The 140228-nt window shown below is 53.6% G+C and overlaps 2 protein-coding genes across 10 annotated transcripts; both read left to right on the forward strand.

Moving 5' to 3' along the window:
• The first annotated feature begins 4385 nt into the window (after window positions 1-4385).
• Window positions 4386-70853, forward strand: Tpcn2 (two pore segment channel 2). Of its 9 annotated transcripts, XR_002397353.2 has the most exons (27): window positions 4392-4611; window positions 9880-9944; window positions 10171-10333; window positions 10552-10628; window positions 10924-11101; window positions 12539-12655; window positions 15326-15432; window positions 16207-16282; window positions 19236-19335; window positions 20097-20162; window positions 20496-20560; window positions 21116-21216; window positions 21723-21804; window positions 21996-22082; window positions 22993-23112; window positions 23277-23336; window positions 24394-24522; window positions 25138-25187; window positions 25694-25793; window positions 27226-27297; window positions 27927-28003; window positions 28370-28451; window positions 28538-28620; window positions 29162-29243; window positions 29597-29691; window positions 29904-30349; window positions 70602-70853. XR_002397353.2 is itself a non-coding variant. In XM_021264463.2 (26 exons), exons 1-26 carry the CDS (start codon window positions 4500-4502, stop codon window positions 29980-29982), a joined length of 2433 nt encoding a protein of 810 aa, XP_021120122.1. In that variant the 5' UTR covers window positions 4392-4499; the 3' UTR covers window positions 29983-30513. The 9 variants fall into 9 exon arrangements, 6 of the variants coding, with proteins under 6 accessions (XP_021120122.1, XP_021120121.1, XP_087061565.1 ...); XM_021264463.2 differs by lacking the exon at window positions 70602-70853 and having other exon boundaries at window positions 10163-10333; window positions 29904-30513; XM_021264462.2 differs by lacking the exon at window positions 70602-70853 and having other exon boundaries at window positions 29904-30513.
• Window positions 70854-85999: 15146 nt separating this feature from the next.
• Window positions 86000-86273, forward strand: Smim38 (small integral membrane protein 38). The gene has a single exon (XM_087205442.1). It carries the CDS (start codon window positions 86000-86002, stop codon window positions 86159-86161), a length of 162 nt encoding a protein of 53 aa, XP_087061568.1. The 3' UTR covers window positions 86162-86273.
• The last annotated feature ends 53955 nt before the right edge of the window (window positions 86274-140228 follow it).

Raw genomic sequence — 140228 nt, forward strand, 5'->3', positions numbered from 1 at the left:
ACTACATAGTGAGACTCTATTTTTTAAAAAAGACAATGGGATCTGGGTGCAGTGGTGCATGCCTGTAATCCCAGTATTTGGGAGGCTGAGGCAGGGGGATTGCCATGAATTTGAGTCCAGCCTGAGCTACAGAGTGAGTTCAAGGCTAGCCTGAACTATATGGTGAGACCCTGTGTCAAAAAATTGAACAACTCAGTGGTTCCACTGCCTGCTTCGCAAGCACAAGGTCCTGAGGTCAATCCCCGGTACAAAACAAAAGCAAAAACAAAAACAAAAACTGAACAAAACAAAATCAAACCCAAAAAGGGCAATACAGCAAAAAGGTAACCCACATAATGGAAGCAAGTATTTGCAAATCATATATCCATAAAAGATTTTTGCACAGAACGGAGAACTAAAACTCAACAAGAACAAAACAAAACCCCCTAACACCTAATTCATAAATGGGCAAGGAATTAAATAGGCATTTTTCCAAAGATGACATACATACAAAGAGGCAAAGGTAACTTCAGTAATCCTTAGGGAAATGCAATCAAAACCACAGTGAGCCCTGCCTTTCACCCATTAGGATGGCTGCTATAAAACCACCAGGAAATGACAAGTGTCAGTGAGGATGGAGAGAAATTCAAACTTGTGTGCACTGTTGGGAACCTGGAATGGTATAGCCACCGTGGGAAACAGTATCACGGTTCCCCCCGAAATTAAAATATAATTCCCGTATGATCCAGCAATTCCACTTGGCAATGTAAAATAACTCAGTTTTGTTTTTTTGGTACTGGGGATTGAACTTGGGACCTTGCATTTGTGAGGCAGGCGTGGTGCCCCTGAGCTATATCCCCAGCCCTAACAACTCAGTTTTAAAGGAAATAGAAAATAACTTATTCTGAGCCAAATATGAGTGACCAGTTACCCTGAAGGACATGTTCCACCATGGAAGAGGTTACATGAATGTAAGAGTCACAGAACCAAAGAAAGTCATAAATCATTAAGTTTCCCAGTCACTCAGGTTGGGGCATCAGGCAGGTGGGCTATGGGCTGCACAAGATGGGGAGATGCTTTCCATGGAGTTCAGATGTTATCGTAGAGCATTCTTAGCCTTAGGACTTGGGGGAGGCTAGAGGTCGGTTAAGCCTAGTGGTACATTCCAAGAAGTTTATTTATTAGTCACAAGAATGTTAGGTCACATACAAAAGTTAAAGTAATCAGCTATTAAAGTGCATAAGGGATAGTGTTGGTTCCCGACCTAGAACATACCATCTCTCCACAGTTATGATGTTCTCAACCAAGGTCAAGTAAGCTGCAGGAGTTTCAGAGGCAGTTTAGACTTTAGAGAACTTTGGTTCACACACTCCTGGGTCTGTATTCCTTAAAATTGAAAGCAAGGTCTCAAAAGGATGTTTGTACATTTATGTTCACAGCAGCATTATTCACAATAGGCAGAAGACAGAAGCTACTCAGTGGTGGATGAATGCAGAAGCAAAATGAAATATTCAATCTGCAAGAAAGGAAGGAAATGCTGCTACTGCAACAAGGATGAACCTTGAGGACATGTTGTGCAGGGAAAGAAGCAAGGCATAAAAGGACAAATACTGTATGCACTTAAAGGAGGTGCCCAGGATACATAGTCAAAATCAGAGAGACAGAAAGTGGAATGGGGGTTGCTAGAGGGTCAGAGGGGGGAATTTGGAAATTACAGTTTAATGGCATTAAATAAAAGTGACAGGAGGGTGTTGCTGGATGAAGGCCCTGTGCTGGGCCTCCATGGACCAGACTAAAAATCAAAATGGAGTCACTTGGGCTGGGAATTTATCTCAGTGGTGTTGACGCCTTCCTTGCAAGCAAAAGGTCCTGAGTTTGATCCCCGGTCATAAAAAAGAAAAAAAAATGGAGTCATTCCAAAGTTCATTTCGCCAAGTTGAAACTAAGCTGTTTGTTTGATCTTCCAGGGCAATCAGGATTAGGGAGATAACAGTCAAATTTCCTAAAGAGGCCAGTTGCAATTGGTAAATAATGGAGTTCTCTCTGCCTTATCTCTTCTCTCAAAAGGTAAGTAAAGTGTAACCTGATGTTATCTAACCAGTTATTTTTCTACTGTTCTCTCTCCCTGCCCTTTCCTTACAAAGAAAGTAACTTGGAGATGGCCAATCTCCTTTTTGTTTCTGCTTTCTGCAGCTTTTTTCTGTCTGTAAACCCAATCTCTTCTGCTCTGTACATTGGGACATGTATTGTGAATGTATTATGGAATGCAGTGTTGAACAGGCATTTTTCCAAAGATGACATACATACAAAGGGCAAGGCAACTTCACTCATCCCTAGGGGAATGCAAATCAAAACCAGTGAGCTATGTCTCTCACCCATTAGAATGGCTGCTATAAAACCAACAGTGTTGAAAATAAAGTCAATTAAGATCACTAAACTAAGCAGAGTGGTGGTGGCACATGCCTGTAATCCCAGCATGTGGGAGGCTGAGGCAGGAGGCTTGGGGTAGGAGGATCGCTGCTTTGAGGCCTGATTGGGCTACATAGCAAGACTCTGCCTCAAAAAACAAAACAAAGCAAAACAAAAAAATCATCAAGCGAAACTATAAATTTGAAAATGGTACAGTTTCAGTTTTTCAAGATGAAAGAGTTCTGGAGACCAACGGTAGTGACAGTTGCATAATACCCAGGAGCAGTACACTTAAAATCCCAGCACTGGCAGGCTGAAGCAGGAGGATTGCAAGTTTGAGCCCAACTTGGGCAACCTAGTGACTTAACATGATTCTGTCTCAAAATAAAAACTTTTAAAAAGGCTGAGGGTGTAGCTCAGCACAGAGGCCCTGAGTTCATCCTCAGTACCACACATACGAAAAAGGCGAAGATGATAAATATTATATGTTTTAAACCCTCCCCTGCCCCTAACCAAGAGGAAAAGATGCAGAGATGGGGCAGAAGGGGAAGCCAGAGCTTCAGAGCACTTGGCTGCACTTTAAAGTATCTCATTTGAAGACAAAGCCTTCAGTTTGTTCCTGCTGACTGTGATGAAAAAGGAGGCCACAGAGAACCACCCAGATCAGCATTCAGCAAGTAAATGTGCACTCAGGCTCAGCCCCACAGAAACCAATTCCGCAGGCATCTGGGTGAGCCTGGAAGTGGATTTTCTTGTCTCCAGATAAGAGCCCCAAGTGGCCACGCTTAAGAGTTCAACTGCTGGACTTCTGACATTCAGGGCTAACATATCAGGTGGGAGTTATGCAGTACTGTTTTATTTTATTTTTTATTAGTACACGTTTGCACTAATGATCACATTTACCGTGGGGAGTTGGTACATGTACATAACATCTTTTTTTTTTTTTTTTTTTTTGGGTACCGGAGATCGAACTCAGGACCTTGCGCTTGTGAGGCAGGCACCGGAACCACTGAGCTAAATCCCCAGCCCGCATGTACATAACATTTTAATTCTTGTTTCATTCCTTCACCTTCCCCCCCTCCCTCCAACTTTTGCTCTCCTTCCCATTTGAAAAAGATCTCCTACTTCCTATTATCTATCTTTTATTTTGCTCTTATTTATATTTTGGGTTTCTCATATAAGAGAAACTGTGGGATGATCAAGCTTGGGAGTCTGATTTATTTCACTTAACATAATGGTCTCAAGGTGCATAGACATGGAATGCTTCACAAGTTTGATCATTCTTGCCAGGGGCCATTGCTAGTCTCTGTATCGTCCCAATTTTAGCGTTTGTGCTGTTCTATGCTGTTTGTGGAAATTTGTTATCGCAGCAATAGAAAATTATCACAAGCTCTTTTTAGTAATGTTGAAAAAACATTTACGTGTTGTAAATATTTTTCAGCTTGTCGTTTGTGTTTTGAAACTTTACGCCCTTAATTATATTTAGTTCCTTAATTTCATTATCAGAAGATAAACTCAAGTTCCATTTTGGGGCCATGTACCCAAAACTCACATGCAACTGAATCACCCAGAATGCTTTTAAAGCAGATTCCTTACGCCTGTAATCCCAGCACTCGGGAGTCTGAGACAGGAGGATCACCGTGAGTTTGAGGCCAGCCTAGGCTACCTGGTGAATTCACAGCCAATCTGAACTACATAATGAGACCCTGTCTCCAAAAAACCCCCCAAAACAAAAAACAACCCCCCAAAATTCAACCAAAATCAAAACAGGTGACCTCAGAGTTTCAGATTCAGTAGGTCTGGGAGGACTCAAGCAACATTCCCGCTTCTAGCCTCGACCACTCTCTGATGAGGTTTTCGCCCTAGCCCTCTGGTCCAAATAGCCACTCCCTGGAGGGAAGGAAGCTGAGCCCCACCCAGAAGGGCGGGGAATTAGAAAACCCCGGCTTCACGCACGAGCCCTTTGTTTTCATTGGTCGGTAGTTAAGGGCATCCCCTGCGTTACAGTGCGGTCACTCCTCCTCCCGGTCCAGCCGCACGCCTGCGCAGTGAAGCTGGATGCTCGCGGGTCGGGTTCCTCTCCTGGGTCTCGTGTGGTGCCGAGCGACCCGATGTCGGAGCCCCAGGCCGAGTCGGAACCCCTGCTGGGCCGGGCCCGTGGAGGCAGCGACCACGACTGCTCTGAGGGGCTGCTGGCTTCCAGCAGCGTCCAAGTCGACTCCGGTGAGGTGCTTGGGCTGGGGTCCCGCTGTCCCCGCACGCGTGTCGCCGCCCCGCACGCCCCCACCGCGCCGGAGTCCCAGCGGGTCTGGGCGCAGGGGAGCTGCTCTCCTGACGCCGGGGTCGCCTCCTGCCCCCTTGGAGCCGGGCGAAGAGGGGCAGCCTGGGGGATGCCAGCCCCACAGCCCCCGTGCCTCTTCCGTGTGTGGGGCCGGCCAGACCGCGGGCTTTCCCTGGCCGCTTTAATGGCCCCTAGCGGGGACCGCTTTTAATTTTCCTCGTTTCTTAGGGGGGAAGCTGAGGCTCAGGGAGAGATGTTACTGTACTCAAGACGTTACTCTAGACTCTAAGTGGCCGGGAGGGATTCCACCTAGCTGCGTGCTAGTGACTTGGCAGTCCTGGATAGGTTTTGGGGAGGCAGTGGCTGGGACAGGGCTCTTGGGACCAGACCAGCTTCCTCCCCTTATCCCTTGCAGCTGCCTGCGGGGCCTTCTCTCCCCAGCTCCTTCCTGTCCTTCCTGTTTATGGTCAGGGAGGTTGCTGAGTCCAGGGAGGAGGGAGGGCGGGGTGGAGTCTGTCTTTGGCTGACTCCGGGGAATTAGGTGCTGAATGAGATGCGAAGGACTTGGCCTCATTTTACAGATGAGGAAACTGAGGTTTGGAGAAGCTGGGAGCTGTGCCCAAGGTCACAGCCCTGGCTTCTGGTGTGGGCTCTGCTAGTACTGCACTGAATTCATGCTGGCCACTTGTCTGTCTGGACCTTACTTTTTTTTCTCTACCCAGGAGACAGCTGGGTCAGAACAGTGCCCTGATGACCTGTGTGTGTCCATCTGTGGAATAGTAGGGAGTAGTGGGTGTCAGGGACAGGAGACAAACTAGAGGCTATCGTCCCCAGGGAGGCACTTCAGTTGCTTCCTGGGACCAGATATCCTTCCAGCCTGGGCCAGGTCTTGCAGGCCTCGAGTTCAAGACAAGGGATAGGAATAGAGTTCAGGGGATGTGTCTGAGTAGAGTTCAGGCTTTGTGTCTGAAGGCCTGGGTGCCTTCTGGGGCTTGTACTCCAGGCTCTGTGACCTTGGGCAGTTGCTGAACCTATCTGGGGTCTCAATAAAAGGGAGGTGTAGGAGACCAGAGGAGAACTGAGGCATAACGCCTCTGAGCACAAAAGAGAAAGGCTGCACTCGGGTGATTGCATGTTGCAGGTTCTAGGGAAAAGTTAAGACCTCTGAGATTAAGTTGTTTACCTAGGTGTGTACTAATGGATATTGGAAAGCAGATGAACCTTGTGTTATTTGATTGCTTGTACCTGTGTTTGGGTGAATAAAGGTAAGATGAGCCAGCTGCTCGGGGTTCCTCTGCCTATTAAGAGGCAAGAGCCCCCTGGCTGCCCACATGTTAAACTGACTCCGTGTTTCTGACATTCATCCTTGAAAGTAGTGGGCCTAGGTCCTGAACAAGGCCAGCTGGGTGGATCGGCTACAGGAGGTAGTAACAGGATGTGCGGAGGGGCGTTGTGAGAATTCAGAGGTAATCAGGTCAGAGTAGGAATGCCATGGCACTTGCAGGTCCTGGCAGAGTGGATATCTGGCAGGTACCACCTGCTCTGTTGAGACAGGAGCCAGGGCTGGGCAGTGTGGATGGTTCGAGGGACTCTCTGGGAGGATTCTTTGTCCTGGCACCATGGCCTTGGTGAGGCCTGCTGAGAGTGTGGGCAAGATGCCCTGTGTTCCATCTCCTTGATCGGGCTTGGGGGACGGGGATGGCTCTTTCACCTTCTGCTCCTGCACCTGTGGCTCTGAGATGGACCCTGTGCTCTGGGTTTGCATGTCCTGTGGTTGGACTCCTGCGCACAAGGAAGGAGGGTGCCACTGCTTCACGGGTCTAAGGACCCCAGGTGGCCCTCCTGACTGCCCCACCTGCCAGGCTCTGGTCCAAGGTTGAGGAGTGTTTTTTCTTACTGGTTCCAAGAATCACTGTTCTGTTTGTGAAAATGTCAGAGGGCAAGGGATTGCTGGGCTGTAGAAGCTTTCAGAGTATTGATAAAGGGCTTCTTTGCAAAGCATTGTGGCTCAATAACCCATTCAATGTTTAAGTCCCATTGGGAAGGGTCCGAGGAACGAAGACACAGAAATTGGGGGCTTCCCTAGGGTCACACAGGATGCTGGTGAGGGCCCTACACAAATTGTGCAGGGAGGAGTCTAGAGTAAGAGGGAGAACAAGTTTAGACCTGGATGTTGGGGAGCAGAAGCTGAGGGCAAGGAGATGAGTCTAGGGCTGAAGTGCACCCGCCCCCCCCAGCTTCATTCTGACCTGGTGAGTCCGGCTTAACCCCCAGCCTGGTGGGATGAGGGGAAATGGACCAGTGATTTCAGCCCGTGAGCTCAGTGCAGGGTGAGTCGCCCACAGGGAGTACTTGAACCCACAGGCTGGACAATAGTGCTTCTGGCCCTGGGCAAAGGCTTGGAGGATTTGGAGGGTGTGGCCTTGGCAGGGCCAAGTTTAGCATGAAAGATATGGGGAGGCAGGGTGGGGAAGCAACAGGAGGGCCGGCCGGTGGGTGGCTGGGATGGAGCCTGCAGTATCAGGCTGGGGCGGAGTGTGGGCCTGGGGTAGTGGGACCCCATGGAAAGCTGTGCTGTGCATCTAAGAGTTTGTGACAAGATCTCTTGGGTTGCCGCAGGGTGATGGTCTTCCAGAGGTTTGGCAAAGGGAGGGCGGGTGTGCTCAGCCAGCCAGACTCAGAGTTTTATTTTATTTTTATTTATTATTTTAAGCTTTAATAAGTTTTATCCTATTCCCCCCTCAAGCCCCCTCCCCTCCCTATGTACAAAAGCTTTGTTTCCATTTTTCCTTCCATTTTCACTTTTCTTCTTGTCCCTTCCTTCCTTTCTCCCTCCCTCCTCCCTTGTTCCCCTTCCCATTTGAACACTTTCTTCCCATTTCCCAACATCCATTATACATTTCCGTCCTTATTTCCACTTTTGGTTTCTCACACCAGGGAAACAATGCGGTATTTAAACTTGTGTGTCTGATTTATTTCACTTGAGAGTGTGGTCTCAAGGTCCATCCGTGTAGCTATAAATGTCTGAAGCTTATCCTTCTTTATGGCAGAATAGTACTCCAGTCTATAAAAAACTACATCTTTATCCACTCATCTGTTTATGGGCATTTGGGCTGTTTCCAAGATTTGGCTATTACACACTGTGCTGGTGTAAACACGGGTGTGCATGTATCGCTGGGGTATGATGCTTTTAATTCTTTTGGGAAGATACCAAGAAGAGGTATAGCTGGGTCAAATGGAGCCTCTAGTTTTAGTTTTTTGAGAAATCTCCACACTGATTTCCACAGTGGTCAAAGCCAGAGTTTTATAAACCAGCAGCCAGAAAGCCAAACAGAGCGGAATCCTAGGGGTGCTGCATGGTCCAGGGGCGCTGACCTGCCTGGTCCTGCAGTAAGGTCTGGGCAGACTGAGCCCCTTCTACAGTCCTGTCTCTTCTCTAAGAAGCTTGTATGGCTCTGTCTCTCCAGGCTCAGATTTTGTCTTTCCAGGGACTTGTGTAACATGGCACTTTCAGACCCCTGCCTTGCAGGCTGCCCTTGGGCTGTTCATTTCCTCATTGGCTAAATTGGCTTTGAGTTTTGCCTCATACTGGGAAAAGGCAGTATAGCTGCTGTTCATAGCATCCCAGAGCACTTAGGGATGCCAGGAGCTGGTGCCTTCAGAGCCCCTCTGAGAAACATTTAAGGGTCGTCAGGGTGAGTCTTGTGGTTGTTCATGTGGGGAAACTGAGGCCCAGGATGAGGAAGGCACTTGCTAGTTGACATAGTAAGACTAGGGCAGACGGGATGTGGCTCCCACATCTCTGCTTCTCCCTCGGCCCTACTCTCTGTCCCAGGACAGGAGCCCTAGGGACAAGAGAAGGTGCTTCCCCAGTGGTGGTGGCAGAGAGGGGGCAGTGGCTGGAGCTCTGCTTGCTCCCCCACATTGCAGCCTCCTGTCCCTTTGCTCTAGCAGCTCAGCTCTGCATCCTCTCAGTGCTGCCGTAGGCCCCAGGGGGCCAGATGCAGAAGTTAAATCGTGAATGAAAACATCGACAAGGCTGTCCACTTCATTTCCAAGCCAGATGTGAGCTGCATGGGCTATACATGGCCACAGGCCCCCGGGCCCTGGGATGCTCTGGCTGCACCTTCTCTCCTGGGATGTGTGAACTTCAGTCCCCCATTCTCCTGTTGTTCTGGGCCCCACTCGTGCTTTTCTTCTCATGTTGAGTTTCAGGCGCCAACTGCCTGCCCACTGTGCACCTGGCTGCCAAGCCCAGCTCCCTGGTGACCGCTGGCTGGGTGCGCTGACTGCTGCTCATTGGTGGGAAGGGCTCCAGAGCAGCTGGGGTGCTGGTGCGAGCTGCTCCTAAAGGCCCCTGGCAGTCAGGAACTGGCTGCCTCCTTGGCTCAGACCGCAGGAAGGCCTGATCTTGTGTGTTGTGAGAACCAAGTCATCGTTGAAGGCATCGGTTCGGTGGCCCTTGCCAGGGAGGATCTGGCAGAGGATAGGTGGGGAGGGGCTCAGGGGCTCCCTGGACTCTGTCCTCAGGGCCACTTGGCACAGGTCACCTGGTCCTGTGGGCCAGGATGGGGAAGGAATGGAACACTGACCATCCTCAGTATTTGATGAAGAGTCACGGTGGTGTTTTCCAGGTCTAGATGTTAATTTCACTCCTCAGTGTTTAATCTCTGGTCTCATTGGATGGAGGGCACGTAGGTAGTGTTACCCTACCTTTTAGTTGATAATGCTGGGGCCACGCAGGAGGCCAGTGGTGGGACTGGGCAGCAGAGTGGTGACTTGTGTGGCACACAGCATACTGCATCCCCACACTGCCCCTCACAGATCCTCTTGGGAGCCAAGCAAGGTGGCCATTAACACCCACCCTTGGCTGAGGAGAACCCCAAGTCTGATACCAGCACTGTAGAACACTGCCACTTCCATGGGCTTCGCTGGGTGCCATGTGTCCTCTGCATCCTGACCCTCGGGCAGCGGCAGTTGTGGTTGTCAGAGCTGCCTCTCCTCTGGGCCGTGTCCTGAGCATGCCCTGCTGTGCCCCTTGCCTGGGTGGGACCCCCTGGGCAGGTGTTGTGCCCCAGCTACAGGGTGGGGGATGTCTTGTTACTGAGCAGAGAGGACCGCAGCTGGCTTTTCCTCTTATCAGATTGGCCTGTAGGGGTGAGGCGCAGCGCACTCTGCCTGGTCATCTGACCTGTCTTCTCTGCCCGCAGGTGCCATGGCCAGGCAGGACCTCTGCATCGACCAGGCTGTGGTCTTCATCGAAGATGCTATTCAGGTGAGTGGGACTGGGTGGTGGCCATTCTGCTGTCCGAGCATTTCCCAGCCTTCATTCCTTGCTGTCCTGGGCTGGGGCCTCAGCCGCTGGCTTGTGGATTAGGATAACCGAGATGGTGGGGCTGGACCTTGCTGAAGGAGGCCGTCTTCTGAGTACTAGAATCATTGCATTGTTGATTCACCCTGCCCTATGGCCTATGCTGGGCCACCCCATCCTAGGTCTTCAGTGGGACAGGGGGCATCCTGGGGAATGACACTGTTGTGCTGGAGATGAGGGGCCACCCTTGCATGGAGGAGAAGAGAGCCTCACAGAGGCACAGCTGTGTGTTCTGCAAACACAGCTCCTTCTGGACCCCGTGCCTGACCTTTGGGAAGTGCTTGGTCTGCTGGGTAAACCTCGAAGCGTGTGATGGGTTGAGCCTGCAGGGTTGTGAGGTGGGGGATGCCTTGTCCACGTGCTGACGCTGATCTTGCCATTCACAGTTCATCTCCCCAGGGGGCCCTGGCTCAGTGGGAGATGGTGCCCGGTGTGGGAACAGTTCAGGGTTTGGGCATGTGTAGCACCAGGGAGACCCTGTTCATGCCTTTCTGTGACCCTTTGCTTCCAGTACCGCTCTATCTTCCATCGCATGGATGCCCGCTCGATGTGTCTTTACCGATGGTATTACTCGAACCTGTGCCAACGGTGAGAATGCACCTCGTGGAACTTGGGCTTCCCTGTGGCCTGCTTGGTGTTGGGGAGCCTGGCCTGAGAGGACCATAACTGTCTGGGTGGGCTCCATATCCTCCTCCTAGTGAGGAGCCCAGCCTGTGGTCTGGGGCTCCTTGGCCATGGGGGCCTCTCAGAACATTGGGTCAGCCCCGGGGCAGGGAGTCTGGGTAGATCAGTGTTACCCTGTGGGCCTTCACCTGCCAGTCAGTGTCCTAGCCCCAGAGGGCAGCTGCTTCTTGCCCTTTGACCGGGTTTGTTTTCTTTCCAGGACTCTGAGCTTTACCATCTTCTTGATCCTGTTTTTGGCTTTTATCGAGACCCCATCCTCGCTCACGAGGACTGCAGATGTGCGTTATCGCTCCCTGCCCTGGGAGCCACCCTGCGGCCTGATGGAGGGCGTGGAGCTGCTCTGCCTGCTGGTCTTTGTGGCCGATGTCTCTGTGAAGGTGAGGCAGGCAGGTGGTGGACAGTGCCTGAGCCTGTGCCCCCTCCATGTGGCTCCAGCTGCCTCAGCCCTCCCAGCCCCAGACCGCTTCTCTCCTAGTTTATTTCTGGTGCCCTAGACTGTCTGTCTCTCCTCTTACTTCTGCACCTTGACCCTCTGGGCAAAGATAGGGTTCTTGGGTGTATCTGGGTCTGGGAGTAAGGCTGTTGGCAATTCTCCTTCCCCAGGGTAGAGTCAGGGGCTGGCTGTGTCGCTGCGGCCGGATGGCCTGGAGAGCCTCTGGGAGCTGGTGAGGAGCTGGCTTTTGTGAGGGGAGACCCCCAACTGCACAAGAAGACCCATGGGCGCTCCTCATGGCTCACTCTGCCATCCCCAAAGAGGAGAGGAGTCAGGTGTGAGGCAGAAGGGGGTCTCTGCCCACACAGCAGCTAGGAGGCGTCTGACCCTGGCTTCTGTCTGTGACTGGATCTTGCAGGGAGCTGGGTTTGGGCCTTCTCAGCTCATGGAAGCTTGTGGGCCACATTACCATGGGGCCTTGGTGACTTTGCAGCAGGGTACAGAGGGGCTGGGTCTTGCTGGGGCTGCACGTCCTGTTTTTGTTAGTGATTCTAACACTGTGGCCCCCGGGGGCATCCATGTTCACAGTGTTAGGTGGCACCTGCAGTGGCAGCCCTGCCCTCTTCCGCCTGGGCTGTGGGCTTCTGTGGCTTCAGGATCCCTGCAGGCTGTGGTGTGGGGAGGGTGCTTGTGTGCTCCTGGAGGGGGGTGGCTGGGCACTGACATGTGCGTGTGCATGTGTATGTATGTGTGTGTGTGAATGAGAGAAAGAGATGTAGGCTGAGGCGGTTTCTCAGTTCTTCCTATTTTAGCTCATACTGGGCTAGTAGGTCTGTGGGGTTTAAAACTGGAACCGAAACTGATGAGAAGTTGTCATTAGTGTTTACTGAATGATCAGTGTGTTTGGGGAACTCATGGGAGAACACATAATTTTACATGCAGGCCGTGACCTCTGGAGGTCACCGGGACACTGAGGGTAGGAAGTGGTTAGAAGGAGGAGAAGCAGACAGAACCCACCTCCCGCTCCGCCTTCCAGGAGCGGCTGAAGCACATTTCCCTTTCACATGCTGTGTCTCCTGCCTGGAAGCCTTGCGCCTCCTTCTGACGCTGTACACACTAGAGGCTGGCATAGGTCGAGCAGGTGGTGGAAGCCTCGATGCTGATAGGAAACAGGCCAGAGAGGCTGAGTGCCTGCCCGAGATTTCAGTGAGCCACCCATGGCCTTCTGACTGCTGCTCAGCGTCCTGCTCCCTGAATATCACATGGAGACCCCACTGTTGGGCAGACCCTCTGCTGCCAGGCCTTCCTGTGCACACAGGTCCTCTGCCTGGCTCAGACCTGTCTGTGGCCTCACCATTCACCCTGTCCCCATCTCTTGCAGGGCTATCTGGTCGGTTGGTCCCAGTTCCAGAGGAACCTCTGGCTGCTGGCCTACCTCACAGTGCTGGTCGTGTCCCTGGTGGACTGGACTGTGTCCCTGAGTCTTCTTTGTCAGGAGGTAGGTGGCTTAGTGGCGATGTGGAGTGCAGGTGCAGCTATCTAGGCCAGCAGGTGACCTAGATAGGGGCCTGAGCTCTGGCAGCTGTGACAGCCAGCTGCCCAGTGCTGCCTGTGTCCCGAGCACTTTGGGCTCCTCTTGTCCGAGAACTCTGCTCCCATCTCACAGATAGAGCACATAGGCCTAGAGAAGGCACGAGGTTCCCCTGGGGTGCCCTGTTGGCGAGAGGAGGAGGGGGCGGCAAGTCCTGGGGCTGCTTGAGCTCCTGGCCTCAGTTCATTTGGCATCTGAACTCCGCCAGGCTGGATCCCTCATGACAGTGCCACCCCCGGGCCTGAGTGTGCCCACATTGCATGCCCAGAGCATTGAGGCCTGGCAGTGAGAAGACCCTTCCGCATCCACCTTCTGACCTCCCCAGGGTCTGGTAGGACAGGGTGGGGACAGGTGGTTTGGGATCAGCCTTATCTGACTCATGGAGGGAGAGTGGCCCAACAGCCACCACTTCCTGGTGATAGTTACAGTATCTGTTACACTGGCCAGCAAGTATTCCATAAGTCACAGGTTAACTCGCACCCCCCTAACCTCCATCAGGGTGCATATGTGAAAGGAGGAGGAACGGAGGTTCATTCGCACACACAGACACATGACTGCCTGACAGGCCAGGAGGGAGCCTTGGGCAGCTGCAGAAGTGACCCTAGGTTTCACTGCCTAAGTGACATTGAGGATTCCCTTCTGCTGGGGGATTCCCTTGGGAAGAATTCTCTTCCCAAAGACCAAGGGTTTTTTTTTTCCTTTTTTTGATGACTGGGGATTTTCTGATGATTTTTTCTATTGGACACAGGGATACTTAGAGATTCCCCAGAGGACCCTGTTGCAGAACTAGGTAGCAATACCCTAGTCTGTCCTTAGTAGTGGAATCATTCCCTGAGGATGTGCAGGACCAGTGTGTGTTCCGGGTGGATGCACCTTTCTCCCTTGGCTATGGACACTTCCAGACCGGCAGTGGCAGGAATGGTGGGTGGGGAGTGGAAATGTTACTCCCATTCCTGGGTCCCCTGAATCTCACTGTGAGAGAACTGGTCCCTCAGAGCCTGTGCTGTGCCTTGGAAGCTCGAGGTTAGTGTCCTGCATCTTCGAAGGCTCTGGACCTTTCTGGCAGGCTGGTTCTCCTGGATGACGCTTGACCTCAGGAATGGGTGCTGCACTAAGTGGTGGGTGCCCTCCACCGAGTCATCCCCCAGGTCCCCAGACACACGCCTGTCTGTCACGATGAGTCAGTGTCCAGGGTTGTTAGCAGGGCGCTGTGTGGGGCCCGGTGCTGGGGTCTGCTTTAGGCAGGGTGGGTGTGCTTCTGGCCCTGGCAGAGGCTTTGTACTTTCCCGGTGACACTATATGTGGCTCAGGAGGGAGGCTCAGCTAGCTGCCTGCAGGATATGCCATCTTGCCAAATGATCCCCCTAGTGTGCATTCCAGGGGGCAGGAGCTCTGGTTGCCCTGTGCTTTTGGAGGGACCCGTCCACTCGTGCCCTCTGGGGCCTCCTGTCCCCAGTCTTACAGCCCTGCTCTTGTGATATCTGTGTCCAGCCCTGGGGAGATGTTTCTGTTTAGAGGAGCTGCTGAAGCTGCCCTCATAGAGCTTTTCCTTTAGCACCGGCTCTGGAGAACCTAGAGTGAGGTTCTAATGTCACACCAGGTCCCTTTTTGGCTGGGCCAGCCATCAGCACATCTGCAGTTCCCCCAGCTGTTCCTCTCTGGCCAGCTCCTCAGTTGTGGAGTTCCTATTGACATTGGGTGGCTCTGACTTGCTCTTGTGCTGGGTTCTGCCTGATGGAGCATTGCTGCCTTGGGGCTGGTGGGCCACTGACAGGCCTTGGCCACTCACTTGGTTTTAGTGTAGCTGTCTGGGTATAGCATTTCTCCAAGCACTTGCTAGGGCTTACCTGGCCTAGCGACCTGTTCTTAGGGGAGGACTACCTGGATGTGCCTTAGTGTCCTCTTGGCCCTGTGTGTAGGGTGCTGATTGCACAGTGGGTGCAGGTCCCTAGGTGGGTAGGGAAGCTGGCCCCGCCCTCAGCCTCTGCTTGTCCTGTTGGGAGCCAAGGAGCTTTGGTCTGTTGAGTGTTGGGGGCAGAGCTTCCACCATGGGTGGTGTGTAAGGGCCCCAGGGAAGCTGAGGATGCTGCTCCCACTGATGGGGCCAGAGCCCTGAGCAGTTGTCTTGTCATCACTGCTCCCTTTGCTTGTCTCAGTCCCAGGCCAGGTGCTGGACCCTTCTGAGGATGGCGAGTGCAGCCCTCCAAGGGGCCACGTGCCCTCAGCAAGGGTCACTCCAAGGGCCTGCTGCATGAGTTGCTGGCAGGAACAAGACAGGTGGAGCTTTTGTCCCGGGGACCGAGGTTCTGGAGTGAGGGAGAGGCCCTGGCACACTAGAAGTGCCAGATATGAAGTGTAATTCCGCGTGTGCTGGGTGCCATGACAGAGAGGAGCCAGGGCAGTGTGAGAGGGAAGGAAAGGCCATGACCTGCCAGCTGAAATTGCCAGGCCAGCTTGTGGCCGGCAGGGCCTACTCCTATCCCTAGGGTCCCAGGCATGTTTGCCCCTGAGGTGTCAGGGGTGGGGCAATGCTGTGTGTAGGCAGTTTCGAGCCCGGCCACTCTGGGTCTGTTGTAGCCGCTGCGCATGCGCCGCCTCCTGCGCCCCTTCTTCCTGCTGCAGAACTCCTCCATGATGAAGAAGACCTTGAAGTGCATCCGGTCGTCACTGCCGGACATGGCCAGGTAGGTCTTAGTCCCAATGGGACTCCAGCTAGTGTTGAGCCCAAGGGCCCTGGCCTGTGGATGGCCTGGATGCTCCTTGCCCAGATGCAGCCTGTGAGGCCCATGAACTCTCCCAGCCCGATGCCCTGGAGAGGTCAGTGTGCAGGAGTCTCAGGCCCCCTTAAGAGGCCCCGCTGCAGACCTGCCTCTCCTCCCTTCCAATGCTGAGTCCTGCGGGTGCCCCTCTGATGGGTCCCTTGCCTGTCCCTGTGTTCCCTCATGGCTGTGTCCTTTCCTGACTTGGTGTCTCCTGGTTCCCTGCTGCCTCTTAGACCTTACAGAGCTAAGGTACTCTGGACATCTTCAAGGTTCCCTCACTACCAGAAATTTGGAGTCTTGGGCCCAGTCCCTCTGCCCCCCGGGCTCCCATTAGTAGAAGTGCCACCCATGCTTCTCTCTGTCTCAAGTCCCTGCCCACCTGGGGACAGGTCCACCTGGCTATCTTCCCATCAGCCCAGAAGGATGGAAGTGGCCTCTCACTTCCAGTGTCCCAGGCCCCAGTCCCTCCTCTGAGGTTGCCTTTGTCTCACCAAAAAAGAGGACTCTGCCAGGGTGGGAGCAGGCCTGTCCTGCAGGGCCCTGGGCTGAGCGCTCGGCAGTGTCTCTGGTGAGAGAGAGGTTTGGCCTTGAGTAGCTTTGCCCCAGCGGCCCGGTGGCACATCAGGAGTCCCTGGCTCGCCCTCCCTGGGTGTGGGGCCTGTACTTTGCCAGGCTGAGTGCCCATCCCCTCCCCAGCGTCGGGCTGTTGCTGGCCATTCACCTGTGCCTCTTTACAACGTTTGGGATGCTGCTGTTCACCGTCGGCGAGAAGGTGAGGTGAGACCGTGGCCACAGGCGGGCTGCCCTGCCCTCTGGGTGGAGTGTCATTAGGTTAGCAGACAGCAAGAACCAGGCTAGGCCACCTGCCCCAGACACGAAACCAGGAGGTCAGCAGTGCCCCCTGGAGGCCAGGGTCTGTCTGCAGGCCCATGCCACTCCCACTGCGCCCTCCCAGGGGCTTGGGGCCACTGCCCTCCCCCTGGCTGCCTGCCCCCTCCCTCTTTCTTGTTCCTTCCCCGCTGGGCCGATAACGGGGGGCTCCACAGGTTCAGCCCCAGCCCATTCGTGCTCTGTTGCAGTGCTGCCTGCCATGGCGTCCATACCTCATGCCTTTCCTCACCCAGGCCCCTCAGACCTGCATACCCTATGGGGTGGCCCCCCATGTCCTCGTCTCTCATCCTGACTCTGTGTCTCCTGCCCAGCCAAGGCTTCTCTCCCCACTGACTTGTTGCCATGTGAAGGTGCCCCTGCCTTGTGCTGTCTCAGCCTTTGCTCATTTGCATCCATCCTCAAGTCCTGGCCAGGTTGCCGTCCTCTTCAGGCCTGGGCCATCCGCTTGTCTGCTGCTTTGTCCTGGGATTTGGCCTTGGCCAGGTTTTCATGCTTGAGACAACTTTAGGGTCAGGTTGTGGCGCCCAGGAGGGGAAGACGTGCCTGAGCCTTCTAACCCCAGGGGAAGAGCCTGGGGGCCCTGTGTGTGCACCCATGTCTGTCCTTATGCCTGTGTGTCTGAGTGTGCATGTCTACCTAGGTAACTCGATATGTCTGTGAGAGTGACTGTGAGTGTCTGTGTGTGTGTGGCAGTTGCTGGGCTGCCGAGGTGCACCCTGCTGACACTCGGGGCCTCCTGTGACTGTCCTGTGATGGCTGCAGCCTCTACTGTTTTACAGGGCTGGGTCGGTGTGGGGGACCGGAGGTGGTCCCAGCTTCAGGACTGGGGCAGTGGGCTCCACCCTTGAGTACTGAGTGTCCCTGGGTGCCAGAAGGTTGGCACCTCCTCCGGGCTGGGGGTTTGCCCCATGAAGAGGAACTAGGTTGAGTGAGTGAGTGCTGTGTAACTGCGAGAAGGTGTCGCCTGCTGTGGTCTCAGCAAGAATGGTTCCCAGCCTTTGTTTGCAGTTGGAGGACGGCATGATGGTGGCTGACCTGTCTTGAGTTTCTTTCCTCAGCCATCGAGCCCCTTGCCAGCCTGGCCTGGGGTGTGGCTGGCCATGAGTTGGGTGACTTTGTTCAGTGTCTCTGGTTTGTGCCAGCTGAGAGCAGTGTCTACTGTCTGACGGTAGTGGCTCGCTATCTGTGGCCTTGTTTACCATGAAGCTCCTACTTGGATTTATTTCCAAGAACTTGGGGTATGCTTGGGGCGTCTGGCCTCTCACAGCAATGTCGTCATCCCACCTTACAGATGTGTCCTCAGTCAGACCCAGGGCAGTGGGGTGGGTGGGAATCCAGGGTCCCCACACGCAGGGCTCCCTCTGGCCCCAGATAGGACTGGGGCTCAAGCTGGGGACCCCAGGGTAGAAGGGCACACAGGAGCTGCTCAGCAGTTGATTTGCAGAGGCTCAGCAAGAGGCTTGCTGGGAGACAGGCCAGACACCGTGCCACCTGCCACGGGAGGCCTCAACCCCTGGGCCTCAGTCTTTGTAAACCAGTGCAGGTGCAGGAATATCCTTCAGTCAGCAGGAAGTTGGAGCTCCACTCAGCAGGCAGTGGGTTGTTTCAAGGCCAGGAGGCTGGGCGTGGCCTCTGACCCTGCCATCCCTGGGGGCTGATGTGTCCTCCACGTCCTTTGGTGGAGGCGTCTCTGGGGGACATTTGCTCTTCTCCATCCTGGCTCCAGCTGAGTCCTCTTGCCCTTCGTAGCATCCTGGCCCTCTATGGCTCTGTGTGGACCTTTTAACTTCCTATCACGACCCCTGTGTCCCCCACCCCAGTGGTTTGTTCAGTCTGTTATCACCAGTCAGCTCCTCTGCCTTTGGGCCCCACACAAGGCAGGTGGTAGCAGTGCTATTTTGTAGATGAAGACAGGGAGGTCTTGGTGTGAGTGATGAGCCCCTGGGGCCTGTGTAGGAAGAGCAGCTGTGCAGGGAGGAGCCCTTACTGTAGACATCTCCTTGCCAGGGCCGGCAGCTGGGAACTTGCTTTGGAGCTATCCTAGGTGATAGCTGTATCCTGCTACCCCACCCACCACACCGATCCCACAGCCAGGCATATAGGGCTCCCCGTCTTTCAGCTGAGAGTTGGGCTTGGTAGGCACAGGTGACCTCAGGAGAGCCCGGGGCCTGGAGTCTTGAGCAGTTACTTCCTGGGCAGATACCTTGCATGAGGTGGGAGCCCTCGAGGATGGAGGGTGGGCAGCCTGGGTTCGGATGCCCCCCTGGATGCTGTGAAGAGCCACAGCTGGGATGACAAGGCTTGGGACCCTTGGGAGTGCCTCAGAGGTGCTGGGCTCTGATGCTCAGCCTGGGAGCAGTGGGCCTCTCTGGGGGTTCGTGTCCCCAGTCCCTTCCACATGGCCTGCTTGAGGCCACACATCCCAGCTTGGGCCCTCTCCCCCTTTGCCCCTCTGGCTCCTTGCGCTTGGCCTCACTGTGCGTACAACATGGCCGAGGTAGGCAGCTGGCAGGCTGGCCAGGCCCATGTGTGGCCTCCTGGCCACCAGGCAGTAACACTCCTAGCTAGGCCAGCTGAGGGTTTCACTGTGGTTCTGGGCAGGCCTGTTCCATGGTTGGCAGCTGTGGGGATACTCAATTTCCTCAGATGCCCGCTCCCATGCCTGGAGGCCCTGAGTTGTATCCTGTCTGGCCTTGAACTCAGAGCCTGCTGGGAAATGATTGGGAGATGCAGGCTGTGGTGGCTGGTCCTGGAGCCTGGAGCGTCTGTGTCCTAAGGCCTCAGCTCTGGGCCGAGGTCCTGATGGCTCCCGGACCCTCACCTGCTCTCAACAGGATATGGAGCCGAACAGGGAGAGACTGGCCTACTTTCGGAGTCTGCCAGAGGCTCTGACCTCCCTCCTGGTGCTGCTGACCACCGCCAACAACCCTGATGGTGCGCAGAGTGAGGGTGGGACCTGGGGATCAGAGAGCTGGCGGGGAAGGGGCTGTCGACTGGGGATGCTGAGCTGTGGAGCCTGGTGGGGACGTCTCAGGCCTTTCCTTTATCACTGGGGAGGGTGACATTGGGTTCCCTGTTTCCTCCTCCTCTTCCTTTGCCTTCTCTTTTTCTTGTTTTTCATTTTCTTTTTTCCTTTTTCTTTCCATCTCCTCGCCTTCTTGCCTCCTTTCTCTTGGTTCCTTGCCTCTTGTCTCCTTACTCCTCGGAGAAGCTGAAAGTGAACGGTGTTCTTTATGTGGTCAAATGGCTGAGGTCGGTGGCCCCTCTGGTGGCCTCTTTGGGGCCTAGCCACTTTCCTTGTCGCCGGCCAGGCCCAGCTGAGAGGTGCGTGCTGCTCTGGGGCATCAAGTGTGAGAGATCCCAGGGCTTGGCTGGCTGTGATGGGTACCGACAGGTCCCCTAGCTGCTCAGATGTGGGCTGTGGCCAGCTGGGGAGGCCACAGTCCCGGGCTCAGCCATGGGCTGGTCACCATAACGACCTTCTCCGGGGGCAGCCTGGGTGTGTCCTCAGTGGGTAGTGAGCCCCCGCCACCAAGGAGAACAGCAGGTTTGAGGTTGCATTCTGGACAGGAAGGCTTCAGCTCTCCCTGCCCAGGGCCCTCCTGATTGAGAAGGCAGGTGGGAGAAGTCCTGTGGGAAGGTGACCAGGAACTGAGGCTGGGATCGTGGTTTCAGGGGTTTCTTCTTTGCCTCAGTGATGATTCCTGCGTATTCCAAGAACCGGGCCTACGCCATCTTCTTCGTAGTCTTCACCATGATAGGTGAGCACAGGCGGGTATGCGTGGGCCGCTGCGCCAGGAGTCATCCTGGTGTGCCAAGGTCCAGCCCTGAGTACCTTCCTTTTGGTGTGTTGGCGTGTCCCCGTGCCCTGTGGCTTGTGATCTGTGACCCGTGGTCGCTGGTGACCCCGTCTGTCCTCTCCCATGGCTGGGAGGCCCTGCCGTGTCCCATTGAGTGATGAGGACACGGAGGCCTGGGGGGGGGTGTTGTGTCCCTGGCCATCCAGGCCTCCTGGTGTCTTGCCCGGGCCTGCTCTGTCTTGCTGCTCCGACTCTACCCCGCCTGCCTCTGATCTCTGCACTCCCTTCCTGCAGGAAGTCTATTTCTCATGAACCTGCTCACCGCCATCATCTATAACCAGTTCCGCGGCTACCTGATGGTGAGTCACCTGCCCAACTGTGCCTGGGTGTGACCAGGGTGACAGGGTGGCCCTCAGCCTTGCTGGCCCTGCTCTGGTGGGGGTGGTGAGTGGGGCTTCTGTCTCCTTAGATACACTGAGTCATTTTGGGGTTGCAGGTGCCGGTGCCATGCCACCCCGGGCTCCCTCCCCTGTCCTCTCACACCCTTGGGGGGAGCCATCCAGAATTGCAGCTCTTCGAGGGGCACTGACCTGGACCCCCTTGTGGGCAGTAGGGACCCCACAAAAGCTGAGGAGAGATGCAGGCCTTCGTGGATTGCACAGGAGCTGCTGTTTGCCCCAGTTGGACTGAGCTTTTGTGGGGCTTCCCCACTGTGAGGGCTCCCAAGGAGCTTGTGCAGCTGTCCTCTGATGCCGGGTGGCGAGGGGCCACTCCCCTGCTGTGGGTGGGCTGGGTACCCTTGCAGGCAGCCCACAACCCCCGTGTATCTACTTCTGTCCCTGGAGGGCAGTTGGGTTCGGGTTGGACATGTGTCGGAGCAGGTGGAGCCTCCACTCAGAATGTCTTCCTTGCAGAAATCTCTGCAGACCTCACTGTTCCGGCGTCGGCTGGGCACCCGAGCTGCCTATGAAGTCCTCTCCTCCAGGCTGGGGCAGGCGGGAGCCACTCCTGAGGCGTGAGTGCCGGCCCGGGGGGAGCCCTTCCTCAGTGGCCAGAGGCTGATACCACGCTGGGACAGATTCCCAAGCACCCCTGCTGGCTGCTGCCAGACCTGTTGTTCCTCACGAATCCTGAAACCTGCCCTGTCCCAGTGCCCTGGCACCTGTCACCTGTCACTCTTGCCCAAGTCTAATCCCCTTGGGTCAGGAGTCTACCCTGCTTCACAGTCAGTGGTGACAGAGTTCAAAGGTGTGTCCTTGGGAGGGTTCTAATCCCAACTGCTGGGTGGTGATGGAGCCTGCCTGATCCTCTTAGGACAGGGAGGGTCCTTGGGGACCTTAGTTGGTGACTATAAAATACCTGTAGCACCTGCCACAGTAGATGCTCACTAGTTGAAGTCCTTGCCAGGTGGCAGTGTGAATTTGAGCCAAGCATAGACTGTGGCCTGGGGCTGTGTTGCCTGGCAGGGTCCTGGTGGCCTGGCTGGACGTGCTCACTGGGATGGGGTTTTCTTTCCCACAGAGTTGGGGTGAAACCTCAGAACTTCCTGCAGGTGCTTCAGAAAGTGCAGATGACCAATTCTCACAAACAGGCCATCATGGAGGTAGCTGCTTCCCTGTGTCTGCCTGCCCTCTGGGGTCCCTGGGAGTGAGGACAGGTGTGGGTCAGTGAGCTTGGCGTTCATAGCCCACGGTGTCGGAGTGTGGGTTGGTAAACCCGGCGCTCACAGCGGGTGAGGTCAGTGGCCCGACTCTTTGCTCCCTGCCAGCCACTGACCCAGGCTTCCCCCTGCAGAAGGTGCACTCCTACAATGATACCCTGCTGTCAGCCGACGAGTTCCAGAAGGTCTTCGACGAACTTGACAAAAGTGTGATCAAAGAGGTAAGGGGGCATTGACATATGCCACCTGCTGAGCCCAGGGCTGCCAGCGCTTGAGGGGACTCTCCATAGTCCCTGTCATCACCCGATCTCTGCAGTGGAAATGGAGCTCTGCTTGGCTCCTGGGAAATCTGGAGGCTTTGTTGACCTGGAGAAATTCACCAGCCCTGGGACCTGGCCTGGCCCCAGCCTGATGCAGAGGGGCTGTGCACGTGGCTTTCTTCATCTCCGAGACAAGCTCTCCTCTTTTGTGTGCCCCTCTCTGTGTGTCACCTCTGCTCCTCGGCAGTGACATGCAGTAGGCCTTGGCCTCCTGCTTAACACGGTTCAGGGCCCCCAGCTGCCCACATTTTCCTGTGTGGGTTTCTGGGTGCCGAGAAGCAGCCCAGGTGTGTCCCACGTAGGGAGTGGCGACAGCAGAGGAACTGTTCAGCCAACTCGGCCTTGAGAGGACCCAGGGGGGTCCTGAACGGGGACAGGGCAGGGAGGTGGACTCGGATGCATCTGATGGGTCCCACTTCTGCTGGTCCCTGTTACTGCTTTCCATGCCAGCCTGTTCACAGTGCGAGTGGGTGTGTGCATGCTGTGTTCTGTAGCTGTTGTGTGCTGGCCTGGTGTACTTTAGCATGACATCACTCAGAGCGTGGCAGACATGGCACACAAGTTTTGGATGACTATGTGGTGTTATTACCTGGTGTACTTCCAGAATCAGTGGATGTTGAGGGCACTGTTACCTCTCCTCTGGAATTTAAAGGCCACTGTGATGAACCTCCTGTTTATTTCTGCATTCAGGACTATTTCCCTAGGCTGGAGACTAGGATAGGTGGTGAGTTAGGAGAACACTGAATCCCAGAATGAGGACAGGGCCGCCTGCCAGCTGTAATGTGCTTCTGAGCAAGTGGGTTCTTTCCAGCACCCGCTGAAGCCCCAGTACCAGTCTCCGTTTCTCCAGACTGCCCAGTTCCTCTTCAGCCACTACTACTTCGACTACCTGGGGAACATCATCGCCCTGGGCAACCTTGTGTCCATTTGCGTGAGTGCAGCCTTGCCCTATGTGGACATGGGAAGCCTGTCTTTGCTGCCCCCTTCCTCCTCCTGCCTGGCCTAGTGGCAGTGTGTCCTGCAGTGAGTGTGGCCTTGCTGTGGCTCTGTGCTGTGCTCTGCTGGCTCAGGCAGTGCCCTCTTCTGGCTTTGTAGGTGTTCCTGGTGCAGGATGCTGATGTGCTGCCCAGGAACCGCGATGACTTTGTCCTGGGGGTGAGTTCCAGGGTCGCAGGGGGAGCAGGGAGGTGGCCATCCTCCCTCGTGGAGTGGCCTGGCCCAGTGGGGGCTGGGACAGGCTGGTGGGGTCAGCAGTGGGCACAGGTCCAGGTGTAGTGGGTGGAGTGGAGGGGCCTGAAGGGAGAAGAGGCCCAAGGGGACAGCAGCTGTGACTTCAGGGTCTTCCTGGCTTTGGCTCCAGGATTTGAGCTCTGTCTTGGTTGTTTACCAGCCTTTGAAAAAGAAATTGTGAATGTCTTATCCAGCATTAAACATCTTGGCAGATTCCTTAGGAATTTAAAGTTTTTCCACGTGGATATTAAGTTAATCCACAGCACCAGCCCCGTGTTATTTTCTGCCAGTGCCTTGACAAAGGGTGTCTTTCAAAGTTTGCTGAAATATATTACGAAAGATACTAAGTTAAAGCCGTGAGGTTTCCTTAGCTGTTTGAGGAATGGTTTGATCTGTCACATTTAAAAATGGCATGTCACGTGTATGAAATAAGAGCTGTGGTTACAAAATATGCCGGACGTTTGAATTAAACAGTTTGTTACAGTAAAAGACAGCTTGTTATTAATCCCCCTCAAGATGCTCCTCCTCACTTTGAACACTATCCCGTCATTCTTGCCACTCTCTGAAGCAGTTCTGGAAGTTCTTTCATGAGTGTGGTTAGTTGTGCTGTCTGGCTGCCTTCATGTCCCGAATCAGTTCAAAACATTTACCTTTCGTGGTCTTTTTGTTTTGGGGAAGAGTCAGAAGTTGCACAGTATCAGATCGGGTGAACAAGGTGAATGAGGACGCACTGTGATGTTTCTAGGAGCTTACCTTTCTGTTGGATAGCACTTCAGAGCTGCATCCACCATATTTTTGCCCACACCTCATAAAGAAGGTGTTGGGGTCTGGTAGACACCAAGGGGAGGGCACGGAGCAGGAAGTGGAGTTGTGGGGGTGCCCTGAGCATGAGGCATGGGGCTTGGGGAGGAGCAGCTGAGAAGGGGGAGGGACAGGGGACAAGTGTCCAGGGGTAGCCCCGTGGTGTCCCCCCCTTCGCCAGATCCTGGACTGCATCTTCATCCTGTACTACGTGCTGGAGCTGCTGCTCAAGGTCTTCGCTCTGGGCCCGTGGGGCTACCTGTCCTACCCCAGCAATGTGTGCGACGGCCTCCTGACCTCCATCCTGTTGGTAAAGTGGGAGGTGGCCTCGGCTGGGCCCTTTTTGTATCCCTGAGACCCAAGGCCTTGGCATCAAGAGAGAAGGGGCCAACTCTGCTCCCACCCAGCTTCATAGCAAGGGGCTGCAGGAGGCCACAGGAGGCCAGATGTCTGCTGTGTCCTGTGCAGATGGGATTGAGCTGCTCTTTCCAACCTCAGGGAGGGAACCGAGAAGGCACAGCCACCAATTCAATGTGACCTCGGTGTGGGTCACATACCCTTTTCCCTAAATGCTGAGAGTGAGGGGGACATATTTGGTGTGTGAATGTCACAGTAGTGACTCTGGAGTGACATTTGTCTATATCTGGACCATTAGAGCTAGTCGGCCCCTTGGAGTTTGAGAGGGCCACTTGGTCCGTCCTTCACTTAGCTTCGCTCTGCCCCAAATCCTGAGGCCAGGTGACTTCCAGCTAATTAATGGGAGTCCCAACATGGGAACTGACTGTGGGGACAAAGATTGGGCTCTGATTTTTTCCCGAAAGCCCCCCTGGGGAGAACACGTCAGACATGAGCTTTGACATTTTTGTCTGGAAGCCACCTGAATTAGTGTTGCTGTATGATGCCTCCTTTTCTTTTGCCATTAAAGGTTTTAGAGATCTCTACTCTGGCTGTGTACGGATTCCCACACCCACGGTGGTATGTGACTGAGGAACCCAGGGAGCTATACAAACAGCGTCCCCCAGGGGCTGCAGGGGAGGGCCTCTGACACCCTCAGGCGGGCCCAGGACTGGGCCACTGGCACCAGGCAAACTGAGTGGTGGTTGAACTGTGGGCAAGTCCTGCCCGGTGGATGATGGTGTAGGAGTTAAGGCCTCTCCTGGCTCTGCAGCACTGGTGTCCTCGGGGCGGGAAGGGATGTGTGGGGTCGGGGACCTGAGTGTGGTGTCGGGGCAAGTCTCCCTGTTCTGCTGAGACCACATCTTTTCGAGTCTGGGACTTACGCAGCCTTCTTTGTAAAAGGGGGCATCCTCTGGCCCTGCACCCCCATGAGGCTATGTTGGGGTATGGGGCAGTGACCAGGGCTGCCTGGTGTGTCAATGGACTGACCTCCTGTGGTGCTCTGTTTTTCCTTCTGTCTTTCAACCACATGCCTGCCGGCCTCTGGGCCTCTCCTCGCCTGTCTCCTGTGTGTATGTGTGCAGGAAGCCGGAGACGCTGGGCCTGCTGTCCCTGTGGGACATGACGAGGCTGGTGAACATGCTCATCGTGTTCCGGTTCCTGCGCATCATACCCAACATGAAGGTGTGTGGGGAGTCTGACCCGCCCTGCCTGTGCCCTGCTCTGGGCGGGTGAGCAGGGGTTGTCCCTGTCATCTTGGGCCCCTCAGGAACCCTTCAGCCTTCTGCATCCCCAAGGTGCTGGGTGGGTGATTAGAAGGTGAGAATCGAGCCCTTTGTCTAGGTGAGACCAGAGCAGGGGTGCGTGTGGTCCCTTGGCCACCCCAGGACACCATTTGTGCTGCTGGAGGCTGCTGCAAAGGCCCTGGTGAGGCACAGTACAGCTGGCCAGGTGCCAGTTCTCAGGACCCTAACAAAGGGCTAGGGCTTGTTCGTGACATCTCTGAGCCCATCAGGAGCAACGTGCAACAGGAGTGGAGGGGAGGGGAGGCAAGTGGATCAGCATATCCAGGCCCAGCCTGGCACAGAGAGGTCTGCTTGCATCTCCATTTCTAAAGAACTCAGGAGAAGCAAAATCCGAGGGTGTCGGGGCTGTGTCTGCTGGCCCGGGTCCTCCTGAGCGTGCCTGTCCTACCGCGGGCACCTTTAGCCCAGTGGTATAACTCACATGATGGAGGCTGGGTTTCTGGGCTGCTGTGCTGGGGCCTTTGTATGCATCCTGGCACACACATGCTCACATAAGATCATATACGTGTGCACATGGTCACACAACCATAGGGTGTACATACATACACAGTCTCCCTACACACTGACTCAGGCACATGTGATCACACGCACATAACCACACACATCCACGATACATCACACACATGCACATATATAGGTAACCATACACACAGTGACATGTGCACTCATGTAAGATGCACGCATGTGCATATTTGTGCATGTAATGACCCGTGTGTGTGCACACACATACCTTACCAGCCAGCATAGCCTTGTTTCTTACTTGCAGTGTTGCGTAGGTGAATGGGACAGGCTAGAGGCTCTCTTGGGGCTGGCTTGTGTGGTAAGAACAGCCTAGGGGGCAGGTTTCTGGCCAGCTCTCTGAGGCCCTTTCCTTGGACTTCGTCCCTGGGGCTCACCTGCCACCTCCAGGCCTGGTCAGTTTGGAGCCTCCAGACTGGAGGGGCTCACCTGGCCTCTGTGTCGGTGGGCAGAGGGGATCTGAGGTCCTGGACTCCGGTTCCGCCTTGGAACTCAGGGCCCCATGGGCCGGGTTGACAGGAGTGTGTGCATGTGGGGTATACGAGTGGTGTGAACCGGTGTGGCGAATGTGGCTTGGGGTGAGGATGTGTATGGGAGGATGCGGGGTATGTAGACAGGTGTGAGTGTGTGGGGGTGTGTGTCCAGAAGCACATGGGTGGCTGCACGGTCCAGGCATGTGGCTTGGTGGTCATTCACCTGTCCTTCGTGCTTCCCAGTTGAGGTTGGGGCAGTAGCACTGGTGTCCCCGGTGGGGCAGGATGTGAGGGACTGTGCTTTCCTCCTGCCTGCAGCCCATGGCCATGGTGGTCAGTACCGTCCTGGGCCTGGTCCAGAACCTTCGGGCCTTTGGTGGGATCCTGGTGGTGAGTCTTGCTGGTAGGGGACCCCAGGGGTGGGCTTGGTTGCTGCGAGGGAGGCCACACAGGCTGGCTCGCTGGCCGGGGAGGGTGGGGTGGGGGAGTGGAGAGCAGCAGGTGAGGCTCAAGAGGCTCTGGGTGCAAGAAGCCAGACTCCCCTTCCTTCCGGAGAGGGCCCCAAGCTGCTGTGGCTGGTGTTCCCCCAACCTCTTCCATGCCAGGGATCCTTCTGGTAACTTCCAATCCCTCATGCCCCTGGGTCCTGGGCCACACTGAGAAACAGGAAAAATGCCAAAGGCCCAAGATTTTGCCTCCCAGGGAAGGGGCTTGGTCCATGCTTCTTTCTTAGAGGATTTGAGGGACTCTCAGTCACGTTTGACAAGCGAAAGCCACAGTGTGTCCCGACCCCTCCCCAGGACCTATCTTCCATTTAGGGGCCTCACCTGGGCAGGAAGGGGGCCTGTGACCAGGGAAACCTGAAAGTAGCCCCTGTTTCCTGGGGAGCTTTGGGATCGCAGCTGCCCCTCCCCAAAGGTGTCCGTGGCCTCCCAGTCCTGTGTGTTCTGAAGCAGGGCTGCCTATGGCTGGAGCAGCCCTGGGGCTCTGGCTGTGCTGATGGCCTTGCTGCCTTGTAGGTGGTATACTACGTGTTCGCTATCGTGGGGATCAGCCTGTTCCGAGGCACCATTGTGGCTCCCTTTGGAAACAGCAGGTGCAGTGGGGTCTGCGGTGCCAAAGGGGATCTTGTGGGGGGCAACGAGTGAGGCTGAGCTGCTCAGGAGAGGAGGGGTCCCCTCAGCCCCACCTCTGGGCCTCTCCTAGATGCCCTGCCCCTACCCCACCATTGGGGTACATGCTGCAGAAGTTGGTGGGTTGGGTTACAGGGCAGCGTCAGAGCCTGGAGCCCCAGGATGCTCCTTGCTGTGCCCACAGACCCTCCCTGAATGGATAGACATTTCTGCCCCCTTTGCCCCAGGGGCCATAAAGAGGTCCATGTGGGGCTGGGGCTGGGGCGCTGCTTACCTGGGTATGCAGACCCTGCACCCTGACACTGACCCAGAGGCACTGTGTCCCCCAGCCTGGCCCCTGCCAATGGTTCTGCATCCTGTGGGAGCTTTGAGCAGCTGGAGTACTGGGCCAACAACTTCGATGACTTTGCGGTGAGGTTTGTGTCTGTCCCCAGACCTTCTCCCACTGTCCGCTGCCTCCTGGACCTGCCCAGACCCACAGTGTGCTGCCCCCACAGGCTGCCCTGGTCACTCTGTGGAATGTGATGGTGGTGAACAACTGGCAGGTGATCCTGGATGCGTATGAACGCTACGTGGGCCCGTGAGTCACCCTCTCCCGATGGCAGAGGTTCTGAGCAGATGGGGCTCCCTGCTTACTGGCCCAGAGCACCCGATGCCCAGGCCTGGGTGGAGCAGGGAATCCCTGACTGGGGACATGGCCAGGCAGCATCATGGCCGCCTGTCATCCCTGTCCACACCGCATCTTGGCGACAGTGAGGACTCTGGCTTCACACCTCCTGGGGGTGTTGGTGTTGGGGGAGCAAGTGGGTCTGACTGGAGCTTCTAGGGAATTCCACAGGGTCAGGTGCCCTGGGGAGACTGAGGTAGGGAACTGGAGAGCTCAGATCTGCTCTAGCAAAAGAGCCTTTCCCTCTTTCTCTCCAAGTCTTTCTCCCACTGGCTCTGCTTAAATGCTTTGCAGCCTGGCTGGGATCCTTGTAGATGGCGATAGTAACACTGGGCCCCAGGGAGTTGTGGGCAGTCTGATAAACGCCATCCAGGATACTACCCATGGGTGCTGGTGTTTCAGGAAGGGTCTCACTCTGCTCACAGTAGTGTGGGGTCCTCCTTGTCCTCCACAGGTGGTCCAAGATCTACTTTGTGCTGTGGTGGCTTGTGTCATCCGTCATATGGGTCAACCTCTTTCTGGCTCTGCTCCTGGAGGTATCAGTAGTCCCCGTCCAGGCCCACCTAGGACCTCTGTGAGACCCTGGCCAGACCTTCTGAGTGCATGGGTTGGGGGTGGCTGGGTGTGTTGAGCCCCCTCCCCTGGGGCTTAGTGTTGCTTCCCTGGTTGCTGGGGCCCCTTGGGTGCCCCAGATGTGTTGCCAAGCCTGAAGAGAAACTCATGTCTTGCTGGGGTAGAAGGGAGCTGACCTGGACCCTGCATCCGGGCCTTTAGGGCAAACTGCTTGGCTCCTGCAGTGATGCTGGGCTGTGCTGGAGACCCAGGAAGGGGTGAGGCTGGTTCCCCACGGGGCGCTCACTAACTGCCCTTCCTGCCTTCTGCTTGCCAGAACTTCCTCCACAGATGGGACCCCCAAAATCATGAGCAGCCCCCTGCTGGGAGCGTGGAGGCTGCATACCAGATGTCGGAGGAGCTCATGTTCAGGTACATGATGGGGAGGCAAAGGGGCAGGTGGCAGCCACAGGCCCTGTGACAACAACCTCAGTAGGCAAGCTGGGGAGAGAAGCCTGGAGCCAGGGTTGAGGTGAAGGGTAAGGATCCCTGGCACTTGGAAGCCTCCCTGTGGCTCTGGTCACTCGTTTGCAGCGGCCCATGTCTGACTCCTCCTGAGTGCCTGTGGGTCTCCTCCTCCACAGGGACATTCTGGAGGAGCCCAGGGAGGAGGAGCTGACAGAGAAGCTGTGTCGTCACCCCCACCTGTGGCTGTGCAGGTGACATCCTGATGGCCTTCGAGATCTGGGACCGATGCATTGTGGAAGAGGCAGCTGCTCACAGCCAGGCAGAGAGGACTGTGCCTTTGACAGACCTCATCTCGGGACAGGCGGAGATGGGATGGGGACAGTCACCGTCACCGCCAGGTTCTCCCTATAGCTTGGATGGGACAGTGCTCCAGGGGACCTTGTGGCGTGCTGCTCTCTTCTGTAAGCTGCTTCCGGGAGATGAGATGGTGACTTCACAGAGACCTTGAAGACAGCCTGGAAAGTGAAAAGCAGTGGCCTTCTCCTCGGGCCCTGCAGCTTCCATGCAACCTTCGCTGCTGGTGGCCTTTAGGGACCAGAGCCCTGCACCGGGCCTGCACAGGGTAACTCACAGATTCCAGGCACTGAAGTTGGGTGCTGGTGTTTTACACAAAGAGAATGTTGATTGTGTTCTGTTTTATGGATTGTGTATGTGTAATTGGATGTGTCAGAATGCCACTAATTTTCATCAATAAGTCTTGCAAAGAATGAGATTGTTATTACTTCAGCGTGACTCTGGTCCTACTTCTGTGGAGCAAGGGGCTGGGTAAGGTTGTTTAGGTTGTGCACTGTACAAGGGCACCTGGCCTTGTGGGTGTATCTTGGCACTTCGCTTTCTGTCTGTTGTGAGAAGCACCTTTAGTAATTTGCTCAAAGGCTTATAAGCCTGCAGTGGTCTACTTTGCATGTCTGTCTATGGTGTGTGGCAGAGGGGCTGGATTGGGAAAGTGGAGGAAGTGAGCAGCGTGTGGCAGGCCATGTCATGTGATTCACCCTGATCCCGGTTGACTAGTGGTTTTCAAATTTCATGTGCCAACTCCAGTGCTTGGCTGTGTGTTTCCAGAGGTCTCCGTGGAAGGGAATGTGGAGATCAATGTGTCATGCCTGCTGGGATTGATGAGTGATGTCTGCCGTGGGCTTGGGGGGAGGATCAAGGGTGCCACTCCACGGCCAGGAGTGAGCTCCCTAGCCTGCCCCAGTGAGTCTGGAAATGAGACTTGAGGACGGCGTGGCTGAAAAAGGGCTGAGCTGCCATGCACCTCGCTGCTTGGAGTGGTGCAGATGCCCGTGAGGGTGTTAGGTCTCGGCCCTAGCATGGCTTCTGTCTGGCCCTGGTGCTTGTCTGAAGTCCTGGGCATTGGCCTGACCCTTTGGTTTGGGGGCCTTTGAAGCTGGGAGGACACTCCCAACCCCCATCTCCACAGCTGTCTTCCTAGAAGCTGGTGGGTGGAGAGGAATTAGGGAAGCCATAGATTGGAGTCTACATCTGGCCCATTCTGCACCCCTGCATGGGATCAAGTGAGGCCTGGCTCTGTTCCTGCTGCCCCTTTCTGCTGAGGGTTGGGCGCCACCTAGTGGAGAGATAGGGTTCTGCCGACACTTAGGGCCCTGAGATCCTGTGACCCCTAAAACCCCTGTCTGCTCTTCCCAGACCTGTTCAAATCTGCTTCCTCTGTGGTTGTCTCTCTCCCGAGTCCCCTGGGAATGAGGCTGGAGCGCAGAGTGAGCCTCCTAGGCACTTTTGGGGTATGACGTCTCTATGCTGGCCCTGCTTCTATGCTGTCCTTGCTCCGACCGACCCTCTTGTCCACTGTGTTCTGTACTCGTGATTTGTGTATCCAGAGGCCCCTGTGGCTTTTTCTGCTGGGCAGCAGGTGATCCCCATGACTTATTCAGGGTACGGGGAGGCCGCACTGGTCAGAGGCTCCTGTACCTGCCGAGGGGGTACCCGAAGCCACTGTCCCTGGGTGTGGAGGTTGTGGGGAGGAGTGGAGGAGGCGTAGCCGATCCTGCTGGTCCCTTCCGACCATGAGCTGGGTCGGATGGATGTGCTGGGGGGCTCTTGCCAGCCCCTGTGCTCACACTCCTTCATCTGTTTCACACTGGCTGAGCTTGACAGAGCTGAGCTTGTGCTAGGTGGGAGATGGCCTCAGCCTGTGGCGCTATTCCACCCAGGCAGGGGCTTTGCAGGGTCAGGTGGCCAGTGGCTGGGGTCAGCAGAAGCACAGATGGAGGCCGGTGCCCTGGTGGACGAGGAGGGCAGGCCAGGAAGTGAGGCCAAGGGGCCTGGTGCACATGGAGGGGTGGGGATGCAGAGGGGCCCCTGGTGGCAGTGGGGGTGTCTGTGGCCTACACGCTGCATGTACTGAAGAGAGGAGAAACAGAGCTGTAGTCTGAGTGGCCCTCGGGCTGGGAGATAGTGTATGGTCAGCCTGGGTCTCTGGCACCAAGGTCTGCCTGCCTGGAGGCCACCTCCCACCCAGATGGCACTTGAGCCTGGACACAGGAAGGGCCTTGCTTCCCAGGTATCCAGAGCCTTTCTGGGAGCCTGGCCTGGGCTTTTTCCTGCTCTTACCTGTGAGCCGGGATGTGAGTGCTAGGGGCTGATTCCACCTGTGTGTGGTGGTGGCTTCACTTCCCAAGGAGGCTGGGCTGCTCATCAGCTCCTGCCGAGGGGGTGGAGCAGGTCCAATGTGGAGGTCACTGGGGTCTGTCCATATCTGATGATGATGCTAAGGGGACAGCCTGGAGAGCAGTTGTCAGTGGCATAAGAATGACTTCCGAGTCACGGGGTGGGGTGGGGTTCTGTGCCCACACCCTCTGTGCAGGAGGTTTCCAGCAAGCAAGGGCAGCTGCCTGCAGCGTACCATCAGGAGTGTGGGGTCCGGGCCCGTGTGGCTGTGTGGGCATTGCTGTGACCTCCTGACAGTGGATCAGTTGTCCTGGGCCTTCGTGACGGTGACTCTGTGAAGTGAGCCAGTGATTTTGGAGAATGATCACCAAACTAGCTTTCCTTGCAGTTAGATTCAGATCCCACCTCTGGGCAGGGCTTGTGCAGCCTCAGGCCCCCCAGGGTGGATGTTCAGCCCTTGCATGGTGAGGTGGCCACAGTGACTCCTCTGCCTCTCCCGTGATGACTGAGGTGGGGGTTGGAGAACTCAAACCCCTGTTTCTTCTCAGTCCTTGAACCTTTTTCCTCCCTCTTCCTTCTCTCTCCTCTTGCTCCCATTGGTGTGGAGCAGGACTTCTCTCAGGGAGACCTGGCCAGAAGGCGCCCTTTTGCCTGGTGTTGGGTCCACTTGTGCCCTCCCTGCCCCATTCCCTCCGTGCTCCAGAAGAAGCCACTTCTGAGGGACCCCGTTCCTTTCAGTGAATGCAGGTGTTGGGAACCACAGTGTGGCTGTGGGTCCTGCTCACGGCCGGCAGGGCCCTGCTGCACCTGGCCCACTGGGAGGACAGAGCTAGGGAATGTGCCCTGTCTATGCCAGTGCCCCTGGGTCCCACCACCGGCTGCCTTCCGGTTTCCTCCTCCTCCGTGGTTCTGAGGCTCTTTCCCTGACTGGATCTCCTCCTTAGTGTACAGCTGCTCAGTTTCCCTGAGTACAGGCAGCTCTGCGTCACTGTCCTCCCTGCAGAGATGCCCTTCACCTGGTTGGCTCGAGTCCCCAAGGGCTGAGGAGCGGGTGCCCAGCTGCCTGGACCTTTGGGAAGAAAGAGCTTTCTGGAAGGGAGATGTTCCTGCTGGTCCTTAAGTGGAATCAGGCAAGTGTGGTGGCAGATGGAACAGCATCAGAGGAAATGTGACCCCTTATTCACAAATAATATGACTGTCTACATAGAAAAGCCAGTTGCTAAAGTTAGTGAGAATTTGGCAAAACAGCTTACTGTGTTTTTAGATCTCACTAAATGCAGTATTTCTCTAAATATTAGCTGTAAACTGCTGGAAGCTATATTTTCTACTGTTTAAATAGTAAAAAGTAATATGAATCAAAGATGTTGAAGGTTATATGCAGGAAACTACAAGGCCTGGGGATGTGGCGTAGTGGTAGAGCACTTGCCTAGCACAAAGGAGACCCTGGCTTCAATGCTCAGCACTGAAGAACCGACCCCCCCCCCCCCGCCCCGGTCAAAGCCCCGAAACTATGAAACAGGACAAAACAACCATTGTGGACTGGGATGAATAGTCCACCTCTGCTATGTGTCAGTCACCTCTGCTGCTTAACAAGTCACCGCACACTTACCAGCCTGACATACCCCCATGTGGGAGCAGATGTCCTGAGGCCTCAGCAGCTTCTCTGCTCAGGATCTCAGCGCTGGACCAAGGTGTTGGGGCCTTGCCCCTCCAGGAGACTTGGCCTGAGTTAGCTTCAGGCTCATTTGAGTCATTGATTGAATTTAGCTGCTTGTGGTTGTGTCTGTTGCCCTTGTTCCCTCCTGGGTGTCAGTTGGGGCCACTCTTAGGCACGGGTAGCCCCCTGCATGCTTTGCCATGTGAGCCCCTAGTCTTCACAGCAGCAGACAGCATGCCTAGCCTCAAACCCCTCAAGGAACCCAGCTGGGGAGGGTGGCACACACCTGTAATCCCAGTACACAGGAGGCTGAGGCAGGAGGATCACAGTCCTTTCGAGGATAGCCTGGGCTATATAATGAGCTCAAGGCCAGCCTGAACTGCATAGTGAAACGCTGTCTCAAAACAAGAAGATTATTTTTAAAGTAAGGGAGCCCTGGGGCTTTTAAGGTATCACCTGAAAGGCCACACCCACCAGAATTGTCACTGCTTCCTAACATCAACTACGCCCCATGACATAACCCAAGCTTTGCGTGACATCACATCCACAAGACGTGCCCACACCCACCCGGAGGAGACTGTACAGGTGGAGGATCAGGGCGGTCTTGTTAGAATTCTGCCCACCAGGTTTTCTGTTTGGGGGAGCAGGAGTTGATTCTGTAAAAATGTCAGTCTTCCCCAAGTGAATCTATAAATTATAACTCTAAATGTCATTTTTTAAAGGGCTTTTGACAAGCTGATTGAGAAGCGTGTGTGCAAGTGTAAAAACAAGGGCGGTCGAGTCCTCCCTGCAGATTAACTGGACAGGGAGGGGAAGGGTGCCTGCCCCAGTGTCAGTAGTGGGTGGAAGACTCGGTCGGGCCGCAGTGAGACCCACTCCCCCGACCCTCTGGCCTTCGGGGACCTCCTGCCTCCTTGGAGGAGAGCTGGACGGACAGCCTCCAGGGGAGTCGTCGGCGTCACTGTTGAAGTCGAGTGTGACGCACCGAGCGGTGTCTGTCCTTGGCCTGCGTCTGTTCACTCTTGTTTTGTGGACTCGACCAAGTCGGGTCAAAGTATCCGAAGAAAAACTGGGCATATGTTCGGATTCTCGGTGTCATTGTTTCCTAAACAGCACAGGGCGGAAGCTGCTGTGGCTCAGAGGCCCCGGGGTGTGCGGGAGTAAGTGGGTCCTGTGCGGTTGCTGTGCCGTGTTGTGCAGAGTTGGCTGCCTGGGGTGGGGAGAGGACCGGAAACAGTCCCCATGATGCCCAGGGACGACTGGTCTGTTGTGCATCCCGAGTGCAGCAGGGGACTGTGCGGGGGGTCACCTCTGGGGAGGCGGGCAGCAAGGAGTGCAGGGACTGTGCATGTCCAGGGCTGGGTAGGGCACACAGTCCCGTGTTAGCTTTCTAGCGCACGCGTACGTCACATAACACGTGCCAGACAGCGGAGTACACGCAGGCGATGAGAGGAGGGAGGTGGTTGGCCCCCCTGGGAGGTTCCCTCGGAGGGGACAGTGCTGTCGGGGAGAGCGTGTCAGGAGGTTGTGTTGCTGTTTTGCACATGGCAGAAGTTGTGCAGATGGTCGGGGAAGGTGCAGGGCACGGTGGGAGCGGCACATGTGGCCGAGAGGGGTGATGTGCCAGCTGGTGGATGGGGCAGGGGCGGCTGGGAAGAAGCAGGGACTTTGGATGGTGGTGGCAGGAGGCGCAGTGTTAGGGGCTGCAGCGGGGTGGGGAGGGGTGTCCTGGGCATCCTCTGCAGTGGGGTCAAGTGCAGGGTTGGCCAGAGCAGGGGCTCCACCGGCCCAGTGGCCCCAGGTGGTCAGTGGCTGTGCCCATTGGGTCATCCTGGGGTCCCTCCCTCCTGCCAGCCGTCCCTGGTGCAGGAGGCTGGATGGGGCCCAGGACCTGTGCCAGGCTGTGGCTGGGTGCTCGGAGCAGGGTGTCAGCACGCGGGGCTGGGCCTTTCATGTGGTCTCTGCTGCTCTGCACAGCAGGAGGGCTGGTCCTTCTCTCCCAATCTGCCTGGATTGGATTTCCCGCCCTGGAGATAATTGGTGGTTCTTATTCAAAAGTTAGAACAATTCCTTGCTTTAAAAAGAAAAAAAAGTGGAGCTTGGGCACACCGCACTGCTCTTAAAAATTAAAGGAGGAGGCGTGGGGCTCAGGCTATGCCGCTCACATCAAAGTGGCCAGCAGACGGCGTGTGTGGGTGTCGCCCTGCCCTCTAACCACACTTTGGGGTACTGAGCTATTCTTCTGGGTCACTCAGAGCAGCATGAGGGGAGCAGGGCCCACACCTGCGCAGCACCCAGGCGGGCCCCACTGCCTCCCGGTTCCGACAGCAGTTGGTTAATCCACGGCCGGCCCAGCCCCAGCAACACCTGTCGCCAGGTGAGGCAGACCTGCCTCCTGCCCCCTGGGCCCTGCAGCTGTGGCCGTGCCTGTGAGGAGACAGCAGCCCCTAACAGTGGGGCACATGGCGAAGCCAGTTCTGAAGTCTGGTGCCTTCCAAGTGCCAGGCCAGGGTCTCAGCTGGCGCCTAGGCAGCAGAGCCCCCCAGAGGACTTCCTGGAGCTTGGGTCCCTGGCCCCACCCTAAGTCTCTGAGCAAGGTGCTCTGGGAGGGGCCTGGGACTATCTTTTTTAAATTTGTTTTTTGAGACAGGGTCTCACTTTGTAGTTCATGTTGGCTGGTCTCAAACTGGAAGCAATCCTCCTGCATCATCCTCCCAAGTGGTGGGATTATAGGCATGTGCCATCATGCCTGGCTAGCTTTCTAATAAGATCTGTGCTGCAGATCAGGTCACACTGAGTGCAGCTGACCAGGAGAAGTTACCATCCGTCCTCTCCCTCTTCCTTGTCTGGTTTTCTTTTAGCCATAGCTGCTGATGGAGCACTCTTATAAGGCAGCCCTCGGGGAGGGGCAGTTACAGGGAGGCCCAGATGACCCAGGTGTGTGCTGGCCACTTGGCAGGACATGTGACCCAGCTCCAAGCCTGGCTAGGATGTCATCCCATCCCCTGTTGCCTTGGCTCGGGGTCTGTGTTGCAAATGGCCCAGCTGGTTGCAGGGAACCTGGCAGGACCCTGCTGTGCATTCTGGGGTCAGCAAGAGCCCCTGGGCACGAAGGGGCGAGAGACAGGGACCCTCTTGGCCGAGATCCTGGAGTCTGCAGCTGGGGTCTGGGCTCTGCCTGCCTCCTCCTGTGGTTGGGACGTGTGGCGCATCCCCTCCTCTCTAGGGGAAGGAGGAAGTGGGCTGGTAGGCAGAGTGAGGTGCAGAGCAGATGTGCCAACCCTGTGTGGAATGCATGCTTGTTGCTCCCCTGGCTGACCAGTGACTTCAGCTCCTGGGTCCAGGCTTGGCTGAGCCTGGTCTTGGTGACGATGGTCTTGATGGACCACCAGTCTCTGCATTCGGTCTTCTGCCATCCGGGGGTCCTGGGAAGGCCGAGGCAGGAAGGACAGCACCTCCATTGGGGCCTCTTGAACCTCCCTGCCCAGGGCCTGTTGCCAGCGCACCCGGAGGCCTCTTGTGGTCTCAAGGTCAGCCCTGGCAGAAGGGGCTCTGCAGAGGTGGGGAGGCTGGAGACCAGAGAAGTCCACACGTGGAGGTACTGTAGAGATTACCCAGCCAGCCCCTTCTACAGGCAGGGAAACTGAGGCTGGAAGGCTGCAATGTGGGCAGGGCAGACCCGGCTCCTCATGTCATTTGGGCTGCTCTGCCCTGGCCCCTGGAGTGGGAGTGGACTCCCCCTCACACACTGCTGTACTAGTGTGGTTGGCTCTGTTTAGGGAGCGATTCTTAAGTTTATTTTGTGGTATCCCACCTCCAAGAAGCCCCTTATTTATTTTGTAAACACTAGGGGCCCTGAGGACAGGTCACTCATACCCAAGTACGTGGTCACACCAGTTCTCCAGTCTTCCATGGAGACCAGGAAAAAGCGGAGGTGAAATTTCTCAGTATGAGTCAGTCCTGGAAGCCACTGTAAGGTGCGCACTGTTTACGTAAGAGGAGGAAAATATGGGTGTGAAAGGAAACGCAAGACGTTTCTGTTCATCTCCCCTCTGTTCTTCTGGCCTGAGGAAATGAGCCTGACCCTAAGACCTGTAGGTGAAGACCAGGTGAAGTGACACATGCCTGTGACCCCAGCACTCTGGGAGGCTCAGGGAGGAGGATTGCAAGTTGGAGCCCAGTCTGGGCAACTTAGCAAGGCCCTGTCTCAAAATAAAAAAGGGGCTGGGGATGTAGCTTGGTGTAAAGGCTCTGGGTTCAATCCCCAGAACCTCAAAACACCCCTAAAACCTTAGGTGCAATGCTTCATGAAACTGAAGAAGGAGGAAGAGAGAAAGAACAGGGCATTGGTCCCAGCAGGTCGGATTTTGGTGATGTGCGGTGGGGCCTGGGCTTGGTGTCCTGCCTGCTGGACTTGTCACCAGGACGTGCCCGGGAGGCCTCAGAGCAGCCAGGTGGGTTGGGGAGGAGGGGACCAGGCAGGACTTGCTGCCTCTCTCACACCTCCTGCTCCACCTCTTCCGTCCAGATCTGCCTGGGAGGGCAGGAGGGCAGAGCAGGAGCCCTTCATCCTGGGGGAGGGACGTGGCTACCCCTGACAGCTGCTTCTGGGGCTCCACAGCCGGCTCTTTCCTCCTGACTGCCACTCCCCTGACACGGAGGGGTACTGGCCTCAGGGCTGCCATTCCCTGCCAAAGACCCATGTCCCAGCCGGGTTCCTTTGACAGGTGCACCCCAGTGCCCTCTCTCCCCACCTCATGTCACACCACCTGGTCCAGGAAGCTACAGGTGTTCCCTGGGCCATCTGCTGGAGGCCAGAGGTGCTGCCAGTCCCCCTCTCCCGGTCCACCCCTAGCCTGCACTGTGGCTGGCTTTGACATAGACGACCATCCCCATTGACACTGGGCTTGGTGTCAGACACGGGGGCACAAATCCATCCTCTGTCCTATGGGAGGGTTCTCTGGCTCCATATGAATGAGGGTCCTTAAGAATCCGGTCTGGTTGTTACCCATGTCCTCTATAAACTCTTTCTCAGCTGGGCATGGTGATACACACCTATAATCCCAGCACTCTGGGAGGCTGAGGCAGGAAGATCGAAAGTTTGAGCCCAGCCTGGGCAGCATAGCAACTTAGTAAGACCTTGTCACGACATAGAAAATGAAGGCTAGGATGTAGCTGTGTGTGAAGGCCCTGGGTTCCATCCATAGTACTTTTTGGTGGGGCCGACTCCTGTTCTAGGGTACATCTCTTGTGGAAACATCTGTGTTTGACTAGAGGCAAAATTAAAAGTACACATGGGTCTTCACCCTGGATGGTGGGTCTATTGTGCTTTCTGCTTTGCAACCCTTCTACACTGAGCTTTCAGAAGACGAGAGAAAGAAGTTGAAGAAAGGAACAAACACCTGCCTCCCCCTCCCCACCCGCCTGGTCCTGGTGATGAAGAAGGATCAATTCCTGCTTTGGACTGAGCCGGAACACTGGGTTGGGCAGGGAGCGAGAGGCAAAGGTGAGGCGTGCAGCCTGCGGGTGCAAACTGGTGGTTCCTTGAGATAGTGGTGACTCGTGGCCTGAGGCACATGGTACAAGGACAGTGGTGATGTGGAGAAGCAGTTACAGGACGCTGCGAGTCCCTGCAGTGTGAGGGAGCAAGGCATGTCCGATCTCAGACCAAGGGTGGACTAGCGGCCGTCCCGATGTAGCATGGCTACCCTTTGGTTTTCTTACCCAGACCCTGAGTGGGAGTCTCTCCCTGTCTCACAGGACCCTTGCCTGTGTGCTGGACCCTAGGGCCGGAAGTAGCTTTGCCCTGGTTTTCAGCCCAGTTCTGGTTTAGCTTGGTGGCCTGGTTGTGGAATACCCCAGACCCCACTACCCCAATAAACCAGCCAGTTAGTGTGGCCTCCAGTCCAGTCACAACTGAGACTTGTACATGTGGGTCAGGGTGGGCAGTGGGGACCTTCTCTGGTGTCATTTCAGGGTTCCAGGCTCCAGCAGAGCTCCTGCAGGCTTATTGCTGGCCCCACTTGGGTGTCTGGTTCACCAGTTGGGCGCGGGCCTCGGGGGCCGTTGATCACAGGTCCTGGGGATGCTGAAGCTGCTGGCGAGGACCATTCAGAACCCTGTGTTCTTCCACCCCCGGCCCCACCACACTAGTGGGCTGCATGGTGACCCCAAAAGCTACCCTGAAGTCCCAGTCCCTCAGCTCTGTGAAAACATCACTTGGGTAAGGTCTCAGTAGAGGGCGCTGAGGTGAGGCGGGCCCTGCATGGAGTGCCTGGTGTCCTTACGCCAAGAGCACAGGGTCGCATAGAGGAAAGGTGTGAAGATGAAGGCAAGAGTTGGGGTGGTGAGGCCACAAGCCAAGGAGGGGCTGCAGCCCCTGGAGTTTGTGGAGACGAGTGCCCTCCCAGGGCCTTCACGGGGAGCATGTCCCTGTCAACTCCTGGCTTTTGGACCCATGGCTCTGAACTGGGAAAGTAAATCCGCCGTTCTGAGCCACCTGGGTTGTGGTGGCTCGGCATGGCAACCTGAGGAGGCTGGCAGAGCCTCCCATGTGCAGCTATTAGCAGTAGCTGCTCCTTCCACTGGGCTCTTCTGAGACCTCAGCTTGCTAAGTCCAGGCAGCCGAGCCCCATCCAGTGGGGCCAATGCTAAGGGGAAACAAACCGGGAAGATCTCGTTCACATTTCCTGCCGTTTCTTCATAAAGCGACCCAGGGAAGCTCTTGGAACACATGTAGGCTCCCAGAGGAGCATCTCTCCGGGTCTTGTTTGGAGGTGGTGGCTTCAAAGGCTGCCTGGACTGGGCCAGCAATGCCAGCTGTGCAGAGGGTGCTCTAGTGACTTGTCACCATGTCATCAGGGACAAAACCTGCTTCAGTCCCACAGGGGTGTGGGGGACAGGCAGGTGGCTGGGTGGTGCCGGTCTAGAGCTGCCTGCCCGAGAGAGCTGTTCATCAGTGGCAGAAAGTGGGTGATGAGCTTCGGGGTCACATAGGCATTATCTCTGACCCAGTGGGTTCTGCTCTAGGCTGGCCTCAGAGTCCCAGACCGTGAGACCCTATAGGACTGACCTCTGGCTATTGTCATATGAAGGGTCAGAGGCCCATGTGAAGTGCTTTGTCCTACCCAGCTCCTCCCCTCACCCGCCCAGAGCCTGCTCTAGTGGTGCAGCGAGAGAGGAAGTTCTGCATCTCGGGGCCTGGTGCTGCAGACTGGGGGCTGTGCTCTCCCCTCCCCACTGGGCACTGCCCTCTCCTGAGTCTGCATATAGCAATGAGTCCTGATGCCTACCTGTCTCAGGTGAAGGCACCAGGCAGCAGCACCCACTTGCAGACCTAGCAGCCAAGGATGGCCTTGGTAGCCCAGCTGGTTCCAGCTGGGTCTGGGGTGCGCTGGCATAGCCCGCCCTACCTTGTAAACCCATGAGATGCCTGCAGACCCAGCTTGAGTGATGGGAAGTGTGAAGTGTGAGTGGTGTCCTGCTGGCAGTGGGCTAGGTGCTTAGAGGTGGCTTGCACATAGATGATTTGCATATAGGTGACAGGGATCTGGAGTTTCCAGAGGCAGAGCCAGGTGAGGGCCAGGTAAGACAAACACCTGGAGAACTACTGGCCGGGGTGCTTGCAGTTCCTGGACGGGCCAGCAGAGGGCAGCAGAGCTCCAGCAGCATCTAGCAGGCAGCCTGCTTTTCCAGCCTCACCAGCCTCAGCGCCAGAGAGGGCCCAGGCCTTGGCCCCACCTGGAGCTCTCTTCCTCTCCCCTGCTAAGGCGCCTCCCCCTCAGGGTCCCTCCTTGGCCCCAGGGATGGTGGGCAGGCATCCTCCAGGTTCCCAGCCTTGGCTCCCGCCCTGGCGCTCACTCTTCACTGGTTTCTCTGGCCTCAGACACCCTGGGGGTCTGTGGTGACAGGGATGTGTGCCCAGTGCTGGCCTGCGGTCCACAGTCTGTCCTGGCTGAGATCTAGGCTCCTGGCCTCTGGGGAGAGGGTGTAAGGGAGGCTGCTGCCTGGCACCCCGGTGGCACACAGACCACCCACCCAGGTGGGCCTGCCTGGGCTGCAGCCTTGGTGAGGGAGCGCCCCTTTGTCCCCACGTGGGGGCTCTCCTGTCCCCCTGGAAAATTGAGGTCCCTGGCCTGACACCCGCAGTGAGAATGTGGTTGCTGGGGAGAGAGGGTGGGCACATCCGTCTTGGGTGAGCTACGGGGATCCAAAGACCTTCTGTGGGGTATTTGATCCACTCCACCATATTCCCCAGAAATCCAGGTCTCGGGGGCTGCCCTAGGAGCCCCTTGCCTAGTGTCAGGTACATGATTGAGAAAAACCATTTTTCAGGGCAAAGAAGTGAGGCTGCATACCCTGGGGTGCTGTAGGTGTCGGCCGGGGGCTCCACTTTGCAGGCCCAGCTATAGTCCTGGGGGCGGGGTGCCCTGGCCGAGACGGCTGACTCCTCTAACGGAAGCGGGTGGAGGGGAGACTGAGGGCCAGGTGCGCGGGGCAGTGATGGGGTCTGGCCCGGCCTGGGTCTCTGCAGAGTGACCTACAGTGTCCCCTGGGGGTGCCGGCCGCTTCTCTCTGTCTCCCTGCAATGGGAATGGCGTCCTGTGGTGTGGGGTGTGTCCTGGGAATTCCCTGTTTGCTTCCCCATGAGGATGTGGGCTGTATTTTCTTCATGGGGAGCCCCTGTGGCCAGGGTAGAGCTGGGCATGTAGTAGGTGCTCACTGATTGACTTGACTAAATGGATGGGCAGATGGAGGATTGAATGGATGCCTGCTGCCGTGAACCTCGGCTTCCTGTCCTGCCGAGCTTCGGTCCCCACGCCCCGCTGTGGGTGGGGCCACGGTGGCTCTAGCTCACTGTTCTGTGCTCTGGGGATATTGACAAAGAGGAGGGCAAGCGGCACCTGAGCCTGTGGCGGGCAAGTGCCAAGTGACCCTCAGTGCCAGGCCAGGATTGAGTGGACCCTGGGCAGCCTCAGCTGCCAGTGGTGACCACAGCAGGGTGTGCTTTGTGCGTGGTGTGTCCCCCACACTCATGCATCCTTTTGTCTTACAGAAGAGGAGACTGAGGCACAGAATGTTCTAGTCATGTCTCCCCCCACAGCATTAACACCCCGACCCTGTGCACTTCTGGGCTGGTGCCTCCAGGAACCAGACCCCTTTCACACTGGCCACTCTTGGGCAGAGGGACTCTATTGATGCTGGAGAGGATTTGTCATAGTCAGTCTGAAGGTGGTGACAGCACCAGAGTTGCAGTGAGAGGTGAGGAAGGAAGGGTGAGGGGTCCTGCATCTCAGCTCTGATACATGGGGACAGGTGGAGGGCTGGGTACTGGGGAGTGGGGTGGAACAGGTGCGTGGTGCCGGCATGGAGCCGGAATGCCAGGGCCCTGGAAGAGCGAGTCACTGGCTCCTTCAGGCTTCAGGGTTCATGGCCCAGCAGAGTCCCCTCTGGGAAGCATTTGCCCCCATCAGATGCCTTTGGCATTTTTGTGAGGTGCCAGGAATGTGTTTGGGGTTCTTGGGACCGGATGGTCTTGCTTTCCACCTGGCAGGTCATTTGCTGCATAACTAAGATGCAGTGACTCCGCGTGACCGCGAGTATGCAGGACGGTGATCTCTGTTCCGGCCAGCAGTGGTGGCCAGGAGCCAGCGGAGGGGACTCCGAGCCGGGCAAGAGGAGTGGGGAAGGGAAGCTGGCAGAGGGGGCTGTACCCAGCTGGCGTGGGCAGGAAACGCTTCTGTGAGGCTGGGGACTGATGCCCTTGCTAGACAATCCTGGGTTCTATTTTGCTATTCTTTCCCCTAGAACAAAATCTCCTCCTCCAGTTGGCTGATACTGTGGCAGGCACTGATGATTCACTCGGCACTGTGGCAGGGATCCTCTCGCCTCCCCCTGGCCCCTGAGTGTTGTCCGGACTGGCTGGACTGCTGTAATGGAGCACTGTGGGCTGGGGCTTTCGACAGCACACACATTTCCCCTCAGAGCCCAGAGGGCAGGTTTCCCTCGTCCCCTGAGGGTGCGGGAGAGGATCCTTGCTTCTCTCAGCTTCTGTGGCTCCGGGTGGTCTTTGTCACTCCTTGGCTTGTGGCTGTATCACTCTGACCTCTGCCACTTGGCTGTCTTCCCTGTGTGCCTTGGTCCATGTTTCTTCTTACAAGGGTGCCAGGTATGTTGGGTTTAGGGCCCACCTGCTCTAATATGACCTCATCTTAGCTTAATCGGATCCATGCACCCGCCATTTCGCCAAGCCCAACGGCACACAGCTGTAGTCCCACCTGTTGGGGAGGCTGAGGTAGGAGAAATGTGAATTTGTGGGCCAGCTCGTGCAACTTAAGGAGACTCTGTCTCGAAAATAGAAAGGGACAGGGATATAGCTCAGTGGTGGAGCACTTGCCTAGCCTTCGTGAGGCCCTGGATTCCATTCCCATCTCTGCAAAAACAAGCGAGCACCCCCCACCCCCCATTCCAAATTAATTTATATTCTGAAGTTCTGGTGGACTGGAATTTGGGGAAACACTTTACCCTGTGCAGCTGTTTTCTCTGACCAGCTGGCAGATTTTCTCCTTGCTGTACATGTTGAGGACTTGTGCCTGGCATCTCCTTGAATGGCCATGTGCTAGACACCAGGAGGGAGGTCAGACAGTGGATGAGGGGTCAAGGAGAGGGGTGGCTTTGGCGTCAGAGCTCCGTGGCCCTGCCACAGGTAGCTGTTTGGCTATGGACATGTTATTGTACTCTCTGACCCTCAGTTTTCAGGTCTGTAAGATGGGCCTGTACTTGCCTCTGCTGTAGCAACATTAGTTGATTTTGAAGCAAATGGGGCAACAGACACGGTTTGTGTGGGATCAGGAGTAGCATGTTCTGCCTGCTGCCTGTGCATACCTTTGTACCTTGGTCGCTTTATTAGTCTGCTTTCCATTGCAGTGACAAAAAGAACCCGAGAAAACCAACTTCAAGGAGGAAAGGTTTATTCTGGCTCATGCCCATTGCTTTAGGCCTGAGGTGAAGGAAAACCATCATGGCAGAAAGGTGTGGAGAAGGAAAGCGGCTCACCTCATGGTGGCCAGGAAGAGAGGAGGAGAGAGAGAGAACCAGAGAGAGAGGGAGGGGCAGGGGACAAGAATCACCTTTCTTCAAAGGCATACCTGTAGTGACCGTCCTCAGACAGGGCCTTACCTCCTACTAGGCCATCTAGCTGTGAACTCACAAGTGGATTAATCCATTGATGAGGTTGATGCTTATGAGATCCAGCCACCTCTTGAGGGATTATGCCCTCAATACACAAGTCTCTGGAGGACACTTCATATTTAAACCAGAACAGTGGCTCCTCTGTAGACAGGGAGAAATGACAGTCCGTCCATCACCAGCCTGTGGTGAGGATGAGGAGAAGCAGGTAGTCCTCCCTGGGTCCTGGCCATGGGGCCAGCCCTGCGCAGACTGGCCTTGATGAGCAGGGCCTCTGGGTCTTAGTTGGCAGGAGATGGCCAGGGGATCTTAACTGTATCATCCCTTCCCTGGGTACTTGGTCTGCTTCGTGGATTCTGTTGCCATTGTTAGAGAAACGGGTCACTGTCACCATTACCAGCCACATCATGGAGATGGGACTGTTTTAGCTCTTGTGGAGCTGGCAGTGTGGGGCTTTAGGCATTAGTGGCATCTGGGAACTTCTCCTTCTGGTGCTGGCCAGCAGCAGCTACGCCCAAGGAGACCACCCGTTTGTGGTCAGAAGACAGCCCTGGGAAGGTGTGACCCAGGTTGCTGATGCCCACGCCACATCATCAGGAGCACGTGTTTGCTTGCACCCAGCCCTCCTCTGTCCCGGAAAGAGGCCCTGTGTGGGTAAAGGTGCTGCCACTTTCATAAGACTCACTGTGGACACACCGACTGCCATGTCAGCTGGCAGGGCCTGTGAGCCCTCTGGCTTTGCCTGTCCTTGGTCTGGGCCTCTCTCTGTCAAACAGCTAATGATCCCTGAACAAACGGCGCAGTGTCCTTGGGGAGCCTCCGTCTGAAGGGCCCCGCCGTGGGTCCTTTGTAACGTGAGCCTGGCCCATTGGGTTGGGGTTTCCATGGCTTGGCCTGGCACACCTGTGGTCAGCCCCCACCCCCATCTTTTAGTCTGGGTAAGACAACTCCGGCCCTGCCAAGCCCCTGGTGCCCCCGTGGCTCATTCACCTGGCACCGAGAGGCAGCGAGTAACCAAGAAAGGCACTTTTGATCTCAGGAGGCTGGTGCTTTTGCCAAGAGCCCCAGACGTCTCTGCCTGGCTCCAGCCCAAGCCAGCTTCTCAAAGAGCCCTTCCTCTAGAAGCTACTGGGAAACACCTTTGAAAAATGGCTTTCTGCTGTGGGCTGGAGGGCGAGAGACCAGCCCCAGGCTCCTCCTTGGCTACCAGCCTGGGTCCCAGGACACAGGGCCATATGGCAGGTTCAGAGATTAAGCTAGGCCCTGACATTCCAGCACAGTGGCCCTGGAGGCCTCCATTCCTGAAGCTACTCCCCAAGCCTGCCAGCCATGTCCTCATGAACTTGGGGTGTGGGGGGGATTCCTCACTCAGCTGACCTGGAAACTTCCACAAGCGTTAAAAATCACACACAGAACTGTGGAGTCTTGCCCGCTGCCAGTCCCTGCTTTAGTTATGCTCTATTGGGCCACTTCTCTGGCTCTCAGGGCCCAGATAGGGACTTAGTTTAGTTTTGTCCTGTTCAGCCAGGCTGATTATCTTTAATAAGGCCGTCTTGAACATTTCCTTGTAAGCTCATTTTAAGGAAGTGTTTGCGCATTAACTATTTTCCCACAGCTGGGAGACAATGTGCTGTCCCTTGCCAAAGCTCACATTTGTGTCCTCGGTGTCTCTGATGCTGGAAGGTGAGGCTGGAGCACAGCCAGGCTGGTGCTGCCAAGCCCTGCCATCGATCACCATCAGGGTGGATGTGATTAATATCTGGCATGGAGGGAGGCCTGTGCCTGGCTGGCCCTGGGCTTCCCACTGCGGAGGGGCTCTGCGTGCAGGGCCTGGGGGGCTGGGGCTGGCAGTGGAGGGGCTGGTGCACAGGCCTCGGACAGATGGTTTGAGAGGTGGGGCTGGCTTGGCCACTGCTATGTGAACTGCCATCAGGGCCTGCGCTTAGCTCTTTGCGGCACTTCCTTTGCCCGGCTCAGTGCCCGGTGCGGCCCTTTGCTTTTCCAGTTTATCCAGATCCACAAGGCCAGTGCAAACTGTCCAGGCCCCGGGCCCTGCCAACCCTGCCAACCCTGCCACCCAGACCTTGGTGGGAAGGTGCCTCTGGGTGGTTCTCTGAGCCTGCAGGCATGGCCCAGTGGGCATCGAGTCTCTTGTCCTCCATGAACTGTGCCCATGGGGATACGCCACGGGCTCTAATAGTTGGGGTCGGGCTCAGTGAGGGGGTCTGGCTGCACAGATAGCCAGATGGAAAAAGCAAGTTGCACTGGGGACTCCAGCTTCTGGGTGGGAGGAGGAAGATCCCAACCAGGAACCACTGCAGAAGGGACCTCTGTGCTGACCTAGAGGGAGAGCTGGGGTGAGTGCAGCCGGGGAGAGGTGGGTGTGAGGCCTGGTCCTGTCTGAGAGGCAGGGGTGGGGCCGATGCCCAGGAAGAGTGAACATTCTGAGCACACTGCCTGCTCAGAGCTGGGACCGCATGGGTAAGGCCATTCGGTGAGTGTTTTCCAAATGGGCAAGTCCCTGAGCTATTAGGAATTGGAGAACTTTGAAGCTGAAGAGCCTGTAGAGGCCGTGGCATGAGACCCCCTCATGTTGCAGAGGCTGAGCCCTCCAGTGTGGCAGGAGCAGCTCAAGCCATACTGCTGGACCTGGCCAGTAGCTTCCACCGGAAGTTCGTTTGGGGCAGTTTCGAGGTCCCTCACAGTGCAGACCCCAGGGCCCAGTGTGCAGCATTTGTGCCAGAAAGGAGAGGAATGGCCCTGACATCCAGGCGCTTTTGTGAGTGTTGGCTGAGCACCTTGCCAGCCCTAGGACGCTGGAGTGAACGTGCGTGGCAGGTACAGCCCAAGTGCTGCCTGGGGTGGCCCAGCCTCTTCTGCCGCTTGGTTCTGCACCTGTGAGACAAGAGCTGTAGGCCCTGACTCAGAGCTGCTGGGAGGGTCACACCCGGCCCCACCTGCCTGCCCCTCTCGGGAGAAGGACTTTTCACCCACCCCTCACCCATCACCCATGCCAGCCTCCCCTCCCCATCAGATTTACCAGCATGGAGGCTCTGAACCTCCAGTACTTTTTAGATCTGACCTCTGACCCCTGCCTGAGTCCCCTCAGCCTGAGGTCCCCATGGGACTGCAACAGCCCCCTGTAATGCACCCACTTCTCCACCCTTGCCTCTCTGCTGCCTTTCTCCACAGCATCTGTCAGTCATGTCCCTCCCCAGTGTGACTCCAGCCATGGCCATTCATCACCTGCATCCTTGGGCCCCATGGGAACTAGCCCAACCCCTTATCCAGCTGCCTTTGACTGCTGTGCCCCACACCCGCCTCTCGGGCCTCAGTGCCTTTGGCCAGAACATTTGTCCAGTGCTGAATGGGGTCCCCAGAAGATATGTGCAAATCCTGATCCCCAGGACCTGTGAGTGTTGACCCTCTTTGATAAAAAAGAGTCTTTGCAGGTGTAATGAAGGTAGGGTGCTTTGGTTTGAATATGGTTTGTTCTCCCGAAGTTATGTTGAAATTGAATCTCCACTGTGAAGTATTAGGAGGGTGGGACCAGAATCTGACTGTGGTGTCAGAGGTGGGCCCTTTGGAAGGGGATTAGGATTAGATGAAGGTCATCTGGGTGGAGCCCTGGGTGTGAATCTGGATGGGTTTGTAGGAGAGAAGGGCCAGATAGTCACCAATACATGTGTCTCTCACCATGCAGGGCTGCCCCAGGCGTCAGCCAGCAAGAAGACATCACCAAATGAGGTCCTTTGGCCTTTCCCCAGACCCCTGTGCCAAAATAAACCTCTTTTCTTTATAACTAACCCAGTCTATTGTGTTGTGTTATGGGCAACAGAAAACGATCTAGTAAGATTTCAGATCATCCTGGATTTTCCTCATGGGCCTGAAGTTCAATGGCAAGATCTGTAAGAGAAGAGAAGACCTGGGGAAGAAGGGGAGGAGGCTGTGTGAAGCTGGGAGCAGAACCGGGAGGGACACTGCCATGTGCCAAGGAGCTTGTGGAGCAGGCTGCGAGAGGCAGGAAGGACTCTTCCCCCAGGGTCTCTGGAGGGACCGCGGCTCCGCCTACACCAGGATCTCAGACTTCCACTCTGGAGCTGTGAGGGGATGCATGTCCTTTGGTTTGGGCTCCCAGTTTGGGATCATTTGTTACAGCAGCCTCTGGAGTCCCATATGCTCCTCAGACCTGACCCGCCTTTCCAGTCTCACACATTTTCCTGGGTCTCAATGAGACCTACCTGAGTGCCCGCCTCTGCCTCTTTGGGAGCCCCAACCCGGACTATTGTATGTATTGATCACATATTGATCAATAGAATCATGTATTGATTACTTGTTTTATTTATCGATCAAGTAACACATTTACAGATCATCTGCGGAGGATGGGGGCTGTATTAGGTTCACCTTTCACCCCTGCCCCTGGTACAGAGCCTGACCCTTGCTGGTTACTGGGCTCTGCTATGATTATTGCTGTCATTAATGTATTGGGTCATAGAGTTCACAACAGTAGTAAATGGGTGAGTGAACAGATACCTCTTTATTCATCCATATCCATTCACCTACTCCATCACTATTTACCAAGTGCCCACCGGGAACTAGGGCAGGGATATGGGCGCACAGGAACCTGAGGGCTGTCTAGCAGGGGAGAGGCAGGAAGCAGAGAAAGTCTGTAGCTTGACACAGCCAGTGGTGGCTGTGATTTAGGCTGGCAGGGGAAGGCCTGGCTGATGAAGGAAACTTTCAGCACAGACTTGAGAAGGAAGGCAGCCAAGTGGAGGTCTGGGGTCACAGCGGCACATGCAAAGGCCCTGAGGTACAGCCGGCTTGCCCTGAAGGTGCAGAACAGGGGCCCGCGAAGGGAGGCATTGCTGGCTGGGACCTGTAGACCTCACATGCCGGTGTGAAGCCTATCCTGTGCACTGCATGAAATAGGGAGCCACAGATGGTCTGAGTGGAGCAGGGATGAGCATTTTCAAGGCTTGTCCTCATGGCTAGGACACTTGTGGCTTTGATACCTGACGCCGACAGAATGAGGACCCCTCCACCCCCTCCCCAGGCTGCTCCAGGACAGCTGTGGGGTATCATTCAGTGAAAGGCAGGAGGAGGCTGATGTGTGGTGATGAGGACCAGGGCAGGGCAGGGTCATTTATAGGCTCTGCCTTGACCGAGGGCATCTCTGAGCTGGCTTCCCTGGCAGCAATTTACTGTACACTCATGTCACAGGATCAAATTCTTCATGCTCTGTGTGATGCCCTTCTCCAGATGTGAAAATTGAGGCTCAGAGAGGAAGGCCCCTGGCTCCGAACTGCAGAGTGGAGAGAGGCCGAGCCTGGGTGTGGGCTGTGTGAGTCTGAGGGTGTCACCAGTGTCTGTGTACCTGCCCCTCATCCTCAGTGTGTCCTGGTGGGGAGAGGAGAGCATGGCCATGCTGGCCTGGCCTCTGGATTGGGACGGAGACCAGGGCCCCTGTGCTGGACGGCATGACCTGGAGGTGGCTTGGCTGTGGGCCTTGTGCTCTCAGAGGGAAATGTGAACAATGCCCAGAGAAGAGAAAACACTGCCAAGAGGCTGACCAAGTAGGGTTCTCAGTCTCCAAGGCTGAGGGGGAGACAAGGCCACTGGGGGTCCTTTCACAGAGACCCTCATTCAGTTCTAGGGAGGGGAGAGAAAGGCAGAACTGCAAATTACTCTACAAGACAAGTGGCTGTCTGGACAATCATTACTGTCCATCCTTCCAACCATCTACCCATCCATCCACCCAACTGTCTATCCATATATCTGTCCATCTATCCAGGCATCCATCCTTCCATCCATTGATCTAGGTATCCATCCGTGTAAACATCCATCCATCTATCTACCTATATATCCATCCAAACATCCATCTGTCCATCCGTCCATCCGTCCATCCGTCTATGTATCCATACATACATATATCTGTCCATCCATCCATCCATCCGTCCGTCCGTCCATCTGTCCCTCCCTCTAACCCCCCCCCCCCAGTCTGTGACAGGCATTCTTCTAAGTCCTAGGGATATAGCACCCTTGGTGGACCCTGGTCTTTGCTCTTAGAAAGCTCACTGTCAGCTGGTGGTGATGACACTAAGGAAGTTATTGCACAGACAGTAGCTTCACTAGAATCATGAGAAGCCCTGGGAAGAAAGTTACAGCGCTCCGTGAGTGTGTACCAGTCCTTGCCTCTGCTGGTGCTCAGGTGGGCTTCCCCGCAGACATGACCTCTAGGCTGAGAAGAACCCGAGGAGTCAGAGGGACCTGGGCAAGAGAGAGAAGATTTGTCCTGGTGGCGGAACAGCATGTGAGAAGCCTCTGAAGAAGGCAGGCCTTGGTGAGATGGGGGTAATAAGAAAGACTGAGTGTGCGTGTGTGCGTGTGCGTGTGCGTGTGTGTACGTGTGTGGTCGCTGGGGGATATGAAGGTGCTGTGGAGGAGCAGGGGCCGTGACTTGGGACAAGAGGGTAACATTCTGATGGCATTCATATATTCAGGGCCAGTGGGTCACTGGGGTGTGTGGGGCTTAGCACGAACCCCCCAGCTCTGTTCTACACTGCTTTCTCAAAGGCTTACTGGGAAAGGGGACCTCAAGGTCAAGATGGGCATTCGCAGACTTTTGATGCCCAAGCAGTTTTACTTTGGCAAGTCAGCTGCAGGGGCACGTGGGCCACAGACAGGCTGGGGTGAGAGCTGGGAGTGCGTCACCTGCCTGGGACTCCGTGGGCAGATCTGTACTGCGTTCCCTGTCTGTTAATGGTGCAGTCTGTTCGGACCTTTGGAACATTCCTTAGCTTTTATTGAATGTGGGAAGAATCATTTCTGGAATTAGCATATAAATTGGCAGATGTCAGCAGCTCTCACGGAAAGCCCTTCCTCGGTGGGTGTCAGGGCAGGATATTGGAAGGAGGAGGAATCGCTGTCCCATCCCATCCCTTCCCATCCCTTCCCTTCCTCTTCCTTCGTGGGGTGAAGCCATGCTCTGCTTCAACAACTCCTGGTTATCTTTCCCAAATATGCAACTTGGGAAAGAATATGTGTCCCTTCAGTGATGGCTACAAGGGGACAGGAGTCTCAGCCAGGGAGGGGTCCTGGGACCCATCTCCGCCCCAGTGGCTTGTGGTAGGAAGATCTTCCTGCAGATGATTCCTACCGGGCTGCCTCGTGTACAAGGTTGCAGGGAGCGGAGGAGACCCAGGAAGTTTCGCTGCCCTCGCTGGCGTGTCTGGTCTGGTCAGGGGCAGATATTTTACACATTTTATAGCCCTATTAGCTCTAGGTCTTTTGGATAGGGGTGACCAGTTGATCATTAACCATTTGCTACGTGTGGCATTCCAAATTCTGGCCCAAGATAGCTCAGTCCAGCGTGCTGATTCCGTCTACCCATTGGGCCGTGGTTGGGTGGGCCTGCCTTCCCGCAGCGGGTGGGGTGAATTCTCCTGATGCCAGGGCCTCAGCCCTCTCCGTGGTCCCTATACCTCCCTTAGGCTCTGGTGGAAATGCTTGATTATTGTTTTTGGAAGTCTGGTTGCCCATGAAGTATGCACTTCAGTCGTCTTCCTAAGGCTGTGGGCACCCGGGCCTGGGAAAGGATAGTAGCTTCGTCCCTGCCATCCCCTGCACCATTCCCGCAGAACGACAGCTCCCTGTCCTGAGCAGCCCTGCCTGGTGTCCTCCACTCCTTGCTGGACCTCCATGCCTGGTCCGGGATATTGCTCTGTCTTCATTTTCTTTCTTTTCTTGAACTTGTGGGCTCAAGCAGTCCTCCCGCCTCAGTCTTCCAAGTAGCTACGACTACAGGCCGTCACCGCCATAGTCAGCAGGTTCTCATTTTTTCGTTCATTAAATTTTCTACCAGGCTTCCGGACACCTCTTTTTCTTGCAGAATCAAAAGGCAGTTGTGAAGCACTAAAAAAACAATGCACCTGTAACCTGCCGGTCTGAGTCCCACCCCCGGCTTGTCCCACCCTGGTCCCGACAGCAGGGGTCTGGAAGAGGAGTCCTTCTCTGTTCGGGCCCATGGCTTCTGCTCCCTCTGCCTCCTTCCAGGCCAGGCCCTCACCTCCTGCCTCCTGTCCTTCTGGGTCTCATGGCTTCTGGTGGATACTTCCGCATAGCAAGTTCCATCCCTCTCCCCCAGGGTGTACCTCTTCTGGATAAAATCTAGAAGCTCCTTTCCTGGCCAGTCATACAGCCCCTGACCACGCCCAGGAGGCTCTGAGAGCACAGTGCAGCCCTGGGAGCAGCCTCACTGGCCCTCTCTACGCTTGTGCACACGCTGTTCCCTCTGCGGCCGCCCACCCAGGCCTAGCCAATGTGCTCAGCCCAGACACCCCCTCTGGAAAGCCCACTCTGCTGATGCCCCCACTCCCCATCCCCAGACTTCGCACCCAGCACAGCGCTGACCACCTGTCTCCTTCCGTGTAGCGTCTCACCTACTCTTCCTGTGGGGGCTCCTGGGGCTCCTCCTACTTCGGTGTATTCTGCTTCTCTGACACTGGGGGCCACAGCGACGAGCACACATGTGGGTGGGGGACATGCAGGCTGCTGCCATCAGGCCTTAACAGCAAGGGTGAGAGACGCAGACAGACATGGGCTTGAGCTCAGCCTACCAGCTGTGTGGCCACAAGAGGACAACCTAACCTTTCTGAACCCGGCTTTTTGTCAGAGGAAACAGGCAGCGTGAAAGCACTTCCCAAGGGGCCTGGGGCTGTGGCCTACCCTGCACCCAGGAGAGGTTCATAGGGGTTTTGAGTGTTGTGGGGGCCAGGGGTGGGGAGAGAGTTCCTGACTCTGCTTTAGGATGCCCCTGGCAGGTGGAGATGCAGAGCAGCAATACAAAGATAAAGGTGGCACGCAGAGGGAGCCAAGGGACATCGGGAGAAGATGCCTTACACTGCTGGCTATCAGAAGGGAACAGACAGGACAGAGCAGGGTCCATGTTCAGGTCTAGCTCTGCCATGCTCTTGCTGGGGAACCTGAGTTGGGGTGGCCTCTCCGGCCTTGGCCTCTGTGCCCTTATGGGTCTCTTAGGAACCCTGCTCCCTGGCCACTCATGACCCCAGAGCAGGCTGTTTGACTCACGACCTCCAGCTCCTAGGGTGCCTTTGACCCTCTTACGGAAGCCCCAGAGCTGTGCGTACTGAGGTGGATAGACCCAAACCTACTGTCCCTTCTGCACCAGACTTAGGTTAGAGGAGAGAAAGCCAGAAACACAAAGCCTTCTGTCGCAAGGGTGGGGCCCACCTGTGGGCAGGAAATGGCTGGAAAGATGATGGATGGATGGAGGGAGCTGCCCTTCACCTGGCCTTGAAGGGTCACCCCGTGACCCCTGGGGAAGCTGGTGACAGGTCTAGGGGCACGGGGCCCAATTGGGCGAACCTGGAGCATGCGGCCCGCTGCCTGTGTTTATTGAGGCCTCACTAGGAGCCCGCTCTGAGCGCATTACCATAATGTACGTGGTTGTATGGAGTCAAAGCCTGCTAAATGTGCCAGCCTGCCCCGGGTCTTGCTGACACCTGTCACTCTGGCATCATCATTCATAACTGCCCCCAAGCAAACATTCTCTGAAGCCCAGCATGCATGATAAAGTACAGGGTTCTCCAGTTCAGTCCTCTAAAGTGCCCCAAGGAAAATCCCATTTTGTGGATGAGCAGACTGAGCCTCAGGGAGGGAGGGACTTGCCCAGGGAAGGTCACCAGCAAGAGGGCGGATTTAAATCCTCAGAGGTAGGTTGGAAGCCACAGCCCTCGCATCCTTCCCACGAAGGTGGGGGCCTTGAGGGCACTAGAGGGATCAGGGAGCACTGTGGGAGGAATGGCAGGGCGGGGGTCGCTGCAGAGGCCTGACCTTCCCAGGACCCCTTGCCAGCAGCCAGCAGCTGGGATCCCGGGAAGAATTCTGCCGAGAGAGAGCTTTTTCCCCTTGAAGGAATAAAAAGCACATGCACACATTCCTCTGAATCAAAGGTGTGTCGAGCGGAGGAGGGCAGGCCCCTGTGCCAGCCGGCTGCCAGCAGCCCGGGCACATGACAGCCCCAGAAAGCTGCTGGCACCAACTCTGGCCAGGCACTTGCAGTGGATGGTGGTGCCAGGAGAGGGAAGGTGGCCTTTCACCAGCTTGGCACCTCTGCCATGTGACGGCCACCTCCCGTGGGGGAGGGTGGGGCCACTCCTCTCGGGGCAGGGGGTTCAGGCCTGGGCACTTGCCTCCGTAGAACCTGCTGTAAGGGCACAGCCCTGCCATTCCTGTCTGGGTTGGCAGGGTGGCGGGTGGGTGGCAGGAGCTCATGGACTGCATCCTGATCAGCACAGAGGAGCTCGTGCCTGTGAATGGTTCCCACCATCCTGGCTGGTGAGGTGCTCCACAGCTTGCAAAGCCCTGTTCTGTCCAAGGTGCTCACAGCTGCCGGAGAAGCAGGCACTGTCACTCCCCGGACTCAGCAGAGTGGCTTCTGGAGGTGGCTTGTGCCTCACCGACACTCCTGAACTCTATTGCTGTCCCAAGAGCTGGACCCAGGCCCTGCTGACCAGGACTCCAAGGCCCACTGGCTGTGCATGTGTGTTTTGTAATAAAGAGAAAGGAAGCCTTTGCCTAGAAGTTGGGAGGTGTATGGGTTTGCTACGGCTGCTGTAATAAGCAACCACAAATGTGGTAGCTTAAACCAGCAGAACTTTATTGTCTCAAGGTTCTGGAGGCTGGAAGTCCAAGATCAAGGCGTCAGCAGGGCCCACACCCTCCAAAGGCTCCCCGGGAGTCCCCTTCCTGCCTGGTTCAGGCCTGGGAGGCCCCAGGTGTCCCCTAGCTTATGTCCCCTTACTTCACTGCAGCCTGCCTGGATTTCCCCCAGCCTTCTCTGCCTCCATGCATCCTTCTCTTATCTCTTACAAGGACACTTGTCGTTGAATTTAGGGCCCTCCAGGATTATCTCACCTCAAGATCCTGCTTTATCACATGTGCAAAGCTGCTGTTTGCAAATAATGTCACATTCACAAGGTTTGGGGGTCATGTGTTTCTTTGTGGGGGCTACCACCATCCACTGCTTGAGCTCTCACAAAGGAGCCTGGATTTCCATTTTCTCTGGAGGACCTGGCGTCATTGACTGGTGTTCCCCTTGCGGGGTCAGAGGGGGCTAGATGGCACAAGCCTGTGCCTGGCAGGTGGGGCTGGCACCAACCCTGCCCAGGGCCCCTCATTTGGTATAACCCGTCCATTTCACAGTCAGGCAAACTGAGGTGGCTCAGGGTGAGGCACCGTCAAGCCTCAGCTGCCCCAAGTGCAAACCCCACAGGGCTGCTGTCTTCCGGTCACCGGGAGAGTTACTAGCAAGGCCTCAGCATAGCCTGCCCAGAGGGTCCTTCCCCATGTGGCCTCAGGTCGCAGTCACACAGGAGCAGAATCTCACAGCGGGGTGGAGAGTAAGATCATGCTTCCCGTCTAGATTCTGGGGGACAAGGGTAGAGCAGGAACTGGGCTTCTGGATAAAATGGGGGCTGCTGGAGTCCCATCCTGATGTTCTGCTCTCCTTCCTGTTGGACACACAAATGGGGGGGGCATTGTGGCCTGGTTAGTAGACCACATTTCTCACATATCCTGTAGCTGGAGAAGTGTATCAGCTAGCTTTTGCTGTGTAACAAACAGTCCCAAAGCTTTGTGGCTTGAAATCAACCTGGGTTTGTTCATGTGAGGGCAGAGATGTCCAGTGCCCAAATGGAAGCCTGAGTGCACAAAAGCTTTTCACAATTCTGCTTGCATCCTGCTTGCTCTTGTCCCTTTGGCCAAAGCAAGTCACAGACCAAGCCCAGGTTCAAGGATGAAACACCTCTCAATGGGAGGAGTGACAGAATCATACTGCCACACATACAGGGATGCATGAAAAAATTAGGGTCAGCATGGCCACAATTTCCTTATGTGGCTTAGTTCAGTAAGCATAGTGGGCCTTTTAAGAAGTTTTTTTAAGGAGACTAGGCATGCTCCATTCCTTCTTTCCTTTATCCTGCTGCTTGGAATGTGGATATGATCACTGGAGCTCCTGCAGCCATCTTAGACTATGAGAACAAGAGCCACACCCTGGAAACTGTGATCCTACTGACTTCGTAGGGCCTTGGGTGGCCTATCCTTGCACTTCTCTTACGTAAGCAGGAAGTTACCTGTGGTCGCTTTTCATCCTCATTGATAGCTATGGCAAGTCTCCTGGCTCCCTAAGGGGCTTGGAAGAACTCTCCATGGGCTTCTTGAGTTCTGTTAGGGTTTGTATGAGGACTCTCAAACTCATGTGCTCCTGGAAGGTGATTAGGTCACGGGGGCGCTGTGTGCATGGGTGGATTCAGCTGCTGGCGAGCTTGGCTGCTGAGCCCAGGTGCCTCTGGGTGAGCATGTCAGGGTCAAACCTTGGGAAGACGGGAGTTGGGGTGGTCCTGGTGGGGTGGTGGCAGCCAGACCTGCTGTGCTCACCGCTGGCCTCACTACTTGGTGTCCCAACAGTCCTTGCAGCAGCTCTGTTGCTATTCTGTGGATAGGGATGTGAGGGGTCGAGGTCATGTGACCCAGCATGGAAGATTCGGACCCGGAGTGCAAGATCCCCCACTCACCCACCACATGCTCTTTGTTCACTCACTCATTTGACGCCTTCTGAACCCCCGCCATGTGCCTGGCATGCACCGCCGTGCTGGGGACACGGTGTGACAGGAGCAGACCCAGCTCTGCCGTGGATCCTTCTCACATCAGTCAGAAGAGCCCTCCTTGGCCCCATGGGATGTGACCCTCCAGGGCCAGCACATCTGAGGGGATGACTGCAGCCCAGCTGAGCACGTGAGCTGTACAAAAATTTTTTTTTTCAGTTTTTTTGAGACAGAGTCTCACTTTGTAGTGCAGGCCGGCCTCTAACTCAAGGCGATCCTCCTGCCTCAGCCTCCTGAGTGCTGAGATTTGAGGTGTGCGTCACCACGGCTGGCCTAGCTGTGCAACCTTAAACTGAGCCTCTGTTTCCTCACCTATAGGACAGGATGCTGACCTGGTGCTGGTGGGAGACATCACAGAGGCCGCTCCTCCGTGGGAGGTTCTGTCAGTCTCTTGTGGGGACCCCAGCCCTGCACTGGTTTTCTCCTTGGCTTCCAGCTGGAGTTGGGGGAGGGTACAGGAAGTCGACAATGCCAGTCCTGGTCTCAGGGTTCAGCCAGTTTCTGGCTGCCTGGCAGGGCTGGGCAAGGCTGAGTCAAAAACAGGCCGGGTGCACAGGTCGAGTCTGTGTGGTGCCCATGAGGGTGGCTCAGAGTCCAGCACACATGCTCGAGCCCTCTGCTGTGGAGGCCGTGGGTCAGGCGGCCACTCGCTCCTGTCCACTGGATCCCCGGCATGCCAAGGGGGGGGGGCTGGGAGGATGGTCCTGAAGTGTGGGGCAGCTCTTGTTGGTGCCTCAGAGCTGGGAGGCTGCAGGGTCTCCTGGGACCCATCCTGTTTCAGGGCCTAGGAGCTGCCATGCTAAACGGCAGGCACAGGGCTGCTAGAGGGCACTGGCAGGGGTCTGCCTTCCAGCAGGTTGGCAGCCTAGAGGGAACCACTTGCCTGTGTGAGCTTCCTGGGGCTGCCATAACAAAGCCCACAGCCTGGTGACTTCTACAGCAGACATTAATTGTTCCTCTCCTAGAGCTGGAAGTCTTAGAGATCCAGATGTCACAGAGCTGGGCCACCTGAAGCCTCTCCTCCTGGCTCATAGATGGCGTCTTCCCCCTGTGTCCTCACACAGTTGACCCTGCATGTGTCTGTGTCCTGATCTCTTCTTATAAGGACAGAATGGACTGGGTCACCCCACTGAAACAATTCCCTCTGGAGAGCCCCTGCCTCCACATGCGGTCACCATCTGAGGCACTGGGGGCCAGGGTTTTAGTATATGAATTTGAGGGTACACAGCTCAGCCCGTGACCTGTCTTGGAAGGAAGGTGCCGGTATGGAAAGGGAGACCTTGTTGTCAGATGTGGGTGACCTGGTCCAGCACAGGACACTGGGCATGAGCTGTGCCTTCCCTGGGGCTCAAGGGGCTCCTGCTCGGGGGATTCACAGAGCTGAGGGCGCCCAAGCCACAGGCCCTCTGTGCTCCCTCTGGTCAGCAGCTGGCCCTCCAGTCCCACTCTGGGCCTGGCCTCTGCCACCTGCGGAGATGTGTTGGAGCCCTTGGGTGGCAGGCACACCAATGGATAAGTACCTGCTCACAGGCTAGCAGGTGTGTGGCAGCCCTGCTAGGCCCACTGGAGCTGGAGGTGCAAATCCTTCTGTGGCCACTTGTTGGCTGGGTGAAATCAAATGACTTGACTTCTCTGGGCCTTGGTTTTCTTGTCTGTCAAGTACGATCACAGTGAGCCTTCGCAGGGCTCAGGAGGTGGTGACGTGAGATCTCAGAGCATGGCCGTCCTGGGAGCTGATGGCAGTGAGTGACAGGGACAGGGACACTGAATGGGGTCAGGCCCTGTGCGATTGCTCAAAGGAGCTCAGGTGGGCAGGAGGTGTCATTATTCCTACTGCTTAGCCGGTGGGAACCCGAGGCCTGGGTGGGTGGAGTGTCTGGTCCAAGGGTAGGGGCCACTTCTGCGGGGACCAGGCGTGCGGCAGGTCTTGGGCCCTGTCCTCTGTGTCCTGATCTTCCCTGCCTGGGCCCCTGGCTCCCGGGGAGCGGCCAGCCTTGGTCTCAGGGCAGCTACTCCTGCAAGGCGTGGTGGTTGGGTCTCCTTGTTCATGCAGCCAATAGTGGCCTCCCTCTCCCTTAGAGGGGACCAAAAGAGAAAGTATCCTTGAGGACATGGTGAGGCTCTCGCCTGTGTTCCACAGCGGGTCCTCCGACAGCACCCTGTCCTTCCTCACAGTCCTCCTCCCCAGACACCCTGTGCACCCTTCTCACGAGACTGCAGAGGGGCAGTGACTTTTGAGTTTGGCTCAGTGGTCTCTGCTGGCACTGACCACATCTCTGTCCTCTCTTGGGTCTCCAGGACCTCTGCATCTCGGGTCTCTGGGGGCTAGGACTTTCCCAGCACCCCCACCCCCAGCTTCTGTCCGTGTCCTTGACTGCTGGTTCTGAATATGTCTTCCCTTTGGCCTTGAAACTTTGCCCTTGCCTTTGCACTTGCCCCTTTGCTGGTTTGTGCTGTACTGCTTCCAGCTTGGGCTCCTCCTTCTCGGCCTCCTGCTCCTTTTGGGATACCCTTCATGGGATTGAGGCCTTGGAGCTGTGTCTCTTTCTCAGTGGCCTTGTCTCTTCCTGCCCTGCGGACCTGCTCAACCCTTGTCCTCTTCCCAAATCACACACACTGCTATTCAGACCCTAGTATGCTCCAGTCTGGAAAGCTGGGAGCAGGGCCCAGGGCAGAGTTGGAGAAGGGGTACCCTGTGCAGCTGCCACACACACCTGGCCTGCACCTGAGCCTGAGGGTCACAGGGAAGAAATGACACCATGACATTTACCGAGGGTGTCTTTTGTACCAGGTCAGTCCTTGGCACCTCCTGCAGCTTCTTCCTGAAACAGAAGGTTTCGTTCTCCCTGTAGGGTGGATGCAGGACCAAAGGTGTGGAGGAGGCTGGCCTGGCATTCGAGAGCAATGTGCCCAGGACCCTAAAGGATGCAACTTCTCATTGTGCCAGGCTTAAAGTAGGAGCAGGAAATCAGAGAGTGCTCCTTAGAGGAGGTGGCTTGTGGCTTTGAAGCATAAGTAGGAGTTCACCAGGGAGACTGGACGTGGGTTTTCCTGGTGGAGGAATGATGCTGGGTGGGTGGGTGGCTGCGTGCTGGCTGCCTGCCTGCCCTTCAGAGTCTTGGGGAGGCCAACGGATGTGCTGCACCCTGCACCCTGGACATGGCCATTCCAGAGCTGCCTTTCCTGTTGGTCCGTGGAGGTGGCCCTGTTGTACTGTCCTCAGCTCCCCAAGTCCCCTGCTGTGGCTTGCATCTCACGTGTCCCCCTAAAGGCGCGTGTGTTAAAGGCTTGTTCCCCACAGTGGTGGTAGCAGCAGGTGGTGGAAAGTCTAAGAGGTGGGACCTGGTGGGAGTCTCGTGATCATGCGAGGTGTGGCACAGCCCCTCTTTCTCTCTGGACCTGGCCATGCAGTGAGCAGCTCTGCCACACAAGCACTCCCACAGGATGCGCCGCCTCTCCACTGACCCTGAGCACCAGGGCCACCCAGCCAGGGACCGGAGCCTCCAACACTGTGAGCCAGGGTAAGCCTGGCTCTGTGTCTGTCACAGAGATGCACTGCTGACTGGGACACCCTCACCGCCACCGTGCAGGGAGGCCTGCAGCATGGCCCCCAGCAGCATTAACACTGGGTCCTGTGTGAAGATAGCACTTTCAGCTCTCATGTCCCCCCAGGGTGCCCTCGGCCACCTCCTCCCACAGCCTCCCAGTCCTATGGGTGCCCACTTGGAGCACATGTGAAGAGTGAAAAGAAATATGTAGCTCAGAGACACACAGGGGTGTGTGTACACGGAAGAATTATAGAAACACATTGTGTGTGTGTTCGTGTGTATCCATGCCTGTGTTGGCAGAAACATGCCGAAGTGCAAGTTTTACATGCGTGTCTTGTATGTGTGTACATGTGTGTGCATGCATCATGTGCACACACATGGGCACAGACAGGCACTTGTGTGCACATGTATGGCTCTCATAGTTCTTTAAGTTAGAACAACCCTTGGTCACGTCACATTTGTGTTGCCATAGCTGTGACAGCAGAAACTCTTGAGTGCCTCACAAGGACCAGGTGAGGGCTGGGGATGTAGCTCAGCAGCGCTGCATCTGCCTGGCAAGTGCAAGGTCCTGAGTTTGATCCCCGGTACTGGGAAAAAAACCAAAACTGCCCTAACAAGGACCAGAGGAGTACTGGCTCCTCTCGAAGTCCCATCACAACCCTATGATGCGGTCACCATCTGATGGGACAGGAGGCTGAGACTCAGCGAGGTGAAGGGATTGCCCTGCAGGGCTCCCAGGTGGGGCTCAAACTGCAGCCTTCTCAGCTCCAGAATCTTCGGGCGGCTGTCACCGACCCCAGCCTCCATGTGGGAAGAGGGTCCATGGTGTGGCTGTCGCCTCTTCCATGGAGCCTCAGATCATACCTAACCTCATGCAGCTGTCACCTCACAGTTGTCCCCCAGATCCTGAGGGGTCGTGGGCAAGGCTGGGGTCACCAGCTCCCCATTTGCACCTGAGGCTTCTCGCTGGCATGTGGGGGGTCAGCGTGGACCCCAGAGGGGTGGGACTTGCAAGCTCAGGCTGAGCCACCTCCACAGGGCGTGGCCGTGTCATGCTGGCCTCGCCGGGCACCGGGTCCCATGTTCCTAACGTGGAGGGTCAGGTGGTGGCTGTCTCTTCCATCAGATGGTGTGTGCGAAACCCCTACCCCGTACCAGCACACAGTGGGGCCTTTGCTCCTCTCTTCTGCTTCAGGAGATAGGAACTACCATCCTGATTTCCAGTACAGCTCCCCCAAGCAGCAGCCCTCCTGGGCAGGTGGAACACTGTTTAAATGTACAAAGTTCAGTTTACATTCCGGGATGGCCGTGCTTGGGCGGCATTTGGTCGAGAGCACTGTGCAGGGAGTCCAGAGCGCCAGCCTTGAGTCCCTGGACGACCTAGGGCAAGTGGGCAAGGTTCCGATGCTACCCAGAACTGGCAGGCGGCTGTTTACCTGGATTCTGCATGGAGGATTCGACCTCAGGCCGCTCTTGCCTGCCCGGCAGGCCCTGTTGTGGGCCTCCTCCCGGCTGCCTGGCTGCACTGACTCACAGCCCTGCTACGTGTCCCTTAAGCATTCTGCAGCCCTTGCCTTGTGGCGGGCTCTCCTGGTGGGTAGGCAGCAGGGCAGCGCTCTGCACCTGGGGCAGGAGGCATTTGGATACCCTGAGAACATCCATCCCTCTGTCCCTGTGGCTCTCCGTGGTGGGAACAACACATTTCTCCCCTAAGACCCAGGAAGGCTGCTGTGGGTCTCTGCAGTCACTGCTTCCCTGGGAAAGTGCTTTAATCCTGTCCAGACCCATGGTGGGCTGGGGAGCCAGACCCCTGCTCACTCCCTGATCTGCTCCTGCTGCTCAGGGACCTGGGCACACAGAGTTGGCTCCCTGCAAGAGATGAGGTAGACATTGTGGTTTGCAGGAGCGGTGGGTGCAGGGTTCTGCGTGGTAGTGGAATCCTGCGTGCACCCCAGTGTAGATGAGCAGGGCCGCTTGCACAGTGCTGGGTTCTGTTCTGCTGTTATTGGGGCCAATACGGCCTCCCTGCCTGCACTTCTGGCCCTGCATCTTCTCCACCCATGAGGAGCTGCAGGCTTCAGTGCCGTCTTCCAGGTGACCCCCACACCACCTTCTGCTCAGCTCTGTAGCCCGAGGTTCTGCCATTGGGCCCCAGCTGGAGTTTGCCCTGACTTTTGTGACCCACATTCCACTTAACCTCAAAGGTGGTTGGCACCGTCTCCCTCTGGGAAGTCGGGGGTCGAGAGTGCCTACTCACTTCTGTGCCCCAGTGCTGAGCATGCTTGGTGCACACAGGCATCCCCAATTCCTTTGCTAAGTGAGTGGGTATTGTCGGAGGTCCTCAGCCTGCTCCTGTGTCTCCTTCTCACATGAGCAGAGACCCTTGCAGCCCTCCCAGCTGCCCCTCCTGCCTCTCACCCTCCCTGGCCTCCCATTTCTTCTCCAGAACCCCAGGGACCGCAGTCTTACCTTTCTGCTTCCCTGAATCCCCATAGTGGCCGGAGGAAGTGCTGCTGTGTTGGGGTTGGCCCTTGGGTTTAGGGAGCCAGGCTCAGCTGGAAGACAGGAGGCAGAGCATAGTGTGAGACACAGGTCCCCTTGCCCTCTGGTCTTGCTGTGTGACTTGGGGCCAGTTCCTTCATCTCCCTGCACCCTGAGAGGGATCCCTGGAGGTTCAAAAAACGGGACAGAGTGGCAGGAGCTGGAATTGCTCCTGCAGCCCTCGGAGTCCCTTCATTTCTCCTGAGCAGCCCTGCCCAATACAAATACATTGCAAATCACTTAGGGAATTTAAAAGTTTTTGAGAAGCCACATTAAAAAAAAAAAGAGAAGCAGCAGGTGAGATGGATTTTAATAATATTTTGTTCCATCTAATCTCCCCAAGATATGTCAGCCTGTGATCAGAATCAAGAGGATCAGCCAGATGTTCTGCATTCTCTGTGTGCACAGACTCAGAGCCCAGAGTGTAGTTTTATGTTTGGAGCACATGGCCTTCACCTGATGCCACACGTGGAACGTCCTCCTGGAGCCGAGAAGCTGCATAACAGAAGACTATCTCACATGGCTTCAGTTTTTAAACTTAAACTAATTAAGATGAAATATATTTTCAAAATGCATTTTCTGGGTCTGATGGGCCACATGCCAAGTGCTCGGGACCACACATAGCTGGGGACTTCAGTACTGGACGGCGCTGGTCCGGACAGGGTGTGGCCATCCACACTTGCTAGGTCAGCTGGGGGCTGAGTCCCCTTCCTGTGGCCTGTGGCCCTGCCAGGAGGACTGGGCTCGTCTGAGACACTCACACAGCACTCGCTGGAGGCTGAGTCTTCCTGATGTGCACAGGCATGCAGGGGCCTCTGGGCTTTTGGGGAGCAGGCAGATGACGGGCTTTAGCTGTGCCTCTCGCACTTTCTGGAGTTGCTGTGATGTGGCATAGCTCAGTGGGTCCTTGGGCTGCTCATATCTCCTTTCTGGACCTTCTCAAGCCCCCTCCAGCTGTCTGTCACCTCTCTGTCAGGGGCTATGGTGGCTGGTGTCTGTGCAACATCTGCTCACCTCCTTCCTCGGGGCACAGAACGTGAGATATTGCCTGGTGTACGGACAGTGCTCCATGTGGCTCAGTGCATGGACAGAGCAGGTGCTGCCTCTTCTTTTTACTGGCCACAGCATCCTAGCTCTGACTACCCTCAGGGGATCTCCACTGTTCGGGGGTTCTGAGTCCCATTCCTGGGTAACTGGCCAGCCTCAGGGCTTACTCTCTCCACTCGCCCATGAACTCCTATGGATCTGATAGTGGTCCTGGGAAACCTGTGGTCCCCTGTGCCCACTTTATGGATGGGAAGCCTGAGGCACAGAGCTGAACCCTTTTGCCCAGCTGCAGAGCTGACAAGTGGCTGTGATGAGCATGGTGCTCCACACCTGGGTTTCAGTCTTGGCTCTTCATCTTCCCAGTCCCCTCCTCAGTTTCCCCAACTGTACTAGGAGTAGATTGAACCCTCTGGTGGCCAAATGCCTTCCAGCTATAAGAGAGACTGTATCTGCTTTCTAAGTGATTTTGCTTTGGGGATGGAGTTGAGGGAGGGCTAAATCAGACTGGGGAGAAACTACATTGCATTGCCCGGCCCAGGCCTTCCTAGCATCCCAGGTCTGAAGAGGAGAGGAGAGGAAGAGAAGAAGGAGGAGAGGTCTGTGCAGCTCCCAGAGCATGGGCCAGGAAGCCTGCCAGGGAGATTGGGACACTGGAGAAGCCAGCTCTGCCTCTTGGCACTCGGCCCTCGCAGCTCCTGGGGGCTGGCTGCCTGCAGTCCCTGGGCTGGCAGGTGGAGGCCCGTGGCTGGGGCAGGTGGGGGTGTGGGGGGGCATCCATCACTGCCAGCAGCTCACACCAGCCCTGCCAAGTGGTGGTGGAACGGGGCCCAGGTGCCAATGTGCCTGGTAACTGGATTGCTATTTGAAAAATTGCAGTGGTTGTCCAGAAAGCCTAACCTCCACCTTCATATCAGGAGTCTGGAGCCGGGCGGGTGGTGGCCAGAGTGGGGCTGTTTGTCCAGGGTGGCCAGTGGGAAGGTGCCCCGGACGGGACAGATTACAGCGAAGGACGTGACCCGCCCAGTGCTGGGTGGAGGGAGTGGCACAGGGCAGGGGGCAGAGCACACAGTCGGCACCAGCACAGGAGGGTTATCCAGTGCCTGCTGGCTGCCAGGCGATGGTGCCAGGTGCCAGGGATATGGAGGTAGGGGTGGCGTCTCCAGGACACACAGCACCAAGGCCTGCGATACTTTGAGGGGCTCACTGTGATGGTTTCTTTTAAAATCAGAAGACAAAAGTAGACTTTCATGTTGAATTTTTTCTATGTTTACGTATGATTAAATAGCATTCCCACAAAGTCCATGTGCTCTCAGAATGAGACTTGTGTGGAGGTAGGGTCTTTGTGGATATGAGTGGATGAAGTGAGCTCACACTGCAGTCCAGTGGGCTGTGTCCTTTTAAGAGGAACACATGAAGGATGCAGAGACACATGGACCTGTGAAGATTGTGTGACATCAGAGGCAGAGAGCAGTGTGATGCAACCACTGGCCAAAGACACCACAGCCCCCAGCAGGTGGAAGAGGCAGGAAGGGCTGTCCTCTGGTACCCCTGGAAGAAACCAGCCTGTTGACGCCTTGATTTTGGATGTTGGCCCCAGAACTGTGAAAGAATAAGTTTCAGTTGTTTTAAGCTACCTGGGTTGTGCCTGTGCATTCTGGTAGCTCCCCGGTATGTAGGAGAATATGTAATCATAATTGGCCCCTATTCCAGGGGAGTTGCGAGGTCTGCATTCTGTCACCGTTATTATTGATTTGTTTTGTGGAGGTGGGAACTCTTGAAAGCAAAGGTGCACAGGTCCCACGAGTCCTCCTGAGAGGTGACAGTATCTCTGTCCTCCAGTTCAGCTCCGAGGCTGGACCATGCTAGGTGAAGGGGTTGGGGAGGGGGAGTCCTGGCCAGATGGAGCTCAGCCCCCAAAGAGGTGAGGTACAGGGAAAGAGTCAGAGTCTCAGTTCTGCTTCTGGCCCTGCCACTTCTTAGCTGTGTGACCTTGAGAGGAGATGTGACCTTGTAAGCCTCTGTGGCCTGACCTGCTAATGCGAGGTGCCCTACTTTAGGGGTGCCCATGAGGATCTGGGAAAAAGTACTGTGTGCCCAGTGAGTGCAGCTGGCAGAAGTGCAGGCTCTGCAGAACTTGGTCAGAGGCAAGGGCTAGGGGGTCGGTTCCTCATCTCCAACGCATTTGTCACCTGCCAATACTCAGTGACTTCCTCTGAGGGCCAACCATGGCACCACGCCTGCCAGAGGGCACCAGGGCACTGTAAACAAGGACATTGCGGCCTCCTGAAGTTTTTCATTCAAACAGGGTTCAGAAAGCCAAGCACCTTATGTCAGGGCGGGTCTGAGGGTCCATCCTGCCCTGGGGCCTCATGGGTTCTTGTCCCCAAAGTCAACTCAGCACTGTGCCTATGCTACATAGGCCCAGGAGTCCCCCACCCCACTCCTCTGCCATCCTGAAGTCCCTTCCCTGCTGGGTATCCGGACACTGGGGCCACTTATGCCCAAGGTCCCAATTTGCCAGCAGTGGAGACTGGGTGGGCAGCAGGGCAGAGGCTGTCCCACCATGAGCTGGGCGAGGTCTGGCCTTTTCCTGGCTGCCCAGGGATGGGCCACGAAGGCATCTAGACTGAGCCATCTGATGGGCCACTGAGTTGCAGTGGAGATGTCCAACCCTAAAGCCACCAAACTTACAGGTGGAAGCTGTCACCCCTTCCCAGGACAGGTGCTGCATGGCACACAGAGGCAGCCAGGGCTGCGTCTGGGTACTGTGCACGTGTCACTCCAACTAAACTACTGGGAAAGCCTGAAGTATAGACAGGATTGCAACCCTCCCCTCACGGAAGAGGGAACCGAGGCACAGAGTGGCTGGGACACTAGCAGGTAGCACAGCCAGTTTGAGAGCCTTGGAGAGACTCAGGAGGAAGCTTCTTTCCTCCCCAGGAGTCCAGAGGGCAGGAGGCGGCCATGCATTCCTGCCTGTAGGTGGGGCCCTGCCCACAGGCTTCTCCTGGGCCTTGTTCTGAAGGGCTCAGTGCTTGTTTTCTGACTCCAAACTGGCATGGCTGCAAGGGTCCTTGGCCAGTGAAGAGCAGATGGGGGCATATTGCCCAGCCCCTCAACTTCAGCCTCTTCGTGTAGAGCACTTTGGGCTATGGGATATAGTGTAGACCCAGGTGCTGTAACTTGGGAGCAACCTCTTGGGAGCAACTCCCTTGCCCCCCAGGGAGCAGAATCCATCCTGGACAGGCCTGGATGTACCATGGGTCCCCCTCCTTATCCCCTCCATCCCAGTCCCTAATGGGGAACTCTGTCCATCACCGTACCAAGGGGTCCCCAGGGTGGCTCTGGGGAGGCTCCCTGGAGAGGTGTTTGCTCTTGTGGGCCTGGGTGACCTTGGGCCAGAGGCAGAACTTTCTGAGGACAGGTGAATGTTGAGAAATGAGCTCCAGTTTCTTCCAGAATCATTGCTCTCTTGTGAACTTGGGCTGGTCAGTTTCCCAGGCCTTGGCTCTCTCTCTGGAAAATGGGCCAAGGGGGTGCCTGGCTTGGTGACCCCCGAGGTGTCCCCTAGGACAGCCTTAGTGTTTTGGGGATGAATGCTAGAGTTAGAGCTTGGTGACACTGGGTGACATGGCATCTCTAGGCTTCAGTTTGCTCATCTGTGAAATGGACAGAACCCAGGGACTATTGAAGACCAGACTGCAGGGACACAGCTCACTAGCCACTTAACACATGCCCGACACATGGAATGCACTGTCCCCCTCCCTCCAATTTTATTACTTTCAATGATGAGGATTATTTTGGGGGGAGTTACTGAGCTATGATCAATCCATGCCCCCCCCCCCCCGACTGCAATTCTGTGCTCTGTCCCCATGCTCTTGCCTTTTCCAGAATGTTCGGTAGAGGAGCCAGGCAGTGTGAAGCCTTTTGTGCCTGGCTCTATCACTTCCCACAGTGCACTTGGGGTCTGTCCTGTTATTTTGCCTATCTCCAGCTCATTCTTGCCTGTGGCTCATCATGCGTGACTATTGCATGGATGCCGTGAGGTCTGAATACCATCCACCAGTTACTGGACAGCCCAGTTGCTTCCTGTTGTGGCTGCTATGAATAAAGGTGCTGTGAACATTTGTGTCTGGGTCTTTGTGTGGTCATAGGTTTTCATTTCTCTTGAGTACCCACTAGAAGGGGTACTGTTGCTGGATTGTAGGTTAAGTGTACATTTAACTTAATAAGTAACTGCCAACCCCTTTTTCAAAATAACCACACCATTTTGCATTTCAAGCAGCCACATTTGAGTGTCCAGTTGTTCCACACCTTTGCCCGCACTTGCTACTGTGAACTTAAAATCTTTGCCACTTTAATACATGTGTAGTAGTTTTAGTTTGCTTTTCCCTATGGTCTGACAATGTGGAACATCTTTTCATTTGCTGCCCTGTTGGTTATTTGCCATTAAATGTCTCAATTCTTCCCATTTTTAAAACTGAGTTTGTCTTACTGAGTTGTAAGAGCTCTTTCTATATTCTGGATGTATTTATCAGATATATATTTTATGCATATTTTCTCCCAGTACATGGCTTTTCTTTTTATTTTTTAAACAGTATTTTTGTTTTAGTTTGATGGACCTAATTTATAATTTTTCCCTTTTTGGCTTGTGCTTTTTTTTTGAATCCTAAGAACCCTATGCTAATCCAAAGTCACAGAGATTCTCCTTTTGGCTTTTTCTGGTTTTCGGGTTGTAGGTTTTATCCTTAGGTCAATGACCCATTCTATGTTGGTTCTGTCCACGGTGCCCAGGGCCACCTCACATGGCCCATAGCTGGCCTGGCCCTTCTCATCATGGCTGCCTCTGACCACCTGGCAGCTGTTGGCCGAGTCTCCTGTGCCAGCTGTGACCATCGCAAGCTGTGCTGCTGGGTTGCTGTGGGAACGTGGTGCCGGGTTCAGCCTTTGCCTGCCCTGTTTGCATCAGGACTGGAGGGTGGCCTTGTCTGGGGGCCCCTAGGCAGGGTCCTACCCACTCCCTGGGAGATGTGAATGCTCGTCAGGCCCTCTGTCTTCCTTCTTGCCGGGCCAGCTGGTGCCTCTGTGGGTCACAGAACATCTCCTTTTTCCTCCCTGTGTCCAATCTGGGATACCTGTCCTATCAGTGCTCAACCCCAGACATGATATCAGACTCAGTCCACGCTCCTCACCCCCAGTGGGTCACTGGCCCCATTTCTTGGGCAGAGAAACCGAGTTTGCAAGAGATTGAGTTGTGGTCTGAGGTTGACAGCTCATGAGTAGCAGAGCCAGGAACTCACTTGGGACTTTGGGGTCCTTGTGATCCTCTGATGCCAGATGTTCCTAGGTCAGCCCTCTGCTGGTCGAGCTGTCTAGATCTGTGTGCGTGGGGAGCCTGGGATGATTGACCCAGTAATTGTCAGCATGAGGTTATTTCAGGGTGGAGGGGTGGCCTCCCACCCTCCTGTGCACTCATGGCCAATTTCTTGTTTTGTGTTTTTTCCCTCATGTTTCCAGGAGGCTCTCACAGAGACATGACCTGCCTGGATGAGCAAGTCAGCCTTGCCTTGGAGGATCAAGTCTCCTGAATGGCGTCCCCACCTGGAGAAGCTCCTCAAGGTGCCATGTCCCTGGTGGACACCAGAAGCAGAAGCAGCCCCACGTGTAGTGCCTGGTATGTAGCAGATGCTCAATAAATGTTTGTAGTACAAATGAATAAACTTGGAGTCCTCCATCTGGTGGATGTCATAAGTGAAAATAAAACTCAATCAACCACACCGGTCAAGGCTAAGTGTCTGGGACAACTTGAGATTTGATGTGTGTCTTCTGGGCCACCTGAGTTCTTGGGTCAGGATCTAGAGGGGAGGATGAGGAGAAGCAGTTGGGGCTGCACCCAGAGACTTGGGACCTGCTGAAATAACATACTGAGCAGCCTAGCTCATGCTACGTGTGCCAGGTAAAATTGTCCCAGGGTCATTTGGAGTCCAGGATGGATTAGGGCAGCAGTTGGCTGAGTCTCCTCTGCCAGCTGTGACCATTCCAAGTAGAGATCCTGGGGCTGGTTGTCCCATGTCCCTGCTGTGGCTCCCTGCTAAGGAGAGGGCTTTGTTGCCGAGGAAGGTAATGTCTACTTGGGGACAGTATGGCCCATATATTCAGACCACTGCAGGGTCTTACTGGTAATGAGGAGCCCCCCAGGAGGAACTGGCCTGGGTGCAGACTTCCACCCTACGGCAGGAAGGGGACAAAGCCAGGGGAGAGGAGCCCCTGTGTCTGGAACCTGTGGTATGTCTCAGTAGGAAAAGCGCGCTTACCAGCACCAGGGTTGGGACCACAACTGCAGAGTGGGTGGTGAGGAATGAGGCTCTAACTCTGAGCCGACCCCGGCGTTACCCAAGTCTTTGCTTCCCTGCTGACCCCAGACACACACAGTGGCCTTTGTCATAGCTGGAGCCACCACAAGTCCTGTCATGCAGGACCTGGAGAGGGGAGGAAACATCCTTGGGTTGTCCAGCTCCCCAGGGAAGATGCTGTCCCCAGCTGGAGGGCTGGAGAGGCACAGACAGGCACAGGAGAGCAAGAGACCGAAGGAGCAGGCTGAATGTGGCCTTGCTGTGGACTTTGCCAGAGGGGGACTGGTGCTTGCTGGGCGCTCTGTACCCCTGGCCAGCCAAGGGACAGAAGGGGTGTGGGCCACCTTGTCCTGCTCTATGGACTGGAGGGTCCTCCCCTGTGCCCAGTGGACAGACTGACGGGCTGTGCATGCATCACTGGCCCTAGGCCCTGGAGGAGAAGGGCAGGGCTCACCTGTGTAAGGGCTGCCCACATGCAGCCTCACCAGCTCCCGGAGGTCAGGGCTTCTCTGCTGTGGCTCTAATGATGTTGAGCTCGGATCATTCTTTGGTGAGCGGTCCTGGGCACCATAGGATGCGTAGCAGCATCTCTGGGGTCTAGGCACTACATGCCAATATCACCCCTCTGGATAACCAAAAGCACCTGCAGACATTGCCGTGTTCCTTGGTGCACAACATCACCCCTGGGTGAGAACCACTGCTTCAAGTCGGTCCTCTTTCAGAGGGAAAAGTGAGGCCCAAGGGAAGGCAACCTGTGGGCTCTCAAGGGGACCTAGCAAGTTGGTAGAGAAGGGGACTCGATCAGCTCAGAATCTCTCTCCCCACGCAACTGAGCTCAGCCTTCCAGTGGCTCAGGTTCCAGGGTGGAGGTGGAGGCTGCTGTGGCCTGTGTCTTCTGAGAGAGCCTCTTTCCATGGATGAACTTGCAGCCCTTCTTGAGGCTGAGGTGCCCTGTGACTTCCAGCCCTGGTGCTGGAACTCAAGAGTGCAGAGCTCATGCTGGCTAGGAAAAAGCCACCAGTTGCGATGCAAATGTGGACAATGGAGGAAAGGTGATTGAGAACAATGGGATACCAAGGAGGTAGCAGGCAGCAGGCAGTGCGCAGGACAGGGCAGATGGAACTGGTGGGCCTGAGACATGGCTGGGCTGAGGGACCTTGGGATGTGAGTTGAAGTCACCTTCACCTTCCGATGGGGGTCACGGGTCCTTCGGGCTGCAGAGTCAGGGAGATGGCGCTTGTCATATATGTAGGCTCCTGCGGCCCTGATAATAGCAGATTCTCATTCTTTCCAGGCAGAGGATTCGCTAAAAGAAGTCAGCCACCTGCCTGCTGGTGACTCTCCGTTCTGCCCTCTCATGGCAGTTTCTTTTGATGCTGAAATAACTTTACCATAGTATCACCCCTCACCTGTACCAGTGGTCCAGGGACAGAGACATGAGGGAGCAAGCAGGATCTTGTCCTGAGGGCTCCCCTTTGGCTGGGTGCAGAGGCCCTTGGAGGCCATGGGAGTGGACACCACACCACAGTGTATGGCAAGTTTACCAAATGAAGCCTGAAGTGGGATAAACCCACGGCCGGACAGCCAGGGTAGGGTTTCAGGGAATGAGGGGAATAAAGACAGGGTTGACCTCAGATTTAAGGAAGAGAAACTTTCAGAAAATCTATAGGAATTCTATTGGTTATGGGGAGTGTATTAGGTATTTATGACTGCATAACAAATATACTCAGATATTTGAACTCAGTTGCTTAAAACACTAAGAAACAGCGTTGCCCCACACAGTGTCTATGGGCAGGAAGTTGGGAGCAGCTCAGCTCGCCTGTCCCGGCTCCTGGTCTTGCATGAGGCTGCGGTCAAGGTGATGGCTGTGCTGCACATCAGGCTGCCTGGGATGTGGACCTGCCTCCAAGCTGGCTGCCCGTATGTTGGCTTTGTGGTCCTGGCTGTGAGTGGCTGTCTCAGTCCCTCCCACACGCATTTTGCACGTGGTTGCATGAGCACCCTTGAAACAGCACTGGCTTCCCCCAGAGTGCTGACCCAGGAGGAAGAGCAACAAAAAAGAGACCCACAGCATCTTTTGTGACCTAGCCTTGAAAAGCACACATGGCCATTGCTATACAGTCCTGTCCGTTCCATGGGAGAGGGGATTGTGTACTAGGGTGTGGAGCCGGGAGGGCAGCCTGGCATGAGGGAGCGTGACTCTAGCGTAGGAGTCTGACGGCATGAAGGGAACAGATAAAGTGGGGGTCCTGGAGGCCTGAGGGCTGGAGGGGACAGAGCGGCTAAGAGGCGGCACACACACCTGGCTTCCTGAAGAGGGCCGTGGTGAGGGAGCCAAACTCTCTGAGCCTTAGCTCTCTGTCTGCAGGAAGGAGAGGGCAGTGCTGCAGGGCGGGCTGACAGGAAGCCCGGATGTAGGGGTGTGATAGGGGGCAGGGTCACCCCGCAGGTCTGGAGGGTGGGAAGGTACGTGGGTGTGGGTGTGGGTGACAGTGGTGGCCTGTGGCTGTGTCACGGGGAAGATAATGAGGCAGGGCAGGAAGGGGACTCAGTCATTAGGAGCCTCGAGAGGGGCTGGAGGGAAGGAGGCTGAGATGTGCTGTGGCCCTTGAACAGCAGTGCACACCCAGGAGCCCTTGGCCAGGGGCAGCTCTGGGATACCACAGGTCTCACGAGCACGTCCAGCGAGGGGCCTGATGTCCAGCCCAGACGGTGGTTCTTGCTGTGGAGTGGGCAGCTATCCAAGGCCTGGATCGAAGAGGAGTGGAGCGAATGTTCTGCTACCCCCACCAGAGACCCCAGGTCTCAGCCTCTGTCTGTCCTCACAGCACTTCCTCTGGAGAGGTCCTGGTGCTCTGTGGGGGCCCCCAGCTCCTCCTGTGACTTTGGGTTGCAGCTACTCTAGACCCCACTGGGCCTGCTGGGTTGCAGTGCTCGGTGGGCTTGGAGACCTGTCAGAGTCCAGCATTCACCCGGCAGGCAGGAAGGACCATGATCTCACGGGCAGCCTTTTCACGCTATCTTAATCCCATTCTTCCTGTCCTTCCCCTGCACTCCCCTCCTGCTCCTGAAACAGATCTCAGAGCTCCAAAACACCGAGGGAACTTTAGGAGTTGGAAGACTGTGTTGTGGCCACAGGGGCTCATTCCTGATAGATGGAGAATGTGCCCGAGGCTTATGCAACGCAGCTTGGCCAGGGTGTCCCCATTGTCCTGCACTCCTGGCTGCAGAAAAGGACATTATTGCGCTGATTTCCTTGGAAACACTAGACAGAGCCTCGCCCGGTGTGTAACTTCAGCTTACCTGGGTGAGAGTCGGATGTTAGGCAGGGGCCGGGGCCAGACGAGGGCTGGCGGCAGGGAGGTGGAGGGAAGGCAGAAGTTCCTCCTGGCTGCCCTCCACCCCAGATATGGCCAGGCTCCCAAACCCACTGTGGGACCCAAGTGACTGGTAAACATGTGCACTCTCCCATCTCTCACACATCACACAGCCTTGGGCACTGGGCACTTTCTATGGGAAGGGGACAAGGTGACCTCAGGACTGGCCAAGAGGTCTGGCTGTCTTGCCTGCACAGAGGATGGAGAAAAGCTAGCATCTGAGCCCACTGTGGGTCACAGCCAAGGACGGGAGCTTCTCCCAGGCACAGCACAGCCCAAGCCACTGCCCTCAGGCTGTGGGGCCAGGCATAGGCCCGATGGCACCAGCGGTGTGCGTTGGGCTCCACTGGGGTCACATGGGGTGGACAGATGCTTTTGAAGAACAGTTCAGGAGAAACTGGCTCAAAAACAACGTTAAAAGTCCCTTTGGAGAAGTTGTCAAAGAGAAGCCAGTGGCTTAAGAAAGAGCTTGCACACCCTGACACAGGCTCAGAGGTCAGAACTCAGCACTTGGTTCAATTCCTTACCTTCTTTTTGCTGTAGTTTGTTTAAAAACAAACACCTATCTCTTAGGAATAATTGTGGAGCCATTTCTCCTGAGGGCGGTGAGGCCACACTGCTAGTTACTCACCTGCTATCTGGTCTCCCTTCTCACTTCCTGAAAGAAGCCTCAAGGTGGTGTTAGAAACAGGCCCAGGGAAGATTCCTGATCTTTCAGCTGCCATGGAATCCAGGGCCATATGACCCTGTTCTGGCTAAAGGAATGTAAGCAGAAGTCCAAGGAAATGCTCTATAATCTTTGCTTTCCTAATACAGGTATCGCCCCTTTCCTGGCTCTGTTTCATTTTTTCCTGGAGCCTAGGTTAAGGTCTGGAGTTGCAGTATCCATATAGAGCCATGTGGATGAATCTATGAGCTCAGGATGATGAGGTGCCTCAACACTGATAGAGTCAGGAAAATGCTGCCCTACCCAATCTTTGTTAGCTGAGAAAATTAAGCCATACTGAGGGAGTCTCTGAGGGGGTTCAGATACCTCCTAACTGCTGCTTCCACTGTTTGGCATGTAGTAGATGCTCAACAAAAGCTAAACATTGACTTTTTTTTTGCAAGCTTCTGAGGTGCAGCAAGGAAGTTGCTTGCTGTAACATGTACATTAAGGAGGTGACTGGTTCTCAAACCCAGGACCCAGGGTGTTCAGGCCAGTACACTGTCCAGTGCTTCCTGGCCTGAGACAAGGCATGAATTTGGTGCCCAGAATCCTAGGACCAGGAGGTTCTGAACATGGGCTCAAGTGCCTGTTGATCATTCCTTTAGCAACTGTCTCCAAGCACCTGGCCACCAGGTTCCATGCTAGGTGCTGAGACTCAGCATGGGCCAGGCCCATCCCTTCCTGCCCTTGGGGAACTTAGAATGTGTGTGTGTGTAGACAAAGACAGATGGATGCAGAAGAAAATATGGCCCATTCTGGGTGCTCAGTAGATACAATCACCTCAAACACTGGGGTAAGAAAGATGGACCCATTAGAGAAGTACAGGGTAGGTTCCTGTGGGCTTCTGGCTGTGACATCTTTGTTCATGTGTGCTCCTGTTTAAAGACACCTTACCCTCATTCATTAACATTGAACTCATGGCCATGCTGCTATATCTCACACCTGCATGAAGCTCACCCACCATGTGTTTTCTCTATAAGGCACAGCAGAGCCTTTCGTGCTTTGGAGCACTGAGCAGAAGCACATCAGCACTAGGCTTGGGGGCACTTTATGTGCAAAATCACCAACAGGAGGCACAAAAATATGAAAAACATGGTACTGACTGGACTGCAGACTGTCTCCCTGGGGTGAGAAGGGAGGAGGACGGTATGCGGGGTTTAGGTCAGGGTTCCCTAGAGGAACAGAATGCAGGGGGGTTTATTAGCTAGGCCCACAAGATCAGGGAATCTGCAATGGCCACCTGCATGATAGAGAGCTGGAAGATCCAGTAGCTGCTCAGCCCAAGAAACTGGAAGCTGCAGAACAAGAGGGATCAAGGATATAGCATCAGCCTGAGGCTCAAGGCCTGGAAGCTCTCTCCAGAGTTACTGGTGTGAGCTCATCCTGAAAGGTTGAAGAAGGTGGAATCTGATGTCTGCAGGCAATGGCAGAAACAAGAGAGGCATTGAGCTTACAAGTGCAGCCTGACTTCCTTCTTCCCCTTTTCATTCCACTTGGTTGAAGCCTATTGGATGGTGCCACCCACAACAAGGGTGGTCTTCCCCCTCTGTTTGCTGGCTCATATGTCAATCATCTCTAGAAATACCCCACAGACACACCAGGAGTGTGATTTACTCATCTTCTAGTTGCCTCTCAATCCAGTCAAAGGGGCAATCAAGATCAACTGTCATGACAGTGAAGACCTACAATCCAAAGACCCAGAAACAGCCCAGCAGGCCAAAACCCCATTGCTACTTCACCAGAGAGGAAAGCAGAGACCTATCCAGCCCTCAGAAGCTGGAGTTGGCCAGGATGACAAGTGTCACTTGCTGCCACCACTTTGAAAACAAATGAGCATTTTCCTTACAAATCTGAAGACATGTGTTCCTCAACCCATCATGTCCTGTTTTAGTCACTTTCTCATTGGTGAAACACAATTTCTGATACCCACAATTTGAGAAAGGAGAAGCTTATTTAGGCTCACAGTTTCAGAAATTTCAGTCCATGGTCTGTAGGGTCAAATGCAGAAACGTCACGGTGGAAGGGCTTGTCTGGGAGAGGAGCTGCTCATGTCATGGCTGTCAGGAAACAGAAAAGGGAGGAGCCAGGAAGGGAGATAAATCCTCCCAGGCCACATCCCCAGTGGCCTGCCTCTTGCGACCAGGCCTCGCCTCCTAGCAGCAAGTCAGCTGAGTATCTCAGTAGACTAATTCACTGATACAGCACCCCATGATCCAATCACCTTCCCAACACATGAGGCTTTGGGGGGCACCTTAGATCTAAAACATAATGTATACATGCATGAACATGCTCCTGAGAGAAAACTCTAGTGTGGGCCTGCATTTCAACAGTTTTGGTGAGTATCTGGTTCTAGGTGGTCCTTCCTCTGGCACCTTAAATAGCGTGAGTTCACCCATTCTGCCTCTCCAGCTTGTTGAGCAATTGGCTGTGGGCCTGGCTGGTGGTCATTGTAACCCCTCCCTACCTCTCTGGCTGCTTCTAAGGTTTTCTTTTTGGTACTAATCATTCTTCATGTTCTGTCATTGACCATTTGACATCTGAAAATCATGGGCAACCCAAAGACCATCACTGTTTATGTTCACATCATCTCTGGTTTTCATGAACAGGAAAAAAAATCATATGACAACCCCTCCAACCACCATGCCCAATATCTGTGCTTTGTGTCTTCCCCCAAGGGGATGTCCCCACTCTGCCTCTGTTGTGACACAGGCTTTGGTCCATGCTCTTTCCTTGTTCCTCTTATCTCCTGACTGTCCCTGCTGTTCCCCCTGTGTGGCCTGGCCTATGGCCTCCTCTGAGGACAGTGAGTAATAAATTCGTCTTTCAAGGTCCTTGTTTCTTGTTCTTTCATCTTAGCAGACTTGATAGAACAAAATCTTGGCTGCAGTTCAGAGCATTGTCTTGGGTTCAGGTAGCTTCATAATGATGTCACCAGGTGTGAGTTACCTGACACTCATATGATGCTGACTCTGGGATGCCTGAATCTGGGGGTGGGTGGTTTTTTATCACTCCTGAAAAAGCCCAGCTACTTCCCCTCAGATGACACCCTTGCTCTTCTCTGTCCCCTCCCCCGGACTTCTGCAGTCATCATATTCCTCTTACTGGATCCCTTGTGCCCTGTAGCAGCTCTTTCTGGTTTTTCTCAGATCTGTCTTCCTTTTCATCAATGCTCTTTTCAGCCATGTCTGATTTGTTAATAAATATACTTTCCATTTCTGGATGTTATATTTAGCTCTTTTCAAAATGGCTTGGTGATTTTATTCTCTCTCTCTCTTTCTCTTTCTTTCTTTCTTTCTTTCTTTCTTTCTTTCTTTCTTTCTTTCTTTCTTTCTTTCTTTCTTTCTTTCTCTTGAGTCAGAGTCTTGCTATATAGCCTTGTCTGACTCTGAACTGGTAGAGATCCTCCTATCTTAGCCTCTGGAGTTCTGGGTTTACAGGCATGTGCCACCACTCCCAGCTTACTTTTATTTTAAATGTTTGCTTTTCACCTTCTCATCATACTTAGTTTATGTTAGAGTCTGGTAGTACTGATAGGTCTTTCTGGGTCTGATTCTGCTCCTTATCATTTCTTCTGACAACCGCTATCTTTGGGTAGATGGATGTTCCTTCCTAGCTGAAGGCTTTTGCACACTGAAAATATCCATGCTAACCTCTCTGACAATGCAGTGACGGTTCTAGCATGCTTCACAGAGTGTGCTGATTTTGTCACCTTCAGTTTCATTGCCTGACACAGGACAGGCAATCTCAGACACATGGCCACCTCTTGTTTTAATGCTGCATCCTGCTGCAGTGTTTTGAAGTTATATTAAGTGAAAATTAGGGTTCCAAGTTAATATTCCAAGACCATGAGCCAAAACCTCCACAGAGGTGAACAAATTATAGACTGCTGAGCTAAGTTCACACAAAAGCAGGTACCAACTCTACTTCTGTCTCCTCCTTTCCCCAGAAGGTAGAAATTAATTTTGATCTCTTTTGGAAGGCATCATTTGATTTCAGAATTATAAAAATACAAAAACCATGTCCCTTAGCACTGAGGACATATGGCATTGTACTTGTGCCATGTCATGGACTGTGCTGTGTATCAGTGACTTCTGCTCCCACTCAGGGCAGCAAGTAAGTGGTGATGGCCATTTAGAAAGATGTCAGTCCTCAGCCTTGAATCTGCAGAGATGACCATGTGTGCATGTGGTTTCTCAGGCAGACGAGGCTGAGTTATGACGAGGTCACAGGGGACCCCATGTCCCTGTGGGCCTGTGCACAAAGATGAAATTCTCTGCCATGTTATCTGTCCCACTTAGGCAGGCTGGGACTCGGTCCCATGCTCTCTTTACTCTAGGCCCCAGGCTGGTGTGGCAGCCTCCCTCTGGAATAGCAAGTGTACAAATGCATGTGTGAGTGGGAGTGGGAGTGCATGCATGCATGAGTGCCTGTGTGTGTGTGTGTGTGTGAATATGCATGAGCTAGAGGTGGGAGAGCCATGTGTGCCCAGCCCCTGGTCCACCTTTCCTGAGTCTCCACAGCCCTGTTGAAGCCTCAGGCCTCTCTCCACTGACTTCTCAGGTTGAATTCCAAACAAGGGACCAGGTCAGAGGCTACTTGCCCTTCATATTCTCTGGGAAATCTGGGGCTGGGAGGCTGAGGAAGCAGCTGTGGTGCCCGACGTGGTCATGGGTGGGGCAGAGGCTGAGGGTGTCTTGTGGGGGCAGCTGTCTCAGGGCAGGCCCGACAGTGTAGGAGTGGCTGGTAAGGTGGAGGCACCAGACAGAGAGAACCCACATCCAGGAGTCTGTGTCGGCTCAGAGGAAGGTGAAATGTGACCACTGGGCTTCCTGGCAGGGCTCTAGCTCGGCTGCCATGAGGTTGCACCTGTGCAGGGGATGTTCCTGAGGGAGCTCTTGTCCAGGACATACGTCCAAGTTAGCCCTGTGCGGGTCCTGTCTGGGCCAGCCTCTGGCCAGGGGATATGTATGAGCCTGCCTAAGCGTCTCTTCTTCTTGCTGAGTTACCACTGTCACCTGTAGGTGACAATGGAGACTCCTATGTCCCTCAGGGTGGCTGTGAGATGGTGATGTTTCTGAGGTGACAGATGATGCTCCCTTTGGCCACATTTGGTGACAGAGGGGCACCTTCCTGTGGCTCAGTCCACTTGGAGAGCCCAGGAGCATCACAAGGTCCCCAGACCCATAGTCCAGTGCAGGCCCATTCTGCTGGGTGCTCCCACTCCTGTCAGAGGTGCCTGCGTGCTTGGGGCAGTGCTGTCCCCATCGCTTGCCCGCCTCTGTGTTTATTGTCTGGCTTGAAAATCCCTGAGAATCCCTCCCCAACTACTGCTTTTTAAAAAAATTAATACCATTAGGTCATCTCCTTAAATATTTTCTGGGAAAATGTTTAGTTTTTGGATCTCTCTGGCACCATGACGTTTGGTCTCAGAGGAGCAGGAGCAGCCCAGCCACTTCCTTTCAGCTCCTCTCAAAACTCCCCTTGGTCTTCCGTCTTGCAAACGTCTCAGTGCTGCAAAGCACACTCCCCTCCCCATCTCTCCACCGTCTCTCTGGGGACAAAGAAAGGGCCGGACTCTCACTGAGGCCCTTGGGCAAAGCAGATACATCATCACAGCCTTGGAGGAGGAGCCTGAGGCCCAGGGAGGCTTCAAAGGTGCCAGTGCAAAGCCGCTCAAACCTCTGCCCATTAACGCTTTCAAAGAGCCCCTGTCGGCATGTGAAAGCCGTCTGGGTTCATTGATAAAAAAAAAAGGTATTGTTTTAGGGCTGTTGAATATATTAATGAGTTGTAACTGAGGAGAGCTAGTATTTGCAAAGGGCCACGGTTGCACTTCACCTACTCGCTGCTTACAAGATCTAGTGATGTCCAGGTAGCTACAGAGTGCAGCCAGTCACTGCCAGGCCAGAACACACTGGGGTAGGAGCCTGCAGGATGCATCCTTTCCTACAACCCAGAGTTCAGGCAGGTGGTTAATGCTCCTCTCTTTGGCCCCCACATCCTGTGTTCTTATGTATGAAGCAGCCTATTCAGACCCAAGGAGTTGCATATGTCCCTGGGACTTTGCGACAGCTTGTCTCTCCTGTAGGATTGTGTCTGGTCTCTGCTGAAATGTTCCTAAAAACAGTTTTATAAACCCTTATGCACAGCTGGCCATAGGCATCCCCTGCACATCTGAGTATGTGTAGCCCAAGTTCCAAGAGGGGTTCACTTTGTCTCTTCCCACCCCGGGGCTCTCAGCCTGAGGTGAGAAATGCAAAGGGAGGTTATTAAGAATTCTGACAAGGTAGGCTGAATAAATTGTGTTTTCTTTGTGAGACTTAATCCGGTGTTGTGTTGGCTTCTTGGACATGGCTAATTTATTTGGAATTTCATTCTGCTCCTGACAGCGTCCCTGACTAGCTGTTTGATCACCGGGGCAAAGTTACATAGCAGCTTTCAACCGCGGCAAGGGCACAGCGTCATTTTTTCTCAAGTGCATTCTTCTGGCTGGGGCTCTACCCGAGGAGCGGGGCATTTCAAATAGCTGGGGCCATCCCTTGGGAGGGAGAGAAGGCCGGCCGCGGGGGTCTCCCTCAATGAGGAAGCTCTCCACTTCTCCCACTCGTCCTACTGTTGGTGATTTTAATCTGCTTTTGTGGGGCAGGAAGAAAGAAAATTAATTTTCACCCGTCTGCAAGTCGAGAGCATTTCAGCGGAAACCCAGTCTGCAATGTACTTTCTGTTGATTACAGCTGCTGGGTTTTGAGATGCAGAATTCCCAGGCCAAGAAGGAAGTGGTCCACAAACCTTCCTGGGGTGCAGCTCCTAGGGGCTCCACTATCTCACTCCCCATCTTGGCAGAAGTAGTTGACATGTACTCTCATAAGTCCCACATTTCTATGATGTTTGCTTTTTTTGTAACAGCAAGCATCTTTTGCTGTTGCAAAAAGGAAAAAAAAAAAAGATTTTCAGTAAGAGCCGGGATTTCTGAGAATGCCTCACTACTTAGCACAGTTGTAGCTGCTGGCTTTACCATTTCGGCAGAATCCGGCCTAATGGAAACATGGGTGTCCTTTAGTTTGGCCCAGGGGCCCCAGCAGTGTGGCACTTTCCTATTGAGTGCCTCCGAGGTGACTGGAACCATGCTGAGCCCGGGGTGGGGAGCCTGGGATGGGGTGGGTGATTGGGTGAGAGCTCAGGCTAGAGGGAATGAAAGGGGTCCGAGGACCTGAGGACTCTGATGAGAATAAAGAGTAAAACCGACCAACAAGGCAGGTGATAGTCCTGATGGTGCCCCAGAGAGGGGCCTGGCTGCGATGACAGGGCGTGTGGACCGGCTTGCTTCATAGTACTTGCCCTGCAAAGTACTCACAGCTCCTGTCTTTTGCAGAGCTGGGGAGTTGGAGGGGATTCCTGTCCTTTTTATGGACGATGAAGCAGAGGCCCAGAGCACCACAGTGATGCCCTGGTGGGGAGCAGCCACTCGAGTGTTGTCCTTGGGGCTCGTTCCCAGTGTTGTCACCACAGTGAGGGAGTCCAGGAGGTTGTGCCTCCTCTTTGCTTCTAGCCCAAGCTCCCTGTGGCCCTCCCCGTGGCCATGTTTCACTTACCAATTGTTTCACTTACCAATTTCACTTACCATTGCCTTCTTTAGTGGAAGACAGTGAGTGAGGACTTGTCCCTCGTCACTGCTTTCATCCTTGGACATTTGGGTACGAGGCACTTTGGCTCTTTGGAGTCCCGAAGGTAACCAGAGTTCCCCAATCTGTCCTCTCTGACCAGGGTCAGGCGCTCCCACCGCTCAGCTCTGTAGAGTGGGAAAAACTCAAAGTTCCCAGGTCTGGAGACACTGGTCACTCTTGTTTTGGCCTCTGTCCACAGGGGGTGACTTAGGAGGTAGTGGGCTGCGAAGAACAGGAAGAAAGAGTGCGGAAAGCAAGTTGAGGGGGAAAAGCCAGGAAAGAGAGTGACTTTGGGCCTGGCCCCTGTTCCATGGGATCCTGGGGGTACCCTGGGGGGCCAAGTGCTTTAGGCATTTGTTCAACCTGGCGATACAGGTCTCATTCTCCCCATGGCCAGTCTTTGGCTTAGGGGTGCTGGGCGGGGGCAGCTTCCACATCCCCAGGGTGCCTCTTGAAGGAGTGTTGAGCCGGAAGCAAAAGGACAGTGAAGGGGGCCCCTAGAGCTCAGGATGGAGCACAGGTCCCACCCCTAGCCACCCGCATTGGTAGCTGTGGGAGACCCAAGGAATCTCCTCTCTGGGAACGAGGAGCATCAGGGCGCTCCCCACCCCCAACAGAGCACCTGTAGGTATGGAATGAACCAATCCATGTCCAGTGGACTTCTGTTATCATTTTCTTACCTTTCCTGTGGCACTGGCCACGTTATCTGCCTTTGGGTCCCCCGACAGGTACCCAGTACCTCTCCAGCAAGAGCCGTTCTCAGGATGCCCATCTGCTTCTTCCATGAAGGGCATGCTAACCTCATCCTTACTGACAAGGTATCTGAGCGGGAAGGGGCCAGGCCTCCTTGACCCGAGTCTCCTGTGCCGGGATGCCATGTGACTGGGGCAGTGTGGACTCCGCATATCTGGTTGTGTGCTCGGTAAATACAGGGACTTTTGTCCAAGGCCGCTGTGTCCCCACCTTCCCAGTAGACCTGAGCTGGTGGCTGGGACAGGCCAGGCAGCTCCAGCTCTGCAGGACACCACCTCGCTCAGGATGTGGCCCTCTCTGGTGAGTGAAATGCCTGCTGAGCCACCAGCCTACCCTCCCTCCCTGCGTGGACAGCTGTTCCCCACTGCGGGCCATCACCCAGGTGCACAAGGGCTCTTCCTGGGAGACGGCAGGACCCTCTGGACTTTCTGGAAGCCCTTATCAAGCAGATACTCTGACTGCTGTTTGCTAGGTGGGCTCCTGATAGCCAAACTCTCACCTATGTCTGAGGTGTGGAAGAAGCCCAGAGCTTACTGTCCCTGGCTGGCGCTGGCAGTGGGCAGTCTGACCCCAGATAGCAGAGCAGGGACAGCTTTGGGCAGCCCGGGAGGTGCCTGAACTGCAGGTGAGGAGTGAGGGCAGATGCAGGTAGTGAGCTCGGGTGGGGTCTGCTGGGGTGAACACTTGTTCTGTGGCTGAGGAAGAAGCTCAGGAGCTGATGACAGGTAACTAATAACTAAGCCCAGAAACTCTCGGCCTCAGAAGGCCCCTTTTGCATGTCTCTGTGGGACCATTTCCTGCTGAGAGCATGACATCCTGGACCCCTCCAGTAAAGACCCCTGTCCCTCCTGCTGGGCCCATCTCCACTGTGGCGCCATTGCTGTGGGAAACAGGGCAGGAGCTGGAGGGGAAGCTGGGGCCGGCTGTCTTCTCTCCTGCTGGGGATCTCAGCTGCAAAAGGCCAGAGCTGCCTTGGCGGGGCTCTGGCAGTGTGGATGCTCCTGTGTGTGCAGAAGTGTGCACCTATGTCTGTGTGTGTGGGGCAGATGGAGAAGGCTGGGCAGATGCCATTATTTCAGAAAAGGTGTGGGATGTTCTTGGGGTGTCACTTTGGGGACACAGTCTGGGGCCCTGTAAAGGCTCTCTTAATCCTCTCAGCAGGTGATCTCCACCTCACTTTCTACTGAGGTCCCCCACCGCTGAGTGGCTCCCCAAGGTACTAGGTGAGTACGAGCGACCCAGGTTCAGGGCCTTGGGGCCCTGTGAGGGATGTGAGGGGACCCGCAGAAATGTCCCTGAGAGCCTCTCTTTAGGCGTGAGGGGAAGGGGTGCCAGGCCACCTGGCTGCCCCCTGGAGGGTTAAGCGGATTTCCCCAGGTCCCAGGGCCTTTCTGGGAGTCTTGCTGCCCCCCCCCCTCGCCTCCGGGATGTGGATGCACGGCCCATGTGCTAATTGAGCCAAGTCTGGGGTCGCTCACTGTTCTCTCTTCTCCCCCTCCCCTCCCCTTTTCATTTTTGCAGCCTCCCGCCAAGCTCCTGGCCCCCGCCTGGCCAGGCCTGCTGCAAAGCCCGCCGCCGATGAGGGGCTCGGACAGCGCCGGCCTCCAGAAGTGATAGCTAATTGGGGAGAGAAAGGGCCCGATTGTCTCGTGGCGGCCGGAAGAGCGGCGTGGGCCGCTGAAAGGGCCGGGAGGAGGCTGCCGCTTCGCCCAGCAGCTGCCGCCCGGAGATGTTTGGGGATTACGTCAGTGCTGGCGGGCAGGGGCAGCGGGGACTGTGAGGGAGGCGGGCTCGAGGCGGCCTCCCACCCCCCAGGCCCCTGGACAATGCGGGCATTGTCGGCGCGGAGAGTGGTTAATTCTGGCTGAATGGTACACGGGCCTCTTGACCAAGGAGGCCGCTTGCCGCCCGGATCTGTCCTCTCACACGCCAGGAGGGCAGGCCTGCCTGGGGGGCTTCGGACTGCAGGGGTTGGTCCTGCGAGGGGCCACCAACGGGACTGAGTGTCCAGCGGGGGGAGGTCGTTGTCACCAGAGGAGGAGGGGGGCAGCTCCTCAGTATGGGCTCCTGGCTGGGGGGCAGCGTGGGCCCTGACCCGCTCATGGTGCTGCTGGTGGTCATCCTGCTGCTGCGTTTCATCCTGTGGTCCTGCCTGGGGACCTACATCGACCACAGGCTGGCCCAGCCACCACTGCAGCCCCGAAAAACCAAGCAGGAGTAGGCCTGTTTCTTGGGGGGTTTATGCCAACACGGTTGTCCCCTGGAGTGGTGGGGACCTGGGGGGCACACACCTGTGCTTATTGGTTTTGCTTCCAGCTAATTCTCCGAGCCCTCCTGACCCTGTGTCCACTCCTTGGGATTTTCTGCTCCAACCCCTTCACACCTGACTGGGAACCTGACCCCCATGTCCCTGAGGGCCATGGAAGAGACAGAAACTCAGAGGGACCTGGGATGCATGGTGCCTGCCCACACTGACCAAGGCTGTCCTATAGGGATGGCTGCCACCGAGGGTGTTGGAGGGATCGTGACCAGCTGTCTGTCACCAGGTTCTGGGTCCCCTGTTGCACTGAGTGTATGGGGAGGTATCAGGCTCTAAGACGTTCTCTGCCTCCAATTCTTCATAAATGCGTTTGCAGGAAGAGGCTGGAGGAGACCAGGGATGTTGGCAGAGAGATCACAAGGACACCTGTGACTCCATCACAAGCCAGCCCTGTTGGGGTCCCCTCCACCCTAACCAGCCAGCCCTGACCTCCTGAGGGTCCAGGCTTGCAGAGCAGACCCTGGGGAAGTTCTCAAGACAGACCTGTGACACCTGAGTTCAAGTCCAGTTGTCCTTGGTCCTGTTTGAACTCTGCCCATCAGACATTAGTGTCCCCATCTCTGAGATGGGCCATGCCTCCCTCCTTCAGCAGGTCAGGTGTGGGAAAACTCTGGAGAGCCTGCAGACGCCCATGCTTTGAAGAGGGTAGGTCAGTGGAGAAGCCAAGGGACCTGCTGGGCTCCTCTGAGCACTTGTGGTTTATTTGTGTGGCTGGGATGTGTCTGGAAAGACTGACAGGGCAGGGAAGTTCATTTGTGGCCACACACCAAGCACCCCATCCCCTCTCCATCACATGGATGGAGACGCCACCAACTTAATGGTCAGTTTAGGGTAGATTGGTGGCTCCCACCTGGCACAGACTTGAACCACTCAGGGAGATTGTGGTAAATGTTGGTGTCTGCTCTGCCCCAGACCAGTTGATTTGTCACCTCTGGCAATCTGTGTTCCCTAGGGTCCCACCAGCAATTTCCAGATCACAGCAAGGATTACCTCGCTGATCCCTCATGAGGAACAAGGAACCTGGAGAGGGAAGGATGACTCACTTGTGGTAGCTCTGAGAAGCACTGGCCCAAGATCTCCCAAGAGGAGATGGGACTGGGGACAAAGGCTGCACCTCACTCCCTGGGGCAGCATGGAGGAGGAAGGTTGCTTGCCCAGGAAACATGAACTGAATTGTGTGGACCCGGAATTCTCCAAGCGTTGGTGATGATGCTCATAACTTCCAAAGGTCATGGGTGTCATTAGTTGGGGAAGATCAGGACCGTTAGAGGGCTGGAGTCACTTGGTCTGGGTCAGGGGACGTCCAGGACCTAATGACTCAGGAGAACTAAGGCTTGGAGAGCAGTGACTGTCCAGGCCAGTGCTGACTAGCCGGAGAGAGTGTGACAGTGAGAGAGTTCAGGGGACAATGTGAGATGAGGGCTGCCTCTCATTGAGGGCAGTGTGGAGAGTAGGGTCCCTGTGATTTGTCCCCTGGGCAGTTGGATTGGTCAGGACAGGGCAGAGTTCTAGGGTCCCATCCCCTGGGTCAAAGACAGTCAGACAGGGGGAGCTGAGTATCCTGCCTGAACATTCTCACTGCGCTGGGGGAAGAATGTTGCTACTGCTCTTTAAGAAAAATATTATCCAGTTTTCTTTGCAATTATCATGCATGATTTGACTGATCTCTTTAAGGAAGGAAAATCACATTTGTTGTCATGAGCCGGAGCTGATGGAGTTAGGGAGGGCGGCTCTTCCAGCCTGCAGGGGACTGTCCTAGATTTAGAACAGGAAGTCTCATGTCCCTGGGGAATCCAAAGTCCTGGGCACACCAGACACCTGGGGCAGAGGGAAAGGTTTGTAGCTCAAACAGCATTTGGGTCACACCCTGCTGGCTGTCCAACAGCATGTGACTCCTGTGTCACTGGGGTGTCGCCCTGGTTGTGTGGGCCTGAGCTTTATCTCTTGCTCCAGGGATCTGGAACCCATGGGCTCCTGCTGGTACACCGGAGGTGACACACTGTTCTGCCTCAGTTGCTCAGCAGAGAAGACAGAGGGTGAGGCTGGCTGCCACCGCTAGGGCCTACCAGCAGATAGGGTTCTTCCAGCCTAATGTGCCTCCCCATTTCAGTTACACTGGTCAATGATTTCCTCTGAGTTTTTCTTGAGCTTACATTCATTTCTGTTACCAGGAAGTGAGAGAACTTTCTTTACCCACAGCCAGCACCCACCACCTCCTGACCATGCCAGGCTTAGAACAGGTGCTCAGACACTGGGGGCTGAGCGAACACAGGATGCATCTGGGTCATCTCAGGTAGCAGCTGTGTTCAGCTTCAAGTGACAGATGTGGACACCAGTGACTAAATCACAGAGACTTTTTTTTGTTTTACATATAGCAAGTTGGCTAGCACTTGGTATTTCCAAGCTGTGGTATGGCAGCTCCATGACTTATCATGAACTCCGTCCCTGCCATATGTCTGTTCTGCTGTCCTTAGCAGGTAGCTTTTGTCTTCATAGCTACAAGAAGGTTCCTGGTGGGCTGGGGATTTAGCTCAGTGGTTCTGCAGCCTGCCTCGAAAGCACAAAGTCCTGAGTTTGATCCCTGATACCAAAAAAAACAAAAACAAAAACCAAAACCAAAAAAACCAAGGCTCCTACTACTCCAGGGAACTTACAGGAGCTCTAGGCAGGAAGAGAAAGGGAAGAGTGATAGAGATGAATAGTAAAGTCCCCAAAAGCCTTTGGTTTTCCATCTCATGTGCCAGAATGATGTCACATGGCATCCCTGGGGGAAGACATGGCTGAGAAATGGTATTTGTTGTCTGTGCACACAGTCTCCCTGGATAACACTGGGTTTCTGTTATAAAGGAAGGAAGGCAAAATTATGATCAGGTAGGCAACTTGACTTGGCTCTGCCACTGGCCCCTTGGTCATTCTTTGCAATGGTGGCTTTTATCTTGGGAACGAGTTTGGGCATTTTGTGACTCCCTTAGGTTCTGATTTTACCCTGTCTGATCACCAGGAATAGCACACATGCCAACTTCCCTTGGCAGTGCCAAGCCAGTGTTAGAGGTTGAAGCCTTCCATGGCTTTCCATGGGCTCCTAAGAAAATGTCCCAGTGAGAAAATCTAAGGCAGAGGCAGATGTGTCCCTTTTTACACACACAGGGAGGGACCTCTGTTCTCAGCTGGCAGCCGCTGAGGCAGACTGGCAGGAGGGAGGCAGGCAGTAAGCAGCTGGAGGGCAAAGGACTAGTGTGATGGGCAGCAGGTGCAAAGGTGCACCCCAATGTTCCCACAATGTCCAGTCCCTTGGAGTGAGGCTGAGTTTGGAGCTGGGCCTTTTAAGGAGGTGTTGAAGGTGAATGAGGTCACATGGCCGGGGCCCTAATCACAGATGACTGGCGTCAGGACACAGCCATCTGCATGCACAGAAACAGACCATGTGGAGACACAGCAAGAAGACGACCATCAGCAAGCCAAGGAGCGAGGGGCCTCCAAAGGAACCTTGATCTTGGACTTCCGGCCTGCAGAACACCAGTAAATGTGTGTTGTTGAAGCTCCCCAGCTGTGGTACCTTGTTAGGGCAGTTGGAGCTGACGGATAACACTGCTAAATAAATGTCATTTGGATAATGTGAAGCACCTGCTTTCATGGGCTTGTGGTGGGGAGGGAAGAACTATGGGCAGAGAGGCCAGGAAATAGACATTTGCCCTGCTGGGCACAGGTGGCCATTGAGTGCAGGAAGTGTGGCAGTGCAAATGGAGATACGCTGTGAGTATAAAGTGAACACCAGCTATGCAAGACACCGTGTCGGAAAAGAGTAGAAAATCTTACTAATAATAGTTTTGTATTGATTATGTATCAAAATGGTAAGATTTTGGACACATTGATTTAAATAAAACATTAATTTTATCTCTTTCTTTTAACGGGTTTTAACGTGGCTATGTTGGGCAGTGTTGTGCTGGAACTTCCCAGGGGGTGACCGGGCCGCAGCGGGTGAGTGGCAGGAGCCAGTGCTGTGCGGAAGGGGGCTTCCCAGGGCAGGGTCTTCTGGCTGCTGTCCTCATGCAGCTAATACAGTTCCTGTAGGGAGAGCCATCGCCTTAAATGCTTACATCCACAAACATGAAAGGATGCTAGGAGGTTTCTATTAATGCCTGTTATAGATTTCACAACGTTAAGTGAAAACACAAATTTGGGTATATGGAAAGCAGTATTTCATGGAGCATTCCAGGAAGTTTGAGACCCCAAGCTTCCTAAGGGGATTGCTAAGAGGGGAAGAACCATTTATTAGGGGTTGAGTGGGTAGCTACTATTTGCTTTAAAAGGTAAACAACTGTGAAAACACAGTTCTTGATATTGAAAAATATCTTTTTTATATACCAAATACAATTTTATTACATTTTTGTCTCTGATTCTTAAACAAAACAAAACAAAAAAGAATGAAGATAGATGAATTAAGCACATGACTCAATAATCAGAAGAACAATAGGATGATAATACAAAGCTAAGAACAAAAGAAAGAAAGAAAAGAGAAAATGGGTATCTTAAAAGGTGATAGAATTAATAAATGTTCTTTGGTGCTAGATTTTGGAGGGCGAGGAAAAGGAAAAAACCCACATATGTAAATGTCTAGGGGAAAGCAGCTACAGACACAAAAGGCAAACAACCATAGGAAACTGACTCTAGTGCATATAAGTGATTTGAGACTTTGAAAGCATAGAAAATATGACTTACTAGAAATGACTCCTAAATAGATATAAATTCTAAGCAAATTAATCCTCCTTGAAGAAACAGGAAATTGTCAAAGTCTACTTTCCTTTAATAAATTTTATTTTATTTTATTTTATTTTATCCCATCCCCCCACATCCCCTCCCTACCCTATGTACAAGCTTTTTTTCCATTTACTTTCCTTTAAAATAATAATAATAGTCAGGGACAGTGGCTCATGCCTGTAATCCCAGCACGCAGGAGGCTGAAGCAGGAAGATTGTAGCGAATTTGAAGCCAGCCTGGGGTACATAGTGAGTTCAAGGCCAGCCTGAACTATATACCAAGACCCTCTCTCAAACAACCCCACAAAAATAATGATAATAATTTAAAAAGGGTATCAGACCCTTCATGGGAGGATCCTATCTAAAATGGAACAGGCCATTCAATATTATTTAATCTGTTGTAGAACATAAAAGAAGGAAAGTTTCCAAAAATTTTTTATATAGTAAGTATATTATTGTTGCCAAACTCCATCAAAGATGGCATGGAGAGAGAAAACACATACCAGTGTTGCTTAGGAACGTTGATGCAAAAACACTAAATCCCCAAATTAAATAGCACATTACAGTCATAAATCATCATCCCCCAGGGAAGTGGATTCCAAAAAGGCAAGAATGATTGAACGCTAGAAAATCAATTCATGACACCACAAGCAAAGAGGAAGAAGTCAGAGGTGTGGTGGGAATGCTGGGAAGGAGAATCATTTACAGCTAGGTGGATTTATATCTTGGTGAATGTAAGAGAATCAGCTAAATGTGATTGCAAATGATAACAGATTCCAGTCACATTGGTGGGTCCAAGTCTATAGAGCCTATACCAGGTGTGATTTAAAAAAAATACAGTGAGTAATTACAATAAAAGACACATTGCCATTAATCCCTTTCAAAATACTCAAAATTCTCCACTCCACTTTGAACAAATTTATCCCATCATTCTTGATAGTGTGTCTTTTACTGTAATAGGTTTTAAAGTCTAAGTGTTCATTGTATTTTTTTGATCACCCCTTGTATCCACAGCCATCTATTAGGAGAGGTGTATTAGTCCACCTACCGGGATGAAATGCCTGAGATGGAACTGGGGACTTTATAAACAGAAGAGGTGAAGAGGTTGATTTAGCTCACCATTCTGGAGGTTCCAGAGCTGGTGAGGGCTTTGCATGGGGACCAAGCTTCCAGCATATGAACCTTTAGGGGCTCAAACATCTCCAAAGCACAGCTGGAGGGGTGTTGTGTACAACCCCATTTATCAGAACAACAGAAGAACAGAACACCTGGGAGTAAATTTAGTGGGAAACAGACACCTAGAATGAAGCAGAAAAGCAAGCAACCAAGCAAGCAGCCAGGAGTAAGCTGGAGGAGTGGCATGGGGGCCCCTGTGGGTGGGAGCCAGGCTCTGGCTGATCCCTTTGTCTGTTAGGTGCCACCTGCTTGGGCACTGTGAATGCCATCGATGGCAGCCTGAGTGGGGAGTCCCTGTCTCGAATCTCTCCCTACCTCGGGCCCAGGGTGCAGAGGGGAGCAGTCGTCCCCTGGCGGCCTCTCCCCTGGGCCTGGCCTCTGAGAGCCAGCTGAGAGCAGCCCCAGAGCCCTGATGGAGATGAGTCACTGGTTCTAAAAATAAGCCAGGGTAAGTCTTGAAATAGTGTATTTCCTTTTTAAGCCAGATGTGCTGGCTGAGGGATCCCCAGCAGCTTGGTGCAGGCGGAAGGGAGGGCCAGGGCCCTGACTGGGTCTGCAGGCCTTGGATGACTGAAGATCACCAGGGGCTCTTTCCTTGCTCATACCACCTGCCTGCATTGGCATCTGCATAGGCCCAGAGGGCGGTGCTGGATGGGAGAGTCACCAAGTCCTTCCCAGTGGATGGGGACGGTCACTGTGGGTGAATAATGCCCACACGGACAGACAGCCCTGAGGACTTGAGGACTCTAGGAGGGGCAGGATGCCAGGGACACCTACAGGGCCCTGGCATACTTTCTAGAGGAGATGTCCCCAGCAAAGAGATATGCTCTGAGAGGCAGAAGGAGGAGGTTGAGGAAGAGTCTGGAGGCGGGAAGGCTCACAGTGAGAGTTCAGGATGCCATCCACAGCAGGATCTCTCAGGTCCCCGGGGAGCCAGCTCCAGGGCAGATTCCCAGCTTCCCTGGACAGCTGGCCTTGGCTCTCTGAGGTGGGGGCCAGGCACAGAGCCCCGACTCTCTGCAAGCTGCCCTCCAACTCCAGGCTCTCATGAGAGAGAGATAGGAATTCCTGCCTTATGTGTGCTGCTGTATTGTGGGGCTGTTACCCCAGCTTCGTCTTGACTAATGTAGCAGGGAAGAAGAGAGGAGCTTGGGCCATCTGGGGGACACTTCTCCAGGGGGCAGAGTCTGTGGGTGGAACCCCAAGGCAGGACTTGAGGACAGGCAGGAGATCCACCAGTGGCCAGCCACAGAACCCAGTCATGTCAGGGCACAGTGCACACATGAGTCCCCAGACAGGTGCCAACTCCTTGTTCACAGTAGCCCCATCCAGATAGCAGAGGTTCACCCCATCTCCATCTCTCTTCCCAGGTCCCAATCCCTGGAGAGAGGAGGGAGACCAGCAGCAGCTGAGTGACTGGTGGAGGAAGGAAGAGGACGGTTGAAGGTCCTTAGCCACTCTCTGGAGCCATGAACCAGGACTGACAGTGGGCAGAGAGATGGCGAGAGTGTGGAATTCGATGTGAGAATGTAGTTTTGAGTTGAACCTGACTGGACTCATTGATTCCCCAAGATTAAGACTTAATTACCAAAATTAAATGGAAAATGAGGAGCTCTGGGAATAGTGAAGGCAATGTGTGGAGGGAGACAAAGCCATTGTCTGTCCTGGGCTTCCTTGTTACACAGCTCTCTCTGCATACTAACCAGCGCATTCCCTCATAAGCCTGCTGCATTCAACCTGCTCATTAATAAAATAGATGCAGGTCACCCTGCCTTCAGCACAGAGAGTCTAGAAGTGCCTAGGACTGGCAAGCCCCCTCTTTGATGTCTATGGGGCTGCTCTTTTCTCCAAATGCCTGTCCCCTTGTCTCTGGGATGGCTTCCCAGGCCAAGGCCCATGGCTGTGGCCCAACTCATGCCCCATTGCTACCCTCTCAAGAGACATTTGCTACCTGTCAGGAAAACAAATCCTTCTGGCCTTTCACTGCTCTTTCCTGTCTTCAGAGGGACAGAAATTGGCAGGGGAGTCAGGGGAGGAAAGGCCATGCACTCCCTCTTCTCAAGAGCAATAGCGGGACAAGAAGAAAGGGTGGGCTTGGCAGGAAGACACACAGGAAGAATGTTTTTTCCAATGGTTGTGAAAATACTGATTCTGTCCTCTGTCCCCAATCTTACTGTCTACTAGCAACCAAGGAGGGCATCATGGGGACACATCTGTCCCTGGATTCACCTTCTTTACACTTTACTTCTTTGTTCTCTTGACTCTGACATCTTATTTTTGGCTAATGTCACTCATGGGAGGCAAGTGTTTCAGAATCCACCTGTCACAGGGCCTTCTGCTGGAAGGAGTTTGAGGCCAGCCGAGGTGGGCTGGCTCTTTTGTTTGTGGGGCTGGGAAGGCGACACTTCCCCAATGTTCTGAGATCTTGGGTCCAGTGATCTGTCTCTAGCTGGCCCGGCATCCCGGGGTGCTCTTAAGCTTCCTCCTGATGCCCGTGGATGCCAACCTACCTGCCATCTTCTTCATGTCCCCAGGCCTCCCCAGGCATCTACGAGTGCTCACCACAGCAGTGAGGATGGCTGTCGGGGTGCCCATCAGCCTGGTCCTCCTCTGAGGATCAGCCAGGGGCCAGCAGGAAGGGAATAAAGATGGTCCAATATGGGTGCTGTGTTGTTGTCCACCCTCAATTCCCATGCAATAGGAAAGTGACATCCGTCAAAAATGTGAAGTCAAAGTCAAGGATTAAAAAAAGGAAGGTAAGGTGAATCCAGGGACAGACATGTCACCAGTATCCCCTCCGTGGTTGCTGATGGCCAGAGGGATCTGGGATGGAGAAGAGATTTAGCGCTGTCATGGTCACTGGAGAAAATATGTGGGCTCCTCAGGGATGATCAGAGGCCCCTTGTGCTGTTGGTAAAGGACATTTGTCACAAGGGGCTTCACATAGATGTCACTGGCAGCTCTGGTGATCAGATCCCTCAGTCTTCTCTAGGGAAGCAGAGCCTATAGCATATGCAAAGTAGTACAGAAAGACATTTACTGGAAGGAGTTGGTGGGAGTCTTTATGGCGTCTGGCAAATCCCAAGCCTGCAGAGTCAGCTTTGGATTGGGCCGAGGACAGCTGATATATCACAGACCAGGCTGAAGGCCTCTGCTGGTCATTTGTTTCTATTCAGGCCTTCATCTGATTGGCTGAGGCCCACCCACATTAGGGAGGGTACTCCACTGAGTCCACCAGTATAACTGTTAATCTCACCCTTTTTTATTTTTAATTTTGTTTTGAGGCAGGGTCTCTGTAAATTGCTAATTTCTCAGGCTGGGCTCAAATTTGTCATCTACCTGCCTCAGCCTCCCAGAGTGTTGGGAGTACAGGTGTGTCACCATGGCCAGCCATACTTTTTCTCCATTGGATTGTTTAGAATGCAGACCTGTGAGGGCAGACGGGACTCATGTTTCCATTGCCTTGCTCACTTGAGAACAGTGCCAAGCACTCAGTCAGTGCCCAGCCCCGGTTCCTGGGCTGCCTACCTCTTTTTCCCAGTCTGCTCTTCTCACATTGCATGTCCCTTGGTTCCTCAGCTGCTCTCTGGGACCTGGCTTCTCCTAGCCCAGCTTTCTGGGTGGGGCTGGACCAAGTTTCGAGGATGATCTCCATGTGCCAGGCCCTCCTCTCTCTAGTCTATTGACCAAATTGGTGACTCTGGAGGGTGAGGAATTCTGCCTTGGTGACACTGAACTTGGCCTTGGGGCTGCACAGAGTGCTTATGCTGGGAGGAGGCCTTCCTGGAGAGGCAAGGTCAAGGTCCTCATGCTGAGAGGCTTTGGGGGCTGCAGGCATGGATATTTTTATGTATGCCATATATATGTGGGAGGTACTGCCTCCACATTTCCTACATACTTATTGCAAAATAACTTTACCCTAATAATAACAGGAGAAACTTCGCCAGCACCCTGCTACCCTAATAAATTGTCTATCTACAGTATTCATGTTTCCCTCCTGGCCAAGTCTGTGCAGACAAGACCTTGAAACTACAAAGAGCAACCTTGTTTATTCCTTCATTTGTTCAGCAAATGGTAGGTACTTACATAGTTGGCATCAGAACTCTGCTCCTACTACTAACTTGTTAGCTTTTCCTTTAGAGTTTTACCACCTATGTAAATATCCGTTATTAATCTGATTACATAAATTGTAAGAATCAGCCTCCCATGGTAGCATCCTGGCCCAGTCTGTTTGCATTCTTGTTCATGACTCCATAGTGCAGGTGGGTTGGGGCTCTCTCCCACAGTGTCATGCAGGGCCCAGACCTCTCTTTCCTGATGGCTCTGCTGTTCCCTGCAGCTGTGGGCTCCTCCATGGTGGCCTTTATGGGACAGCAGAGGAGGAGTAGCTGAGCTGTGCAGCGGCCTGGAGATGCTGTACAGTGTTCCCATCTTCCACTGGGTGGAGTTCAGTCCTGGACTTGCTTAATATACCTCTGGATAGCGGGTATACTAATCATTTCCCTGTTGCTGGGACAAAAATACCCAACACTTGCAACTTAAAGGAAGAGAGGTTTATTTTGGCTCATGGTTTTAGAGGATTCAGTCCATGGAAGGGTGACTCCAAGGCAGAAACCACCTGGTGAAAGGACATGGTGTAGGAAAACTTCTCACTCCATTGCAGCTAGGAAACAGAGAGAAGGGAGGAGCTGGAGACAAAAATCACCCTTCCAGGTCACATTCCCAGTGACCCACCTCCAACCAGGTCCCACTAATAGGACATTCAGCCATGAACTCATCAGTGGATTAATGTTTCAGATCTTGCTAGTGGGCAAAGAAGTGACTGAGTCCTGGGAGATGGGGGTCTAATGCCAGCTGGGCTGTCTGGTGGGCTGACCTGTGGACTTTGACCAAAGGATGGCAGAGAGTGCTGGTTGCATTTTACCATTTGCTCTGTTCCTGTCATGACCAACTTCCAGGGTCAAATAGAGCATTCTGTAGGGAGGGACTGATGTTGCCAAGTGATGGAGGCAGCTGAGGGGGAGAATGACTTAGAGCTTCATCAGTATCTGGTCAAGATAAGCTCAGTTAAAGACAAGACACTCAGCCCATACTCTATCTCCAGGTACAAAGGCAGGCAGGGGCATCAGAAATCCTGCATTGCACACATGTTACCTGGATTGGCAGTGCTCTACTGAGTGCAATGCTGTCACTGAGGTGTCTTCTTGGGGACTTCCCTTTCCCCACACCTATGTGGGGTGGGTGTTGCCTCTTGTAACTTCCCTCTCCTCTCTTGGTTTACTTCCTTGTTTGGGTGGAGTGGACCCTTCTGTATCTCTTTGAGAAAGTGTGGCCAATGGCTTTTTTGGTTGTTTGTTTTTAAAAGTAGGAATTTTCTTGAGGGAGAGACAGTTCTTGAGAGACAGGAGGGGACCTGGAAAGTGGGTTGCTGGCTTTTTTGTATTTTTGAGACCTTGCATGTCTTAGTGGACTTCATCCCATTCTTGTTCTTGCTTAACAATGTGGCTGGCCATGGAATTTTAGCTCAGAACATAATTTTCCAATGGAAGTTTGAAGGTATTGCTCCTTTTTTTTTTTTTTGCTTCCAGTGTTGCTGTTCAGAATCCTCGAACAATTCTGCTGAGAATAAGACTGTGTAAGATCTGTACGCGATCTTTATCCTTTTTGTTGATTTTTTTTTTTTTTTTTGTACCGGGATCGAGCTTGGGTCCTTGCCCTTGTGCAGCAGGTGGCAAAACCACTGAGCTAAATCCCTGGCCCAATCTTTATCCTTTTTGGAAGCTTGTAGACTCTTCTCTTTGTCTCAGGTACACTAAAATGCCCCAATGACATTCCTTGGGTAAGGTCTATCTCTACCTACTCTGCTTGGCATTTTGTGGCCTTTTCAATCTGAAACCCATGCACTTTTGAGCTTGAGAATTATTTGGAAGTACTTGTCTCGATACTTTTTCCTCCTTCATTTTCCTCCTTTTGTATACGTAGCTCTTGTTGTTATATGGTGGATCATCTGTACTGATTGTCTGGATTTTTAATTGCTCCTGTTTCTCCTCCTCATTCTTGTCCTCCTCTCCCTCCTCTTCTTTTTTTTTCTTCTTTCCTCTTTCTATGTTTTTTATCCACCTTCCTTCTCTTTTTTTCTTTTACTTTCTGGGATATTTCCTAAACTTTATTTTACAACTCTTCTATCGAGTCTTTTTTGCTTCCACTGTGATTTTTATTATTAAATTTATGACCTTGTAGAAATCCACCTGCTGTTCTTTCTTTTTTTTTTTGGTACCAGAGATTGAACTTGGGACCTTGTGCTTGTGAGGCAGGCTGCAGAACCACTGAACTAAATCCCTGGCTTGTTTCTTTTTGCTCACACCCTCTTCTTGGTCTTGGCTGTGATGTCTCTTAAGATACTGATGACAGCTTATCATTGTCATCAAAGCCCTTTTTTCTTTTCCCCCTAAAAATTCTGTTCCTCCCACCCAGTCGTGTTTTCCCCTTGGTTGCTGTGGTCTCTACTTCCTGTGTTGGGCCTGTTCATGGGGGCCTGTCAACTCTAAACAGTGGGCCACTGGAGACCACCTGGAAGCGCCAGGCTGGTGTGTGACATCACATCCTGCACTGTGGAATGATGGGGAATTTGGGGGTCTCCTGATCCCACATGCTCCAGTGTTTCCTTAGGTCTGGATCAGGGGTCAGAAGAGGGTCTTCCTGGACTGCCTGGTCGGAGGCCTGGCTGGTGGTGTTGTGGAAGCTGAGTGGGGTGCGGGCAGGATACAAAGGTCCCTAGGCCCTCACTATGTTGGCCATCCCAGTTTAGAAACCTGTGGGATTTGCCTTTTCCAGAGAATGAACTTCTGTTTTCCCAAGGAGAGGGGTGCATGCTCCCCTGTGGCTCCAACGGCCCTGCAAAAGGTTTCACCTGCTCCTCTATTGTGGCAGCCTGTGCCTTCGGTCTGAGGGGGCTGTGTTGAGGTAAATAAGTGCCGTTCCCCATTTCCCGGCTGCCACTCAGGGCAGCTCCCAGCCACTTTGCCAAGTCAGGGTTTTTACTTGGTTGTCTTCTGCCCTTTCTGGCCCTGGTGGCTGCAGTTGCTCTCTCTTCTGTACCCTTGAGGGTAGATGGCTCCTAATCCCCTGACCATGCTTTGGCCTGGATCCTGGAAGGAGTGAAACGATTGACCCATCCATCAAAAGAGTCCACTGTGCCTTCCCCTTTTATGCTATCTGCTATTTTGTCACCTTCATGATGACAGTTCAGTGGTGACGTCATGATGGAGACTTTCTTTTTTTTTTTCCATGTAGCTCTCAAATTAGAGATCAAGTTGTAGAACTTTGTAGAAGTCTCTCTTGGGGACCTCCCAGTCACTACCGTCCCCTCCTTCCCCCAGGTCACCACCATCCTGATCTCTACTGCCTTTGGTGGGGTTTTTGAATTTCTAGAAGGGAAGATCCATCAGGCACCTCTTTTTCTCATGTCCGGCACTCTCAGTGTGATGCCTGTCAGTTTTCTCTCTGTTCTGTGTGTTGCTATCCATCATCTTTTTGCTGGTGGCCATTTTTCACTGGACTTGACGGCATCCCAGTCTGTTCACCCTTTATTGTGGGTAGACTCTGTGGTTGTTACAGGTGGTGACCATGTGAATGAAGCTTTGGGTACCATTAGTGCTCAAGTCTTGGACGGATGTGTGCACTGATTTTGCAACTATTTGCTCAGAGGTGGGTTGCTGGGTCCCAGGTTGTATTAGTCGGTTTTCCTGTTGCTAAGACACAATATTCAACACCCACAACTTAAAGGAGGAGAGGTTTAATCTGCTCAGTCCATGGTGAGCTGGTTCCGAGGGAGAGACATCACGGTGGAAGGGCATGGCGGAGCAAAGATGGTTAGTTCATGGTGTTTGGGATGCAGAGAGGGTGCCAGACAGGAGAGGAACAGGGATCGAATAAAGTACCCAAGGTCATGCCTCAGTGAGTACCCGACACACCCTGAAGTGTGTTACACCAACCCCCAGAGAGATTGGGTTGCTGGGTCCCAGGTTGCAGTGGGTCCTCCTTCTTTCCTTCATTCCCTCTCCCTTCTTTCCTCCTTTTTTCTCTCCTTGTCTCCTCCCTTCCTTCTATCCTTCTTTCTCGCCTACCTTCTTCTTTTTCTTTCTTTCCTTCCCCTCTCCTCTCTTCACTTATTTCTTCCTTCTCCCCACCCCCCTTTCTACTTCTCTTCCAACTTTTACTTCCTTCCAAGTTCCTACCTCTCTTCCTACTTCTCTTTCAATCAAAATTCCACCCTGACTCCACCCTGACTCCACCCTAACTACTACGTGGGGCTTGTGTGAGCTCCTCTTCACCAAAAGCTGCTTTGCAGTTCTCAGAGAGGCCCTCACACTCCCACCGGCAGTTCTGGGGGTCTGAAGCTTCTCCAGAACATGGCCAGTCTCTTTCCTTATCACCACACAGTGTGTGTGGGAGTGACAAGGCCTCCCACTGTGGTCCAGCTGGGTTTTGATCAATTATGCATTGTGAATCAAACACCAGTCATGTAAGATCTACTGCCTAGGGTTAAGAACATGTTGTTTTCCCCAGGAAGCTGGTCTTGGCCCCAGGCTGGGGCAGGTGACCTATGGGCTCCACAGCCCCTGTGTCCCATCGCATCTGGTACTGTCATCGCTGGCTGGACTTTGGGTCTGGTCTGTGAGCTCCCTGTGAACCGAGGTGAAGTCTTATTAACTGTTAAAGTCTGATTGGGTAGCTGTGGTCTGGTGCAGAAAGGCACCCAGAGATCTGTGGGAGGAGAAGCAGGACGGCAGAGAGCAGGGGGGGAAAAAGAGAAGGAAGACTTAAGGGCAGAAAAGGGGGAAGGGAAGCGGGAAGGAGAGAAAGAAGGATAGAAGGAAGGAAGGAGACAAGGAGAGAAAAAGGGAGGAAAGCAGGGAGGGGGATGAAGGAAGCAAGGAGGGAGGAAGAGAAAGAGGGAGGTGCTTCGGGCTGGTGAACAGAGGCACAGCCCTCCGGCCACCTGCACATCCAGACACCCGAGCCGGAGCGGTGCCCAGCCGCCTGGTGTCGGCCCAGCCGCCCTCTGCTGTGGGCCCTTCTCCTGGCCCTGCCTTCGCCTCCGCATCGAAACCCAAGACCCAGCCTGGGACCAGCTTGGCAGATGTCTATGAAAAGGGCCGTCTGCCTTTGCCGATAAGAAATTTCAGACAATGGACAGGCTCGGCTGGGAATACCCGGAGGGAAGGAAGCCACCAGACCTGGGTCACCACTCTTCGGCCTCCGGGTGCCGTCTCTGGGCGGGGGCTTGGTGCATGTGGGTGGGTGGTCAGTGCTGAGCCTTGCTGGGCATCTACCATGAGCCATCCAGGATGGGGACAGGACGTGTGGACTTGTGCTCATTCTCACACGGTGGGGTGACAGGTTCCTGCAATACTGCCATTGGAAGTGGAGAAACAGAAGGCATGGAGGCCAATAACACAGCCCCAGCCCACAGGATCTCCCGGGGATGGCCACCTCCGGGCTCATATGGGAGTCTAGCTCCCAGATGGGCATTACTCCTTGTGATGGCTAGTGCCCCAAGGGTGACACAGTGCAGTGCCTACAGAGCATGTGGCCAAGGGGGAACCTGGGGATACACATGCCTGCCAGCCCACTTATGCTTGGAGTCTCTGGACTTGGACTCTGGGGGAACCTTCACCCCAGGGAGTCCAAAGAAGGGGATGCTGAGTTGCTGAGCTCCCTGGGGGCCTGCCACCTCATCTCCATGGCTACTGCAGCTGTCATCACCCCAGTTCACATGTGAGACAGGATGGGGTGTACTGCCCCGGGAGGCCAAAGTGGGTGGCGCTGCTGGGGTCAGAGGCTTGGCTCCCTCTCTGCTCATCGGACCAGTGGTGGGTATCTTTCCCTGGGGGACAGAAGAGGTGGGAGGACTCCAGGGTGCTTGTCTGTTCCCTCCTCCATGCCCCAGAAGTGCTCTGCACACTTCCCACCGGCCTTGAATTGGAGACCAGACAGACCTGTGAGGCATGCTTCTTTCCAAGGGCACTGACCCGCTAAGGCCCCTTCCTCACTCCCCTCTCCTTGTCCCCTTCCTTCCCCTCTCAGCTGCTGTGAAAGCCCACCTCAGGCTCTGGGACAGAGTCACACATGCGTCCAGGGGGAAGTGAGCCCTTCCTCCCTGCAGTGTGACCTTAACCAAATGGAAGCCCCTGCTCGCTCCACGCAGAGAACCCCTGTGTCTCACTGACACAAGCACACACAGTGGGGTAAAAGGGAAGATGGGTTCCAGTGTTTGAAAGAGTGAGGGTGAAAGGGAAAGGTCCGTTCTCACCAGTGCCATCTCGGGTCTTGGAGACAGGCTGATGATGGGGGACAAGGGCAGCTGGGGCCTCGTGTGGGGAAGGTCCCCAGTGCCTGGGCAGAGCTGTGTGGTTCTGCCACCTTGCTGGGTTCTTCAGAGACAGAACCAACAGGAACTGTTACATCTGGGTTGACATTGATAGACATACAGACAGAAAGTTAGGTAGGTATATAGGTAGGTAGGAGAATGGAGGGAGGGAGTACAGGAACTGACTCCTGCCACTGTGGCAGCTGAGACTTCCCACAGCAGGCCAGGGGTTCACACTGACAATGTGTTTGTAGACAGGTAAGTAAGTAAGCAGTGGGGAGAGAAAGACTTCCGAGCAGGGGAATGGCAGCTAAAGGAATGAGAGAGCTGGTGGCCATCAGAAGCATAAGTGGGTAGGGCAAGAATTGCAGTCAAAGTGGATGTGACGTGTGTAGGGTGAAAGCTTAGGAAGGAACAGCGCCTTCCCACAGATGCCTTAGGATAACACAAGGGAAGCATGGAGCTTCGCCGTGGAGACCACCGCCAGCCAGGCCGTCAGAAACCTGCGGGTGGGTAGCAACCAAAGGACATGGCATCTCGGGCCCGTGTCATCCCAACTTCCATCTGATCCCAAGGAGACGCTGGGAAGGCACACCTGCCAAATCACTCAAAAAGCTGACCTCACCAAGACAAAAAGAACAGTAGAGTCGTTCAGGAAAAAGAAAACTAAAGGGACCGGGGGCCAAAAGCAGGGGTTGGTCTTATTTCAAAACAAAATGCCATGGAAAGCATTATTGGGACAATTGGAAAATTTTAAGTGGGATCTTTCCATTAGACACTGATACTACTTCAATAGCACATTTTCTGAATTTAGTAATGATTCTGTGGTTATGTAAGAAAACGCCCTTGTTCTTAAGAAGACACACACTAGAATATTTAGGGATTGCTATGGACTGACTTGTGTCCCCCACACTCATATATTGGAGCTGCACCACCCGAATGCATGTATTGTTGGCATTTGAAGGTGAAGTCTTTGGAGGCAGTTAGGGGCCAGTTGCTAGGTGTGTGACACTGTAAATGGGAGATTCAGTTTTTATGATCAGGTGACACTGGCATGAAGCAGCCATGCTCCTGATCTGCCAAGCCAGATGCCTCATGATGCTCTAAAATAGAGTAGTCCCTTCTAGCTACTTTGCTAATTCAACCTTCTCCCTCTACTTTGGCCACCCCTGCAAGGTCCCACTATGTTTCCACCACTTCTGCATGCAGGGTCCCCTGCCCTGCTGTGTATCTCAATGCATGGTCCACGAGGTTCTCACCAACACCTCAGCAGCTGCTCTGTCAGCCTTGGCTCTACTCATTGGTTGGGGAAAAGTCACCCAGCTGTGCTGAGCCACATTTGGGGGTCCTTCCCACTTCTTCATGAGACCACCCCCCATCACAGATACACCCCAGAGACACAAGTGCCAAGAGAGCACATTTCAAGTTCTCTCCTTCTTCTCGAACTTGATTAAAATGCAGCCACCTGGGCCAGGGATTTAGCTCAGTGGTTTCGCTGCTTGCTGCGCAAGCGCAAGGACCCGAGTTCAATCCCCAGTACCAAAAAACAAAAAAAAATGCAGCCACCTTCTCTGCTGCCAGTGGCACTGTGGTTATTGGCATGCCAGGTCCTTTTACTCAGCTGCCATCTCAAATTTCAAACCATGGGCTGGCTCCTAATTTACTGCAGGTAGATTTTCTTCCAGCCCTCAGCAAGTGACCCCTGTCCCATGTGCAGCTTTGGCGAGGTCAGTGGGAGCTTGTCTTCGGCAGCTGTCCCAAGCTGTCCTCACACTGCCCGAAAAGACAGCCGGCCTGGTATTGTGTTATCAGCGGGATCATCACATAGCACAGTGGGGTTGGGACACATGATGTCATTCACTCTGTCCTCTAATCCTTCAATCTGTGTTAGTTTACTGATTTATTTCAATCTCTGCATTTTTGCAGCAATCAGCTGGTGAACTCATATGTCTAAATCTACTTCCCCTTTTATCTTTCACTCCAATATATCCAGGATCTCCCCAAATTACCTTTATTCATGGATAAAACAGGCCATCTCCCCCTCTTAACAGTAAACAGTCTTTGCTTAGAAATGAAATATTTTTGGCTCTGAATTTCAGCTATTTTCCATCTTCCTCCACTTAATTGAATGAACAGACGCTTTATCTGCAATGGAGCATGACAAAGTGGGTGCTTTCTCCCAAATTGCAATGATGCCAAATACATTTTTCTTCTTCAATGTTTTTTGATCGTTTCCAGACCTGCTTTTGACCTGAGAAGCTCTGGGGTTACCGATGACTCTTCTCAATCATGGATCTTTTGTTCTCAGGATGGGGAGCAGTGTTGGCAGAGCGGGGTGTCCTTTCTGTATATGGAATTGTATTCCAACCGTTGGAAACTTAAACGCACACTTTGACCTCTGAGGGTGGCTGTTGGTGATCATGAGTCACTACCCATTTTCTCAAGTCTCGCACCACACGCTGACTGAAGGTGGTATCAATCTCTGAATCTGTGTTGATCCTAGATGTACCTGGATTAATTACTGATTATAAAGAAATGCTCGACTAGTGCACCAAGAGCTCCTGGGCCTGGCTGGACTCTCGAGGCAAACACATAGCATGTTTTGAGGAAAAGAGTCAAGTTAACACAAACTTTAATTTTAGCGTTTGTTTTGAAGAATCATTTTCACTGGGGTGCTCAAATGATCATGTGTACTAGGTGTGATAAAAAATAGTGACTGTTTAAATTTAACATTTATTAAAATAAAAGACTTATTGCCATGAGTCCTCCTCAAAATATTCCCCCTTGCTTTGAACACACTTATCCCATCCATTCTTGCCGCTTCCTGAATCAGTTCTGGAAGTCCTCTTTTGTGAGTGTCTTTAGCTGTGCTGTCATGGCTGCCTTGATGTTCTGGATGGATTCAAGATGTTTACCTGTCATGGTCATTTTGATTTTGGGGAAGAGCCAGAAGTCACATGGTGTCAGATCCAGTGAATAATGTGGATAAGATATACTCTAATGTTTTTACCAGCCTACCTTTCTGTTTGATGGCCCTCAGCATCAACATTTACTATATTTTTAGTCACATCTTATAAAGACACTCATGAAAGAGGAGTTGCAGAACTGTTTCAAAAAGTGCCAAGAATAATAAGTGTGTTCAAAGAAAGGGGGAGTATTTTGAGAGGAATTAATGGCAATGTGTCCATGGGAATCACACAAAATTTAACTTAGGAGACCTCTTGGGTTTGCAGAGCACAAGTATAGAAACATAAGAAGAGCCCTTGTGTCCAAAGCATGCAGGTGCCTCTCAGGGTAGTGGACATTTCTCAGAGCATGTGGTGCACCCTGTCCTGACCCAGAAGGGTGGTTTCAGACAAGGGGAACACAAAGTTGCCTGGATGCAGCAAATAGCCTGAAGACACAGGACCAGACCTTCTACAATGTGTCCACCAACCAGCCAGTGTGCTGCACCTACGGGGCTTCGACGCTATGACTGTGGAGCTCAGTGCCAATGGAAAGGGAAATGCCAAGGGAAAAAACTTGAGTGCCTTTTGCCTGTGTCTTGGTTTCACATCAATCATATATTTTTTTCAGAATTATCGATAACTGTAAAGTTAAATGTGATGGCAAGGAGAGTCTTTGTAGAAGCCAAGATAAGCCAAAAGGAGGGAGGTTGGCAGTAGTTTCAAAATATCAAAAACCCTCTTCTTGAATCAAAATAGAAATAAGAACTCTGAAAATCAAAATCATGAAAGTAACTCTGCTAACTCATCTGTAATAACGCATCTCTATCCCTTCTGCTGGAGCAAGAGGGAATCATCTATTCTCTTTACAGAAAACAAGATAATTGAAGGGTCTCCATGACAAGAGGCGATAATGTGATATGCAACCAGAAATATGGAACAACGGTATTACAAAAATGGACCGGGCAGTTCAGAAATAAAAGCTCCTAGACTTTTCTGTTTGGTGGTGGTTTTGATATTTGGGAGCTTTAAAATGAATTGTTCAGTTTTTCCCATGAGTTTTCCTTCAACGTCCTAGTGAATGTTCATGTTGGGATGGAGTTATGTATTTGCAATTTTGTGTTATTTTTCTTCAAGAGTCCCTCCCATTGTTCAAGTTCCAGCCCCCTTAGCACCTGGCCTCACCCCCTTTTCACCATTCCTTCCCCCAAGGTTTCTTCTTTCCTGGATCAGGGAACAAATTTCATCCAGGATGCTCCAACTCCCTCCCAAAGGTGGCATCATCCTCTCTGGGGATTGGACCCTGTCCTCCTCCTAACCTCTGTCCACCTGAGACAGGGGTGCCCCTCCCCACGCCGTCCTTCAAGTGCTGGCACCAGCTTTTCATATGTCACTAACTTCCTGCCACCTGTGGGAGGTAGTGCGACACCAGCCACTAACGGTGAGGAACAGGGGCGGGGTGGGAGCACCTTGCCTGAGCCTCCCAGCCAGTAAGTGGCCATACTAGGATATGAACCCAGAGCTCCGGCTCCAGAACCCCCACTGGGAGTCCAGTGCTTTCAGCTCTCCTCTACTTATCCCTTCTTCTGTGCCCAGTATTGGGCCACACTTGGGCCTCACAGCAGTGCTGGAAGGTAATAACAATGGTCACCCCATTGTACAGATGAGTGAATTGAGTTTTAGTGCCCTCAAGTGATACTATCATGGTGGCATAGCTTATAGGCAACGAGTGCCAGGTTTTGAACTCAGACCTATGGGCTCCTTCTTAGTGACCTATGACCCTGTGGAGGCCATTCTAGCCAGCTTTTCTGTGTGGAATATTCTAGAATGTTGTCTCCTGGGAAAGTGGCTGCTCTGAATGGCTGACAACCCCCCCCCCCCTTCCTTGAATCTATTTGTAAAGGAACCACTGCCTTGTGGGAGGGCTAGGAAGGTCCTTTATCTGTCCTCAGGCAAATCCATTAGGATTAGTGGCCCTTCTGAAGCCCCTCTGAGGCTGACGTAAGCCTGTCTTTGGTGATTTGCAGAGGGGCAGTGCGATAAGGAATCCGGACAACTTTTGCGGTGGCAGGGCCTCCTTCCCCACTGCACCCAGGAATTAGCGGCCTATCTCTCCATTTATCAAAGTCCTCCGGGGAGATGAGGCAATCAGCAAAGGAGAATACTGGCGTCTCTGTCTCGGGGCCTGTGATATTGCTGCTTCCTGCCAGCCGGCCAGGGACACGAGGTCACTGGGGACCCCAGAGATTGGGCAGGTCCCCATAGGGAGGACCGCTGGCTTCCTGCTGCCCACAGCCCCATTCCCTCCCACGTCTGGCCTGCATGGCTGGCGCGCTTCTTCCTGGAAATACTGGGAGGATGGGGCTGTGGACACGGGGAGCAGGGTTGGGGGAAAGTTTGAGCAACCCTCCTCGGCCAGGCCAGGCTGGTAGCAAGGGAAGATTGCAGTTCCTTCCCTGGGGTGCTTCTCCCTGGCCCTTTTCTCACATGAAGTCCACACTGTCCTGCTGAGGGGAAGTCTGCCTCCCTTCCCTGAGCCCCATGTCACTCTGATAGAGCAGGTCACAGCAGTGATATTCAGAAAAGCAATCTTGCTTCTCTTCTGCCATGCTGTGAGGGAGCCCACACCAGGTGAACCACAAGGTCCCAGTGACACTGGCCTCAGCCACAGATGTGGAAGTGAGTGAGGCTTTGGGGTTCTGCCCTGGCCTCTGGACCTCCCCACCGGGGACCCGATGTCACAGAGCAGAGATGTTACCCTTAGGACCTGTCAGGACCCTGGATCCCAGACATCGTGGTGGGTGATAAGCATGGTGGTTGTCTCGATCTGCTCTGCTCCAGGCACTTTGTGACCCAAACAGAATAATCAGCCATGTGGGAATTAATAGGTAACAGGAAACATCTGTGCTGGAGGCATCCTTTGTCTTCAGTTTCAAGTTCTTGTGCAAAGGGACAGTGTCAGAGTCACCATCAGAGTCACTGTCATCATCGAGACCCTGTCCAGGGAAAACCCTAGGAGATACGAGGGACATGGGTGAGGCTTCCTTGGCTTAGTTCAGCTCTCTCCAGTGACACAAAGGACAGGGGATGGGGACACAGGGACAGACAGGGCATTTTGGATTTAGGGGACCAAAGTTCATGAGGACAGTGTGACTCCATCTCAGCAGGAGCCAGTGCCCATCCAGATCAGCAGCGGTGGCATTTCTTCTCTGGCTTTCCCCGTCCCTGAGGGGAAGCTAGCCTCTCTTGGCTCTGGGAGATGGTTGACAGGAAGTATAGCTGCAGGGCTGCATGGCCCCAGCTTCAGCTTCCTGGGCATGAACCCTGGCTTGGTGCTATTATGTGATGAGCCTGCATGGCTCTGTGCAAGGACACAGTGCCACCTGCGTCCATGGGGTTAAGTTAGCCTGAAGCACGTTGAGCCACTGCAGGCACATGGGGAGGTCCAACAGTGTTGGCAGTGTCCCTGTGGCTCTTTTGCCTCTGGTGCTGTGACCTCCTCCATCAGGCCCAGCTGGACGTGGCTGCAGAGGATGCAGGTGCCCAAGCTTGGGTTTGGAGCCAGAGTCAAGAGACCCCAAACTCCAACAGGGACGTCCTAGCCCTGATTCCAAGCCCAGTCCCAAGGTCCTCAGGCTGGGCAGGTGGAAAGAAGATGGAAGCAGCTCTGGAAGCCCAACAGCAGTGAGGGAGCCGGCTGCTCTCGGGCCTGCCCTGGCTTGGGGATTGGGTCTCCCAGGCCCTGGGGGAGAGTCCAGCCCCAGCCCATCAGACAGAGGACCTGACACTGGCCGAAGCGTTCCCTGAGTGGGCTGGGTGCAGGTGGAGGTGGGTGGGGCTGTCTGTGCTAGAAGACAAGCTCTCATTGGGGCTCCCAAGAAAACCCCCGAATGTGAAAATCTGTGTAAAGATGATTAATTAAAATCCATGTGTTATAGAAGATTTCATGGAATAGAGTCTTTTTTCGCAAACCCAATTTAAAAAAGGATAAAAATGGGGACACTGTGGCTGAGATCGAGGGTGTACAGAGGTTCACCCCACGGCCGCAGTCCTCCCTGGCCTGGGTTCTTGGCCATTTCCTCCTGAGCAGCCAGGTGACAGCAGGCAGGTGGCATCTTTCTGAGCCTAGGTTTTCTCTTCTGCAAAGAAAGAATGTGTGGGGGGTAGTGGCCACACACTGCTGCTCTGGATGGGGAGATGGGAAGGGAGTGACAGGGGAGGGGACTTAGGGACCTCTCTCGGTGAATTTACCTCTGGTGCCTCCTGCAATGTCCCTGTGCCTGCCCCTGTGTTGGAAGCTTCTCTGTGACATGGGCATAGGGCCTTCTCCAGGTTGCTGCTTGTGCTCGGCTGGGCCAGCAGTGATCACCTGGCAGCACAGGGCACCCTCTGCTAGGGCCCAGATGGCTTTGTGCCACACTTGTGTCTCCTGCGTCTCTCAGACACCCCTGAGAAGCATCGGCAGAACCTGTCTCTGGTTCGGCGAGCCTCCACTTTCTCACCTCCCTTCTCTAAGCCTCAGTCCTCCCATCTGTAAAGTGGCGGTACAGGTGACATGCATGCTGTTATAAAAACGAGGGGACCTGGCAGGTGGTCATCCTTCAGCAGTGGGGGTGAGGGTGATGCTGCAGATTGGCGAGCAGCATGAAGAAAGACCAGCACTTCAGTGTCAAAGCAGGATGAGAATGCCCAGGCAGTTTCCCAGCCTTGTGCTTATCTCTGACTCTGACAGGCTCTTCTCACAGCTTCTCATCCTGGGTGTGGCCTTGGAAGTACTATCCCTGGCTGAAGATGGACCTGTAATGCCCTTGGCCTCAAGTAGGGGTGACGTTTCTGAGGCATCTTTAATTTGCCTTGAAAGCAGGCACAAGTCCTTTGCAAAACAGGGAGCCGCCTCTTTGGGCCTAGTATGAAATAGTATTGCTGTCGCCTTGAATGAAAGAGTTAGATGTGTCTCTGAGGAGCGGCATATTGAAATTCCTGGTGGGGTTGGCCCAGACAGGGGAGTCTTTGATAGTGCAGTGGATAACAGATCCTAGGCCATCAATACCCAGAATCAATCACCAGGCGGTGCTGCTGACAGCCGCCTTGTCCCTGTCACAGCAGATGGGAGGGAGGGGGGACCGTGATTTGTCTGGCCTCTCGGATAGATTTCCTGTTTTTATAGGGAGCTGGAAAGGGCCCATCTGGTCATCAGATTACAGGCCAAGATAGCCACCTCTGGGTCACAGGCCCTTACTTGATGTGTCCCCTTGACCATGCGGCCCCTGTGTCTCGGCAGTTTTGGTGTTCGGGAGCCACCAGGAGGCCACCCGGCCTGTGGAAGCTCGGAGGTGGTGGGGGAGGTTCCACCTTTCATGTTCCCCCCTGGCTTCCTTTCTGGGCACCTGGCTTTGGTCATAGCCTTTCATGAAGTTTTTCTCTCTTCAAAGGCTCTTCCCAACTTGTACACATGTGCAAATGGCCACAAACGTGTGCACGTGTGTGTGTGCACCAGGGCTCCGGGTGCCTTGAGTGGCTCTCCTGGCTTGCTGGCCAGTCTGCAGCTCAGGTGGGGGCCAGGGGACAAGGAAGGCCTCCTGGGGGTGCTCTACCTGGCTCACATCCATCCTCCCTCTACACCTCTGTGCCTGTGGTCAGCTCGTTCAATTCCCCAGCCTTAGTCTCCCCATAGCACATGGACACCTCCTCTCTCAGCTGACTGGGAAGTTTTTATAGAGAGTTCTGTGTGCAGGAGTTCAAAGGACACTGCCTGATAGGTGCACTGCTACGTCCAGTGTTGCCCAAGGCCAGCTGTGGCTCCAAGTCACCTTCTGGCCTTGGGCAAAATACCTCAGAGATGGAGGAGCCATGCTTTCCTTGGAACCTCCCGCCATCATCGTCCCTCCTGTCCCCTCCAACCCCCAGGTGTTCAGAGTGTGTCCTCTGCATGAGCAGGGAGAGGTGTGGTTTCTTCTCTTTCCTGGGGCCTGTCAGAGGGTGCTGCTGCCCTATCACATCTCAGACGTGTCCCCTCCCCTTTGCTAATTGCATGCAGGCAGAGGCAGTAGCGGGCATCTCTCTTGCAGCCCGGGGCCCACCAGCCAGCCAAATGGGGCGTTTAATTGGAAGGAGAAGCTGGCAGGCTGCCCGGAAATCCTGAAGAAAGACACCAGAGTGGCCCTGCTTTTACAATTGCGCCACACACCTTTGCCGAGAATTTCTGGTACAAACACTTTAAGAGGTTCTTGGAGCCACCTGCAAATTAAAAGTGCCACCAAAGACATGCAGCCAAAGACCCCAAGCCCCGGGGGTCACTCTGTGTAGATAGGGAAACAGGAGCTACTCAGAGGTGGAGGAAAAAGTCTAGGTAATTTTGGCTCAGGTCTTTAGATGCTGACTGAAGAGAGAGCCTTCCAATACTTACCTGACAGCCTCCCCCACATCTTGAGGTCCTGGCTTCCTCGAGGGCTCCAGCTGCAACGCCTCCTAGGTTCGGGTCTTGCCAGATGACTCCTGGACCCGCAGGAAGGTGGATGTGAGCAGGGAAATGGATCGATGGGGGATGAAGCAGTGAATGTTTCGGGTGAGGAGCCTCCTCCTAGATGCCCCACGGTGCATCTGCCAAACAGCGAGGCTTTCAGCTCAGAGCTGAGGTTGGGGTCCGCCCAGCTGGAGACAGGCTGGAGAGGGCAAGGTCAGGGATGAGTGTCTCTGAGAGCCTGGGGACAGGAGAAGGACCAGGGTGCTGAAAGGCAGCGCGAGGTCATGGTCTGCCGGCCAGACCCTGAGCCCCAGGAGGGCAGCAGGTCCTACTCTACTCTGAGACCACAGTGGCCAGGAAGCTCATCTTGAGGGTCATGTGACCAATGGGGGTCAGGCAACTTGGTGACCCAAGTCGAGTGGCTCAACCTCCCCCTGCCCCAGTTTCTTCCTTTGTTTTATGGGAATGGACAGTTCCTCTCCCAGGCGCCTGGAGAGGAAAGGAGGCATGAGGGCAGGGCTGGCCCTGTGCTGCTCAGAGGAGCAGGTCTGTCCATCGAGGGGCAGTTTCTGCACCTGCATTCCAGCTCTGCCCTTTGTGAGCCCTGTGGCTCTAGGCAAGTCTCTAAATCCCTTGTGCCTCAGGGTCCTCACTTGTGAAGTGGAACTGTAACATCCCGAATTACAGGCTTGGGGGATGCTATAGGCAGTGCTTCACAGAGGACCTGCGAAAGGGTTTGGTTGGTATTGATGACTTTCTTTTTTTTTAATTTGGTACCGGGCATCGAACTTGGGTCCTTGCACTTGCACAGCAGGCAGCGAAACCACTGAGCTAAATCCCTGGCCCTTGGTTGGTATTGACTATAGGTTTCTTGTTGGTTTTACCATGATGACGGTGGTAATGGCAATGGCAATGGTGATGATGGTGACGATGACTGTGCTGGAGGAGGTGGTAATTTTGAACTGAACACTCACTACATGCTAAGATCTGTCCCAGGCCTGGAAATGTTGTCCCTGCTCTCCTGGGAATGACTCTACTGAGGACACTGGCCAGTGAATAAGCAAAATGACTAATGTACAAAATGCTGCAGAAGGAGCAGCTAAAAAGCCATGTGATTGATGGGGGCAGCCTGGCAGGCCCCTCGGAGGAGATGACATTTGGAGACAGTGGCAGGGAGTCACCATCACAAGGATCAGGTATTAAAGACAACTGTCCTCCACCCCTAGCCCCTACTTGACCCGTAGGCAGGACCCTGAATCCATGCTTGTCTTGACAGTTTACCAGGCTTGCAGTCTTGAACCAGCCCTGTCTCCTCTCTGGGACTCTGGGGTCCCATCTGTAAAGTGTGTGTGGGGAATGCAGCCAGGCACCCCCGGGCCTGTCCTCTTTGGGATCCCAGGTCTCTGTGGCCAGCGTGAGGAATCCTCTCTGGGTCAGGGCCTTGGGAGGTGAACAGTTCACTTCGCAGTAGGTCTCTGTTGCTTACCTGGGACAGAGCTGGCTCCAGGAGCAATTTCCCCTGGATGAAACCATCTGTGGAATCCACCGTAGATCATTCGCCATGACGTCTTCTGTTTAAACAGCGGCAGCCGGCTGGGGAGGGTGAGTGCAGAGGCCAAGTCTTGGAAGAGGGGCTCACAGCCCAGCCCCCTAGCCCAGACCCTCAGAAGGCCCTGCCTGGGGGAGAGCAGGCATATGGAACTCATTTGGGACATTCTTTCTGTATAAACCACTTTTTCCAGGTAAGACACATGGCCGTATTGACTGTGAAAGATGAAATAGCTCTCACGCTTTGCCGGCTACATTTTTATAGATCTTAATTAAACACATGGCCTCCCCGGCTGGGAAATTGTACACTCTCTGTGCGGCCCCTTCTCAAGAGGTGCTGTTGGCCCAGGGGAGGTCAATTATAACCCCTGTCCTCCCCAGACCTCACAGACCCTCCCAGAGCTTGGAAAATGCATGCCCACCCCACAGAGGGCCTTTGATTCCGCCGCCTGGACAGTGTCAGGCTGTTTCTTGGCCCGAGGCGAGCAGTGGTCAGGGTCCCAGGTGGCCGCAGGGAGGCCTCGGAGACCAGGTTTCAACTTCCCCAAGCATCAGAGCCTTCCTTCATTCGGCCACATGTGGACACTCGATTGGAACCAGATGCCACTGCTGTGGGGAAGGGGGCCAAATGGAGGTGTGCTCTGCCACTGAACTACACCCCGAGCCCTTTCAAACATTTTAAAATTTTGAAACAAGGTCTTACTAAGTTGACCAGGCTGGACTTGAACTTATGATCCTCCTGCCTTAGCCTCCCTGAGTACTGGATTACAGGACTGGTCAGTGAGGTTTTAATATGCCACTGGTTCATTATGTTTGTTTTTCCATTAACAATCACAAAACATCACACAGTGGGTGCTGCGGCACTGTCACTTCCTCCTTGGGGAGCCTAGTCCAGAGCAACATAGCCCAGAGCAACCTGCCCAGGGTTGCCCAACAAGGGCAGGAGGGCCAATGGCATTTGAATTCCTGAAGCCAGTGAGCTTGGCCACCTGTCTGGGCCTCTTAGTTGGGAAGCTGCCAACGGGGCCCAAGGATGTCATCCTTGGTCCCTGTGGTCTCCATGGCACAATCTCCTCTCCATGTCCAGCAGTGGTCTGAGCCCCTGGGTCCTCCAGGTTCATGGATCCCAGGGTCCTCTTCTACAGCAGGGCCTCTGTGACCTGCTTCATGGATCTTGGTGAGCATGGTGCCAGCATGCCAGTTCCTGGGGGCCCTAGGCTTTCTCCAGGCTGCTTGGGTGGGATGAGGTGGCCTCTTTGCTTTGGTCCTGTTTAGACTTTGGGTTTCCACTGATACTCATGTAAAGGAGTAAGACTCATTGATCAAAAAGTATACTGGACTCGGGGTTCATCCATGATGAGGGCCGTTCATGGAATTCCCAGGTGTTGCCCAAGACTCCACTGAGAGGGGGACTTTACCATGGCCGGTGGACACAGGTTTCACGTACACACAGGGCCACTGATCTTCTAGGTGGACAGTTGGGAAGATTTGACCAATACCTTCAGCCATATGGCCAGCACCATCATCCAGGCACAGGATGTTTCCAGTATCTCCAGAGTCCCTCCTGCCTCTCCCACCCAAGTCCACCAAACCACAGGTCCCCATAGCTCTGCTTTTTCCAGAAAAAAATCACATCACTAGAAGATAAGGTCAGGTGGCCACTTGACTCTGTCTTGTTTTACTTTTGGTTGTGCCTTTTATTTATTATTTTTATTTTTGGTACCAGGGATCGAACTCAGGACCTTGCGCTTTTGAGGCAGGCGGCAGAACCACTGAGCTAAATCCCCAGCCCTGGTTGTGCCTTTTAGACCTGGCTGTGTTTCACAGGGACATGGTTGACTTCTTGCAAATTGGATGACCTCAGGGAAGACAGCGCTGGGCAGTCCCTGGTGAGCCTGGAGCTGAGCTTGCTCACAGTTTCAGCGGGGAAGGTCCAGTAGCTCTGCCATTCTCAGTTTCCTCATTAATTTGAGGATGAGAATCTGAGTGTCTTCGTGGGGCTGACAGACGATGACAGCCATTTGGGGTGATCACAGCTGTGTGTAGTAGAGACCTGGCCAGAGAGGACAAAGCAAGTGCCCAGAGGAACAGGGCTCCATGCCTTGAAGATCTGTTGGCTCCTGGGCTACAAGATGGCTGCAGCCTCTTCTCTCATCTCCTCCTACAGGACAAGGTCCAGTGGGGAGGGGTGCCTTCATATGGCCTTGCCCTTTGTTAGAAAACCTCCCAGACCCCGCAGTCCTCCCAGGTTGCATCAGCCAGCATGTGTCCCAGGTCTGTGTCTAAGTTACTTCTTGGCCACCAGAGGATGAAGACTGAGCAGCCTTTGCTCCAGGCTGGGAGGGACTTAGAAGTACACAGTTGGGGCTCTCCTGGCCTGCTGGCAAGGAGGTGCCTGAGAGACGGGCCACCAGCAGAGTCTTACGTGGTGTGTGTGAGGCTGATGGTGAGGTGCGCTCCATGCACAAAGGACACCGGCAGGAGTCAGGGAAACAGGCACCAGGGCCAGCTGGCTCTGAGGGCCTCACCTGCAGCTGAGGTGGAGGTGGGATGTGGGACAAACCTTGTCTTTGCCTATTCCTCCAAGGAGGGGCACAGAGGAGCAATGCATGACCCTCCATTCTTTCTTCCAGGTGACACTGAGCACTTGCTCTGGGTGGGTCCTGAGCTTGCTCCTGGGGAGCAGGGTAGGGACTGGGCTTGGGCTTGGGGACCTTAGCAGGGTCACATCCTAGTTAGGTGCGGAGGTGTGGTCTGTCTTAGGGCTTCATCTGTAATCAGCATGTGGCACCACCAGGCCATAGCATGTCATTTAGTTTTAAGATTTAAGCAGTACAGCTTTCCTCTTCCTTCTCACCCACCTTTAATAAAGTCCTGTGTTCAGTTAACTTACTTTGATACCTTTTCCTTCCAATGTTTCATCGCAATCCATAGCACGGAGGTTTATAGAGTGTCCCTGGGGCTCTGATTCTTTGGTTTTTGGCAGTGCAGGCCATGGGTGATCCCCAAGGTGGAAGGAGAATGAATTCACTTAGGTTCTTTTCTTGCTGCCAGACTTCTTGGATGGCTGTGAAATGTCAACACGGGGCTGTGTCCAAAAGCCTCGAGCCTTCACCCAGGATTGTCTGGGTCAATATCATTTGAGGATTTCAAGGCTAACTTGTATGCTTGATTGGCTAATCTCCTTGTCTGCAACATTTGTTAAAAAAAAAGAAAAATGAAGATTTGTTTTTTGTTTGTACTTTCTTTTGGCTGTAGTGGAATTTTTCAGACTTACAAGGAAGTTGCCTTTGCCATTACCATCACAGCCCCTTCCACCTGGCAGGAGAAGCCAGCAGCAGCAGCAGGCTCCCCACAGTGACAGGTGACAGGGAGTGGTGGGAAGGAGGGTGAGCGAGATGTCACATTCCATCACGTGGGAATCAGTAGGCACGTTGCTGTGGCACCTCTGCCATCCACAAGCTCCAAAAGATTGAGGCCGTTAAATGCCTACTTGACGCTGCAACATTTTCAGCAGGAGCCACAAAGGGCTCAGGGGATGTGGAGTTTGGTTTTAGCTTTTTTTTTGGTGATGCTACTAGGGATTGAACCCAAGACCCTCTCACTGAACTACATCCCCTGGCCTTTTAAACTATTTTTAAATTTTGAGAAAGGGTCTCACTAAGTTGCTAAGTTGCCCAGGCTGGGCTTGAACTTGTGATCTTTCTGCCTCAGCCTCCCAAGAGTGCTGGAGTTACAGGCACGCATCACCACGGCCAGCTGAGATTAACATTTTAAGAATGAATTTATCCTGCAAGGGACAAAGGACAGCCAGCTCTCAGCCCAGGGTGGGTAGAGTGCTATGGTCAGGTCTGGCCCATGTTTCCTGACTGTGTGCTGGGCTGTGTCCCCTTCTTCTTGGGGAATATGGGAAACAGGAGTGTGGCAGATTGCTTTGGACAATGGGCCCCTCTCCTGTTGGGTGGGGGTGGCTCTAGGCCCAGACAATGGGCCTGACCAGCCCTGCTGCCTGCTGCTTGAGACAGATGCCCAGAGCCCCTGTGAGTGCCCCAGGGGTGACCTTGGGGGATGCTCAGTCACTTTGGGGGAGGACCCCCTAAGGAGGGAGGAGACAATGAAAGAATCTTGCCAGGCACTCGGCCCCCTTGGGAGGAGCTTGCCCTGGCAGGCCTGCAATTGTCCCGGGCAAGGGGACCTCTCCTAAGGGTTTCCTGGCTGCAGACAGGACACTGGTCAGCACAGGCCTGAGAGGTTTGGGGCCAGGCCTCTTGTTCTCCAGGGAGAACTGCAAGACCTGAGCCTGTTGGCACCATTCAGTCCTGAGACCCGGTCTAGCCTCGCACTCGGCCCCTAAAAGTGTCATTCAGAAAAGCAATGAACATTGGTGGCCTCCCAAATCCTGGGGACTCTGGGTACCAGATTTTATAATCAGGCCTGCCCTTGGAAAGAGCAGCTTCAAGTGGACATTCATTCTTGAGTTGGGGGCACAGACAGAGCTTCTGGAGGAATGCATCTTAGGAGGCTGAGGGACAAGGCCAGAGGACCTGCCCTTGGAGGGAAACCACACGGGGGCTGGGAGCCATTTAGAGCACACAGGTCCCGTCCTGGCAGGGCAGTCACGTGTGTGTGTCTGTGCACTCATTTTTGCATGCATGTGTTCATGTGTACACACACATCTGCACATGTGTACATGTACATGCCTGTGCACTTGCGGGAACAGCTGTGTGTGGACACAGGTGTACTGTGTGTGTGTACAGGCAGGTGTGTGTGCTTGTGTGTGTGTGTGTGTGTGTGTGTGTGTGTTTCCCCAGGGACCTTTACTGATGTCTGATTGTTGATCTTACAACCTACTGGGAATAGATGTCCTGACTTTGACTTTTAATAAAGAAATGGAACCCTAGGAGGTGAGTTATTTGACCAACATCTCCATTTCCTTGAATCCAGAGTTGGTTCTGTAAGACTTCAAAGCTCTGCCCTGTCTCTGGTAGTCTGAAGTCCTGGGTCCTCAGTCCTGCTACCTCAGTGACCCAGGACCCAGGACGGACTCAGCTATGCACACTACTAGTGTTCCTTCAGTTGTGATCACAGTGATTGCAGTGTTGGAGCGGCCATCCTTGCTGAGCACAGGCAGATCAATCCCATGGCCCGAAGCTTCTTCTCAGCCTGGCTCTTAGCACCAATGACAAGCGCCCTTGATCTCCTCTCTCCAAGCTGTGGTTTGTAGGCTGAGTCTGTGCTCTGGGTCTGTGGATTGTTCACAAACACACTCGATGTCTATTTATCAGTCTGCTTAAGTGCTTGGCACTGTCCTGGTCCCTAAGGGAGGGGGATGTCAAAGCCACAGCTATTGTATGCTTGTGCCTCCACCGACCAGTTCCTCCTCTGTAACACAGGTCACATTACAGAAGGTCAGGGACAGCCCAGACAGTGCCTTGCACATGACACCAAGGCATGAGTTTTCAGAAGACACAGGGCAGTGGCCTACTAATGTCCAAGTTGCAGCTGACATGTCAGTGGATAGAGGAGTCTCTCCAGCCTACAACAGGCTGTCCTCACTCAGCCTCTCTCTTTCCTCTTGTGGTGGACACAGGAACACTCGGAGACAGCAGCTTTGAGAACTGTGAAGCTGCTAGGTCCCTCTTCAGCAGCTTTCTCAGTGCCTCTTGCTCTTGCACAGTGGAGCTCAGCCCCTCAGGAGGTCTTGGTTGGTCTAATGTTCTCAGTGGGGCCAAGTTCTGCTCCTGATGATATCAGGCCTCCTGCCTGGTCCCTGGGCTGTGGGCCAGGCCTGGGTCAGCCCACGGCTGGGACTGGTGAATGAGGTCTGGTTCACATGGCAGCTTCCTTGAAGGATCCTGAGTGGGCCTCCCCACCCGCACACAAAAAGACCTGTTGCTTTGGTGTGCTGTTGCTCATGGCTGAGACCACAGGGCATTTTGAGGACAGCTACAAGCTACGAGCCACACAGGACTCACATGTCTCAAAATATTGGCGCGAAGTCAGGAGTGACCTCAGTCTATGCAAGTGACCATTTTGGGGGTTCCCATGGGTTTGGAATCATAGATTTCTAAAGTTGCCATTGCAGTTAGAAACGACCCCCTCATCGCGCGAACACTGGCACAGGGATCCAGGGAGAAGGGGGTGGTCAGGGTCTCTCTGGGCTCTGGGGGCCATGTGCAGACAGCATTGCTTGTACCTGGTAACACCCAGTGATTTTCCAGGGACTTCCCCATTGCCCACTTACAATCACAGTGACTTACAGGGTGACAGGAGATGGGGCATGTGGACCATTTGCAGGTGGTGAGACAGAGGTCCAGGAGGAGGGGAGGCTTTCCCGAGGCTGCACATTTGTCCTGGGCAGAGCTGGGTCCCTGGTTTGACTCCTGGCCATTTGGGCCCTCATAGATCTCCGATGGAAGGTGGCTACTGGGTAGAGGGCTGGACTCACAGGTGCCCTGGGCTGTGCAGAAGAGCTCTGCTCTGCCGTGTCTGTGCCAGGCAGAGGCATGAGATTGGCAGAGGCCAGGAAAGGAAGAAACATCTCCAGGCCCCATTGCTGTGTCGCAGCATTGCTGGGGGCACTGTTTAACCTGGCTGTCATGGGGGATTTCACCAGATCGACAGCCTGGCTGTTGGGGTGTCTTGGAGCGGGGATAGTTCACTTGCTGAGGTACTGGAAGCTGCCCTTTGGGCTGCTGCTGGGAGAGGGAAAGGTGTCTCAGTTTACAGGCAGCCTTGGTGTCGCAGGGCACCCTCTCCTCCAGGCAGCTGAACTGCTTCCTTTGACCTGGCTGCTCAAAGGCCAGTGGGGCCTCGAAGCCTCAATGGGTGACAGGTGAAGAACTGGCCTCTGTTGGCAAATTGTTTCCTCTAGCACCCTAGGAAAGCTGCAGAGGAAACAGGGGGGGACTCAGGTCTCAGAGCCAAACCCCAGAGCAACGGATTGGCCACTTGGTCCCCCTGAGCCTTGGCCTTCTAATCTAAATGATGGGGGCCCGATGAGACCCTCCCCAAGGCAGCCAGCACTAGGGTCCCCTGCTGTGCTCCAAGCGTCCTCAGTTCTTCGTAGAGTAATTGGGCTGTGTTGTTGGGGGATGCTGGGATGGCCCATGTCACGAAGATTGCTTTGAACCTGGTAGGGCAGAGCCCCACTCTGGATGTGATTCTAGGGGGCAGGGGGTGGGAACAGGGGGTGGTGAACCTGGGGTTGAGGAATGAAAGATGCATGTTGGGGACTGCAAGTTCCCCATGGCCTCCTTTCTGATGGAGGAGAAGCTGAATTTGGAGCCCAGTGTGCTGGGGGCTTGGAGGGGACTAGCAGGCTAGGTGTCCCCGCTCTAAGGGTGAGGAATACTATCCCCTCTTCTTCCATCCTCCAAGCCTAGTGTCTCATGGGGATAATGATAATCATAATAATGGTGACGATGGCCATGTCTAGCAATGTCCCTTCTACTTCTAAATGGACTCAAGGCACAGAGACATTGGCCACCTGCTCAAGGATGCAGGTCCCAATGGCGAGGATAGAGATGCCAAGCTGCCCTGTGTCCTCTCTTGGCCCTCTGGGTCCACGGCATGGCTGTGTCAGGCCTGAGAAAGGAGCTGGCAAGGGGTGGCCAGATGAAGCTCAGCTGGGGCCAGTGGGGTGGTGCATCCACACAGCCCTGCGGTCTGGGCAGTGCCAGGCCAGCGCCGACCAGCCGGCCTCAGAGGAGTGGGCCCATTTGGCAGCCGTTCTGGACTCGGTGGCGAGATGTTTGTCCCCCTCCCACCCCCATCCGGCTATGACAAGTGGGCCTTCAGCAGATATGACAGCCTCGGGTGGGGGGTCCCTGGCCCCTGTCCACGTCTCCACACTTGACTTGCTCGGAGTCCACTGGCCCGAGATAATGCCCCCAATGCAAGTCGGCGGCCGGAACATTGGGTGGACGCTTTGCTTTTTTCCCTTCCTTTTTAATACATTAAACATGCATTACTGGATTTCTACCCAGTTCCTCTGACAGCTGTGGAAAAATAAAGAAAATTCAGTTTGAACTTAAAAAGCCGGGGCTTAATTTATGTCCCGCACCTTTGTCTGCCGGGCCCTTTTCCCTCTTCGGAAGGAAGGGCCCCAGGGAGCGGGAGACAGAGGCCCGGCCACCCCACATGGCCCCGCGGTGCCCGGACCTTAATAGGAGCGCCCAGTGGCCAGCACGGAGGCCAGTTTTCAGATGGAAATAGGACAAACAATGCAATCATCTGTCCCGCAATCTGTTTTGAAGGGAAAAGAAAGAGCGGCGGAGAGGAGAGAGCCGTTTTCTGCCGGGGGAGGTTTCATTCAGGGCGTTTTATAGGAAAAGACAGATGTCATGAATACTGATGCAGAGGGTCTGGGTCTGGGGGCTCCTAATTTTCAGAGCTGTAAAGACAAAGGGTTTTAATAACAGGGAAGCACATGCTGATGGGTGGGTCTTGTAGCTCGTTCTAGTTTCTCTGTCTCTGTGTCTGTTTCTCTCTCTGTCTCCTCCACACTTTTTGGGGGGTGCTGGGGATCGAACCCAGGGAATTTGCACTGACCTACTTCCCCAGCCCACTTTTTATTTTGAGACAGGGTCTCACTAAGTTGCTAAGTTACTCAGAGCCTTCGTACTGAGCTACATTTCCAGCCCTTAAAAACAAAATTTTTCTTTTTTGAGACAAGGTCTTGTTAAGTTGCTCAGGTTGGGCTTCCTTGCAATCTTCCTGCCTCAGCCTCCTAGAGTGCTGGGATTATGGGTGTGCCCCACCCCCCGGCACCGAGAGCCTTCCTTTGGGACACTGAGGAAGAGTCCGCTGTGTGGACGGGCCCCATTTTGTTCACTCGTCCACCTGAGGGTGGCAGAGTGTTTTCTTAATACCCACACTCTTCCTCTGTGGGTGTCTGGGATCCTGGTGAGCTTCGGAGGAGCAGCTCCCCCTACCTGAGACCCCACAGGAGACCCTGGTCCAGTGTGTGGCCACTGCCGTCCCCCAGCAGGGCAGGAGGGCAGGCACAGCCAGCTCACACCTCATTCTGCCTGCAAGCATTGGGTGCTTTCTTCATCCAGGCCTGCAGCTGGTGCAATGGCTCAGCCTTTGTCTCTGACACCTCCCCAAGATGTGGGCCCAGCCGTCCTCCCCTCCTGTGCCGTGGGGGACACCTGCGTTCAGGCAAGCCTTGCACACACCTCTCACTCACGGCAGAGTTAGCTTCAGTCAGTCATCAAGCAATTATTAAATGCCCACAGCGTTCCGAGGCACGTGCCCTAGAGCCACAGCTCCTCAGTGGCCAGAGTCCAGGTGGGCTTCCTGAGCGGGGCCATCAGGAATGGGAGCTTCCTGAAGGAGGGGGGCACAAAGCCAGGTGACAGGGAAAAGGGCCCAGGTGTGTCCTCACTCCAAGCCTGGACAGGGGGCCTATGAGCCACATCAGGAGGCCCCTCCAGATGGGGCAGGGTCGGGGGGAGACAGCCCTCTGGAGGGAACGTGGGTCTTTCCTACCTCCCCATCCTAGCAGATGTCTTAGGGCTCTGGGCCGCAGTCCCTGAATCTGCGGAATCAGTCTGATGAGTCTGTGAAGATGAAGGTGGAGAATCCACAGTGCCCGGCTCCCAGAAAGGGCATCGCAATGAGCGCCCTCTGCCAGCCTGACGCCTGTCTCAGCAGGAGCTCGGGTCACGTGCTGCGTGGGGTCACAGGGGGGCTGCTCCTGAGCTGGGCTCAGAGGCATGCCCAGAGTGCTCCCCTCACCCGCGTGTTCTCCCTCCTTCCCTTCTCATCGCCCCGCCTCCTCCTCCAGGAAGCCTCCCGCCCCTGGCCCCAGGGAGCCCCTCACCAGGCTCCCCTGTTCCAACAAGACGTCTTTCCTCACCGGAGCCAATCTGTGCCCCTGCGCCCTGTGGCCCTGACTTACTGAGTGCAGCGGTGCTGACTGGCACATTCATGTGACTACCAGGGTCACACTGGGGGAATAGCCCAGTGCCCGAGAATGCCTGTTAACAGCTGCAGCCTCAGTGTCACCCACTGTCAACCAGGGCTTGGCTGGGTGTTCTCCATGGTCCTTCCAGCACCCTGATGCCATTGTTTCCAGGTAGGGGTGGCCCCGTGGGGCTGTTGTAGTTTCTGGGAGCAAGTTCACAAGGCTGTGAAGAGGAGGCTCAGGGCTCACAGGAGACCAAGGTCGATTTCTTGTTGATCCCCAGCAGCAGGCCTCAGAGCAGCCCACTGCCTGACTTCCTTCCAGACCTCGGCTCCCCTTGGCGGCCACACCCTGTTCCTTGCAAGTATTTCTGCAACTTTAAGTTGTGTTTCCTTGATGACTGGTAAAATGAAACATTCTATAATCTGTGTTTACTGCCTCTACTTTCCTTTTATGAATTATCCAACTGTAACTCTTACCCACTTTTCTATTATCATTTTTTCTTATTGATTCACAAGAGCTTTTTGTATATTAAGGATATGAAGAAGGATCAGAGTTTGTTCATGAATGACATTTCTTTTTTCCGAAGCAAGCAAATAGAACTTTCTTAAAGGTAGCTGGTGGTTGAAATTCTTAAGGAGTATTTTTCCTCACCAAGCTTCATAATTTTCTTTGCATTTTGCAGTTGCCTGAACACAGAGAGTCCTGGAGCCAAGGGCCCCAGTGTGCAAGAGAGGATGTCTGAGTTCATGTTCTTGGCCAGCAGATCATAGTGAAGAACCGAACCGCAGCCTCCTCCCGACACACAGCCTCTGCTCCCCACCCAATACACAGCCACCTCTTTGGGGACAAGGAGATTTTTCAAACAAAGTTCGCCAAATATGCACATTTTTTTTCCTCCAGGGCAGATGCAAACGATCTTTTCAAATCAGTTTGGAGGAAAATAAATGAGCCCATGCTGGGGCTTCAATAAATCTTTGCACAACCACAAGGGTGAGCTTGGGGCCCGAAGAAGGGCCCAGTGTGTGGCGTATGAATGACACTTAGTGACTGCACTCCCACCTCCTGGCTTCCTTTCTTTCCCTCTCCCGTTCCCCAACCCAATTTAAAATTGAACATTAGTGTTTTAAGACAAAGGGACCTTTGGCATCTCTTCCCTCCTGGAGGAAGTCTCCCGGTGAAATATTGGTTGTGGCTGTGCTCCGCGTGTGACTGGGACCTGTGTCTCCCAGCCAGGGCTGTCTCCAGAAGATGATCCATGTGCCGACCTTCTGCCCAGGGGCGCTGGTCCCCCAAGGGCACTCTCCTGCCTGGCCTGCCATCCCTGAGGGATACCGTATAGTGCCACAGCAACTTGGCTTGGCTGGCACAGGTGCTGCCTTCTGCTGGCTGTCCGCATCTCTGTCTCAACCATTGTCCCAAACGTGAATGGCTGAGCGAGGGAGGCGAGAGGCTCTGAGCTCATCTTTCTTTCACCACAACCCCAAGGATCCAGGGTCCAGTCCAAAGCTCTGCTCAGAAGCCTGAGACTCGGCCCCTCCCTTTACCTGCTGTCCCCTGCCTGTTATCACTATGGAGGACTGAACCAACTGGTGGCTGAGGTAGTCTGACTGGAGAGGACGATCATGCACAATATCAGGGATTTCCGCTTCTAGTTTTGTATGTACATTTACATTGAAAACCCAAAGAATTGCGACCAAACTGTGTATATTTTGAATTTTGTATATATTGATTTTTTTTTTTCTGTAAAAATGACATGAATGATCCCCATGTTCCCAGTATCCCGACACACTCCTTGCAAATGTGACTTTTGTTCCACAAGCAATATTCAAATGTATGTGAGAGGAAGGGAGGACGTGTGGGGGGATGCTGAGGGGACTGAGTGGGTGGGGCTGGCAGAGGGATGTTCTCCAGGATGGCTGGAGAAGGGGCAGCAGCAGGGCCTGGGGGCCAGGGGGCGTGGACTCAATGGCAGAAAGATGTGATTATCCAGGAGCCTATTACACCTTGCACTGTGGATAGTGATCATTGGAAGCTCTGAGCATGGCAGGAATGTGTTTTCATCTGGCCTGGGGAAGGATGAATTCAAAGATAGGGTGGGAAGTGGACCTTAGGTAGGGATTATTATTGTTCCAGCCACCAGGTGCGCCATGCTGCAAGCTGGTCGCTCACTAACTGACGAACTCATCAACCAACTAATGGACCAGTTAAATGACCATCCAACCAGTCCCCCAAACAAACAAAGTCATCTTTCCTTCACCCTCTTCTACTACAATGCAGGGTGGATTTGGTTTCCTTGTTCACAAGGGCCTTTGGCTATTCCATTTGGGAGTGCATAGCACATCCCATGTTCTGAGAAGGGCCCGGATTGAACATCTCGGTATTTCTTGCTGCCTTCTACCCACAGATGGCCAACATCTGGAGGTGTTCTCAGAATGCAGGAGGAGCTGAGTCTTACAGAAGGACTCAGGGGCTTCCTAAAGACCGCATGTGCACCTCAGAGCAGCATGCATCCTTTCAGGAGTCATAGCTGAGCTCCCATCCTGCTCTCTTGCAGTGACTTCTAGCCTGGATGAGATCTTGGGATCTCAGGGACCTTCCTGAGAACTGGTTTCCTCACCCAGGTTTACCCCAGGGTGACAGTTTCCCCTAGGAGGACACTACTGCTGCAGAGATGGCCGACAGTGGAAGCTCCTATGGTTCTCATTTATATAAGAAAACCAAGGCTTGGCGAAGTTGAGTGACCTGCCCAGGGTCATCCAGACAGCCCAAAGGAAGGCAGCCTGTCTGAGCTCCAGAGTGGGAGGCTCTCTCACAGGGCCATCAGCAGACAGCTTGTGTGTCCCAGTTGGGAGCCTCCCCGCTGCATCTGACACAAAGGCTTGTCTCATGGCGTCAGGCTGGTTTTCCAGCTCCAGGCTGGCTCAGGGGCTCATCTTGTTTGTTGGACCTGTTCCCAGAGCAGAGGTGGCTGGGCTATTAGCAACACAAGGAATCTGGGCTCCACCGCCCACCTACACATCCATTCATCCATGTATCCATCATCCACGCACCCAGCACTTGCTCATCCATCCATCCATCCTCCATCCTTCCTCCATCCTCTATCAGTCCATCTGTCTACCTACCCATTCATCTATCTGTCCATTCATACATTCATATACATGTCTGCCCATCCATCTATCCATATGTGTATGTGTATATATACATATATTCATCCATTGTTCATATATATATATATATCTCCACATATTCATCCATTGTTCATATATATATATATCCACCCACACATCCATCCATCCATCTACATATTTATTTCCAGAGCTTGGCTTAGCACACACCAGGACTGCATGAGCAGAGTCACCGATGGGCCTTGTGTCGGCCACTCTTGTGTCCCACCCACAGTGTCTCACTCACCATCATGGCAGACCTTTCCTGTGAGCCCAGACACCTATGACAACCGGCTGCATGCAGGTAGAGTTTGGCAGCACCTCCTAGACCACAGCGATGGAGCTGGTGGGTAAAGACGACTTTTTCTCTCAGGCAGACACCCGGAAGCCATTGCCTACATGGCAGCCCTAGGTACTCACAGCAGTGCCAGCTTGGATTGGCTCATCTTCCTGCCCTGTCTCATCCCATCTTGGTCCCTTTTCTGAGCCTGGTCCCCAAAATATACCACCTGCCCAAGCCCTTTCTTTGGACTCAGTCAGACCCCAAAGCACATGGAGACATTTTCGAGATTCTGTTGATTTAGAACAAGTAGGATTATAGAGCAGGAAAAGGCAATTCATCAATTTATAGTCAGAGTCTCCTCATTTATTTGTTCATTCATTCATTCATTTAGGTTCTCAGGTTTCAGTTCTGTCAGGCCTGTAGTAATACTTGTTCTGTGCTTCATGTGACAGCCTTGTGGCCAATGCTGTCTTGGTTACTCAGAGCAAAGAGGCAGGAGAGTGATTTAGGGGCAGACAGCTCTGGGTTTAAATTTAGGCTTAGTTTGCAGAAGTGAGATTTGGATCTGTCATTTCTTCCCCCAAGCCTCAGTGTCCTTATCTGCAAATGGGTATAAGAATCCATCTGAGGTAGTAGAGAGATCTCCAAGCTTTGGCGGCTGAGCCTGGCCTGCAGGGAGCATGCGAGGGACTGTCACTCAGTTGAGTGGGCAACAGCGGTCTTGAGCTGTCAGACTGCTCCTGGGGCTTGGCGCCCCATCCTGGGGCCTGCTGTGGTCCCTGAGGTTGCCTAGGGCGTCCCTTGGCCTTGAAAATGGCCAAGAAAATCAGCTGCCTGCAGCGCATTGGTTAGGAACTCAAAGAAACAAACACCTTGGTAGCCAGGAAGGGACAGGCACCCTCCCCTCCCCTCCCCGCAGGGCTGACAGCAGGCCCCATGTGGGATCAAAAGCGTTTGTGGGGCGATTAGCCTCGCCCTGGCTGGATGAGACATTTCCTTGGGAAAAATGTCGCTCCTTTATGCACTCGTCAGCTGGTTATGAAATGAGGACCTTTGAGCGGCTTAAAGAAACCCACCGGGTCTTTGGAAATCCCTGCCCGCCCGCCCTCATTCAAGTCCCAACAGCATCTCCCTGCCGACGGCTCATGAGTCACAGAGCCTAAATTTGGGACTTTCATACGCCCGGAATCCGATTTAAAGATAATGAAAACTTTCCAATAGGAAAACTGCCTGGATCCTGAAGATGATGGGCTAAGCCTCTCAGGCAGGGCTGCCCTGTGGGGCCCGATGGGGAATGTGGGTCACCTCCCCCACAGGCCTGGGGAGCATCAGGGATCTTTTCTAGGGTCTGGGGTGGGCTCCAATTCTTGAAGGAATGGGTCCAATCTGCTTCTCCTTTTCTTTTCGTATCATCAGTTCATGTTAGCTACCTTTTAGCCAAAGCTTCCTGTGTCTTATTTCTGTAGGTAGAGCTCCCATGATCTATAAGGGCAAGACACGGGGATCACACCCACTTTATAGATGGAGAAAGTGAGGCCCAGGAAGATGAAATAGCTTGCTGAAAATGGGAAGTTGAGGGCTGAGGCTTGAATCTGCAGGGCCTATGTGTCAGAGTCTTTCTCTAACTCCTGTTGCTCCCTGACTCCTGTCCCCAGCCTTCGAGGTCTGAGGTTCAAGCTGAGCAGGGTGAGCATGAGGGAGTCTGGCTGGTGGCTGGGTTGGCCTCCACAGACCTGTGCCCCGCTGCTCGCTTTCATGGGCTGCCAGCTCTCACAGCCCTGGTCCTGAGCCTGGCAGGGTCGCTCGGGGACACGGGCCCTCATTCCTGGACAGAGAGCCTGAGGTGGGAGGCAGCGGGGTTCCCCCGCACGCCTCGTCCTGCAGATGGTTCCCCACCACCCAGGCTGACCAGGAGCTGTCCTGCCTGGTGCCAGCCAGCCCAGCCTTGTCTGGCTTGCCCGTGCCAAAAAGCCCATTTGACCGAGCCCATCTGTTTGCCCACAGAGTCCTGCGGTGTCCTCTGGCCCCTGGCCCAGTTGGTAGTTCAGGAATCCTTGAGCTCCATCCATGGCACTTTGTTCCTTTTTCTCATCCTGCTGGTGAGTGCAGGTAAGTACAGATCTCAGGGAGCATCAGGTCTGGACCTCCCAGGCTGCACAGATGGGGAAACTGAGGCAGTGGGGAGGTAGGATGCAGGTGAGTCCTGTGCCCTTCCAAGTCCCTGCTGACTAAGCTGTTTCCCCAAGAAACTTGTGTCCATGTGGGCTGCATCACACAGGACCCTTGGGCTCTGCCTCCGTGTCCACCAGCCCAGAGAGCTGGGGGTGGTTAGAACCAGCCCTTGGGATCAGCCACTGCCTGCCCTGTAGGGGCCTCGTGTTAGTCTCACACACAGGGAACTCTGTCCTTGTCTTAGTCTGTTTGAGCTGCAGAACAAAGTACCCTGTGTTGGGGGCTCACGAACAACAGATGTTTACCTCTCTCAGGCCAGAGTGTGGAAGTTGAGATCAAGGCACCAACAGATTCAGTCAGGGAGGCTGCTTCCTGGTCCCGGAGGGCATCTTCCATCCCTGTACTTACAGGTGGAAGGGGCAGGGAGCCCTTGGGGCCTCTGCTGTAAGAGCACCGATCCTATTCACAAGGGCTTCACTCTCAAGACCTCATCACCTCCCAAATGCAGCCCCTCCTAACACCCTCACTGGGGGGCAAAGATTTCAACTCATGGATTTTGTGGGGACACATGAAGTCCACACAGCCTCTTCCCATCTTTGTCTAGAAGGTAGTTGGTGCTTCCTGGTATGTGTGGGGTTACTATAGGAAAGGGTCCACTATTGTCCTGGACCTCCATTCACAGAAGACCAGAGTGAGGCTCAGAGAGGGAAGTTCATCCCTTAAGATCACATAGCATGTGGCCAGGTAGCACTTGCATTTTTTGTTGAGGGGATGGGGATTTTCACCTGGATGAGAGCTGGGATGCGGGATAATAAGGATGGAGAGGGTGTGAGTCGCAGAGCCTAGGGTGGCCCCCATGAGCCCGGCCCCCTGGCGTTTACACCCTGTATAATCCTTTACCCTTAAGAGTGCTCAGGACCTATGACTTCTTCAGACAAACAGCTGAAAAGGCGACAGATGTGCTGCTCTGGGCTGGACCCTGTCCTGCAGCCAGACATGCCTAGGCAACCACAGGCTGGCTCGAGGAGCTGCAGGGGGCTCCCAGCCACCAGCCACCAAGAAGTTGGGGTCCTGGGCCTCACATGCATGGGGAGATAAATCCTGCCAGTAGCTGGCATGCATGTGGAGCAGATTCTCTCCTAGTCAAGGCTTGGAAGGGAGGCACTGTCCACAGACCTTGACACAGCCTCAGGGGACCCTGGTACCGGCCCACACAGTGCGAGACTGAGTGTGTGCAGCTTAAGTCAATGCCTTTGGGTGATTCGTTATGGAGCATGGATGACCAGTACAGGAGGTACAATAGGAAGTTCGGGTGCCTGTGACATGGCCCGGTGGAGATTGTCCTAGAAGAGCTGCAAAAACACCACTCAGGGCAGTGACAGCTAATATTTTTGGACCTTCTGGGCTGGTGTGATTCAACTGGTGTGCTGATTCATCTAATCCTCAGGCAGCCCGAAAAGGTAGCAGAGAATTATTGTTTTTTCCATGTCACAGGTTGAAGAAGTGGAGGCACAGAGAGGTTAAGTAACTTGGCTAAGCTTACACAGCTAGTGAGAGCTAGAGCTGGGATTTGAACCCAGGTCACTTGAACCCAAGCCTGTCTACAGAGAGGCAGACAACAAGACTGCAAGACAAGATATGGAATAGGTAGGAGGCTGGAAGGGGTCGAGTGGGTGCTGGGTGAGGACCTGACACTCCCTACAGTGGTTTTGCTCAGCTGGGGACCTTTCCTTCCGCAGTCTGGCTGGGGAAGGAAGGAAGGAAGGAAGGAAGGAAGGAAGGAAGGAAGGAAGGAAGGAAGGAAAGCAGGCAGGCAGGCAGAGGCAGCACCAGCCTGGCTTCCCCGCTTGGGGCTTGTCATCCCTGAGGCATCTGTAGGCACCTGTGGGGGTGGGCACACAGCTGTCCCCACCCTCCTCAGAAGCAGCTCCTGCATGCTGTGGCTCTGTGTCCCCCCAATCCCTGGGGGACCCCAAGTACCCACCTGACTTACCAGACCCCAAAGGCAGCAGCCAGGGCATTCTTTCTGTGGAGCACACTGGCCTGCCTTGATGGTTCCAGGATGTCTCAGAGGGGAGCAGGGGTGGGTACTGTGGAGAGCCCCCGATGACCATGGAGCTGGGGCCAGGCAGCAGTGGCTGTGGCCTCCAGCTCTGTTCTCCTAGGACCTCACCAAGCTGTTCCTGTGATGCCCCTGTCCTTCCCTTGGGGATAAGGAGCTCGGCCCAGCTGCCCTGGCAGTTTCTTTCTACTCTGAGGCTGCCTCCTGTGTTCTGCAGCTTGAGGGGCAGGAAGATGAGGGGTGTGCTCCCCCTAGGTAACCAAGGGCACCACATTCTTGTTTCCTCTCCTGCTCCCATACCCTTCCCAGATGACACCCCGTTACTACCAGAAATGGGGCTGCTCGACACAGGGGATAAGATTGGAGGAGACAGGAGCAGTTCCAGAGTTAGGTTTCTCATAGGAGAGGGAAAGGCCATTGAATGGGGCAAAGCGGGCTTACAGTCCCAGGGAGCCAGGATCTCAAAGACAAGGTGTGTGGGCCAAGCTGTGCCTCGGAGCATAAGGTGCCAATGCGAGCCACTGGGGTGGCCTCAAATCTTTCTGTAGTTGTATTTAAAGAAAAAAAAAAAAAGCTGAGGCTGTAGCACAGGGCTGTAATTCCAGCACTTAGGAGGCTGAGGGAAGAGGATTGCAGGTTTGAGGCCAGCTTGGGCAACTGACTGAGACCCTGTGTCAAAATAAAAATTTAAAGAACTAGGACTGGAAGTCCCATTTGACCCCGCTATTCCACTGCTGGGGATCTTCCCCAAAGAATTAAAAGACTCATACCACAGTGATATATGTGCGCCCATGTTCATAGCAGCACAGTTTGTAATAGCTAAAACTTGGAAACAGCCCAAATGCCCATCAACTGGAGACTGGATAAAGAAAATGTGAGGTTTTTTTAAATAAAATGGAGTACTACTCAGCTGTAAAAAATGAGAAATTAGAGACACTTATAGCTAAGTAGATGCACATTGAGGCGATACTCTTAAGTGAAATAAATAGGACACACATGTGTAAATACCGAATAGTTTCTCTGGTGTGAGAAACTGAAAGTGTAAATAAGAACTAAATGTATAATAGGTAATGTGAAATAGGAAGAAAAGGGGCAAAGGGGAAGGAAGTGGGAGGGCTAGGGGAAAGGATAGAAGGGAATGGGATTAATAAGAGAAAATGGAAAAATAGGAACAAAATCTTTGTAAATAGGGAGGAATGGAGGGGTTGAAGGGAGGGCTGGGCAAGGGTGAAAAATAAGAACCAAGAGAGATTATGTAAAGGTGCAGATTTCCAATGATGAATGTCATTATATTGTATACCTAAAATGTACCAATGATTAGAATGAATAATCGATAATGCAAAATAGGAAGAAAAGGTCCAAAGGGGTAGGGGTAGTGGGAGGGGCAGGGGAAAGGAAAGAAGGGAAAGGAAAAATGATGAGAAATGGAAAAAATGGAAATAAAGTCTTTGTAAATAGGGAAGGGTGGAGGGCATGAAGGGAGAGCTAGGAATGGGGAAAAAATAAGAACCAAGATGCATTATGTAAAGGTACAATTCCCAATGAGAAATGTAATTGTGTTGTATACCTACAATGTACCAATAAAAGAATTTAATAAAATGAAAAAAAATATAAAAAAAATAAAAATTTAAAAAGACCCAGGCTCAGGTGGGGAGCACGTGCCTAGCAGGTACACAGCCCTGATCCAAACTCCAGCACTGGGGAGAAAAGTCTTTGACACCTGTTACATCTCAATTTAAATTCAATACATTTTAAGTGCTCGGGAGCCACAGGTGACAAGTGGTCACTGTCGTGGATGGTATTGTGTGACATCTCTAGGAGGTCAGAACCAGATAGGGCTAAGCCCTACCTGGTCCATCAATTGCCCTTGTGACTTAACTATGGCAGCCCAGGTGCTGATCAAAGAGCTTTATGCATATCAATCCATCCAATCTTAAGAAGTAGAGCATATTACCATCCTTATTCTTTTAGTTGACAAAAAGTAGCCTCAGAGAAGTTAAATAGTTTGCCGGAAGTCACACAGCTATTGAGAGGCGGGGCCAGGACCTGAACCCTGAGTTTCGTTTGTTAGAGGTGCTTTGTCAACTCTTTCATGAAGTCTGATCATTAATCGATCCCAGAGCAGCTCCCGGGAATGGAGTTGAGCCATGGAGCATCTCCTGCCCTGGGAATTCACTGCGCCACAGCCAATGTTTATTAGCTGTCAGCTCCGTGCCAGCAAAAGGGCAGCCCAGGGCAGCCCTGGAACTTTCCTCCCAGGACTGGCTTTTCCTCACCTTCCCCTGGAGCCCTTTCTCACTGGCTGGGGCCCCCAGGACCCCAGTGGGCGGGGCTCCCCGCCCCAGTCTCCGCCCCTTCGGCCTCATCCTAGTGCTCCAGTTCAGGCCCAGCCTCTGGGCTGCCCTGGCCTTGCTACAGGTAGAGGCTGGGCCTGTGGCCATGGCAGAGGGCAGCTGCCCTTCCTTCCCCAGTGCTGGGTGGGAGTTTTACCCAGAGTCCTCCATTGTGGAACCCAGCAGCAGTGTGGCTGAGTCCATCCTCATCTGATTTGCATTTCCTTAACCACAAGGCTCAGCCTCTGCCCTCTTCCTTATTTTATTCATCAACAAGGGTGCAAACGAGCTTCTAAAGTAGAGCTTAAATATACACCTAAGCAATGTGTTCACACCTCAGGGGCTGCTCCACTGTGTCACCTGCTGTCCACACCCCAGTGACCACCACCGGCATCGAGGTATGGATCCCTGTCAGCCCAGGTAATGTGCTAGGTCCTACCTGTCCGCAGATTTCTTCAGCTTGCACTCCTTCAGCATGGCCCCTTTCTGTCGGCTTCTCTCAGGCAACACAATCATTTTGAGATTCATTCATATTGTGGTGTACATCAAAGATTTGTTCCTTTTTATAAATTGCTAAGTCACCCACTTTGTGTGAATTTGCCACGGTTAGTTTATTCATTCACTTTTTGGGTGGACATCTGAGGTGCTCTAGACCCGGGCAATTTTTCTTTTTACAGTCCTGGAGATTGAATGCAGAGCCTTCATACTGAGCTACATCCCTAGCCCTTTTTATTTTTTATTTTGAGACAGACGCTTGCTAATTTTCCCAGGCTGGACTTGAACTTCCAATCCTCCTGCCTTAGCCTCCCAGAGTGCTGGGATTACAATTGTATGCCACAGCACCCTGGTGAACTTCGCTGAACTGGGCTATTATTAATGAAATGTCTGAGCACCTCAGCACCCATCTCTGTCCAGAGCTGGAAAGTCAGGCGTCTTCACTGTTGAACTGTTGGGGAAGCACCCTCGAGTTCCAAAGAGCTCTGTCTCCTGCCTCCTTTTACCCTTCCAGTGCCAGGCCTGAGAGTTCTGGCTCCCTGACCTTCCCACCAATGTGGGCAGTGCTCAGTGCTAGGCATTTTGGCCATTCTGGTGGATATACTGCAAATATGGCTTACCCATATTCCCCGAGGTGAGCGAGGTTGATTGCCTTCCCATAGACTGGGTAGACCCCTGGTCAGGAGGTGGCTGCCAGGCCTTCCAGAGTTTCCGTCTTTTTCCAACTGGCCTTCGGAAGTCATTTCTGGACCCCAGTGACAAGTCTTTTGTTGGTTGGCATATCATGAATCTCTCCATTCACCCGCTGGCTTGCCATCTCAAGCTTTTCTTTGCCTTTTTTGATTTCTTCTAATATTTTTGGCCTTTAAAAAAATTAACCTTTTTTTCCCTGAGATTAGCAGAGACTCACTTGGGGTTATAAGAAATAACAAGAAGATATCCTGTGCAGTCTTTACCCAGGTCCCCACAACGGGACATTTGGCAGCTGTTGCTTCTCCATTCTCCTCTTCTTTTCTTCCTCTTCTCCCTCCTCTTCTTCTTTCGCCTCACCTCCCCCTGCCCTTATCCTTTTTTTCCTTCTTTTTAGGTACTGGGGATTGGCAAGCACTCTTCAACTGAGCCACATCTCCAGCCCAACATCTTGCAAAACGAGGAGACAATATCACACCCAAGCTATTGGCAGCCAGGTTGCCAGTTGATAGAACATTTCCCTCACAGCAGGATCGACCCCTCATGCTGTGTTTTTGTAGTTCCAACTGTCTTCCACCCGTCCCCACCTCACCTCATCCTTAACCTCTGGCACTTACTAATCTGTTCTCCATTTCTATGAATTTGCCATTTCAAGGTTGTTATAGAAGTGGAATAATATATTAGCCTTTTTTGCTTAGCATAATTCTTTAGAAATCCATCTAGATTGTTGTATGTATCAATAGTTCCTTTCTTTTCATTGCTGAGTAATATTCCACAGTATAGGTCTTGACATAGTTTGTTTAATAATTCACCGGTGGAAGGACATCTGGGTTGTTTTCTAGTTTGTTTCTATTATGAATAAAGCTGTTAGAAACATTTGTGTACAGGTTTTGCTATGAACATGCCTTTATTTCTCTTGAGTACAATGCCCACAAATTCAATTGCTGACTCGTACAGTTCTATCTATCTATCTATCTATCTATCATGTATCACGCAGAGGGCTAAATCCAGGGCCTCATAAATGCTCAACAGGCTGTCACTGAGCTACACCCCCAGCCATCATATTTTTTAAAAAACATTGCCAAACTGGTTTTCAGCATAGTGGCCCCATTTTATACCCTCACCAGCTATGGATGAATGACCCTATTCTGGCACATTCCAGTAGGTATTCGGTGTCCTTATTTTTTATTTTAGCTTTTCTGATGGGTAATGAGTGGGATTATCTTATTGTGGGTTTAACCTGCCTTTCCCCAGTGGTTCATGATGCAGAGATCATCCTATATGCTTCTTCACCATCTGGAGATTTCTTTGAGGAAAGTGTCTCTTTGTGTCTTTTGCCCAGGTTCTAATTGGATTGTTGGCTTTTCCAGTGTTGAATGTTGAGAATCTGTCCTAGAGCCGAAGTGCTTGTCTGAAGTGTGGGTTCGTACCTCATGGACAGTTTCGCCCAGTCTGTAGCTTGTCCTTTCATACTCTTGAAGGGTTCACTGGTAGAGCAAAGGTTTTTATGTTTTTAAAGTTGGTTCACCAAGCTTTGTTTTTATGGCTAGTACTTTGGGTGCCAAATCTAGATATTACTTGGCTCTGGATCCCGAAGATTTTCTGGGGTGTTTTCCAAAAGTTATATAGTTTACACGCACACAATCCGTTAGGAGTTAATTTTTGTACAAAATGTGAAACTTAGGTTGGGGCTCACTGTATTGCCTGTGAGGGTCCAGTGGACCCAGCACCACTCATTGTGAATGTTGCTTTTCCTCCATGGAGTTGCTTTTGTTTCTTTGTCAATAATTAGTTGGGCACATGTGTGTAGGTTTAGTTCCATACCCTGTTCTGTTTCCTTGGTTGACATATGGATTGTATGCCCATGCCAGGCAGTTCTGATTCCTGTGTTGATTGTTATTTGATCATACCTGACTGTCATGGGGTGCAGAGCCCAAGGATGGCCTGTGGCTGGGTCATCTCAACTGAGGGAGGCCGAGTTCCACCAAGGCCAGGGTGCAGCTCCAGCCTCTGCTTGCTGGGAGGGGAGCTGTGCATGTGCAAGGCCGGAGACAGGGGACTAGGGTAGCTGGGCCAGCAGTTGGGGCCTTGGGCCCAGAGCCCTGATTGAGCCTCCAGGCTGTGGCTGCCATGTGAAGGTTTGGAGAGGGAACCGTTTCCGAGCTGGGGAGGGGTAGCTCACACATATCAGCCCCATCAACAGTGGCTACGCTGGGTGTCTGCAAATTTCTCCATCTCCAGCCTGCATCCGGCAGCACTGAGCTCCCAGGGGAATTCAGCTGCGAGGGGCCCAGATTCGAATTGTCTTTGGGAGACAAGAATGAGACAAGCCACTTTGAAAGCTGTCAGGGGGCCTCAGAGGGCTCTCAGGCCTCCTTCCTTCTCTGATTGTTCTCAAAAGGCAGGACCCTTCCATCTGCAGCACTAGGCTCTGGCTTTGCCAATGCCGACGCCCACCCCCCATGGCGCAGGCTGGGCCCGGCCGCTTAATGCAGCTCTGCCAGGCCCTATCAACAGACCTTTCTCAGCTGGTAGGAGCTGTTTTCTTTTCCCCTCTAAGAGGTTTGTTCCTGGTCATAAATTCTGCAGGCCCAGTCGGCTGGGCTAGGCTGGGAAGTACACATTGGTAAACACTGTAGTTAAAACCACACTTCACACTGGAAAAGGCAGTCCGGACAATGGGGCCTTGTCCCCGGCAGCAAATCTGACAGCCACCTTCTTTAATTCCTTAACCTTGCTGCAGGCTTGTATGAAATTGGACCCATTCTCCGGGGTCCATCAAACGTGCATTTAAACGACTTCATTAGTATCTGCCTCTGATCCCCAACCGCCGGGCAGATCCAACAGTCATTTGGGTGAGGCCAGCATGGTTTTCTATCTGGTGGGCATCTAAAACTCCTTGACAAAGTTCCTTTTAAAATTTACTTCCTTTGTTCCGTCTTCGTCTTCTGTTGAGATCTTTAGTGGTCAATGTACTCCAAGATGACTTGAGGACAAAAATCCCGTCTAGCCCAGACAGTAAATCTAGCTTCCATTCAGACCAGTTAAATGCGTGCTTTATGCCTATTGTCACGGGCTCTCCAAAAGCGCCTACGCCTTTAAGGGTTTCCTACAATAAATTAAACCCATCACACCAGAGTGGAAGGAAAGAGGGACGGCCCGGCTGCAACGAGGAGGACTAGCGTCAGCCACTGATGGGCAGGCTGTGCCACAGCCATCAAGGACAGGCACTCACTATCCTGAACCTTGGGCCTTGTAATGTTTGAGAGTCATTTGCCATGGGCAGAAAACCCAGCTCAAAGTGGATTGAGTCAAAATTTATTGGCTTGTGAACAGTAAGTCGGGGTAAATCCTGTCCTGGACCAGGGTCTCAGGGCCCAGGACCTGGTCCTTCTGTCTCCACGTCCTCAGGCTCTCCTGGCCTCTGTTGACTCCCTGTCTGGCTCTCTACTTGAGTTCACAAGATGGTGGCAGCAGTGGGAACCTCTTGCATCAGGGAAGAGCAAGAGCCTTTTCCCAGCATTCCCTAGCAAAAGCCTCATTGGTTGGGATTGGACTACATGGCCATCTCTGACCAATCAATGAGGGCTGGGGCTGATTGGTTTATTCTGGGTCACATGCTGTACCTCTGGCAAGTAGGAGGAACCTTCACCCAAAGGGCATCTCCTCAGAAAAGTGGGTTATGGTTCCCAGAGCAGGGTAAATTGATGCTGGGTATGGAACAACAGACACTAGCTATGGTCTGACCAAGGCCTGAGACTGAAGCCCAGGCTTGAGTCCCAGGGCCTCTCTGTACTCTTCATTGTAGTTTTCTTTGCTCCAGCTTGTGATTTTGTCATGCTGTCAACACCGAGAGGCCTCCCTCTCATGTGCAACTCTGACAGATTCCTGATGCCTCCCTGGCATTTCCCCAAGAGGTATTGGATGTACGGAGGGAGTGTGGAGTTCTCTGGTGCAGAGACTGCCAACAATCAGAGGGTTACATCCACCAGTGATGATGGTTCCAGCAGGAATGGGAACCAAGGAAGGGGAAGAATACCTATGACTTCAGCAGATGTTTTGAATCTGTCTCTGGCCACAACTAATCCAGTAAAAATGGCATTGTGGGGTGTGGGAGAGATGGAATCCCCTGGCTCTCTTATTGTCAAAAGCATGGTTTGGGCAATCTGTTGACCCAGCTAAAAAAAGATGTGCCCAGCCTCCTTTGTGGGTGTGGTGACAACATGACACAATTATGGCCCATGGGATATAATAGAGGTCATGGACAGAGCTTCTGCAGAAACTCCTTTATAAGCTGACAGAATGCTTTGGCCCTTTGGGTCTTCCTGCCCCACACAGAGGTGATGGCAATGTGCAAGAATTCCTGTTTGCCAGTGTTGTCCATGCTTAACACAGACTTCCCTTTTTGGCTAATCTGAGGCCTTTTGCTTTCATTTACACTTCCTTGATTTCTAAGGAGGTTGTGATGTCTGTTCTGGTCTCTTTCTCCGTCTTTTGAGTCTTTGAACTATTTATTCATTTTTCATCTTTGTTGTTGATATGTAGAAGTTCTTTACACTTTGTGGCTACGAATTCTTTGTCAATGATAATCATGACATAGATCTGCCTTCTCTGGGCTGGTCTTTCACTTTTCCTGTGGTATCTCCTGTTATGAAGTTATAGTAAAATGTATCAATCTCGTTTGTGCTTTTTGTGTTGATTTAATACATCTTTCCTTGTTTCTATGTCATCAAGATATTCTCTTAGGTTTATTGAAGCAGGTTTTATGGATTCTTTGTGCCTATTTAGATCTTTGATTCAATTGGAATTTATCTCTTTTTGCAGATGCGAGGAAAAAGTTTGATTTTATCTTGTTTTCCTCTGTAAGTTGCTTGTTCCAGATCCACATATTGAATATTTTTTCTGTCTATGGTCACATCATCCTGAATATGCCTGATCTTGTCTGAGTATTTTTCTTTGTTTTCATTTTCTACAGTTGTTCATGGGCTGATCAAAATATATGGTGAATATTTACATTTAAAAAATTATTGCAGTAAAGACACATTGCCCTTAATCACTCTTAAAATACTCCCCCACTTTGAACACACTTATCCCATCGTTCTTGCCACTTTCTGAAGCAGTTGTGGAAATCTTGTTTCATGAATGTCTTTATGAGGTGTGATTAAAAAAATATGGTAAATGCTGCTACTGAGTGCCATCCAGCGGAAGGCAGGCTCACAAAAACATCATGATGCGCCCTCATCCACTTTATTCACTGGATCTGACACTGTGGGACTTCAGGCTCTTCTTCCCCAAAAGCCAAATGACCATGACAGGTAAGCCAAATGACCTCAGAACTTCGAGGCAGCCATGTCAACATAATTAAAGACCTCAAAAGAAGAACTTCTAGCGGGGAATTTAGCTCAGTGGTTCCGCCGCCTGCCCTGCAAGTACAAGGACCTGAGTTCGATCCCGGTACCAAAAAAAAAGAACTTCCAGAACTGCTTCAGGAAATATGATGAAATGATGGGATAAGTAAGTATGTTGAAAGCTAGGGGAAGTATTTTGAGGGGATTAATAGCAATATGTCTTTTATAATAATAAAATTTTCAA

Source organism: Heterocephalus glaber, unplaced genomic scaffold (genome assembly GCF_053883595.1).
Source record: "Heterocephalus glaber isolate CG9 unplaced genomic scaffold, H.glaber_assembly_v1.0 deba00000594, whole genome shotgun sequence".
NCBI lineage: Eukaryota > Metazoa > Chordata > Mammalia > Rodentia > Bathyergidae > Heterocephalus > Heterocephalus glaber.

Coding starts and splice junctions, on each gene's coding strand:
- Tpcn2 (XM_021264462.2), top strand. CDS start 4,447: ATGCTCGCGGGTCGGGTTCCTCTCCTGGGTCTCGTGTGGTGCCGAGCG. Junction 12,656..15,325: donor TGAGTCTTCTTTGTCAGGAG/GTAGGTGGCTTA, acceptor GGTCTGTTGTAG/CCGCTGCGCATGCGCCGCCT. Junction 22,083..22,992: donor ACAAAAGTGTGATCAAAGAG/GTAAGGGGGCAT, acceptor GGTTCTTTCCAG/CACCCGCTGAAGCCCCAGTA.
- Smim38 (XM_087205442.1), top strand. CDS start 86,000: ATGGGCTCCTGGCTGGGGGGCAGCGTGGGCCCTGACCCGCTCATGGTG.